At 39.0% G+C, this 144,179-nt stretch overlaps 6 protein-coding genes and 1 pseudogene across 9 annotated transcripts; 5 read left to right on the forward strand and 2 right to left on the reverse strand.

Annotated features, from left to right (window-relative positions):
• Positions 1–9,153: 9,153 nt before the first annotated feature.
• On the forward strand, positions 9,154–15,661 carry nr2e1 (nuclear receptor subfamily 2, group E, member 1). Of its 2 annotated transcripts, none has more exons than XM_020920186.2 (9): positions 9,154–9,243; positions 11,189–11,334; positions 11,875–11,962; positions 12,239–12,474; positions 13,026–13,172; positions 13,336–13,432; positions 13,815–13,964; positions 14,085–14,190; positions 14,797–15,661. In XM_020920186.2, the coding sequence occupies exons 1-9, from the start codon at positions 9,186–9,188 to the stop codon at positions 14,957–14,959; spliced, it is 1,191 nt and encodes a 396-aa protein (XP_020775845.2). In that variant the 5' UTR covers positions 9,154–9,185; the 3' UTR covers positions 14,960–15,661. The 2 variants fall into 2 exon arrangements, with proteins under 2 accessions (XP_020775845.2, XP_055005495.1); XM_055149520.1 differs by having other exon boundaries at positions 9,186–9,210.
• A 679-nt stretch (positions 15,662–16,340) lies between these two features.
• snx3 (sorting nexin 3) lies at positions 16,341–27,549 on the reverse strand. 2 transcript variants are annotated; one of them, XM_055149542.1, is made up of 4 exons: positions 27,339–27,549; positions 19,601–19,696; positions 18,790–18,932; positions 16,341–17,036 (listed from the first exon to the last, which is right to left on the reverse strand). In XM_055149542.1, the coding sequence occupies exons 1-4, from the start codon at positions 27,498–27,500 to the stop codon at positions 16,931–16,933; spliced, it is 507 nt and encodes a 168-aa protein (XP_055005517.1). In that variant the 5' UTR covers positions 27,501–27,549; the 3' UTR covers positions 16,341–16,930. The 2 variants fall into 2 exon arrangements, with proteins under 2 accessions (XP_055005517.1, XP_020789860.1); XM_020934201.2 differs by having other exon boundaries at positions 18,790–18,914; positions 27,339–27,546.
• Positions 27,550–27,850: 301 nt separating this feature from the next.
• On the forward strand, positions 27,851–51,946 carry afg1lb (AFG1 like ATPase b). 2 transcript variants are annotated; one of them, XM_055149647.1, is made up of 13 exons: positions 27,851–28,202; positions 28,316–28,575; positions 31,378–31,435; positions 31,749–31,850; positions 32,104–32,231; positions 36,976–37,075; positions 39,294–39,352; positions 47,146–47,228; positions 48,234–48,304; positions 48,738–48,838; positions 50,019–50,174; positions 50,317–50,421; positions 50,748–51,946. In XM_055149647.1, exons 1-13 carry the CDS (start codon positions 28,106–28,108, stop codon positions 50,892–50,894), a joined length of 1,467 nt encoding a protein of 488 aa, XP_055005622.1. In that variant the 5' UTR covers positions 27,851–28,105; the 3' UTR covers positions 50,895–51,946. The 2 variants fall into 2 exon arrangements, with proteins under 2 accessions (XP_055005622.1, XP_020776026.2); XM_020920367.2 differs by having other exon boundaries at positions 50,034–50,174.
• Positions 51,947–53,072: 1,126 nt separating this feature from the next.
• Positions 53,073–97,924, forward strand: foxo3b (forkhead box O3b). The gene is made up of 4 exons (XM_020920103.2): positions 53,073–53,317; positions 53,481–54,155; positions 93,411–94,811; positions 94,893–97,924. The coding sequence occupies exons 2-3, from the start codon at positions 53,622–53,624 to the stop codon at positions 94,782–94,784; spliced, it is 1,908 nt and encodes a 635-aa protein (XP_020775762.1). The 5' UTR covers positions 53,073–53,317; positions 53,481–53,621; the 3' UTR covers positions 94,785–94,811; positions 94,893–97,924.
• A 10,343-nt stretch (positions 97,925–108,267) lies between these two features.
• LOC110156150 (uncharacterized) lies at positions 108,268–110,257 on the forward strand (annotated as a pseudogene).
• An 8,052-nt stretch (positions 110,258–118,309) lies between these two features.
• Positions 118,310–137,259, forward strand: armc2 (armadillo repeat containing 2). The gene is made up of 18 exons (XM_055149451.1): positions 118,310–118,438; positions 118,974–119,218; positions 119,300–119,372; positions 119,567–119,726; positions 121,399–121,525; positions 126,161–126,225; positions 127,153–127,260; positions 128,890–129,083; positions 129,694–129,796; positions 130,112–130,326; positions 130,553–130,698; positions 131,367–131,466; positions 132,352–132,664; positions 134,493–134,615; positions 134,695–134,808; positions 135,287–135,419; positions 136,128–136,282; positions 136,442–137,259. Exons 2-18 carry the CDS (start codon positions 119,004–119,006, stop codon positions 136,573–136,575), a joined length of 2,478 nt encoding a protein of 825 aa, XP_055005426.1. The 5' UTR covers positions 118,310–118,438; positions 118,974–119,003; the 3' UTR covers positions 136,576–137,259.
• A 671-nt stretch (positions 137,260–137,930) lies between these two features.
• On the reverse strand, positions 137,931–142,416 carry sesn1 (sestrin 1). The gene is made up of 9 exons (XM_020926555.2): positions 142,160–142,416; positions 141,406–141,471; positions 141,122–141,322; positions 140,853–141,035; positions 140,489–140,722; positions 140,132–140,380; positions 139,864–140,054; positions 139,644–139,788; positions 137,931–139,549 (listed from the first exon to the last, which is right to left on the reverse strand). Exons 1-9 carry the CDS (start codon positions 142,259–142,261, stop codon positions 139,463–139,465), a joined length of 1,458 nt encoding a protein of 485 aa, XP_020782214.1. The 5' UTR covers positions 142,262–142,416; the 3' UTR covers positions 137,931–139,462.
• Positions 142,417–144,179: the final 1,763 nt, after the last annotated feature.

The following is a 144,179-nucleotide window of genomic DNA, read 5'->3' on the forward strand; positions in this document are numbered from 1 at the left end:
AAACGCTTAATTTAGCGCATGCGAGTTTAGTTGTTTGTAAAAGTCAGCATTTTTCCCGTGTGCCAGTTCCCCCTCTGCAGACCCTCGACACGTTACGCAGCAATGAAAGCGCGACGTGCTGTAAATGTAATGGGCCGGGAGTGATTGTTTCTGACAAGCAACAAAACACACGGTCCCGCCCCACAAATTAGTCCCTCCTGAGGGGTGAGGGGGCGGGGTGAGGGTTCAGGTCCCAGGAGGAGGAGGCACGGACGGGACAGCAGCGTGCTACAAGCATGTGGCCTTAACCAAGTGATGTCAAAGCAACTCCTCTTAGATCGTTTATATGGTAGGCTATAGATTTGTCAACAGTATGAGAAATAAATGAAGCCAGACTTATGAAGCTTTATAAACTCATTTATAGACTGATAGCCAACTTTATTTTCTACTCAGTTATCAAGAAGGCCTACCAGGTTTGACAATAATTGTAACTGTAATTAGCAGGAGAAAATGTGATTATGTGATTGTATAGTTTTAAACATTTTAAGCGATTATACTGTGTAGTCACATTCACGCAAAGTTTGTGAATTGTTTGGACTGAAAAAATGAAATCTTAGACTGAAGTTATCCTTGAACCTGAAAAATACTTTTATTGGGTAAAGTGTAGGCCAGATGTTCATGAAGCTGGAAATAGTGTGACCTTTTTTGTTTTTTTTTAAAAACATCTACTGTTCCAAACAACAGGGCTACCTCAAAAGATTACAGTTTCTCTCAACCACTATGAGGAAAACTTCTCTATCTAATGTAACTGTTTGAAAAACAAACAGACCTAATTTAAATTTAGACTACACCCCAAAAATATTAATATATATGAAATAATATGCGAAACGTGAATATATTTTTATGTCAGAGCAAAAGGAAAAAAGTTGGATAGCATGATAATTATTATTAGCTTGCAATAACCAATGTAAAATTGCAATTCAATTTTGTGATATACAAACTGCAAACAGTACTAGTGTTTGTGAAAGATACTCAGAAGTTAGATCCCAGCTCAGAGTTGTTACACCCGTGCTTGACGTGGCCCGGGTTCAGGAAAGCCGATTGGCCCCTGCAGTCTGCCATGTTAACTCTGAGAGCTCCCTGCAGCTCCTCTCCTCGCTCCTTCCCAAGCCTCCTCCAGGTTCAGCGTTTGCATGACATCATCCCCAAACTATGCCCCCCATCCCCATGTGAATCTGAGCTGTCACAATCGAAGTCCCCCCTCCTCTCACCCTTTAAACTGTACTGCAAACCCATACGTTTCTTTTTCCACACCAGTCTCCTCCCTTCTTACTTCTCTCCTTTTTTAACCCCCAGAAAGCCATTGTTTGAGTCAGGGCCTGATCAAAAAACTGTTGCCCGCCAACTACAGGGCTTTCTGTAAATTCAATAAGCCCACCTTAAAGATTTTCCTAATTAATGGATGACATCTTTGGCTGGAGGAGAGGCGAGGCATTGGGCTCCGGCTCGCGCTTTGTTGGCCTCCTAATTAACTTTCCTAGGTCACTCAGGTCCCAGCAACCTGAGAGTGAAGAGCCCCTATTGAGTAGGGAGTTGTAAACTTACTTCTTTTTTTCCTCCTCGGCACTTAAAAGGGGAAAGCAACTATAGGGAACAGAAAATATCCTATTTAAGTCCATTGTGTGTGAACTGCTTGCACATGTTCCTATAAAAGAAGTCTTCTAAATAAGCTGCCATGTTGCTCTCGCTCGCCCAGCCCTCCTCGGCTCTCCCTCTCTTTCACTCTGGTTATGAATGATAGCTTCAGGTTGAGGAGGGTAAAGGCCAGCATCTGGGCTTTGTGGGACTGTGGCCATCTGAGGGAATGTGAGGATGGGAATGGGCCGGGTTAGCGTTCGGGAGGCTGGTCAGGAAAAAGTGGTGAATATGAAAGAAAATAAGTTCCTCTATTATTGGCACTGTTTTGGTGTTTCCAAAGGTCCACCCCCTCCGGCTGCTTTCATCACCCCTGGGCTCCATCGTTCAAAGGTGAAAGGGAAAAAGAGTCCGACTGAAACCATAAAAGTGAGGCCTGCTTCTCACACTATGGTGCTCACAAATTATGGGGTCAGTGATGTTATGCTATTGGCAGAAATGTAGGCCAAGTTATGTTCAATATAAACATAAATACAAATACAAATATTTGTATGATCATTAAATAATTTGATGATTAAAATTTAAGGTCAAGAGTTAATGGGATAGCCACCCTCCAACAACAAAAGTAGAGGAATACTAAATGAGGTGAGAAAAATATATCACATACTTTGCCCCCCTTTTTGTCAAATGTTTTCAGTATAATTTTAGATAATGCTCAAAGATTTAGGAAGTATTTCTTGTACCTTAGTATATAATAGTTTTCAACTTTTTAACATTTCTGTTTATTTTTAGGGGGGTGGGGTACCAAAATTTGTTTATCTCATGATTACATCAGCACAAAAAACATAAAGATCAGAATCTATTTTGTCCAAATACATTTATTCATCTAGTCATTTTTTAAAGATTCTTTGAACTATTGGTAGATTATGTATTGTTTTCTTTAATGTAATCTTCTAGAACATATAAAATGTAATTAAAGTGATTGGAGATTAAAGAATCATTTACTGATTGCCATCCATGTAATTTGTATAATCAGCATTAGTCTTAATCAAAATGCAGTCTTTGAACAAATAGGCTTTTTAGGCTTTAAGTACATGTGTCAGATATTATTATTGTAACAGATTATACTTGAAAAGTTTCTCAAACATTAAGAAGATTTTGAAAAACGAAAAGATCAAAGTATTTAAGAAGTATTTTTGTAAGGAAGTGGGTACTAGCTACCCTCACAAACAGGTGCCAAAGCAGTCAGTGTGCACCATCAGGAGTAGTATAAAGTTGGATCAGGTGTTTTATTCCAAAATAACTTGAGCATTAAACAATGTCTCCAGTCAGAAGACTTTTCAAAAATGTTAGTAATAAGTCTGAGTCCAATTCAACATAGTGTACGTGTCTATCTCCTGTCCTAGCAGAGGTCTTTGAGAGTACATTTGTGGTCTTGGGGCGTTAATGACAAGAGGAAACCACAATCCCTGATCACGACCTTTGAACCTGACGTGCCAGTGGTGCAGGGGTCAGTCAACTGCATCAGGAAGTAATGTAGTTAGTATCACAATTAAACAAACACTGTACTGACACTATAATGGACAAATTAATAATAAATACTTTCAAACATTTTCCTTTAGTAGTTTGTGTTAACTACTACTTAAGAATTTGTCATTTTTAGGTTCTTTTACTAGTGTAGTAAAAAATACAAAGTAAAGTACCTTAAAACATACAGCACATGTTCATGATGACACTTCTTACTTTACACTATTAGTTCTGCTTCATTGGGTCAAATTGATGTAATATTGATTTAAATGTTTTTTCCCAGGACTTTAGATAACTGACCAATGACCTATTAAACTGCCACAAGCATTCAAATTTAGAGAGTTGATAATAATTTAAAAACATTTTATGCAAACAAAGTATAAAAATGATGTTAGAAAATATTGAATTGTTGTTGTTTTGTTAACAAACAAGTAGGTCTGTAAGACAAAACAAAGTGACATGAAGTTACTTGTATGTGACTTGTCAGCTATTAAAATAACTGTAATCATATTTTGATCATCCGAATCATTATCTGAGTTAATCAAGGAACCAAACTACATGATCTAAATAAACTAAAGTATATTTATATGAAAAGACATTTGATCCCAAAGGATGTGGTATTATTAAATCAAAATGGAGAAATACACTAAACTGTTTGCAATTTATTCAGTTGTAAACATATATGTTTAACAATTTTACATTGTTGGTGTGGCGGGCTCTTGCTCCTGGAGTGTTTGTCTTTTTGGTGTGAACGCTCTAAGCCCCTCTCTCAGCTGTCATAATTTGTTAACGAATCTTTTCAGAGGCCAAACAGAGACACGCAGGACAGAGGAGAGGAGAAGAAGAAAAGCCAAAGTCCATCCCGGGAGGAACCCAGGCGGGACATCAGAGCGATTTCAGACCGGCCCGTGATGGCATCCCTGTATATTTTAATATTAATGACCCTTAAGCCTCTAACAGGTGCCCCACTCCAAAACACATTCAAAACTGTGCTATCCCACCACAAGAAAAGAGCGCAAATGAAGGGAATCTTAAAAAAAAACGCTGTAAACCAAAGATCCAGTCATCTAGCCACCTCAAGCAGATAAGTTTTTGAGTCACTTTCGCCGGCTGAAACACAAGTCGATATTTTCTCCCCCCTTGAGAAAGAGATTGACTTTTGTTTGGAGTTTGTGAGAAGTGGGAATCAGAGCTAGGACAATGAGGCGTCCTGCTGTGAGAGGCTGAGAGGAGCCATCTCAAATCAGTCAGCCCCTGGACTGACTAATCCGCCCATTGTGCCTACCCAGCCACCAGCCGCACACCAACACACTCTCCCCTCCATCGCCACCCCGAAATCCTGGTGCAGTGGGATTTGCTCTCACCAACAGCCAGTTTTGTCCAGGCCAGTTCGAGCGGAAGTTTCTCACTGACAATTTGCCCTAAATAGATTTGTCAGAGCATCTAACTGCACTGCACTGACTTGTGGGGCTGAGGGTTTGGGACCACGGGGAACTGTCTTTAACGGTGGGGCTGTCCCGTGCATGGGAAGACCTGTTGACTGGTAAAGATTAAGGCATGTGCTTGGACTCATGAGCAAGGTTATAAAGTAAATAACCTAATAGCAGTCTGTCAGGCTAATTAAAGTGTCTGCATATTGGTCAGTAGAGATCTGAGGTACTTGTTAACATTGTCAAGTCAATTGTAATCTGTTTTTCAATACCTTTTGGTCACATCCTAATAGAGCACCTGTAGATTACCCTCTTGACCCACTGATGTTTTAATTTCTTCAGTTTTTTCATTCCTTCCTTGCCATCTACCCTGTATACACTATAGTACCTTATATCCTGGTGGGGGGTCTGCTACCTGCTTGTCTCTGTTGGTACTTTGCAGCTGATGTCATGAACATTCCCTGGGAGTGTAATGCTAACTTAAAGTACTACTCAATCTGAAGTGCTGTTAGTAAAGTTAGACTTTAATCTTAGTTTTATTTTAACACAATCTGACCAGAGTGAACTGAATTAACAGGTGAGATGATTTGTGCTATTAAAAAGTGTGTTTTAAAAGGTGTTTTATTGCCAGGAAAATTATTGATTGATTGATTGATTGATTTGTTTTTATTTCGAGTTTGTGCCAAGAGAAAAACAATAATCATGTATACTACATACACATTGTAAACAACAGCGATGAAAGGCATGCCTTCTCACTGTGAGTGGCCTCGCTTCTTCACAGATTTGACCTGTAACCTTGCCTGGTGGCATTACTTGCTTGTCTCCATGGAGAAAGATTTGTTTAATACCCTACTGTGGGGCATTCCAGGCAAGCAATAAATCTGTCAGTCTGCCCCAGGGCAACTGTGGCTGCAATAGTAGCTTGCAACTACTGCGTGTGGAGTGAATGAACAATGAAGTGTAAAGTGCTTTGGGTTTCTTGAAAGGCTCTATATAAATGCATTGATTAATTCATGAATTAAATCTCAGAAATAACAAGCAGGTAGCAGACCACCAAAAAAGGACATATTACACGTTTTAAAACCCTTGAACAAGAGTATGACTTGAACACAAAACAATCCCTTGAATTCAGTTTAAAGAATGAGTCCAGTGTCCAGTGACTGTATGTGTGTGTGAGTGTGAGTGTGTGTGTGTGTTCTGTCAGGAGGACAGGTGAGCTACTGCAGGCTCCTGAGGCAGAGCTGTCCGTGGTGCTGAAAACTGCACACTTATACATTACAGTAAACACATGACCTTCTGTATGATCAAGACTGAACTTATTAAATTATTAATTCCAGGGAAATTGATAGTATAATAAAAAGAATAAAAAGAGTGGGGAAGGTCTTTATGTAACTATTTGAATTGTTGTGGGGAAACGTGTAATCTGACCATATAGTTTCCATATTGTAAAAACTGTAAACTGTAAATGGATGTAAAATGGGTTTGAGTTAAGGAGAAGGTTGAACTACTCTAAATGAATAATAATTTGTAGTAATTGGAGTCAAAATAGTAAAATAATGTAATTACAAGTAACAGATATGTCCATGTTAAAAGTGCACTGTGTAACTTTTCTTGTCACCTTGGAGAATTATATTGTTTTGTTTGGAATGTTTCACATATGGTATTTAACTTGTCTATTTTGCATTTATTAAATTACTGGTGGTTTTAATTGCACTTCTTCTTTCCACTGAGATATAAGTTTAATGCCATACAGTGGAACATTATAGGCAAAGCAAAACATATCCATGGATATGTGGACTCTTCAGCAAAAAAGTTACATAGTGTAGCTTTAAATCAGTCTTAATACAGTTGGGTTGGCCTTAAGCTCTGGTCTCTAATGACCAGTTGTTAGAAGTGTGGCTGCGTTAACGGGAGATAAACTCAGGGTTGTTTTAAAGGAAGCTGATGGGGATTTGGGTCTGAGTCCTCTCTATTATTCTCCCTGGAGCTCAGTGACTTCTGCTTAAACCCCATCTCCTCACGCTCCACTGGTCAGGGCCAAAGAGCCACACTGCCACAAGTCAAAGGAGAGGATTTGGGCACATTAGGGTAATATAGTTAAAGGAATTTATAATTTTATGTTCTTATTTTGGATTGGTTAGTTTGTGTAGAGTCGTTTTAAAGACATGTTTTAAATATGACTATTACCACCTACATGTGGTTTGTCATTCTGTCCTATTGTAGCTCTTAGACTTCTGTAAATGTATTTTATGTATTTATTTTGTTTATTTAACTGTATTTCATCCACAGTGATGTTAAAATTGTAACTCTAAGATACATGTGTTATCAAACAAAAAGCAGTTGAACAAAAACAATTAACAAACAGATACAAAATAGACATTAAAATTGTTTGTATACATAGCAAGAGATGAAACAGATACAGAGCCTATAGGCCTTTGTGTGTGCTGCTTCATTAAGTTTGGAGAGAGGGAGAGTCCATCAGAGCAGGAGAGAAAGGCACAGCTCCAGAGTCCAGCCACCATCATGTCGCTCATATTTGAGTAAAGGCTATCGCTGAATGACCGGGATTAGGACGAGTTAAGGAGATTAGGTCACACATTCACCATTGACACACAGCGCAGCCACCCACAAACACACACACACTTCAGAATAACTCCCACAAGTCAGCCTCTCTCAGATAGTTCATATTCAACACTTACTTCATGAAAAGTCACAACAACTAGTCCTAAAAATGCAGATCTGGTGAAGACTATTGTTTAGTGGTGAATCCAATACACTTCCAAGTTGTTGAGAAAATATCTTATTTTTAATATCTTATTATTTTCATTATAACAATATTTTAAAAAGAAGATAATTTGCCTTTTTAAATGCTAAACTAAGCTCTTGTTCTTGTTAGTTTTACTACATCTCAGAATGGTGAATGCTTTAGAAAAAAAAAAATTTTTTTTTGACTACTGTTTTTTCATAAATAGGTCTGTTAGTTTATTAACACACTGTGTAGCGTTTTTCCGTTTTGATTGAATATGTAACCTAAATACAGTATGATGACGTTTTAAACAACTGTTAATATTCAATCATTTTAAGAAATAGCACAGAAAACGGAGTTTATAGCATAAAACGCCTTTTTATTACATTTCACTCAATCAAATACATTTCAATTTAAGCCTGGCAATTTTTTTTTTTTTTTTTTTTTTTTTTTTTTTGTAGTCTATAGTGTATTCAAATAACCTGTATTGCAAAAGTCTATTATGTTCTTTGTCGCTTTTAACTCTCCCGAAGGTTCTGCTGAAGCCCCATTGTAAAGTGCGCTCGTACTATGGCTTTCCGTTCAAATCAAAAGGAGATCACAGTGATTCCTGGTCGGCCTTGTTAGTATTGGACTTAGCCGTGCAGCTAAAGGCCAGGTTGAAAGACACAACAATGGCTAATTGCAATTAACTACGCCTCTCCGCCTCGCCTTGTCCGCTTAAATCGACACTTTGTGCGCCCATATGGCCCGCGGTGTACCGTGGGAATAGGCACAATTAAAACGGAATATGGATTTCTGCAGTGGCCCGGCGAGAGCGCAGCAAGCTGTCGAGGTCAGGTGTCAGAGAGCGGGGTCTGGGGCCCGTAAACGGCGCGCACCGGTGCTCAGGTAAACATCAGCCCGAGACACATCCAGGCGCATCATCAGTCCACAACAAGCATGATTATCTACCCATGACTTATCATATGGACCAATCAGAAATGACGTCTATGAGCAAGTTTGCGTCAGTGTTTTGATGAAATTTTGAGAAATGGATTGTTTATGAATTCATGATCAGTGTAATTCCCAGATTATCAAGGCAAAGGAACAATCAATCGGGTAAAATGTCTTCCTACCCTCTCTTGAAGCTGCAAACGCATTTAAACTTCTCAGAGGGTTTGTATGACCTGCCATAAACATTTTTTGTTGATTCTGGCCACTAAAAAGGACTACAGCTTTTTACTAAATAGGCCTACAAGACGTTTACGCACAGCACTGCTTTAACACTATCGTAAATGAATGGGCTACTATAGCCTAACTGCGGGGCATATTGCAGTAATATTAAAGTTGAAGGGAGAACACGTGTGACTTGTTTTGAGCTGCTCAGGCTCGTTTCAGCGCTCACACGCACACGCAGGCAGCGCTCGCCCACGACGGCGGTGACGTCAGGTCGGAGTTTGGAGAAAGCCAAGTGGCTGAAGGAAGCGAGTCCTCCTCCCCCTGACACTTCTCTCAAATGAGCGAGGCTTATTGAAACTGCAGCACAAAGTCACATCGGGTTCGGCTTTAAACACACCTTCACCACTGCACTTCACAGCAAACTGCTTAAAACTGTCTCTTTAGCTCTCTCAGAAGCTCCACGTAGCGTTTCACCAACTTTACTCTCCTCCTGCTCTGGGCCTACAGCCGGATTTGCGCTGTCTCCCGAAGCTGCGTCCAGGGGCTTTCATCACTCACGCCTCACGAGGAGGGTTCGTGGAGCGGGACTATGTGTGAGAGCACGTCCCAGACTGTCACACCGTGAGACAGACCGCATCAAACTGCGCTCAGGCTAAACCAAACGGAGGATTTAATTCTGTAAACTCTCGCTAACTTCATCCTACACGATGAGTAAACCCGCGGGATCAACAAGTGGATGTCTAGATATTCTCAGCGTCAAATCGAGTAAGTGTCACCCTTCCCCACACCCTCATGCGTGTGTTGTTAGTTTTTGTTGAATAGTTTTGAAATAATTCTCAATTGGGGAAAAAAGTTTGTTTAGTGAACACAATGCTTTTACAAGTTTTATTTGGAGAGGTTATATCTACCAGTGCCAGATTTTGCTGAAATCTATTTCGATTTGACAAAGGCTAAATCAAATGCGCCGGGTGCAAAATAAATAAATGCAGTAAGTTATTTTCAGTAGTTTAAAGGTAACCTGTTCTTTTAGGTTATTTGAAATGTTATCTCATCAAAGACCCAAAACAACTAGTCCTGCTTTATTTAATTTACTTCATTAACCTGTATGACACTTGTTGCTACAGTTTAGTCATTATAAATCTACACAGTTACACCGCGTGCATTTCTTAATCCTGGTGTATTAGTCAATTAGTGAAAACAATTTCTCTCATTTCCTTATATATTTATGTGCGTAAAGTGCCTTCCGTTTAAACATTTAATTCAAGCAGTTTGAGGAAAAAGAGAATAGCCTAAATTATGGCCTATATGATCATTTATATTGCGTATTTAGGCTACAATGATCATTTACATCATTTAAAGCCAATATATATTTTTAATTTGGGGAATTATCTTTACCTTAAACTTTTAGGTTTAATCAAGTTTTTTTTTTTTTAAACCTTTAACTTAGTTTGGCAAAGCTAAAAAGGGTTGTGTTTTGCTTTTATATCGTAGAGTTCTAATAGGCCTGGGCCTATAGGCTAACTCGCAGTGCGCGTTATCTGTGTATGGGTGGCCATTAAAAGCCTATGCCGTTCAGCAAACCTCCTCTTCAGTTGTTTTTTCTGCCTCGAGTCCTGATGGTGATTACGGTAATGGAATATGCCATATATCTTCAAGCAATTACGGTTCACAATGGGGACAAATTGGACCCCCACCGAGGGAAGTTAAATACATTTTCCCCCATTCAAAACAAAATGTTACCTCATTTTATTTAATTGACTATCTCGAAGCAAGCTACAATTGTAACTTTTTTTTTCTTGGTTGGTGTACCCAGTTGATTTTTGGTTGGCATATTTGGGAAGGCGTTGTTGAACTTGACTCGATTTTTTTTTTTACCTACACGTAATGAAGACTTTGGCCTTTCTCAGAGATTTTTTTTTGTTATCTCTGAACAAATACGCATCAGTGGTCCACAATTAATGGTCTTGTGCTTGTTAATAATGCGCCAATTGGAGCCTCTAACTCCGTCCTGAAGTCATTGTTTTTGCTGCGCTGTAGTTATTCCCATGCTACCCTTTTTGACGGGTCACTGGTGAATCAATGAGCAGGTGGCAAAACGTCAGTGTAATTACATAGACGGCTTTTTCCTGCGCAAGAAAAAAGCTTGCCTCATATGCATACAAATACTGCTTTCTCAGCCATTTGAATACAACATCTTTACAAAAAACACAGAGGGAAAAAAAATCACATTTTTTCATGTTGGCGGGTCCATTTCCATATACTTCATTTGGTTTGGTGAAACGCGGTGTCACTCCCTAATCCTGGGGCCTATAGACCTGCGGATAAAGCAGCTGTCGAGTCCCATTATGAAAGCGAGCTGGCAGCTTGTCGAGATGCAGCCAGTCAGACGAGCTTCAATGGCCTAAAATCATTAAGTTAACACTTTCCCTAATGTCTCCATTGTGCGCCCGGACTTATTGTCTTAGAAGGCCCAGATATGACGCTTCCCACTGGACTAAGTGTCTGCGGCATTCCCATGCTCTCACCGTGCCATGTCCATTTTGCTTTGCGTGAGAGTCAAGCATGTCCAATAATTAGGCTTACTACAGTGAAATACTACTGTTTATTTTCGTTTAAAGTCGTGACGCAAAACATAGGCCATATTGTAAGTTTATCTCTTATGACCACCTGTTAAAGCGAGTTTTAATGTACTATTCTTTATTCCCCAAAGGCCGCATACTGGACATCCCGTGCAAAGTGTGTGGAGACCGCAGCTCGGGGAAGCACTACGGGGTTTACGCATGTGACGGCTGCTCAGGCTTCTTCAAGAGGAGCATCCGCAGAAACAGAACCTATGTCTGTAAATCCGGCTCTCAGGTGAGGCCTGCTGTGTAGTCAATAGCAGCTATAGGAGATGTGGGGAGGACTGAAACATGCCTGAAATGTCAGAACACAAATCATAGTACAATAAGAACCATTTTATATTTCGTTTTTTTTTTTTTTTTTTTTTTTTTTTTTTTTTTTTTCTTGCAAATTAACACAAATTTAAGACTATAGGATATTAATCTTTGGGTAAGTAAAAGAAGATTTAGCCTACGTGGCCTATTTTGATGAAATTATCATGCGTTAATTTCGTCTGTTGCGCACAGGATGCGTCTTTACGCACGGCCTGAATTTTTTTTCTTTTTTTTTTTTTTTTTTTTTTTGCAAGCGGCACTGCTGTGTTAAGTCTGTCTTGATAACCCTAATTGTGTTATGGATGTGTCATTAAGTGCGGAGCTAAACAGAGCGCTGCGGAGATCTCAGGTGTAATCCAATCTAATGTGACGAATGGAGCGCTGTGGGTGCTGTAATAAACCCCCTCACCTGAAGAGCGGAGTGCAGCCTCTAAAACGTGTACCATGTGTCTCTGAACAGGGCGGCTGTCCCGTGGACAAGACGCATAGGAACCAGTGTCGCGCGTGCCGCTTGAAAAAGTGTCTGGAAGTGAACATGAACAAAGACGGTAAGGCCTTCTCTGTAGACACTGTTGTGGAGTAAATATAAATGTTAAACACGAAAACACCGCGATATGTTGACGTGTATAACCTATTTTATTATTTTGTAGACAACATGTAGCCTTTACGGTTCATATAGACACCGATAATGGGACATAATTTTGCGGGCAGTCGGTGAAGTGGCTCTAGTCAGAGGGAGTGGGCACAACACTTTTCATAAAGGGGGCATTGAGTGTTGCGCAGATCGTTTATTTACTCTGTGTCACTGTTGTCCCGTTTCACAGCCGTGCAGCACGAGAGGGGCCCCCGCACGTCCACTATCCGCAAACAGGTCGCCCTATATTTCCGGGGCCATAAAGAGGTGAACGGCTCATCGCCCCATTTCCCGGGATCCGCTCTGCCAGGCCCCCCCTTCTTCACCACCGTCACGCAACTAGAGCCGCACAACCTGGAGATGAGCGCGGTGGGCTCCACGCCAGAGAGGCAAGCCATCGTGGGCCTGGCACAGCCCACACCAAAGGTAGGCCACTGTGCTGGGCTATACTCTAAATCTGTGAAATCTTATATACAGATAGACCTAATCTTGTTTTAAGAAGAATATTCTTGTCTAGGTAGGTTTTGATTTGCATGGGAAGGCCATGCTTTTACATATATTTATGTGTATATATATATATATATATATATATATATATATATATATATATATATATATATATATATATATATATATATATATATATATTTCTTAATTTTTTAAAGTTTTGTAAATGTAACTTTTTAAAAACATAATATTCACATTTATTATTGTGATGAATATTATCATTATTATTATTATTATTAGCACAGGATATTCTGTCAGGGTTAGAAGTTGACATTCTTGCAGTGATTTAGCAGCCTGTAATAACCTCAAATCCGCCCATTAGATTTGTGGTTGAAATCCCAAAGCCTGCTAATGTGGAAGCAGGTGGCGCTTGGAGTTTGACCTCTGCTGTTGTTGCGCTGTGCAGTTAGACAGGCTTATTGTGACGTGACAATGTGCTAATCTTAACGTGTTTGTGTCCGTGCCCCCAGTACCCCCATGAGGTGAGCGCCACCCCCATGTACCTGTACGAGGTGGCCACAGAGTCTGTGTGTGAGTCTGCTGCACGTCTACTTTTCATGAGCATCAAGTGGGCTAAGAGTGTCCCTGCCTTCTCTACGCTGCCATTGTCCGACCAGGTACTTTCATATTTTCTCCCTCCAGCAACAAAACAATACAAGCACTGTTTGAAACTATTATATATTTTACTAAATAAGATGGCTAAATTAGAATTTGGAGAATAGGCCTTTAGCCTTTTATCAAACTTTATACAGTGAAGGCCTCTCCACTGTTTTGTTACAGCTGATTTTGTTAGAAGATGCCTGGAGGGAGTTGTTTGTCCTCGGGATAGCGCAGTGGGCCATTCCTGTAGATTCTACGACTCTACTGGCTGTTTCTGGTAAGGGCAATATTAGTCATAAACCTTTTACAACACATGCATACAGGTTAAGTACACACAGTATTACTGTAATGTTATAAAACACTATAACGGACAATACACAGTAGAAAAAGAGGAGTAGCTTTAACTTATAAGTGGAAAATGCAAAATGTGCAAATTATGTTTATTAAATAAAATTGGTTAGCTTATTTATTTAGCCTCTATGTATTGGCTGGAACAAAAGTTATGTTCAATCACTGGTTAGTTTTAGTTACACTAAAATAATCAGGAGAGACTTGGCTTTTTTTTTTTTTTTTTTTTATCAGACTTGAAAAACTGCCTCAACTAAAATGTTGTCATGTCAAATAACACGCTTTCTATCTGTTCTTGATTTTTCCCAAAGGGATGAACGCGGACAACACAGACTCCCAGAGGCTGAATAAGATCATGTCAGAGATCCAGGCTCTTCAGGAGGTCGTCACACGCTTCAGACAGATGAGGCTCGATGCCACAGAGTTCGCCTGTTTGAAATGTATTGTGACCTTCAAAGCTGGTGAGAGCCTCGTCCTATAGAGCTGCCATTAGTGCTAAACAAGCCTGTGTTATTAGCCAAACAAAAGCAGTAAGGCCAGAGCATATAGGATAATGTATATTTATTACACTGTCTTTTCAGTTCCCACGCACGGAGCCACCGAGTTAAGAAGTTTCAGAAACGCTAGTGCCATTGCTGCGCTACAAGACGAGGCCCAACTAACGCTGAACAGTTACATACACACAAGGTAAAGTACGAATGCCTTTGTCTTGAGTCAAAAAAGCAGTAATTATAGCTCGTGTTTAGCACAAGCGGCTAAGGCTAAGGCTAATGCTGAGTGTGATGTAATTTGCCACAGGTGCTGCTGATGAGAGCTTAATTAATGCTGATTGGATGCAGATGTGCAGTGATTGGACAGGCTCAGAATGATTACATCATCAGTAATAGACGCTCATATGTAGTGTTTCCCCACAATATTAACTATTAACGTGTTTATAAATTACTTTATTCATTTAACAAAATCTAAACAGGTACAGGTTTTGATGAGTTCTTTAAAAATGACTGATCTTTTTCTGCAGCCACCAATTTGGCTGAGTAACAATAATATAATTCATTATAAAATTAATATTACCCATACTTCCTTATTGTCAAAGAGTAAATGGTCTGATGTGATTCTGCATCATTTGATTCCGCATCGTGTACTAAACCACCAGTTTAGAACTTACAACTTACAACTGGTTGAGTTTTGAGAGACGTAGACTAAATAAATAATCATGTATAATAATATGTATGTATTATTAGTATGTATGACTGAATAGTCTCCTTAACAAACAAAACATGCTTTGTGTTGTAGGTATCCCACTCAGCCGTGTCGCTTTGGGAAGCTGCTCCTCCTCCTCCCCTCTCTCCGCTCCATCACGCCATCCACCATCGAAGAGGTTTTCTTCAAGAAGACCATCGGCAATGTGCCCATCACCAGACTGCTCTCTGACATGTACAAGTCCAGTGATATATGAAGCACTCACAAAAGACTGAAAGAGGCTTGAATATGGACAGTAAGCTTCCATACAAAGGGACACATCTGAGCACACAATCTCTATAGAACCATTTTGCCTAATAGGCTCCACTGAAACAAAACTCGAAAGACCTTATTGACTGAAGTAGCCTTTAACAGATGCTCTAGTAAAGATTAGTTTATAACTTTCAGTACAGACATTTGTACCATATTGAACAAAAATGCAATCTTGGTATAGACAAAGTGAAAGTCTACCATGTAAAATATATTGTAGGGAGTATGTTTGACAAAGAAATGTTTTATCTTTTGTGTCTATGAGACCAATGATCTTGACCAATTCAATCTTTAATTGCTATATTCAATCCCAATGGAGCAAACCAAAAAGAGTACAACATGGGGATGTGAGCTGCTGTCTCTACGTGGGGCTGAAACCAAACTAGATTTAACAGACTACAAACTTGTGCAGGTTCTGAAATGCATCCTGTGTAACACTGATTTAAAGATGTGGTAAATATGTAGTTCACGCCCCATTTGAGGCACAGAAGAAAAATGTGTAAAAGTCGACTTTGTAAAGTTAGACACTAACTGAAAAGTATATTCAGCACTTGGAAATGTGGTTGTGGCCTGTGGTGTTTTTAATTTTGCTTGTAAATATTTGAAGTTATAACTATTTAGAGTTGTAACAATGGAATAAAAGAGTAAAATAAAATTATCTGTGTCAGAAGACCACATTTGCTTTTACTTTTACTCCAAAGTGGCAACAGGTCATGCACATGGAAACTGAAGGCTGACACAAAGGATGTGATTTTCAGACAGCTCAATATATTTCAAGCTTAATTATTTTATATTTTGCACCTTTAATATTCATGGATCTCAGTCACATGACTTTTTCCTGAATATGTCATTAAGGATTTTTGACAATTCAAAGGGCTGAACATTTAGTTTGGAGTTGTTAATTGCTATGGCAAGATCTATCCCCTTTCAAATCACTCTGAAACCCATGGATTAAGGCTGCAATTAATTATTTTATGAATCGATTAAACTAGAAATTACTCGATTAGTTGTTTATTTTGCAAAAAGCCTATGAAAATTTGATTTTTTCCAGATAACCCAGTAAAACTATTGTGCTGCTTGTGGCCATCCTGATGAACCAACTTTGTAAATATTTTTCATCAAAAATACAAGTTTGTGTCTGAGAAAGTATCTTGTTTTGATGCTTATGTATAGACCATTAGACCAGATAACAATCAGTAAATCACAACTGATTACTACATTACACAGTTTTAATAATAATTAGTTCCTTAGAATAGTTCCTTGGTATTAACTAACAAACATTTGCAACTGATACAGTCAAACCCAAAGAAAAGTAAAAAACAACATGGTTGAACATTTCACCTATTTTATTGGAAAATCTTCAACATAAACAAAAATGGCACAGCAGTATACAAATCTCATTATGCATATAGCCTGTAGAAATACTGCAGTTCCCTCTGTGTATAATCCTTGCTATAAAATCTTTGTGGTTATGGGAAAGGTGCTCTTATATGACACACACATGCTGAGAATCTAGGCCCAGTGTGTGTTAGATTGCATGCCAATACAAGACACTGTGGAGGAGAGCTCAGCATATACACAGAAGAATATGTAACTATAGAAATGAATCAGGACTGCTAAATGATAAATAGATAATATATTCTTTAGTGGCATTTTCAGACAGCAACAGAACGTACTATAAATAAGTTTCACCACAGCTGTGTTGGACAATCGTACAAGACAAGAAGGTGAAAACATAGCAGTCGAACATGGTAGAGGCAGTGGACTCGAGTGTTGGGAGCGCAAGATAAAATTAAAATGTTTTTGTATTGGTTTTTGAGAGAAAGACCTGGAGCAGTGAAAAAGCTTTGGGTTGCTGTTGTAATGGGGTCCAGTTGAAAAAGCGTCCCGACTGGTTCTTGGTTCCTGGTTCTTGGGTTTAAGCTTGTCGGACTTTGGATGGGGTATAGCTCCTGTCCACGGTGTCCTCCTGTAGAAACATGTGCAGGCATCGCTCGTTCTGGGCCAGAGGGTGACCGGCCACTCTGCAACACACAGCACAAGTATCAGAGGTACATTAGACAACTACAATTACTATTACTTTATTTTCTGTAGGTATTGCCATAGGACACCTCCATAATGTACTTCATAATGTTTAGGAAGTCCCTGTCACCTATTTACTACAGAATACAGTTATGAAATAGTTCATGTTTCCTTATTATTTGATGTATATGAAAACCTAGCCGATATGGTGCAAAATAAATTAAAACTAACCACTAATTACTACCAACTAACCACTTTTTTTCCTCATGTAGACTAACAATACAATTAAATTTTTGTTTTCTTATAAATACAAATAAATATATGTGTAAGATCAGACTGACTGTTAGAATCAACCTTATCTTAAATAGCAAATTCTTATTTTTTTTCCCATTCCAGTGCCATAATGTTTTAACAAACAAACGTATCCACATTTATTTAATGTTTTTACACATGCAATTTAAAACAAATCATAATTTAATAAAAATTTGATTAATTGCACAGCCTTTTAGTGTTGTGACCCATAACTGTATTACATGGTCGTCATTGAAACTGCACTACAATTCAATTCCATTCAAGTAATTTTTCCTTTTGTTTAATTTGAAGCATTTCTGAGAAAAGTACAATATAAATGTTACTCATTATTGTGTTATTATGCATTTATTTTAACAGTATTATCTACTTAGAGACATTGTATAGTCCAGAGCTTATGCGACGGCCACCTTGACATTAGCTGCACTAAATGACATCAGCTCCATAAATGGCTTTAACAATGACATAAGTTGGATGAAAATCAGTCTGTGCACCTGGGACTGCAAATATTTTCCAATCATTTTTGTCCAAGATCACAGTGTACACTTTTCAAAGATCTCAACATGTAATAGAAAATACTTGAGGCAAAATTAAGTGGCCCTGTGAGCGACTGGAGGACTGGCAATCACTGCATAGATCAAGAGGCTAAGGAATAAACGTTTTAAAACCTTTGGGAAATTTTGATCTTCATGACTTGACGCACCTGACCCCAGTAGATTTTACGATTGTTAGGCGTTTTAATCAAAGATGTCGGCTCTCTCCTCCTGCTCACTTATCTGTTAACAATCCTGTTTGACATTCTTAGATTAGTTCGTAACAATACTCTCAATCAGAGTTGTCGAGCGCTACCGAACAATGGCGGCATTTTACATTTGTACGAAGCAAAGGAAATCTTAATTACCGAGATACGATTCTCATCTTGGTTTAACATATTTATGCTGTTTAATTCTCGCTTCTCCGTCTTTTTACACGCTTAATAGTCCAACAGGAAACGCTGAAACATTTGCACATGAAACAAAGATAATGGCCAAGTCTGCAATCAAAGCAAATAATTACAATCACTGTGTAACTTTTATTGTTGAACAGCTGAAAATGAGAACACACTGGTTCAAAAATAAGCAGAGGTGCTCACTCCGGCCCATGTAACCACGCGCTGTAATTTGAGCGGCAATTATCATAAATTACCCATCAACAATAAAACAAATGTGGGAAAAATTGTGTTGAGGGGGTGCACACTTGAGTCTTCATTGCTTGTTCTTGTCGTTTTGCAAAGTAATTATATAAGTGTTTTGAGGACTGGGAGAAAGGCTTCAACTTGTTAACAATGTGAAGAAAAGTGAAAAAGTTGAATCGGCTTGAGTAGCTAGCAATTGTTTAGAAATGTTTCTTTGTTTGGCAGATTTAGAATAAAGACGTGAATGATGTAACTGGCAGAAGAAAACTTACTTGTTAAGGAATTGCTCCAGTCCCTGTCGTCGCTCCTCGATGAAATTATCGTCAAAGATGCCATCGTCTCCACGGAAAGGCAATTGCCGGAATAGAGCTTTACCTGGAAGAGGAGGCACAACCACCTGGAAAAAACACATGGACTGAGAAATAATGAAGAATATTTACTATACTGCCAAAGTTTATCCTATAATATTCTTTGACTATACTAGTTAAAAGTAACATGTATGAAATATTAATTAGGTATTCTCATTGACAAATGTTTGAATAACTAATTAATCAGTGTAAGCCAGTCTTCTGAAGGTTTCCTTTGTGCGACTATGGAAAGTCAAGACCAGAGTTTTGGGGTTGTGCTATAATCACCTGGGAATAAACAGCTATAATAAATAACTGTAAAACCTATGGCATAAGGGTGGGCGATATGGTGATAAAAATTTAACCATGATCTGATCCTTTGATGAAATACTATTAGTGAAATCAACATATTGTGATTCTGTGTTTTTCTGTTTAATGGATGCACTCAGACACTCAAACACAGACATTTTTCCCCCTATTAGTTAACCTCTGTAAGGCTCTGGGTGAGTAACAGGAGGATTTAACCGATTAGAGAAAAGTAAGACATTTCTAAAGAAGCAGGTGATGTCATTTACCTCTTCCAAGTCAATATCAAAATAATAAATGTACATGAATAGTGATAAAATCAAAATTGTGATCTGGCTTCATGAAATTCTGGATATTATTTTCTTGGCATTTCGCCCACTCCTACTATGAAATGTTGTACACTTGTTTATGAGTCCTATGTTGGCCTCACCTTGCTCTCCCGCTCCAGCTCTGTTCGAAGCCACTCAAAGTCACTGTACCTTCGCCGCACAGACGACTCCTTCAGCTTGAAGATGGGCAAGTTTGTCTGAGGACACAAAGAAAACAAACGTTCAAATATGTTTTAAATGAGCTTTACACTGTTCAGTTAAAAAGTTCAATGATTCCCTTCAACACAGACCTGTTTTTGTAGACATTTCAAGTTAATATTAGAAAAAAGAATTCAAGCATGTATAAGATAAGTAAAAAGATACAACTTATTTTTGTAACACCAATTGCAAACTGCAGTGCCAACCAGAAGAAAAAGAAATTTTACATAGGACTTGGTGGACAACCTTGTGTTATCGACTTTGAGACCACTGAGAATAAAGAAAAACAAAGCCCCTTTACAGCTGAACCCATAAGAGGAGAGATTCAAAACTGGCCTCCAGCTTTAAAAAGACAAAGTTCACTTTTATTTGGATCACCAAGGTCTGTCGCTCTCAAAATGTTTTGCCATTTTCCCCGCACTCGCCAAAGCGCAGATGTGAGCATAATTCTAAGTTGCTGTTGACAAGCACTTGAGCGCAGAATTTCATATTAAAAATGGGGGAGCTGATTCGACATTGACGGAGAACATTGAAGCAAACAGCACATTTGAGCACAATGCCAAAGCTCTTCACTTGTCCTGACAGCACATGGCCGCTCTGCCACAATGTACCCACGACTCTCTGAATGAGCATTTCATTGGCGGGCCGCATTCACAGAAGGTCAGAATTCATGGAGGAAAGGAAGAGGGGAAGAGAAAAAAAATGCAAAAAGCAAAAGCAATCGAGCAAGTGGATGCAGAGAATACAGTGTGAGCAGCGGACGGATCGATGGGCGGGCGGATGACTGTGAGTTAACTAGGAGCCTGAGTAAAAGGCTGATCAAAAAGAAAAGGGGTGCGTGTGGAGCCATAAAGGAGCGCTGAAGAGGCTGCAGTCCCCCGGGCGCTCAGGGACTAATTGAGGACGAGAGTCTTGTCCTCCCATGGACCTCTTACTTGGTTTTCCTCGTCCACAATAACAAGCCAAATCTTCTGCCCTTGAAGCTCCCCTTATGCTTTCCTCTTCGTAAAAATATAGATTTGTCATCTTTTGTCAGGTTGTCAATTTTGGTCTGAAAAGGTAGATGCTTTGGTGAAGTCTATTCAGTGCGCGCATTAGCAGTTTTGTGGTCAATTTTGCATGTAGCATAAAGTTAATATACAAAATGATAGATCTGGTGGACTAATCTATACACAGCACCTTTATGTTATAATACAAATCCAAACAAACTATGGTCAAACAATAAATAAAATAAAAACTATGGACCCAGACACTAATCGATACTCAAAATACTGAAACTATACTGTAGACTCATTTGAGCTGGTATCAGTTCTATATACAGTTTTACAGTCACTACTAATATTTGGTGTTGAAAATAACATTTCATAGTATAAAATCTATATTCTAATTATAATACGAGTAGTAATGAACCCCGAAGTTACACAACTAGTTAATCAGCGTATTGTCTAATCTTTTTGTCGTCCAGTTAGGGCCCAGAAACAACACAATCCACAATCTAAATGAAAACAGATTAAGACAGAATTCTATTTTCTTTTGGTGTGGGTATAAAATATTGATATAGTTGTCTTCGATATCAAAACCAATATTGTGGCAACGCTACAACAAACAAGGAAGGTCTTAACATGTGCCTGAAACGCAGTATTGGTGGTAACGTATTAACTACTTCATAATGCCACAAATCACGGAGGTTAAATTACTCCTTAGCCTTTCCCCTCTTTCCCGTCCCTCCTCCTGGTGGATGTGAAGTTCAGGTGAAGTACCCCCCCCCCCTTCTTTCCCAGGTCAGAGGAGGTGGATTATGAGGCTTTATCGCCCTGTGCTGCAGTACTGGGGCCCTGCTGCGTCATGTTACCTCACAGCGTGGAGTGCACCAAAGTTAATCCCCACAACAACAGATCACAGTTACAGGTAATCTGCCACCGCCGTGGCCATAATCCCATCATGTGTGCACTAAACATGGCCGACAGCAGCACCACAACAGCTCTCGGTTAACATTTACACAGGTGATAATCTAAGGAAAACTAAAGGAGAGACAGTAACAGATAGTTTGAGAAATTAAAACATATAATTCCATGCTGTGAACTGTACTAATCTATTCCCTTTCTCCCTGATTTCAAGTTTACTACCCTAATGTCCCTAACGATAATTTTAATAGATAAGGTATTTCCCCAAAAAATACATGGCATTTGCTTTCCGGATTTGCCACGTGTAATTATGTCTCAAAAGAATAAAACTACTTGAGCAGAGAATGATGAACAAGCTGGTTTTGGTACCATTGAAAAATGACCTCTTTGGAATTAAAAAAACATTGTTCAGTTAGTACAAAAACTGTCTGGCACCATTTTATTTCTTTTGATAGGAAGTTTTTCATGCCCTGAGTTTCCTAATATGGTGATGATGAAAGTTAGCCAGGTAGTTATAAAGCATTAACAAATCCATCAAAGTGTAATAAAGAGTGTAGATATACAAAAAATTTTTAGGTATGGAAGCTATTGCAAATAAAGTACAGCACTGAGTACCAGTAAAAGATTTGTAGGTACCTAACCCTATGCAAGGCCAATACCGCTTGCTGATTTCCGCAAACATGAAACTCACATTTACTGGCAGAGATATTTCTGGTCACACACGAAAACTAAAAAAACATTTGAGCTGGTTAGTCCACAGTGAGTTAGGGCCAGGCCACTCCTGTGAAGACAATGGAGGAGGTAAGGAAATAAAAGTCACCTGGTTTTACAATACGCTCTCACTCTCCCTCATACCCGGTGATTAAGAGATTGGCCTGGCAGGACAAGGGGAGGATCGGGCAAGAGAAAGAGAAAGCCGAGAGTGAAGACGCACGCACACACACACACACACACACAGAGGAGGAGGCGGTGCGTGGGAGCTTCTCGAGTCAAAGATCAGGTTTCCCTCGGCCTCTGTTCTCTTCATGGCTGGTTAGAGGTTAAGACCCGGTTTCTCAACTTACGGACCCCGGACTAGTGTTGAGGACAGGGGACCGGCCCACTTTCACAACGAAGAGGGAGGTTTAAAAAGCACACTTTCTACAAAAAAGAGACAAAAGAGTCAGAAGAGATGGTATAATCAAATGTGAAAGAAATGCGGAGGAAAAGTTGAACAATTATGTGAACAGTATTTCCGTACTAAGTGGAAATAATGTGACAATACAATCATAATTCAGACTGGGATGCCATTAGCCGTCATACGATAGGATCTGGCAGCACGGTGTAAACATCTAATTTCACTTTTCTGATAAAATAAAAATAAAAAGTCTAATTTGACATAATGTAAAAAGTTATTAAAGTAATTTGAATCAGTAAAATCGATTATTGATTTGAACATATTTACTTAAAAAATTTGAATACACGGATAATTAAACGTTTTGAATAAGGTTAGAAAACTAGGGTTGTCAAAAGTTTCGAAAAACAGATACTAATCAATACTTAAACTATTATCCTGAATAGCTTTAGAACGATCTTGAGCTGCATCAGAACAAATATAAGACCTAGCAGACTAGTAAACGTTCACTATGAGACCAACTTGGGAGGGATTACACAGATATAAGATTGCACGGTAATATAAAAAAGTACTATGATTTAATAAATAATAATAAGTAAAGTGTTTTTAATTATCAAAGTGGTATCGGAATTAGTACCGAGTATCGAGTTTTGCATTTTAGTATCGTGACAACACTCCAGATGCATGTTACCTTTTCTGGTACAGTCCCAGTTCTATGAAGTTAAACACACAGAATACCCAAACTTTTCGTAACATACATTACAGTGAGAAGATGAAAGACTTGGATGTTGAGCTGGTAAATACTTCACCACAAACTGTAATGGTGGGTGTTTTGTTAAAAGGGGCATAAAGCTACACGTATCTTTCCCACAGCGGATATTCCACCTTCTCTCTCCATTATGAGCAGGCAAGAGGCAGCATGAGCTCTATATGTCGAGCATGTTATTCATAATGCTCCCATTGAAACTGGTTGAAAAGAGGTAGAACCCTTAAAAACAGTGTGTGGAGACAAAGATCACTCATCTACCTAGAGAGGAGTTCAAGGCTACCGTGCATTAGCTTTTAGCAGCATGGATTAAGTCAAGTTTGAGAGTGAGCATCCCGAACCTCCCCCCTTGGCCCCGTCCCACCCCTCTCATATATTCTCCTTTCACAATAATGCCGTTAAAAATGGCTACATAATGCTGTCTCATTGCATCATATTGCAAAATGGGGTAAAAATGACTAGGAACAAAAGGGCTAGGTCTATGGGTCTCTCTTTCACTCTCCCGTTCCCCTAACTCTCCAGCCCTCCGCGACCTGACAGGCTAGCCCCTCTGCAACTCCCGAGCTGGCAAAAAGCTGCTTTGTTGCCATAGTATCAACTCCCACTTTTGATACTGTCATTTCAAGTAGGATATGGTAGACTTGATACAATATGTTCCCCATTTCCATTAAAATAGTTGTCGAAGAGGATGCTGTAGACTTTGGATTACACTTGACTGTGTCTGACAAGCCCTCCCTCCACGCCTCCCCCCTCCCCTCACATCTCTCCCCCATTTTATTAATGACCAAAGGCCCCTGCACCAATGCCCAAATGGAAAAGAAAGAGCAAGGAGAGGAGGGGTAGTGAACCAAGTGAGAGTGAGAGACACAGCTATAAGAGGCCTTTTATGTACTCGTATCCATAAACAACATGCAATCCCAAAGTTTGTGATGGGAAAAGGCTGAAGACAAAATAACCTGATAATACCCCTTTTCCTACTTTTAAATCTACCCAGTGCAAAATATGATAATGTTTGTAACTCATTTCCTATCAAATGCATACCTATATAAAATGAATACATTGACGATGTATTTGAACAAGGAAACCAAGTCGGCTCAAGCAATATCCGCTTGAGAGAAGGCTGAAAGAGCAGAGTGGAAGCAAATATAAACCCTGCTGTCAACAACTGACGACACAACCTGCTGCCAGTGCAAACAGTTGGTCTCTCACACAATAAAACACAGTCTTTGTGTCACTGGCCGATGTGAAGAGTTTGTTAGGATGAGGGCAAGTTTGCACAACTCTAGTATAGTCTCTGTATGTGATGGACTCCCTGACCACGGCGGGATAAGGACGCAGAGAGGTGCAGGGTGGCTTACTGGCCTCCCATGGGTGAAGGCGGGTGGGGAGTGAGGAGCGGGAATGACCCCCATCTCCCCCGCATCCCTGGCCTGGTTCATTCTTCTCTCAATGAAGGGATTAGGGAGACTCTCAGCGCGGCCACAAGAGCTCTCTTGATTTTTGCTGGATTGCTGAGCAGGGTAGCACTGACATGAGAAAGAGCTGTAAGAGCTAAGTGTATAATGATTAGATTAGGGAAACTGTATTAATTCTAAATATCATACTCGACCCAGAGACGTTATGTATTTCAGTGGTATTCTTTGTCAACCTGAAGCTCTGATAAAAAAAGAGGGGAGCAGACGAAGACAGACGCAAAGCAAAGTTGACACCGCGTTTGTTGAGGAGTGAGGGATGCGCCGCTTTTTCTGTGCTCGTATGCAAAGCAGGGTCACACAAGGCTATGAAGTGCACAATAATGCTGATTACACGCATATGCTAATTATGACACGCTAATCAAGTACAGTAGCCTTATACTCTACACTAACAATCGGAGACTGCTTCTCTTCCCTAGACCACTTCTTTTAGGTGCATAAGGAAACTATAAATACAGATCATCAAAAAGTGGAGGCCACTAACTACAGGGGTGTCAGTCAACTGATGACACTTGAAAAGCAAGAGACGAAGCAATCAGATCATTGCTGACAATTTCACTTAGTCCTCCTTATGCATGAAATTAAAATGCATTAATAAAGGCATGATTAATACTGTCACCATGAATTTAAGTAGTTATATACATAATTATGTCCAGATTGCAAGAAAAAACTTCTTTAGTTTGCGCAAGTTTGAAATAGTATTGACTGATATTTTCTTCCTTTATATGTTTTGATTATTGTGATAGATTGGAGCCTATAGATTTGTGATTGTGACACATTAAAGGTTGCCTAGTGAAGTTAAATATTGGATTTGGTGTTAACTGTCTACTGTATTGATTGAAGCAACACAAACGCAGGACTCACCCGACTAAAAGCCATATCGTATGTCTACTAAACAGAGCTATTCAACAAGTTGGATACTTGCTGAATATCTGGGCCCTCCTGTTGCATTTGACCTGCCCTAAACCCATTAATGGATCACTTATTTGATCTTAACTATATGGGAATATTGTCCAATTATAAGAAAGCACAAATTAGAAAATCCAACATCAAAACAAGCTGGAAAAAACTGGTGACAAGCAACAACTGTGTCATAATATACTCAGTACCAACAACTAAAATGGAGCCAAATATGACTCGTAGAACCCGTTCCATGATTAGAAAAAATACAGGTTATTTTTTAATGGCAATTTCTGTCAATAGCAGCAATACAGCTCAGGATCTAATAACAAAAAATGTGCGTTACTGGCCAGACATGCAACACATCTATTAAGATACATAGCGATAATGTAGGTGAGTAAATAAAGTAGATAAAAGAGCCAAAGGACAACATGATGAGCTGTTGTTGTTGTTGCTAAATTAATATGTTTAATATTAATTACTTACCCTAAAATGTCCATTGGTTTAACATTAGGCGAACAGAAAATCCAAAGCTCTATATTTTGTCAGTGAAAGAGATAAAATACCTTACTAAAGAATAATGTGTCAATTTTGAAAACTGAATGAGTTTTCCTGAGAGTGTTTGTAGGTCTGGAAGCAGGAAGGGGCTTGGGGTGAATCAGGGAGCAGTCTGCATCCTGTCTGTGGTCTGGAGAAGCTGACCTGTGGACTTTTGTTTCCTTTAAGGCCCTAAGTTTTCAAAGAGTTGCAAACCGAATTCAAGGGAAATAACTGTGTCCCTCTTACAAGCAGTATAAGTGAGATCAGGCGGCTTACTCATAATGATAGGCTGCTGATTATTTTGTGTAACCAATGTTGTTATCTGTTCCCAGAGACAGAAATGGGTGTGGCTCAAGTTCTTCCCTCCACTGTGAAGTCTTCTTAACTTTTGGAGAAGGCTCAAAGTTAAATAATGTTACAACAGCTATAGAAAACATATTATAGTGTTGCATTACTGAGTTATTATCAAATATATTTAAGCACCCACAGCTCAGTAGTGTCCCGTGATCAGAAAAGTAAACAAATCCCTATGAGGTAGAAGGTAGACTTTAGTTAGAGTGGTTAATACAGCAGAGGGTCGTCATAAATCATAGCTTTGCTCTTTAGATAAAGTTACAGAAGCTAAAATGACAAAACTGTGGTATTTGATCTAATCCTCAACAGCTGCAAATAATCCCGTTAAATCACAAAGAACGGTAAATTTGTTAGCCACTCAGAATAAGAGCTAGCAGCAACATGCTAACATGCCAAACATTTTTAAGTGGATAGCTCTTAGTTTGACCTTTTATGAGGATGATTCTCCTTAAGAATGCTTGCTGGTTGTACACCTGTAGAAGTTGCCATGCTGTCTGTGAATGTATGCTGATTTGTAGTATTTTTGTGCACAGTAAAAGCGTAAGCCTAGCCTCAGAGCTAACGACATTGGCACTTGTGAGAGCAGCTCACCTTCAGTCTGACTTCATAGGTGGTGTATCTGCCTCTGCCAACCCCGACAGTCTCGGGATTGCTCACGTCAATCTCTAGGAAGTTACTCGGTGGCCCATAAGCGTCATTTAGGTTCTGTGGCTTGGTAAAAAGCCTTCTTGTATCAGCTATGGTGTTAGCCATTTCTCCACAGTCCTGCCAGCAGCTTTAACTGTCAAGTTTTCAAGAAGACAACAAAAGGACACGTTCCTACTTTACCTTCATAATAAAAGGATTGTCCAATATATCTTCAATTTTCTGAATTATAATGCACATTCTGCTCTTTACATGCACTACTTAAGAAACATCATCTTTTATCTTCAAACACAGATAAGCTGATTTTTATTAAACAGGTGTAATTAAAATTACGTTTTATTTTATTTTGAAAGTTTTTCCATCAAAGTTCCTGTCCCTTGTTTCTGTCAGGGCCGCCTCTGCAGCGGGGGGCTTCCGATCAGCTGAGCTTCAGCTGACGGGACGACCACCTTCGGGACTGTTTATTTACAAATGCCCAGGTCCCATGTCTGTCATTTGATCATCTGTAGTTATCTTATGACACCTCAGACCATTACAATAAATGGACTAGCATATAGTAAAATATCGTAAAATATAACCTTTTTAAATATTTGAAAGGCTTACAGTTATTAGGTTATTAATTCATTACAAACCAGTTTTTGTATTTAAACCGAGGACTGAAGAAACATTCTGTTCAAGTGAATATCAATAAAGATTTGTCATTTTGAAACATCATGGCGGCTTCTACGACACCAGCAGCTTACGGGCGCTTACTTAAAGTTTTATTAAATGACACCGCAAATACTTGTCTACATTCTCGACGCAAACCAGGTAATAAGGCATTTAGCCATGCATGAAATAGATCTGTAGAAGTAGATGGTGTAGACGAATGCCTTTGTTTAAAGTGTTGTTTACGTGCTAGTTTAACCTCGGACACGTTGTAGATTACAGATATTGGCGTAAATCCTTTCATTGCTCGGATTCCTCTGCGGTCCCCAGTGTCCCCTTGAAGGACCACTATGATCGGCTAGTTCAGAGGGACTGTTTGCGGAGAGACCCGCAGCAGAGACGTGTGCTCCATCAGCTGGAGCAGCTGCAGGATGCTCTGAAGGACTACAGCAACAGCATGTACCACAGTCCACCTGCTGCTCCTGCACACACTGCACAGCACGAAGAGACCACCGGATCACTAAATCCTAAAAAGGTATTCTTAAAAGAGACCGTTTTAAAGCATTTAGTTAGTAAAACCAAATGTCCAAGCATATCTTTCTTACTACAACTATAAACAACGTTAGCTTAAAGACTAAGAACGATAAAAAATAATTACATGAGAAAATTTGGACATTTGGACAGGGGCCAAGATAACATAAACACACAACAACAGTGTACTCCTTGTTTTTCTTTTATTAACACTATGTAATACATTGCAGTACTTCTAGTATGTGCTTTATTAAACCAAACCTTCTCATAATGATAAACTAATATTATTGTGACGCAAACAATGAGATAAAAAACACTATATTTAGGGCCATTTAGTAGTATAGATTTAACTGAATCAAACTAAATTTGCTTCTTAAATTCAAGATTATTATTTCTTAGTTCAGCTATATTGTAGAAATAATAATAATGATTTTGTAATTCACCAAATAATAAACTGTATATTCTCATTTGAATTAAGTCCAAATATTAATTTCTGGCTTTCTCTCGTACAGTTTTGTGTATGTAGTTATTCTAAAAAATTTATTGTTTTGGTAACTTGTGTTGACATTCAGCACATGAATGGCACAGTGAGTACACTGTACTGTGGCCTTAATGCTGGTGAGTATGGGCTCAGGTCAAAGGGAGGGTAGGGTTATGGGAACTGTATTGTACATGTGAGTTTGGGACCAGCGTAATGCAGGGGGCTGTTGTTGTTTTTAGGTCAGGAGAGATGACTGCCCCGTATGTCACATTGGGAGTTTTTCTGTCGCTTAGCTGGCACAAACACATAGGGTTAGGCTGAGATTTTGGAAGGGAGCAGAGCAGACCTCCCGCTGGGCCTGTCCCTGCACCCCTCTCACTCTCTCACCGTCCCATGCAGTAATGAGGCGATCCCTATTGTCTCTGCCACTCCTGTCCTTTTTGCTTTTGATTCAGGACTGTGACAAATACTTTGGTGTTACGCTATCAACACCACCCCCTCCACTCCTCTCAGTGCACCTTGTTTCTCTATCGTCCATACACAGTGACTTCGAAGTGCAATTATTCTGAGTTTGTATCAGGTCATATTACTGTCCTTTTGGTGTCTGTACTCTCTGTGAAAGTGCCGCCATTGTCCTCACTAACTGACCAAGTTTGTGAGGAGGGTACACTTGACTTAATATTGACCTGACATAGCGTGGTCAGCCAACAATGGGCTATTGTTTCAAAGGAGACACTCTCTTCAAGTCAGGTCTGCATAGGGTGGTCCTGTGCAGTGGATATTTACCTCTAAACTAAGCTCTCACACTCTCACAGATCTCTTCTATTCAAGTGCAATGAACATCAAGGCTGTTAGTAGCTGTGTGTATGAAGTCACTGCTGAGACAAAGGCAATGGGTATGTCCCGCATGTGAACTTTCCACTCATGTGCAAGTCTATCTGCTCTAGCAGGAGGTGACACAGGGCTACAGATCGCAGCTAGACAACAGTTCATGAGGGACAGCCTTGTCCTTCTCCACTCTGCCATAGCAAAATGGCTGCCAGCCACCACTGACAATTATCCCACAATAGCAGAGGGCAGCTTGGGAAGTCAGGGAGAAGTCACAGTCTGTTATGCCAAAGCAGACAGGAAAGACTTGTTGCTCTTCCAGTATGTCACTCCATTCTGGGCAGTCATTGGAGAGATGAGGCAGTGGAGAGGCATGGCCAGGGCACAGAGACAGAGGATGGCAAAACAAGTTTGTTTTTCATTTAGTTTTCAATTGACTATTGTCTGCATTTACCAGAGTCAAGTGCCCCGTGTGCTGCAGGAAATAAGTGTTAGGACACTGAGTACTTATTTTATGAAATAAAATTTTTGAGGAAAACACTCATTAAATTTGACATTGACCAAAAACTCTGCTTTATCTCTAAAGTGACCTTCGGTACAGAACATTTTTTTAACATTAATATGTTAAGTGATTCTTAATAATACTTTTTTTTTTTTTTACTGCCAGACCTATTAGAAATGATTCATTGGCATGTCATGTCATTTTAGATTTAAATGTTAAATTTGTTCTTTATACTGTAAATATAAACACAATGCAAATGCTTGCTGTATTTGGCATAATAATGTTTATTATTTATATTGGTGTCACTTGCAGTCCATTCACACATCTTGATTTGATGTTTAGGGTTTTATTTAATTTTAGTTTTGTGAGTAGGTTTTTATATTGGATGTGTCCTAACGAAGCCTTTGACATGTTTGGGCTATTTAATATTCTGCACTTAGTAACACAAGGCACTTTTTTGATGCAGGGACCTTTTGATGATAGGAGGCAGGCAGCACAATGACTTCCAGCGGCACCTCAATGCAACAGTACCATATCACAATTAGCAGCTCTAAACGGGCCGCACAGACAAGTCCACTCCATCTCGAATAGAGCCTCATCCAGCCCTCTCCGTTTTGTCTGACAAATCCCCCCATTGTTCCACTGATGATGCTTTTCTTTCGTGGGAACCCTGGCTTGTCTTGTTGATTAGATCCCCTTTGTCTTCGTCCCCTGCAGCGGGTTAGTCTGGAGAATGTGAAACCTCGCACTGTAGTGGTGGCTTAATGCCTCAACATACTCTGTTTATCAAATCGTGATTTGGTCTTATATGGTAATGAATAAAACAACTATGTTTATGTAGGTCAACTGTTTAGCGTCTTGGAGTTTTAAATAAGCAATTAATCTATGCAGAATCCCAGACTTAACTTCTGGGTGAATAGTTGTTCTCATAAATGCTACATAAACAAGCTAACAATATAATCAGAGTAATTTTACATGTTTATTATCATTTTAAGGAGGAACCCACTCCGCTGCCTCCACCCCCCAAAGGCTTCTATATCTATGGAGATGTGGGTAAGTAAATACCAATCACCATAAGTAGCAGGTGAAAATAAATCTTTTTGGGCTGATGGTTTTGTGGTTTTGCTATTGGTGCTAAAAACATTTTATTTAAACTTTAATACTTTTATCTTATATACTGTGTATTAATTATTCATTTTGATAAGGAATTATAGGATAGCTCTTGCTCAACAAGTAGTTGTAGCACTTGAAGATAGTTAATCTCGTAGTTTAGCAGTATCCTGTATCTTACTCCTGTATCCTAGTTCTCATTCATTGAAACAGTTATTGTGTTTTATAAATGTGTTTTGTCTTTATTCTTTTACAGGTTCAGGAAAAACTATGCTGATGGATTTGTTCTATTCCCATGTCCAAAATCAACAGAAACAGAGGGTGCACTTCAATGACTTCATGTTGGGCATCCACAGAAGTTAGTTTCCACATATGTTCCTCAGTAATAACCAAAACAATTGCCACTCGTGACTTTATTGCAGTTTAGTGACTCTAAATGTGGCGTCCATCCTATATTTATCTTGTGTTTGTCCTAAAGCCGCGCTGTTAATTGCCTACTATTATGCTCGCAGGTGAAATTAGCACTCTATTCAGTATTGTCAGTGGGTTTGGGTTGGCCATGCAGGTGTGCGCTAAGATGTGGTTGACGTTTGTGTGTGCTGCTTTTAAAGGGATCCATCGGAGAAAACAAAGCCTGCCAAAAAGAGGGCTCGGGAAAATGTTCACCTACGACCCCATAGCTCCGGTCGCCATGGAGATTGGTGCCGAAACCTGCCTCCTGTGTTTCGATGAGTTTCAGGTGAGTTTGTGACTGCATGAAGTGTGAAACTTTCTGATATTTGAAAGCATTAACATTGAATATTAAGTCAGTAATATTTCATACAAAACCATGGATATACCAAACACTTAAAGGGCAAGCTCAAATTTAAACTATATTGTTTTTATTATAACAAATACAGAACAATTCTTTGCATGCAACACAACTTTTCTATTTTACTTTTTACTTACAAAATAACATGAGTCATGTTTTTTCATGTATGACTTATTTAATATACACTATTCACAGTGGCACAGTGGGTAGCTTGCTTATCTTGTAGTAAAAAGCTTTACTATATTTTTGAAGAAATAGTAATGGAAGATTATCGTTTTCAACAATTCTTGTATCTATGAATTGCATGAAAATTCTCACAGATCATTGTAAATAAACGACAAATATTGTTTAAAGTAAATGTTTTGTCCAAATAGTTTACAGCTCTGTGTTGTTGAAATTAAATTAGATTTTTTCCCATGCTTGTGCATAAACCTGTGAAACTTGCCTGTTGCTACTGTTGAAAGTTAAAACATAACTGGGGACACCTAGTGGCCAAGTACATTTACAGCAATATGACATAACTGAATAACCGTGTAATGTGTCTAAACCTGTGTATTATTCTGTAATATAAAACATTTTGCAATTACTATGCTCAGGTGAGTCAGTGAATGCCCCCTTGTTATGTGTTTACGGTCATACATTCAGCTAATTGGCCCCAAAGCCATTACTGCTGATCTAGACAGGCTGTTTGAAAACTGAATATAGACAACTAAAAGGCACTTTGATTCATTAGTGTAACAGATATTCACAGCATTTCATCTTTTGGTGTTGTGGGAGAGCACCACTAGCGAGACCCTATCTATTCTTTGTTACTTAGTCATTCATTGAGGACTAAAGGAGCGGAGTCTGTATTATTAGTCAAACACGCACATCTTTTAGCTGCGCTGTTGTTCTTCCTGATATCATTACTGTTAATACCGAGGAGGGCAGAGGTTATAGAAGGTGTGCTTGCTCTCCTTTGTGCCCCTCAATGCATCTGCAAGGATCAAGAGCTGCTGCTTTTATCCCTGGCGTCTTTCACATTATAAACCGGCCACGGTGTTTGTGGCGTTCTCATTGATTTGTTTTGTTTTGCCGACGCGCCTTGCTTTGCTGTTTTCACTTGTCGACTGTTGCTTCTGCTGGCTTGAATGGAGTGGGACATGTGTGTAGTTGTTTGTGATGCATAAATAAGAGGTTGCAAGGATTTAAGGGGGGATGCTTAAGGGGGGCCAGTGCACCAATCAGCATCTTCCACCACTCAGCCATGCAAATAAGGCAGTGGGTATCAGTGCTTCCTTAAGTGAGTGGAGCTAGAAAGCGACTAGCGGCGGCGGGTCAGATCGGATCTTATCCTCTTAAATGCTAATGACATTTCTCCATTCTCTTCATTAGCGCCGTGCCATTATCAGTAATTTGTGCCCCCCGCTCCACCCCCCTCCCGTCCTCCTTTTGTGGCCCCCCTCACCCCCCACCGCACACACACACCCGGCCTCCTCCTGATGAATACTCGCCATTGAGAGGAGCCCAGAAGATGAGGCAGAAGATGAGTGAGAAGAAACTGCTTGAGCGGCATTGTCTCAGAGCACCCCCCAGTCAGCACACAGCCTTGGCGAAATCACTCACAGGTTGTGTAAATAAATAGGATATAACATCAAAAGAGCTTTAATTTGGCACCCACGTAGCTAGTAATTGGATGCTCATTTGAATATCGGCATTGGCTGATGGGAGATTTTTTTTTGTCTTTGCACAAGTGCCACCTTTACCTTTTTCAGACACCCCCCCCCCCATTTAATTTGGCAATCAGTGTATCCCTTTAGAACATACCCAGGTTGCTTGAACAAAAACAAACCAGGGTTCCCTAAAAGGTCAGTTTTAAATGATTCTTTTGATATGAAAATAAAATCCAGCGGTTGCCGGAAATAGGGCTCCCCCTTGTAGAGAGAGAGACTTGGCTTTTTTCTGTTTGATTCTCATTACAACAGCCACTCGCTCACCCTCTACTCATTTGATGCCCCCTAGTCACCTCTGCTAGAGCAAAATCAGGGCTTAAACACAAATGTTAATCAAGTATTGGCAGGGGCAGCGGGGCTAATATGCAAAAGCAGAAGACCCTCCAGAGGATAAAAAGAGGCGTATGCTGTGGGTCTGGCCGTCAGAAGTGCCTGTTGTACACAAGAAAGTAGCTAAGAGGCAAAGAGAGGGAGAAGACAAGGAGGAGAGGTGCTACTTCTTTTATTTGAGACATCTTGATTTCTTTAAATGCTCAAAAGTTATGTTAAATGAGTAGATTTCTTTATCGTGAATTTTGGTGATCACCATAACACAAAACATTTTGAGCCATTATCTCCTTTTGTTGGTAATGCAATAAACTAGTCTGCTCTCTCTTGAGAGCATTCATCATTCCAACATACTGTAAGTAATTTACAGGAAAGGACTTTGTCTGTCACAATAACAAGTTTTGAAGTGCTATATATTGTTGAACTAAAATAGACAATAAATGATCATTTTGAAGCAGAATTATCCCCAAATGTGCAATATTGTTTGAAAATATGAATTGCAATAAATTTCTAATAGTATGCAATACTTAAGTAGTTAGTTTGTGTATATAATAAGTTATTGAAGTTAATTTATTCTACCCTCTTAATCTGAAATCCTGTTGTAGTAAAGAAAAATAACAAAAATGTTCCCACAAGTGCAAGCAAAATGTCCCCATGATGACTTTTGACCCCCAAAATGTGTTGTTCCATCTGTCATATTTTGAACGATAAGTGGATATAGTAATTATTGTGACAGGCCTAGAGAGAATGAAATAGGGAACTTCTTGTAGAGGGATTAAACACATTTTCTGTTCACTGTAAATTAATCTAAAAAGCAGAGATGCAAGAAGCTGTCTCAGCTCCTCAACATTACATCCGGAGTAAGAAATATAAATACAAGTATAAACGACATCCTGGGAGCATTTATTACAATCTGCTAAATTGTGCACTTGTACCACGCTACGATAGACTGGCATTATTCACACCTCCACAGACCTGTTTAGTAGATGGGATAGCCCTGCAGCTAGTGATGCATCAATATGATACTAGTATCAGATATCGGAGCAGATATTGAACATTTTTGTGGATCAGATATTGGCATCCAAGATATCGGTTCATTTGATACCCCATTTTGGTCTATAAAGTGGTGTAATAAGATGATTTACTGGCCCTAATGTTGTCTCAGAAATATTAAACATGTATTTTTACAGAGCTGTGCTATAGTTACAAAACACATTTACATTTTTAAATCTAACACTGTGTGTATTTAAAGGAGATTTATAATTTCAGTCTCTGCCCTGGAATCCGTTGAAGCCAGTATTGTAGTATTGACATAGAACAGAAAAAAGTTTCATAAGGAAATAATGTTAGTGGGTCTTCTTCATACTGTCCAACACTGTAATTGGTAAGAAGATAATCAGATGGATCTCAGTTACTTGGATAGTCATAATATTGAGTTTGTTGTCAAACCTAACATAACAAAGAGTTCAGCAGTGTGGTGGTCAATAAGAAAGTTCTTAAACAGAGAAGAGTGGGTGTAACAAAATGGTCCCATTACTCCAATCCCTAATCATTGTAGTGAATTAATTGCTATTAACCTAATATGAACAAACTCTATATGGCTGTCATTTTCATCTCACAGTGTCAGTGCGTTCACTCAATGTCTTTTACTGGGAATAGCTTATATTATGCACTTCAATAACTAGGTACATTGCCCGATGCGCATGATTTCTCCTCTGCCAATGCTCAAAGAACAAGGGAGGTGAAGGGGACACAAGAGAGCGGGAACAAAAGTGAGAGTCCTGTCTTTCTAAACGGAAAGGTCACAGCTCTTCATGTGTCAGCCCAGAGTCATGAGCGGCCTTGTTCCATCGCTGCAGTACGCCTTTGTTTAATGTAGATGATGGAGATGAAAAAGGCAGCAGACAGGCTTTTGTGCGGAGCTTTTACAACCTTGTAGCACTTGTATGGGGCTCGTCTATGTGGCTTTAAATGGCCATGGTCAACTTTGTATAGAGTTGTACAAAACACTCCATTCTCCATAATGTAGATATTTTTCTGTAAATTGTCAAATTGTGGAGCGTGAATTGGTTTTCTCTAGGTTACTGAATGTTTGACAAAAGGTAATTACTGAAATGTTTATGAACATATATGCTATTTAGACACAACAGTACATGCAATTGATAAGACTGCTTAGTTAGCTGGGAAAAATGCATAGCAACAGTTTCGTGCTTGAAAGTGCAATGACTTGTTTTGCATTCATTGTATAAAATGAAGTCAACAAAGTATAATATTCAGTATTGCATAGTCATATTGCAAATTGTGTATCTACCACTTTTACTACTTTTGTGTGTCTTGCTCTCTCGGTCTGTCACCGTCTTGCATTCCACGTTATGACCATTTGCAGTCTCAAAAGTGGCTGCAATCTGCAGTGGCCCATGTATGTACGCCTCGTGTGTTCTATGTGTGAATAGCCATGACCAGACGCACAAAGGCCTGAATGACTGCACCTGAATGACACTAATCAACATGGAGTGTCAATGACGTGCTTTAACCTTAGGTGCACACTGGCAGCATCAGGGAGAAAGGTGATTTAAGCAGCAAATCAATGTGGCCCCTCATATTCTTGTTCCTTTGTGTTGTTCTTGTGTCAGGTGACAGACATCGCAGACGCCATGATTCTGAAGCAGCTGTTCCACACATTGTTCACAACTGGAGTGGTGGTGGTGGCAACGTCCAACAGAGCGCCTGATGGTAGGTCAAAGCATGACGATGATCAAGGAGGAACTGGATCCTAAATACTGAGGTCAATTTAAAGTATTGACAGCATAATACTACTTGTGATGAAGTAGGGCTGTTCAATGTGGCAAAACATTAATCATTTTATTGCTCATACTTTATTTTCAAAACAAAATAAAAACAGGTAGATGACAGACTTTTAATTATTGCCATTTCATTTAAAAAGCTCAAATATTCTTCCAAAGTTCAAACTCTGCTTTAAGCTGCATGTTTTTACTGACAAGGAACTGACTATAGATCTCTCTATTGGGGAAAAAAAAAAAAAAAAAAAAAAACTACAACAACCATATCACTGACAGTTAAACATGACTGAATCTCAGATCTTGAATAAAATTTGATTAACTACCGACATTGAAGGATGAGTCAAATGCAGAGAACAATTTTCTCTACAAGAACAATAAAGTGCGCTTATGAAAAATAATGAACTGTGTTGATTGATGAATTCACTTGGGTTCCACTGCTACCTACTAATACTACCTCTTTTACTACTAATAATAAAATAGTAATAATCAATAAGTCCTATATTGTACACCAACTTGTACACCAACTTTTTCAATACCTTTTAAAACTATGCTAGGTGAAAGTCATGCATTGATTTATGCCACTTGCCACTTATTATTATACATATACATTTTTGGCATTTTAGCCTTACAGGTTTAGGTTCGGTTTGGTTAAATGTTACTGTTGTACTATATGTTAAGAAATGTGTCCTCTACATTCTTCCAAATAAGCAGGACGGATGAACAGTTGAGACGATGGGTCAAAAGCAATAGTTGATAGTTTTAGAGTTTAATAGGTCATAGCACAACAATGTTATCTTAAAATTAATGTAATTAATTAGTCATATTTAGTTTTTTTGGTGTATTTACTGTCAGCAGAGAGTGTGGTTGATGCTGATCACAGGCCAGGTGTATGTAGTGTCTGTCAGGTGATGAGATGGTGATGTCTCAAAGCCTCAAGTGGGAACAAAGTGTGTGACCGTAAGATGCTTTTACCAGACAAAGCCCACGCCTGTTATATTTACTAGCTTTTAAGAACAAAGCTGTAAACTTGAGTAGATGGGCTTCTATGTATTAATTACTGGGTTAATGGAACTGTGAAAGCCATAAGGGGCGACCACACATGAAAGCCGTATGTTTTACATCTTTATTGATGTGTTAAGGAAGTAAATCTCGAGCTGGTTTTGTTGGTTCTACTGATGGAGTTATATCAGATTGAAAAAGGTTAAAGGAATGAATAGGGGAGAGTGGGGCCATTTGTTAACAGGGGCTTGCATACATTATACATTTATGGCTCTTCTTAATTGAACAGTCACCACGGCAGCCGCCTCAGCAAGCGTTACCTTTAAGAAGGCTCTATTGTATGCCAGTGAGATGACTCACAACTACTCCTGTTGTAGTTGATTAGAAAGTGAGTGCAAGCTAATGGATGAAGTATAGACTCAAATGAACTAAATGTTAATACACTAAATGTGAATGTTTTTGGTTTGTATTATATGAACAAAATGCATACACGTATCATTTTGGCTGTCTGATCACCTGTATCAAATATTTTTTGCAAACACATTGTCTACAGTTGGTTGTTTTAGAGGAAGTGACATCTCAACGTACTGAATAACTGAAAGTATATATTAACAGATGCCATGGGTTATCAGTGTTGTCATATGCCCAGTACAAACATCCATTACAGAAAGTGTGTGTGTCAGGTCCCAGTGTAGTAAACTAAAGCTAAAACATCAACAACAACCACTTGTTTAGCATTTCGCAGCTGGACAGAGCTTAAGCCTCGCTGCCAGTGTGCCTTTGTCCTGTTTGTGTGTGAATCCCTATCTGTTTTATCTGTCTATCAGGGATGCTACTTCAGATGTAATTTGTTCCAGCCGAGCTAATTGAAACCCCTATTCACTGGGCCGCTGTGGACATTGTCCACGCTGAAAAGGGACAGTCTTTTCTCTCGCCACCATTGTTTGGGAATGTAATGAATTTTATGTTGCTGCCGCTGCCGGTACAGAAATCCATTTTTCTAGCCCTGGTCCCGGTGCTTTTGTGATGCCTTCCCCACCCATTTATCAGCTCATCAATAGCCACTTTATGTGCCAATCTGCAACAGGGGAATGACATTATTAGGAGGCTAAACAGCAGTGCTAACACAGGCCCTTCTCTTCCTCTTTCAGATCTGTACAAAAACGGACTTCAGAGAGACACGTTTCTGCCTTTCATCGACATGCTGAAGGTACAGGCAGAGTCACAGCAAAACAAACTGCAGCACCCATCCAAAATATGCTGTTACACTCCATAAATATACATTGATTGATATACAAATCACAGTAGGTTCAGCATAAGTGGATGTAGGTGCTGCTATTGCTTTGACCATTTAAGTGTTCATTCTTTTTGGCAACAAGTTTTAGGAAAGGTAATTCTTTTATGTTCTGGTACAAAGTGTGGAGCTGTAATACATTATTTGTGATGCATTATTTTGAACTGGGTTTAAAAGCTTGAATCAGGAATGATCTCAGAAATCATTTTAACAAAGTACTCGCAAATGGACATTTGACACTTTTGTATCATGAGGCAAAACATTTAAAGCGTGTATTTCCCAGTAGAATGAACGGACAGCATACAAGATAATTATGGCATTATCTTTTTCTAAATAGGTGTTGAGCTGCATGTTAAGATTTGTGGTTGTACACAGAACGTTGTGTTCCCCTCTTCTGTCTGTCTTTTGTAACTTTGGTGGTTTGATGTTTTCCTGCTCCTCGGATATACCCATCACAGTGTCACAAAGCCGTCTTTGATCATACCAGAGCACACTAAAAGACTCATACAAACTGGCAGAAAGGTAGGGATATAGGAGAGACAGCGCGCACAGGTAATGTGAATGGAGTGACTGACCCATGCTGCCGCTTGCATTTCAAAAGTAAAGGCTTGAAAAGGAAGAGCAGAGGGGAGAGAGAGAGGGAGCCAGGCAGCTGTTTTACAAAAAAAAAATCTGCTTTGCAAGTTAAACAGGTAGCACCATTATACAAATGATCATTCATGTGTTTTGGAGTGATCAAATGGTTAATAATTGCATCATAATTTCTGGTTTGCATTTTGGAACAGAGCAGAGGGGCATTCTTCCATCTTTTATTAGATATGACATAAAAGGTTGTCTCTGTGTAATTCAAATATTTGTATTTGAAGGGTATTAAGAGTATTCTGTTATGGACTGGGAAATTCGTGATCCTCTATACACGATAACACATTTTGGAGCATGATATATTGCTACAGAGAAATACTGAGATAAACGATGATACTGAAAATACCTTATGCCAGTGACACATAGCAAGATATTGCCAATTATGAGAGGAACATAAAAAAGCCTGAGCTGCAACCTGTAAATGGCAATAGGAATCAATAAAAAAGTTATTTATTTTACTCTCTACAGCTCAAATCTTATGTTATTACATTAAAATAGCAAAAATCTTCCTACTATTACAAAGAAAGTACATACAATAAATAGCTCCAAAATATATTGTTCCAGTTTTTATACAGTATTGAACAATAAGTCTATTGTAATAATGCAACCTTATGAACATCTGTGGTGGTCTTCGGTCTTCATTTTGAGTTGGTTATTAAAGGTGTACATCATCTTCCTGTTCCATTGCTTTTATGGGAATGTTCCACAGTTTGGCATTAAACTGATATAGCTTACATTTATTATACATTCTTACTAGTAGTGTCGCCTCTCCACAGATCTGACCTGTTGCTACGCTTGGTGGCGTCACAGGCTTGTTTCCATCGAGATAAATAGGCTTAATGCCATGCTGTGGAACTGTTCTAGGCAAAGTGATAACATGTCCACGGAGAAAAGTTGCATAGTGCAACTTTAAATCAAGTAACTGAAAACATGAAGAGATGAGGAGACTCAAGGAGTCTTCGGGCTTCAAACACGACATCCCACGTCAAATTCTGAAGAAGTTTGCCTTCCTCTTTACATATCATTTGTGCATTTGCCCTACCAACTCCAAACAATCTAAAAGTTGCTATAGCTCATCATCCCCCTCTTTAGCACCTTCTTACAACCTTGCATCCTCCCATTCCCAGCCCCACCCGGCCCCTGCCCCTGCACCACCCTTGCCCCCTCTAATCCCAGACTTCATCGTACTCCTGAATGCCTGTTGTCCCTCTTGGCCTCCTCTCTTTCAGGGCACTGTGTTCCCCTTTGTCAGGACATCTGGTTTTGCTGGGATGGGGGTTTGGGCCCATTCTCTTTAGCAGTCCCCTCTGTAAAGTCAAAGCAGTATTTTAGGGAGGTCACAGCGCTAACTAGCTCACCTCTAAGGCACTGAATTATGGGATACGATGCTGGAGGTTTGGGTCCTGGTGCAGCTTTGACTGGTAGGTGTATGGCTGAGTGTGTCTCTATAGCAGTGGATGGACTGACCGATGGTATTATAAAGTGTAGAATGACCTCTGACCTCTCCTCCCCATCACCTGAGCTAAAAGACTGGAGGTTAATCCCTGGCCTCTGTCTGTGTGGGATGATGTCTTTATTTAACCATTGACTTCTCATTAAATGCACCCCTATTTCAGAGCCATTTATCCCCACATGGATGCACATTCATATATCCAAAATCATTTAAATTTTTTGTCAAGGGAAAGAGAGAGTCCTGCTATTGCTATTCTGATAAATGCAAGAAGAGAGTGAAACAATGCCTTGCTTTTGCTCTTGTAAAGATACTAATAGACTCCATAGATTGTTCCAGCTTCTGTTAGCACCTATAGTGAAAAACATACTCTAAATGCTTTAATTGAAGGGCCCGTTTTAAAGGACTGTGCTTATGTGTGCATTGTAACTTAGACTCTCTCTCTCCCTGTCCTCTTCTATCTTCCTGTTCTTTATTCTCTCACTATCCTGTACTACTCGATCGCCCAAGGTTACCTCTCCATATTTTGTAGCAGAATAGTGACTTTATTTTCCCGGTGCTTGTTCGATTGCAGCTCAGCACAATGGGACGTGGAGAGGCAGAGGCGCACAACCCTGAGGCAACTTTGAGTACCTCTGGATTCCCTGCTGTTTTTAACCCTCCTTTTGTGGCACTTTTCTTTGCTTTTTTGCGCGGGGCATTGTTAATAATTGGAAATGTGCTGTGCAGTTAGCGGAAGAGGGAAAATAAATAAATAAAAATCAGAAGATAAATTGAGGACGGCAGAGGGAAGAGGTGCTCTACTGAAGGTCTGTGCCAATCCAGTAGTCGCTGATGTAGGGTGACTGACGTGCGTGGAGGAATACTAAGGGCACTGGCTACAACGTGTTAGCTGATAATTAAATTTATATAACTTGTTTTTGTGTTTTTCCACTTTTGATCAGTTTACGTATATAGTTTAACCCAACTTGTGTCCTTCTTTCAGCACAAAACTTTATTGTTAATATGTGCTCTCCAGAGTAGGCCTGTCATGATAGCAAATTTTGTGATATATATAGATGATAAAAGATACAGCTAATTTATGCCACTGAAGCAATAACCCAAGGGCAAAGTTAAACCACAAAATATATTCTAAATCTGTAATATGATAAAAAAAAAAAAATCATGGGTACTTAGTCTTTATCTGTAATGAGTCATAGAAGTTATTAATTCAACATTTTACATGTTAAATCTTATCATATAGCCAAAAAATAACCACAAATTCCCCAAAATATTATCGAGTTAGCAGTTATCATGACATACTATACCTACTGCAGAGGTATGGACTTAGGTGTGTCTTGCTCTTTTCCTGTACAGTTGATTAGTAGATGTTTCATTTTACAGGAACAAACTGCAACATGTCCCTCCCCACAAGAAGGACCGTTTACAAAAATCCATCTTGGTAATTTGGTAGAAAGATTCAATGCTTAGAAGTTTGGACTTGACTTGGACTTGTGGGCCTTTCTCTTACCTCCAAGTGAGAAGCATTCAGTTCTTACTATAATTTTTCCACAACTTTATTAACTTTTTAACATGTGACAACTGCTAAGTTACTCTAAATATTGCTGTTAAAAGTAAAATAACCAACTCATGTTATAAAGTTATTCACCAAACTAATGATTTGTGTATCTCTCCTGATAACCTGGTGAATACTTAATCTATTGTGATAGAGCATAGACATTTTCCTCAATTCTGTCTGATTGTTTTAAAGAAATCCTTGATGAAGCTGAAATGTAGATGTTTGATGAAAACTACTGGAGTAGACTGTTTCTTTTGCTACAGTGGAGCCCCTGCTGGTCAGGTGCAAACATTACACCCTCACTCTTTTTCAGTTTTGTCTCTTTATTAGCTCTCCCCAGGGGCTGTGAGTGGGGGGTCTCCTGTCCTGTTAGCGTTCGGGCCTGGTGTTAATAAAAAAAAGATGTTACCCAGAGAGGAGCGGCAGTGACTGGGGAAGGTTGTGAGAATGACCCTGCTGAACAAACCATGGCCATCCCGGGACAGTCACACTTTAGGGGGATAGATCATTAGCTGTAATTAGGGTGTTCACATTGTCACGTACCCCCCTGGCTGCTCCAAGAATGAAGCAAATCACCAGATCCACCCCCATAGGCTCGGACACTTTGATGTCACGAGAGTCGTCCAGAACTCCAACACATAATGGCCGCTCTCCCTCTCTGTCTTTCCTCTTTTCTTCTATATAAGACACACACGCTTGAATGGTCGACAACCTTTTGCCTCCCTGTCCCCCTCTCTCTCTCTTCACTCGCTTTGGTTTCTTTTGGAGCTGTCCCACCCCGCGTTTCATTGAGGCCCTGGTCAATGCTCTCGCGGACTAAACAAAAAATCATCAAATGTTTTCCACAGTGGCTTAATGAGGGAGTGGACTTCATCTGGGCCCAATAGTCAGCTATCCTTGGCTTTTGTTGCAGCTCAATGGCACGCCGCCCTCTTTGAAAAACTCTAAAGCAACTTTTGGTGAGCAGAGGGACAGAGGAGAGATACGGCATAAAGGCAGGGAGAGGAGAAAGGCTGTGTTTTTATGCTAAACGGAGCGTCCAGAGAGAGTGGACAGGTCACACAATGAGGTGATGGGAGCTACATGTGTTTGGATGACTTTGTTCTAAAGAGACAGCGTTTCTCATGTCTGTCATCTGTCCTTCTCTGAGCACGCGGGGCTAAATGGGAGAGATGCTAATTTGGAGCTGGTTATTGTGTGTGGGACAAGTACAAATTATGTGGACAATACTATAACAAATATAGATGACGTAGAAGACTGATCTATCAATGAGGAAACTGAAAAAAATGTGATCTGGAACACTGGCTACGATCTCTTACTCTGTTGTAATTAGTAATGTAGTAACTTTTTAAATACATTTGCCATTAAAATATGTTCCCATTACACTTTTTTGTTAAAATAAATTAAAGACAGCAGCTCAGTTGGCAGTTTGAATCTCGCTCTCGACATCATCATCATTGGTTGAGCGGCCTACTTCCCCCACAGGTTGGCGGTGCTATTTCAGCTCCCACAGAGGAATACTGTCGTCGTGTCCTCGGGCAAGACACTTAATCCACCTAGTCCCCAGTGTCTGCGTACACTGGTGTATGAATGAGCATGTGAATGGGTGAGTGGTTCCTTGATGTGAAGCGCTTTGAGTGCCTTGAAGGTGGAAAAGCTTAATATAAAAATGTGACCACCAAGATATCTTACTTTACATTTAATTAAAAAGACTGTAGAAGTGTGCACGCTTCAATTTCACTTGGAAAAAAATGCGCAAAGATTTCATCAGGATCAGCAAAAATCTGCCCGCTACATATTTTCATTATTTTTTGAGGGACAAATAGCATTATGACCTTCCTAAGGCCTTACAAAGTAATCATAATCCCTTGACAATACAATTTAACAATCTAACTTTACATACTTAATCCAACTATTTTATCAATTCTACTTTGCTGTCTTTTGCTCTATTGTTCTGTCTTTTTCGTGTACTCTGGCAGATATGAACTGTTGATGCTGAGTTCAAACTTCTGTGGCGGTGTAAGACGTCAACAGGATTCATGTCAGCGAGTGCAGCGCAAACTGTAATCATCGCCTCCCCCGTTTCCATCAGAGAAAGGACCCCTCTGCGTTAACTGGCACGGGCGGCTGAGGACTGCACTATGAAATCAGGGAATTTTCTGCCACTGGCCCTTCCTCGGAGCCTGCTCGATAATTAGTAATCATCACAAAGCAAGGGCGACGGAAATACTGCATTCTTCTGCGCTGTCAACTTTTTCTCTCACACAAACGGGGTTGCTGCTCCGAGCCAATTGGCTGAATCAGACTTAATAACAACCTGACAGAGCCTTCCCTCCCCCACGCACAAAAGGGAGGTGTCATTTCATCAACCCGGGCTGACCTGCACGTCGGGTAAATAGACCCATCCGAAATGAAGGGGAAAAGACTGGAAAAAGCTGCTTTTTAGCTGTAAACTTTACTTCGATTTTTTACTTTTTAGACAAAGAAATGTGAAACATCATACAAATAAAAAATATTTGACAGGTAACAAAAGTGCAATAAAAGTACATTGAAAGAAACAATACATTTTCCCTTTTTTCAAACTCTATTTTTGATTTTATGGTTTATTTTGAAAAAAATAATAAATATGATTTATAATATCAGGTTTTATCAACTAAGGCTAACACAAAATGAGTTCTCCAGTTTGAACTCACCACAACATCCTTTTACTACTACAGATTGGCTGTAGACCATGTCCAATAATGATTTACTCAAAAATCGCTGATCTCCATTTTTACTTTGATGGTAAAGTGAGTTAGATTAGGACAGTGTTGGAATTACTGAGTAAGTTTTGTAAGCAAAAGTAAGAGACAAACCTTGAAGGTGTACCACTGGTATGCAGCAACTTTGATTGTAGTATTTTAAGAGTTATTGTATTGCTAGAATTGCTTGTACTGGTGTACAAATACTGCATATGTATTGCTTTTTTCATCTAAATTATCTAAATATTTTTAATCATCAACATTTGTTCCACCATTGAATAAAGTTAACACTGTACAATTATTAACAAAACCATTGATCACCTATAAGTATATACATGCAACCTTGTTTTAACTTTTTACCAATGAAACCAACATGAAACAAGAAAGCAGCAAATTCAACAAATAGTATAAATGTCAAACTTGTCGCATCATTGAGTTAGTCCTCTGTGCCTTTCCTATAGTGACAGTAGAAAGATGGAGGGAGAGAGAGTGGAGCCTGAGAGAGGACAGTAACACAATCAGCAGTGATGATGGCTACAGATATTTATAATCAGATGGAGCTGGGACGCAGGTCATTACTTGATTATCGTCTGGAGAGGATTGTCAAGTCCGCACTCCTCCGTTCGCCCACTCATTGTGATCTGTCGGCTTCCCCCTCCTCAGACACAGGCTCATCCCAGTCACCCCATTCTACATACAGTCAAATAGAACATTTACATTTCTATCAACCATAAATGAACTAGAGTATATTATACATTCAGACAAGCCAAAATGAAGTTAAATAAGCGAACACTCAAGCAAATTAAAACTGGTGGATTGTACTGGCTTTATGTACAATACAGGACAGTAATATATGTTGGGTAAATATTGTGCTGTTACTTTCTTTTGGGGTCAGAGGTCCCATTGAGTAATGCTTTCACAATTTTGAATAGGAAACTATTCTTAAAGGTCCTATATTACAAGAAATAGACTCTTGTGAGCATTGAGCCATGTGATAAACATTCCTGGAGTTGTTTTGTTTCATTCACAGATGCTTGAGTAACCCTTTATTATTAGTCTGTCAATATCTCCAAAGCTGAAAATGTTCTCTCCCACTTAGTAGCTACCATTTACCTTTTATGTAGTTGTTTTTAAACACAGCAATGCACTTCCTGTATTATCACATGACATCACAAGGTGGGACAGTGTTTTCCATTTGAGAGAAGGACTAAATATGCAGGATCTGTGTTATACAATGTGTGAAAATGTTTTTGATGTGAAGACAACATTATAACATGGATCAGAAAATAATATTGGTGCTTTTTATTTTGTTGTACAGAAGCACTGCCACACCATCTGCCTGGACACTGGGATTGACTATCGGACACTGGACATGGATACAGCAGGGAAACTCTACTATCTGTAAGTCATTTAGTATAGCACAAATTGTCACCTTAATTTGCCAAAAATAAGTCATCTGGACAACATTTTAATTCATGAGATGACTGATGAAAAAATACACACAAATATGCAAAACTACATATAGAGGACTCAAGTTTTTTGCTTCATACTGGCATTTTGTTATAACCACATTCAAAATCTTATCTTGAACTTTTTAGGACTCCAGACCACTGTGACAAAACATAAACCGCTTCTATTGTGTTTGTATTTTATAGCATAATGTAAGCCTTAAGATTTTCCATATTCACTTTATATATGGACAAGGATTTCTAATACGAAAACAGGATTACAAGTGCCTGCACACATAAGTGGACTGTCATAAATACTAGGCCTTAGTACATACAACAGTACTGTAGCCACTTTTCAGCCCATGTTTGTTGGCCAACTCATCACAAGGTTATTTGGAAGCAGAGAAGCGGTAATAGAGATAGCGCCAACAAGCTAGGTAGACACGAGGAGAAGCCAAACAGACAAATAACGAGTGCAGCAACAGGAAGATTTATAAAGACCTACATTACCTTGAGAGATCCGTGAAAAGAGTGAAAGAGGAATCAATAGAGCATGAGAAAATGGCAGTGCTTTAAAAGCTAGTTTTCTGTTTTGCTCATTACATATACACATACACACTCACACACACTAGACCACTGCTGCTCATCTCAGTGTTGGGGCTTTCAAGTGCGTTGGTCTTTTCACTGTATGTAAATAGAGTGCATCACACAGCCTTTTTACCTGGAGTTAAAACACACGCACACTTCTCAATCTAATTTCGACGCGCATTCATGGGCTAATGCTGGTCTTTACAGCCTAACATCCTGTTCTTTGGCGATGGAGTGAAAAGCTAAGCACCTCCCTACTCGTGCACTCCACGCCGCCACCATTTGATGTAGCCACTTCAGCTTTATTAATTTCATATCCCATTATTAATTCTCTATTATGTTTGACTGTGTTTGTGTGCAACTCTTCTAGCACTCAGGAGCCCGGGTCTGGGGCCTTCTTAGACATGCTGTTTGACGAGCTGGCCTTGCAGCAAAAGAGTGGTAAGAAGAGTTCAGCTTTATCTGTAGTTTGTTCCTATGGAGATGGTACAATATAGTAGAATAGGATCTGACAGAATACAATAATATTGTATTTATTCCTCTGTCAGGATTATCTTTGGAATGGTTGAATGTTAGCAATATATATTTCTAGTCTGAATATATAGCTAATATTACTTTATGAACATAATAACATAACATGCGTAATATTAAAAAAAAAATATGTCAAATAAGATTTAATTGTAATTGTGTATAATTGTGGTTGGTATTGAAAAATGTAACTATTTTTATTAATATTGATAAAACATTACTAGACAATTACTGTACATACACACATATCAGTGTCAATAAAAAAAGAACACATACTACAATGTATTTATAATCTATTAGTAGATTGATTATAAAGCTTTGTACATTTTGAATACCTTTTTTGTAGCTATAGTGCCTCGAGTGCTCAGTGTCCAGGGCAGAGAGGTGACTCTGAGGAAGACGTGTGGCACTGTTGCTGACTGCACATTTGAAGAGCTGTGTGGACAAGTGAGTTTATGACTTTTATTCCACATTAAACACGTTTTAAATGAAGCAAATGTCCATCCCCAGAGTTTTGAACCCACACAACAGTGAAATATGTGAAATACAGTTTTGTAGCGCTCGCTTTCACATGTTCTTTTCAGTTCTGTTTTTGTATAGTCCAATATCAAAAGCTGTTGCCTCACAGGGTTGTGAAAAGTGATGATTTGACCAACAGAAAACAGTTGAAAAATCATTTATTCTCTGCTTCAACACTGACACACTTCTCATTTTTATTACAGATTTATTCTTCTTTATTGTAACACACCCTTTGATTTACGCCAAGAAAAAAACTAACAAATCATAAAATAATACTTAATGAATGACTTGTGACTGGTCTGGAGTTGCCATTTTCAGTTCCTCAATGTTTATTACTAGCACATGATGCTGCTAGTTTTTTGTTTCCTTTCCCCACTTAGTGCTAATCAAAAATAGCTCAACTTCAAACCACTTCTTTGCTTTTTCTTTTTTTTTGCTAATGTGTGTTTTTGTCCACGTTTTAGCTCACCATCATTTAACCTTGCAAGCATATCTCTATTCTTGCCTGTAGAAGAGTCTTGCTTGTTTTGAAGAAATAGATTAGATACTCAAAGATACATCAAAGCCAGGGCAGGTAGTTTTATGATGACAACAGCTTTTACGTTTATGCGACAATAATCAGTGTCATTGAAAAAAAAATATGAAGCAAAGCCTGAGTCCACAAATAATTATAAAATTATGAAGAGGTGCTTGTTGGTTGTTAGATGGTGCCAATGTTAAGTATACTTTCAAAATATATTTAGGTACAGAATACTGAATACCTGCATTATAATTTTGTGTTCTGGAGTATATTCCAATACATGGTCCAATCAGAGTACTGTATTGTTAAAATACTTTCACATTCGCATTATATTATAATATAGAAATATGACATATGATTATAACAGCTTTAGCTTTAGTTTTTTGCACTTATCTTATAATACATCTATTAATCACTAACGATAGATGGGAAATTCACACACTCTCACAATGATATACAGATATTTTCAGTACATGTATTTAGTTACTTCTTAACTTCTAAGACATTTTGACCACCTGTGATTTTTATTGTATTTTATTATTAGTATATAGTCTTCTTAATGTAATGCCTGATCAGTTTATTTAACAGCTTTTGTATTCTCAGCCTCTAGGGGCTGGTGACTACCTGGAGATAGCCAGGTCATTTGACACAGTCTTTATTCGCCATGTTCCTGTTATGACCCTGGATCTAAAAGACGAGGCCAAGCGTTTCACCATACTCATAGACAACTTCTACGATCGCAAGGTAATGATTATAAGGAGACTCGAACTAGTTCATCACAACTTTCATATTATCTGTTATACATCTGTTTTGTGACTGAAATGTATTTACATTTGAAGCATTGTTGTTAGCTTTAACAAATAGACTTTTTGTCTCTTTGATCCAGGTGAGAGTGGTGGTCCAAGCTGCTGCTCCTTTACATCAACTCTTTATCCAAACTGGAGGAAACGAGAGAGACAGACAGTTGCTTGACGATCTGGGTCTGAGTGGGGTGAGTTTATCTAAACTTAAATCACAGGAACCATTTGTTGTTATTTGTCAATTAAATTTAAAGGTACACTAATATTTTGGTCGGGGTCTACCACATGCTTGTCTTCATGGAGATGATGTTGCTTTCCTTGGAGTATTCCGCAGTATGGCATTAAATATATAATAATTTATCAAGTCAAGACAGCTCTAAAATGCTTCTGAAATTGTGTAAAAAGTGACTTCTGGAGTGTTTTCATGTGTACCTTTATACTTTATCTTTTGTACAAATTTGGCTGTTGTACTTGAAAATGAGTATTTTAGCCATATTTATTTTATTTTTTTCTTCAGGAAGCAGATGAACATTTGTCTCTGTTCACTGCAGAAGAGGAGATTTTTGGCTTCAGTCGAACAGTGTCCAGATTGATGGAGATGCAGACAGAGAAGTACTGGATTGAGGGAGACCGCAGGCACAGAAAGAAACAAGGAAACCCTTAAAAACTTATAAACAAGCACACTTATATACTTCTATGCAACCAAGTACCTCCATAGCTTTTGGAGACTTTGAATGTTTTACTTTCTGCTTAAACTGGGCTCATCTTGGTGGTGCAGTAGCGCTCCCTTGTGGACTTTATGAAGGGCATTATAGAAGGTTTTGGGGGAAAACTCAACCAACAGGTGCAGCAGACTGGCAAAGAACTGTGCTTCAGATTAGCTAGCTACTGCCATCTTGTGGAGAGATGTGGAAACAACACATACATGCATAAATAATAACTGTACTTACTAGAGTGAAGCCTACTGTGACAAAACGTTTCAAGTTGTATCTGTTTAAATCTGTATAGATTTATTATTATATTTTGTTGCAATAATTTTACTGTAAGTTGAAGTCTATGACAAGTAGTCTTCTTTGAGTTGTTATTTTAACTGTAGTTCTCACTAATCTTATGAATGTGATTTTGGTTTTATTTTGTATTTCCTAATTTGAATGAGTAATCATGGTGATTATTTTTTCTTGGCTGGTAAAACAAGATAGCAGTGTAACAGTTCTGCAGTTAGTCTGTAGGTGGGAGCAGAGTGCCTTCTATTGCTACAGATTGGTCACTGCATCGATCCAAAGATGAGGTCATTTTAGTGCACCATTGAAAGCTGCGCTCACTACAGAGAAAGCAAAGGCAATCTCAGTACCAGCATCTCAGTTATGATGATGTAATGGTTTGCTTAATATTTAAAATGGAAGATACTGTATATGCATGAGCTACTTTTGGGTGCATTTGAGGTTAGTACAGATGAAAAGGCATGGAGATTTCTATACATGTGTGCTGCTTTCAAAAGATGTTTAGGTAAGAGCCATAATTGTATGAATTGAGTGGCCCTGTCCTCAACCCCAGGTCTTAATCCCAAGGGTCAGAATCAGAAAAAAATCTTCTCTCCTCTTTTATATCAGATATAAGGCACACAAAGGCTGATTCATCCCACCATTGTCCATTGATGACATTGTGCAATCAGCAATTATCTGAAATGCTCCGAAAATAAAGATGACATCTACTTCAGTAATGATTTGGCTTTGTGTCCTCAGTTAGCCTTTTGAATTATGGGGACATGTAAACCCCAAATTTTACACTGAAATGTGCACAGACTGAATCGTTCTCATACATTTCGGTCAGGGTTGATTTGTACAAACAAAACAGAAAACAAATCAACTTACTTGATGATTTGCATAATGAGTTCTTCACTTGTGTATTTACCCTAGTTTTATGTGACCACATAAAATGGAAGCCTACACAAGAAGTAAATGAATATGTATTTTATATCAATATATTTATACACGTGTATAAATACGACATTTAAGACAGACTCAATGATTGAAAATATATTGTAATTTACATAACAATAGTCTGGACGATTCAAAACATACAGGCATAATTGGAGTAAAAGAATCTATTCGCAATAAGTGCCTCTAGGCAGCAAATGTATTGATTGGTTTCCCAGAACCCGCATTCCTGTACATAACCTTGGAGCACGAGCTTGGCCACGTGCACCTGGAGGGTCCTGTGGAGTGTGGACAGTATGGGACAAAGGAGAGGAGATGTTTTCATCCAGCACAGAGGAGGAGAAGAGAGGTGCAGGGTTATGTGCGGTTAATCGCGGCATGACGTCACCGTGCACTAGGCGCTCTGCGAGCGCGAGCACGAGGATCGAGGAACAGGTACAACATTGATTAATTGATAAAGTTACTAAGAATCCTACATTGTATTTGTGCTTATAGTTTAGATATCTTTAACAATACATAAATATTACATATTTGAATGAAATTATTAGAAACTGTCAAGAGATCTTTAGGGTTGAATTTTCATTAGCCAACTTCAGAACACAATGAATATGAATACATTGAAATATTACATTGAAGTTGCTTACATTATGTTTGTGTGCAAAAGCTGGAGCAAAAGCAAATAATTCACATGCATTTACACATGGATGCACAACCTCTTTATTTCTTGAGAGAAAATGCGTCAAACAGTGTTGAATTACCTTGTAGACTACTTCTGTTCTATTGCACGCTATATCGTTAACATGTCGGGACGTGTCCTGAACCTGCCTGTCCAGTCTCTTCACACACGCATGTCTCTTTAAAAGGCGATCCCTTGCTCTTTCTAGGGGGCTGGGTCTGGGCTGGCTCGCCTGAGTGTGTCAGAGTGTGTGTGTAACTGTGCGTATGGAGAGCAAATCGAGCTATGTACAGTCAGTTGTAAACCCTGTCAGTGAGGTGGCAGCCCTGTAACGCATAGACACGCATTTACACACACTTGTACGGACATTTGTGTAATAGCTGTGAGTTTAGATGAAGAAAGCATGACAACAAGAGGACGTGGTGGACACTGATCGACTATATTGAGGATTTGAGCAAGAGGCGCCTGTGCAAGGTATTGATTTGCGCATACTTTGCCATTCACAATTAAATGTTCCTAATATTACATTGATTTGAAGGGTCGCAGTTTATTTTGGTTGTGTTTGCGTCTTTGGATGCTGATTTAAGCGCTAAGACGACATGTCATCGCTGATAGACTTGTTTTATGTCTTCAACAGGCGAGAGTAAGTTGGGACTGTGGTTGCAGTGAAATAGCAACAAAGAACCAGGAGCGCGCATTCATGGGACGCGACTTTGACAGCTCCTTGTTTCTTCTGGCCTAACTTTGTTTTATCAAGCGGAGGGTCTGTGACAGAGCAATGGCTGAAGCAGCGCTGCACGACCCTCTCCAGGACTTGGACGTTGCCATTGATCCGGATTTCGAGCCCCAGAAACGGCCACGGTCTTGCACCTGGCCGCTGCCCAGACCAGACTCGAGTGCGGTGAAACCAGAGAATAACGACATCATCCCCGAGGAAGAGGATGATGAGGAGGACCGAACAACCCCGACAGCTATCGACTCTGGTGCCCCCACGGAGGACCAGGGCAGCAGCAGTCCCGTGGCCGATGGGGCGCTCTCCTCCCCGGGTCATGACAGTGGAGGTTCCCCGCTCAGCTCACACTCCCCCTCGGCCACATCTGGCGCCTTGACCCCCAGCGCTTTGACCACTCCGAGAAAAGCGTCGTCGCGCAGAAACGCCTGGGGTAACCTTTCCTACGCTGACCTCATCACCAAAGCCATTGAGAGCGCGCCGGACAAGAGACTGACACTGTCCCAGATTTACGACTGGATGGTCAGATCTATCCCATACTTCAAAGACAAAGGCGACAGTAACAGCTCTGCAGGATGGAAGGTGAGTGGTTGGTTCCTCTGTCAATACACACGCACACTCTGCTACCCCCTCCTTCCTCCATCAAAACAAAAACAAAACGCATGTGCACTCCCAATAACACATTTACCCCCAGTCGCCTCTCTGTGCCATTACTGCCTGTTATTACCATTCACATGGATATATTAAATCCTTATGGTGAAGGCCAGTGTGGAGCAGGCAGAGGGCCATCAGATGTAGCAGGTCTTTGTTCCTGTGAGGCTTGACTGATGAGTTATGGAGCAGTATCCTTCTTCTGAGTCACATGGCTGGAATTAAAGCAAACACTGATCGTTGTAACCGGTTTGTCTGGAAACACAGTAGCTTATTTTGGACTGACGCAACATTCCCCTCCTCTTGACATGCTAAGAGGGAGATATTAATAGTAATAATAATAAGCAGAGTTGAAAGAATATAAACATACTTATATTTTGAATTTAAGTAATAGTTGTTGTTATGAAACATGTTGTTTATTGAAAGTTATTATCTAATACTCTAACCAAAGCAAGATCACTCCGCTTGTCATTTGTTATGTAAACCTTGGCAGCTCCTCAGTCTTCTGGGTCAGGTAGGCAACTGGTAAGATCCTGCCATAGGGGAATTACATAATTGCTCTGTCCCCACAAGTTCAAATAAGTAAGTAGAAAAAGCTAAAGCAGTCTTTTAAAGTAGACACCATCTTGTCACTCAAAAGACATATAGGGTCTTACATGAAATGAGCATGCGGACAGGGAGGGTCCTGGGGTAGGGGGGCAAAGGCCAGCTGAAGAATACTCGAGTGGGGTGCATTCTGGAGGAGCCTATGGGCCATATTTTGTCAAGCCTTCTCAAGTTGTGCTATGTGATATGCTTCGGTGACAACAAGCGTAGGAGAAAGAGGGGGGGTCTTGTGTGTCCCCCACAGCCCCCTGAGTCAAGGCCGAGTTCACTGTCACCATGAGGGGCTGTTACTCCAGGAATGTGGGGCATGAGGGCCAAGCTGCTGCCCGTTTAATGTTACATGCTGTTCATATGTCAGTAAATCTTAGCACAAACTCCTGTTTCAGTTTGTGTTATGGTTTCTGATATACATAAAAGCATAAGAGGGTTCAAATATAGCTGGATGCAATATATGGTTATAGTTCTGTAGAAAGCACCACCAACATAGTCATACAGGTTATTACGTAGTCATTGGATCAAACTAGCTGCAGACATAAAACAATAAAAGTTACAAATGTAACTAGGGTTCTATGAATCCCAGATAAGCAGAGGTGAACTACAACTATAAAAATCTGTTTGTTTTTTTTTTACATGAAACATTTTTGAGTGAAGCACTTGTTGTTCTGTAGTGTTTGTCAATATACAAGTGAGATAAAAAATAAATAAATAAATAAAAAAGTTTATATAATCATCTGAGTTTAAAAACACAGTGGAGCACATCTTGTATTACCACATGACATCGCAAAGTTGAATGTCAGTGCTGCAATATATATGCTGCCATATTGTACATGCCAATGTTATAGGAGGAAGCATGAAGAAAATTCAGTAACTTAGCTCTAACTATTCATTGCCCCAATCATCTCGAATGTTTCACATGTACAGAGTGAGCTGTGCACTGCTGTGGTTTCATACAGGCAGGGCAACTTTGTGGACAGGATTTACTGAGCAAATCCTAATAATCCCTCTGGGTTTCTCTGCCTGGTTCCCACTTGCATCAGTCAACTGCAGTATTTAATAGCCACAGAAAACATTATCGCAATAGTCTGCTTCTGACTAAGGAACTCCACTGATTGGGCTATTGTTAGACCAAGAAAACAGATAATATAAAATACACATTACTGAGTCATATTGCCTAACAAGTGGACAGTATGCCATGCCTGATTAGCTGTCATCACAGCTTAGTATTATGTAATGTAAATGTCTCATTCAAAACAAATTATTTTTCTGATTGATGCATACTACAAAAAAGCTTCTAGTTCATAAAGATTATTTGTATATTTTTTTTTATTTTATTACTTTTTTTTTCAATCTTTTCTCAACCAGTATCATCACATGGAGGTAATTGGATAATAAAGTTTAGATTTTTTTGGCACACAAAATGCTGCAGTTACTGGACAGATTCTAGAAATAAAATGCTTTCCTTGTAAATCTGGCAAAAGTACCCTTGTCAATGGTTTGTGGGGGCAGCCAACAATGACCATTAGAGTAACATATATTTAAATAAATATATATCTAATGCTGTATTTTCACTCTAAACTTATAATGTTGCCTCTATAATTTTAGCCGTATAATCTTTTCCATGAAAGATTCTGTCACCAAGTCCAATTCACCTGTCAGCTCAAATGTCAGAGCCTTTTACTGCTGCTGATAATAATAGTGTGGAGATTTCTAGCAAGTTCAGTCCTAGAAAGAAAGGTTCACCGAAACTGGTGGACTAATGGACACTTGACTGCTGACGAGTATTGACCTTAAAATAACCCCAAAAAACCTAACTGTATTTATTTTTCAGTGAATGATTAGATGCCTGTATTTGACAGTTCAGTTTATGTGCGAGTGAGTGTGTATATTCCTGGCTGCAAGTGAACTTTGTACCGTGGTGTTACTTAACCTAGCTTTAACTGGCTTTCTTTTCATAGCAGCTGCCCATTGCAGGCTAAGACCTAGTTATGTCACACAGGGAGCAGGTCTGGTTTAAATAGCCTGAGCAGCACTAGTCCGGTGTACTTCATTTAAGGTTTGGAAATATTTAGCCCCAGCATGCGTGTCCCCAAACCCTTCGTACATACAGTTCCCTGCTCAAACGATAACATATACTTTGCTGGAGTGTTGTCTTAAACGTGACATACATTCGCACACAGGCAGACGTGCAGAGACGCACATTTGCCCGGTCATGTCTGGGCTTAACACCGTCAATGTTTGTGACAAATGGGTGTGAGTTACTCTGGCAGGATAAGTTTATATCAGCACCTGAAGGTTATTTAGTTCTATACTTTGAAAATGTGTTTACTTAAAATGATTCATCTGTAGCATATGTTTGATACTAACCATTTTTATATATATATAATGTAGTGGGGCTTGGCAATTTGGAACATTTGGGGGGAAAATCATAGCAGAATTTTCTTAGAGCCTAGATTATGATTTGTGTACATTTTGTGTTATTGGTTACATCTGAACCATAGACTATATAAAGGAGTGGATTAAGGGAGTATGACGGCACCCATAGCTTTCGGCTCCAGTCAAATGAAGCTCACTAGGCTTGCCATTATAGGAGTGAATTTGGAGCAGAGTTCCTTGTTAGAAATAGGAATGTATTTATGGACAAAATAGGAAAATATAAACACCAGGATCATGTAGAGCTGGGTAATACAAATATTTTAAGACCAAAATGACAAGGCTCACTGCAGTTACAGAGAAATGGGTGACAATTTTCCAGTATAAAGTCAATTGGAGCCAGAGCCAAAAGGAGCGGGAAGCGTCCTTAATGCTCACTTCCTATTTGGAACGCGGCAGCTAGCAGGTTAGCCATGTCCATTTATACAGTCTATGATCTGAACACACTTCGCTTGGTGCTTGGTTAAATCTGTTTGTTAAATCTGCTTGTCACGTCAGCATGATAGAGGCTGACCAATTGGAGCAGTGAGGATAAGTTCCTCTGGGTTCAGAAAAGCGCCCATCCCAAAAATGTAGTAATCACACTAACCAAAAGCTATTGCACATTGCAGTTGTTACCACTCTCGTTATTGTTTGATACTGATGTTGGTTGCTGGTTTGAAAGGACTGGAGATCCCGAAATTGTGTGTTTTTGTATCTGTGTAGTTTTTGCATCATCCAAGACATAAAATCCTTCAGAACAAGAGACGCTTTGACCTTTTTTATTGCACAATGCCCTAGATGACTGAGAACCGCCACACAGACATATTGTACCATGGCCTCTGCTGCATACAGACTCAATATTGTCTGGTTTTCATGGGTGTTTGCTCATGTCACTCTACAATGGATGGCCATTTGTACCACCTTCATATCCCCATGCATAGAGGTCATTACTCCTCCCACTTCACATTCCCACATCAGACTTTCTGTGTAGGCGTATGGAAAACTGCCCCTCATAAGTTTGCTGGGAACCATCATTATCATTTTAATGGCTAAGTGTATTCTTTGAAATTATTTATTGTCCCAATCAGAGTGGACAGGGTTGACAAAAGAGACCACAAGACAAGAAGACATTATTCTTTTCATTGGTGGTCCACTGAAGAAAAAGTTCATGGGCGATATAGTGGTTGAAGCTGGCGTAGTCTCAATCTGGACTTGGTTTAGTTCTGTTTTAGGCCTGGGTTAGTCCTGATCTGGTCCAGGTTTAGCTTTGATTGCTATAGATGTTTTTAATTAAAAAAAGAATTAAATTCCTTAAAACAGAGTGAAGTGCAAAAAAAGAGTTTAGTCCATTTACATTTAGTCATTGGTGGAAGTAGTACTCAATTGCAATACTCAAGCACAGATACTAGAGCAAAAAATACTCAAGTAAAAGTATTTTGTGCAGACTTTGAGATCTAAGTTTCAAATATAGTGATTCTGATACAAATTTGTGCTTAATTTTGTTCAACAGAAACAACTGAATTCATATTTTTTCCTACCTGCTTTTCTTTGTATATGTTTGTTTGCTCAAAAAAAAAAAAAACAAGTAGTACAGATACCTACAGTTTTTACTTAATTGCAGTACTGTACTTCTTTTACTCCATTATGTTCCTCTACTGCATTTAGTCAATGTATGTTTTATCATGGTTTAGACCTGGGTGTTTATTGCAATAAACTGCACCAAACTCATAGTGTAAAACTTCCATGCAGTGACTTTCTGTACAGAGCCCAATACAAAACTGAGTGAATACTTACACTCAGGTACTCACAATCAGCAGGATTTTCAATAAGGTCTGGAACTGTGCCAAGTCGAACACACAAGAGCCAAGAAAAGGCAATAAAAGCAGAGGGATTTGGGGGGGTTGAGTGAGTGAAGACAGTAAGAGGAGGAGCGGGGAGGGGGGGCTGCTGGCGCTGAGGGGCTAAATTAACAAGCTTTGCTCCAAATTGGTGTATTACAACTGCCCTCTGGCTGTGAATCCCAATGGAGGTCTTTCTGAGCGTGTTGGACCAGGGGGCTGCAGGTTATGGGAACGCACCAGCACCCGGCTCTGCTCCAACTGTGGTGAATGGTGGCCCCAAGAAGTCAAATTCAGGAACCACATTGAATGACTGAATCATCTGGATTGAAGCAACTATTTATTGATTAGCAAATGGTAAATAGTTGTGAATTTTTTGTGTTTCATCACTTTTTTGTGCAGAAAATAACATTGTGCGCTTTCAATTCAGACCATTGCATTATTACATTTGGCTTAGATCACAATTTGCATCCAAAGTAAAACTAAAGAAATACTCACTTTTGTTGTGCAGGGTGTACCCCAGGGCTGTATTCTGGCTCCCTTCCTATTCACTACAAACTGCTTTTCGCGTACCTCTTCAGTCTTTGACTAGTTTTATAACCATGACAACTGACTAGACAGGACTGCTCTTGCCGAATCTGAAGTCTCCAACTGTCAAATGTAGTGCTCTCCTGTTTTCCTTTTTGCACTTTAATCCCCTCTCCCACTATTTTTCTAGCTGTGAAAGTGGACCCCTTCTCCATCCTTCTTGTAATTAGCCAAATCTGTGAAAAAAAAAAAAAAAAAACACGTGTGACTGTGTACAGCGTGTACTTGAGTTTCGCATCCTAATTGCCAGTGACAGCCAAAAGGCAAACCCAACAGGAGGCTTGTTTCGGCTTTTTGGACTTTTTGGCTTTTTGGAGTGGATTTTCACATATTTTTTGTCTTTCCTCCATCCAGTCCATGTCACACTCTGCATGATCCGTTCTGCTCAAAGATATTTTCAATTATTCAATGTGCCTGCGATGAATTCTGATCAGTCCATTAAATTTTAAAAGTGCGAATCCTGGCTGAAGGCTTTCTCACTATTTCTCTCGTCTTTCATAACATTTTTTTTTTTTTATTCAGTCTCTCATACCATGCACTGTGATTATTCTGTTACTACTTACCAGGAGTATCCACTAAGAATCAATCCTTATTATGATCACTACTACTGCAAGAACTACTTCATGTACTATCGATCTAGACTTTTTCTACTATGCTATCACTGGTAATTTTATGTATTATGTTACTGCTATTACTTTTATTATTACTTTTCAGTCAACAACTTATCTAGCTTTGTCTCAGTTTTTCACAGTTTCACTATTCTTTAAAAGTTCATTTTCAGTCTCTCATCCCATCCCTTATTATTTCCCTGGCAGCTGCCTCATTTGTCTAGATGCAAAACACTGTGTTGCGACCAAAACAAGCCATTCAGCCCAAAGCTTGTTGCTATTTCTCTCAAAGAGAATAGAAGAATCCAGTTGTGGACTCTAATGAATGGACCCCAGTCTCCTGTTACACTCCTTAAAGTCATTTTGCGGCTGTCAGTGTAACTCTGCAGCGATTTTGCAGAGACATTGCAGACTTGTCGACTATGTTGGACAAGGGAAAGGATTGTAAAAGGAATGAATAGAGTTCAAATCTTTGATGTGGCTTTGTCAAGTATAGTCTCCAGAAATATAGCTTCAATTTACTCCCAATGAGACACTTCCCATTGTTGGTTTAAGGATTTATTTGTTTTTCTCGTGTGTACTTAGATGCCTGCATAGTATAGTAGATTGTTGTATAAGTAGAGACATTTTTTATTCAAATTTTATTCAAATTTGATTCACTTGCACATTGGTGTTAATGATGATGAATAATATAAGTTTCATTTTAAAACACTAAACTTAAACATATATTAAAATCCTTAGAATTTCCTAATGCATTCCTTTTCCAAACACGCTTTACAATCTTCTCTTCACTGTCCTTTATTTCAAAATACAAAGCTGCAATGTTCTCTGTACATTAAAGTTGGCCTTGTGTAAAAGTTACTGTTAGGTCAGGGTCATTTGGATTCCCACATTGTCACTATCAAAGCTCACTCACACTCCACCAAACTGTTGCTCAGCAGTTTGTCCACATCAGATTAAGCAATCTCTTCCCTGGTGAAGGCAATGTTTCAGACTGATAACTGTAGTACAGAGGTCTAGCTGTTTGCATAGAGGCCGGTGGGTAGAAAATCATATGAGTGAGCCAGGGAAACACATGGAAAATTTATTTTCTAGACTAATATAAAATAGTCTCAGGGTATGTAGCCTTTTTTTAACTGGAAGGAGGCCTGAATAAATCTCTGTTTACATCAAAACAGGAAGTGGTTTGTTCTGTACAGGAAGTCTGACTGGCCAACTGAAGAGGCTGTATTGGCGTCATTTTAAGTTAAGCCTCTTCAACTACCTTTTTAATGATTTAACAACATTGAAAAATCTTCTGAACTTTTATTCAGGCAAGGATCAGGGAGAAACCTGTATTCAAGTTTAAGAGTATTGTTACATCAAAAAATACTGCAGTAGAAAAGTAAATTTGATACTCCCTTAAAATCACAACTGTAAATTTAATGTAGTTTACATGTACCTTATGATCCCCCTCACTCTTCTCTAGTCTCACTGCTGTGGCCTATGCAGCTGATGTCTCCCCCCTGGTCCCCTGGTCTATGTGATAACCACATTGCTAAAGTGGGCCTCTTCAGCGCCACCTCCACCTTCTGTAATCAAACCCTTTCCAGCCACACTCACATCTACACACGCCGCACACACAAACACACACACACTATGTCCCACTCACACACCCATCTGACCAGCAACTAGAGATCACTGTGTGTTGTCACTGGTGTCAACAAACATCCGCGCAGCCATGACTGATCTGAACCCTCAGAATTTGCCTTAGCCGATGTGACTCTTGAGCGTTTAAACTTTAATTTGTTTTCATCTGAGCCTGTCTCTTTCGATTACACCACTCCACCTCTCCGCGAGGCACGGGCCGGAGCTTCTGTTACTGATTAACATTTAATTGAGTACAATAAGCTGTGTGAGTTAGTGAGGGAGTGAGGTGGTAGGGGCAGATGAGAGGTGCTGCTTGAGTATTGTAATGAGAGAGTAAATTGTTTTATGTATAGAGCTTTTAATTAAATCTTTGCAAACTAATCCTACTTCAGATGTTATAAAAATGGGCATACGATGTAGGGCATAACAACTATTTGAGATTTTTTAACCAAATAAAGGTTGAAATATGATGACTGAAGATTTCTGATAGAGATTTAGAATATTTGCAAGTGTTTTACTGATGAAGGCAGAAGGGATCCCAGACCTCCTTTACCTTGCTATGTAACAAGTCTGATGTGTCAGTCTAAGTCATAATATCTAGTGTCTACAAATAGTTATAGATCTGAAGATGCAGTGACACTTTAAATTTGACTAATTTTGATTTTACATACTGCCCACCCAAACCACTGAGGCTGCACTCTCAGATTTGATAGGCAAAAGACTGAGAATGCCATGGAGCAGCTCCCAGCACCAGCCACCTGTTCAGCCCCAGACACAGTGGATTCTCTTGTGTGTGTGAAACCCTATACGTCAAAGTCACACATGCAAACCGTGTCTCTTTCTGCTATAGGTTAGTGTTAGTGAACGCATGCGGGGCCACACTGTTCCACATCCTCCACGCCTCATTTGAACAAGGGAATGATGTTTTCACTTCTCCTAAGCAGCATCTGATAATGGCTCGTTTTATGTAAAGACCAAGAAAGCGCCAAAATCACGTCTTTATGTCAGATGTTTCAAAGTGCGATTAAGGGCCCCCATTGTTGTCAGTGCGGGGGCCTCCAGTGATCCAGTGCGGAGCGGCAGCAGCAACCTCTCACAGCGATAATCCCACTGTGTTCATGAAGTCACAGCCCGAGCCAGGTTTCAGAGGCAGTGAGAGTGGAGGGGGGTAAGTGAGGGAGGGGGGTGAGGGCTGTGGGGGGTAGGGGGGGATCCGGGATGAAGGCCAGCCATTGTTGAGCCGCAGCTTTAGGCCCGAGTGCTGATACAGGCATTAGCTGAGCAGACGGTCCACTTCTCACTATGTACCATTATAAGGTGAAAGTATGGATCTTACACTTTACATCACAGGCTTATTTGCTCCTCCACCACCTTTGCAGTTATAGATTTGTATGCCTATGTCCCTCCAACAAAAAAAAAAACAACTTTGAAAATTGTGAAATTGTGGCAAAGCATCAAACTTTAAACTATGTCTATATAAAAGCATTGTTTTTTTTTAATAAGTGGTAGTTTAGGTGCACATACTGTTACAGTATAGCTACTACTACTAATTGCACAATTCTAAAATTTCTAAAAATCTATTCGAAACTATAGGAGGGCTTGATTTTGGTTTCAGTATCACAGTGACAAAAATAAGTACATTGTGAGAAAGTAAGTTTTTTCAGAAAGAAAGTCTTATAATAGTTCTGATAAAAATCAAGACTGTTTTGAAACTATTAAGAAAATGTAAAATTAATGTGATTTCTTTCAGTATTTTTCAAATTATTGTCTAGTTTCAGTACCAGTTTCAGTATTGATTAGTATCTGGGTATCAAGTTTTTGGCAACCCTACACACAAGAACTGTTATCACGCACAATTATTCTAAATTGTTTTGCTTCACAAACATGTTCTACCTTTGAGCAATAAAAAACATCCTATAAATTGTGAAATTACTGTATGTTCGAAAATACTTTGAGTACTGAACGTTCTCTAGTAAAACTCCATGACAGAATGACGACACTGGTGACCTATTGCCCAACCACTCCTAGTTCATAACTCTATTCAGCAGTTATGACTAATCTTGGAAGATGAAAACTAGGCCAAGTCTAACCCGAGATTAACAGATCACTGTGTTATTGTTATCTGTTATCTTTTTATAACTCTTTTGTGTTTGCTCACCTGGGAGTTATAAGGGAGAGTCAAGAGAAGAAGGTAGGTGGTAGTGTACATAGCATAGCTCCAAAGTTAGACCTGTTTGCTGACGGAGCACAAACTGACCTGACCTTTGCGCAAATAATTTTCAACAAGTTTGTTTTATCATTGAGAAGACCCCAGGACCTCCAGGGAGACTTGCATTCGAGTCCTCTAAAACTGCAAAAGGGGCATAACCTGACTCCTGGCTTGGGGACATTTCTTCGTTTAAACTAGCAAAGAGAAAGGTCATGTGTTGACTCCTGGCCCAGTAACCCAAAGCAGAGGAGCAATGTGCAGCTTTACCCCTCACCTATAAACCTATAGCCAGTGTTGGACAAGCCAGGATATACAGTCTGAAAGCATTGCTTTGCTCCCACATATCCAGCACACTTGAAATTCAACATAACCGTGAAGCATTTGATGTAGGGGTCTAAAACATAGATCTTTATACTGAAGATAGGAGAAAAGGTTGCAGGGTCAAGTCTTAAGACCAGCTGAGCATACAGTATCTAATTCATTTTTCTGTTTGTTGAAATTTGGTGTTTTGGGGGGAGTTGTAAAAATATTGATACCCAGGTACTGGCTACTCATTTGAACAAGTTTTGATACTGAATAAAATGACAAAAATAGGATGAAATTGGATCATAAATACTTTTAGAATGATCTCAACCTATAAGAACTAGTAAAAACCCATAGTACAAAGTCTGTGAACACTTTAATCTGGCGTTTTACTGTTCTGTGCTGTATTTTTTTTTGTATTCTCTTGTTTTGTATTTTGTAATAGTTTTCTGTGTCACATGCAAGGAGGGACAGGGACAATGGATAGAAATAATCTGTCATATTTACACTGTAGATTCAGATGTTTATGCACTTCTCCTATCAAATAAATAAATAAACAGAAACCTTTATTATATTTTCTAAGTAAGAGGTTTTTTATTGTCCTTGTGGTATCAGAACTAGTACTGTGTTACCATCAAGCCTTTTTTTGTGGTATCTATAAGGATTTCCCTCTTACCTTTGACCTAGAATTAGCCAATTAGCCAGTTAATCAACCAATTTGAAGAACCAGTCTTTCCTGATTTCCAACCACCATAAACCAAAACTAAATATTTAAAATCACAACAATATAACCCACTTTTCTCAACACGTGCCCCATTTTTTTCTTGTTTGTATCTGGGCAGAGAAACCGCTGAGTGTGTCTGTGTGTGTATCTATGTGTGTATCTATGCTTATGGGGGCATGAAATCACTGAACCCCTGAAGGCACTTTGGCTATTGCTCTGCCCAGACACAACCCTCCCTCACTCACTCTATTCGCCTTGTCTGCTTGTCTACGTTATGGGTGCAGGCGTGTGTGACTCCTCTCTCCTCTTCGGGATGTTTCTCAAAGGCCCAGCCGTGTTTAGTGCGAGGTCTGTCTATCAATCACCCCCCAGCCTCTGTGTGCAGCTGAAGATGGTAACTGATATCCCCTGACCTGGAGACCTGTGGGGACTCCAAATGGCTTTTTGTGGCAAGAGCAGAAAGCAAAAGCCATACCAAAAATACAGATTTTCACTTCCACGAACTACCATCAGTTTTGAGTGTCATCAGTACTTGGAAAAATCGCGTTGACTAACTTGGTTCACACGTACTGTATGTAGTGTGAAGTTTGCATGTAGTTGTGTGATGACAGTCCAGCCCAATCTTTTCCATATACTTAGAAACTTAAACATTCAATATTTTGCATTTATTAAATTACATGTTTTTTTTTTGTCTTCAAAAATACCTTGGGGTTGCTTCTCTTGTCTTTTAACTTGGCCTTGTGTTGCAACTTACTGGTTTCCTTAGAGATAGTTTTAATGCAATATTGTGAAACATTCAAAGCAATAACCTTTCCATGGAGACAAACTGGTGCCAGACAGTCTTCCAAGGAAGTTACTTATTGACAAAAAACATGTCTTTATTCTAACTTTTGCTTGTGAAGCCTGTAAACCTATATATCCTTGTTTCAGCTTTGCTTCGTTGAGTGCTATTGAGCATCTGTGCTAACTTAATTACAGTATGGATGGACACATGCCTGAACCAATAATCTGCCAAATACAATCCAGATGTTATAATGATGTTTTGATATTGCAACTCACAGTATTGGTTAATGGCTACTTTTCTATGTAAACAGTAGACCATTGCACACAAATGGTTAAAAACTATGTACTTTGAATATATTAGCCATGTGCAGATTCCTTATTACTACACTTTGGCTCAGAGCAGTGGAGGCCCGCTCTAATGCACATATAGTGGGGCCTTTGTGTTCGGTGTATGTGGACACGTGTGAAGTGAGTATTACTGTACAGGGATGGGGGCTGGGCCGGGGGAAGAGGGAAAGCCCTGGCCTCAGCTGTTGTCGCACATCCACCCTCGAGAAACAAACCGCTTTCACTGCAACTTTCTATTTCCAGTTGTCCTTTCTTTTCTGGAGCTTGTCTGCCTGTACGAACAAACAGAGCTTCTCTTTTGAGGCATTTGAGCTTTGTTTTGTAGGGTTTTGCGGCTGCTGTTGCTCCTACTACTACTACTGGTGGGGGGAAGGGTTGGCTACAGTGTCAACGCTCATGTGATCTGGCTAGAGTCAAGAGGAGACAGTAAGGGTAGTCCCACCCTCTAATGCACTGTTAGAAGCTCCACCAAAGCTGCTGTAATCACACTTTATTGAACTAAGTGTGATTAAAAACGCAGAAATCTGTCTTATAAAACTCTTCATACTTTTTTAAACAACTGTTGATCATCATCCAAGTTTCCTAAAACCAATTTCTACACAAATGGACGTGTTTGAGCAAATTGTCAATAGTAAAATTAAAGGGCTCGTGTTTTCTGATCTGTTATAATGTTATTTCCTCATCACAAACAATCCCGGGAGTTGTGTTTTGTTTCATTCACACATGATTAACACATAACCCTGCATATTAAAGCTGAGCTTTTCTCTCAGACAAAAAACGCTCTGTTCCACCTTTTAATGATGTCACGTTGTAATTCAATACACCTTTACTAGAATCATTTGAATAATTTCAGCCCTGGAATTGCCAAACTCCCCTGAACTAAAGGTAAATGTTAGCTGTTAATTTGAAAACTACCAGTAAAAGACATGACAAGGTGGAACAGAGCATTTTCAGCTTTGGAGATGTAGATAAACTAATAATAAACGGTTATTAAAACATGTGTGAATGAAACAAAACACAACTCCAGGTGTGTTTTTGATGAAGTACAACATTCTAACATAGCCTAAAGCTCACAAGAGTCAATTTTGCATAATATAGGACTGTTAATGTAGGTCTCTGGGAGTGACAATTATTCATATATTCCAACAGAGAGAATTTCCTTACTGACATCTGTGTAAAACAACAAGCATCAATCAACTGTATGAAGTGCCTGTCTATAATCCAATAGACTATTAGCTGAACAAGGAAACTGCAAACTTTTGACATGTCTTCTTTCAGCCAATTATCTACCTGTATGCCATTATAGTATTAACACAGTGCAAGTAGTACAACACTATACTTTTCATTTGGTTGCATAGATTACTTTTTCACTGTAATGTGTAGTTAATATAAACAGAGGGTCCCCGAAGAGCCCCAGTGCAGCCCTGCCCTGTTCTGCACGTGAGCTGTCTGTTATGGGACAGTGTTCAGACAGAAGGGTCCCGGCTGCCTCACTTCCCCCATCTCCCCTCTCGGTCTTACTACAGTATATTTATCTCACTCACTCTAGAGAGAGCTTAGCAAGTTGAGTGCTATTTTTTTTTTCTGTGGGTCAATATTGTTAAGGAATCCATTTTGCTATGAGCTCTCCAGTCAATGTGTGCATTATTCATGAAGAGCCCTGATCGGCTTTTGCTGTCCAACAGCGAGGCGGGCGGCCATGTTGGAGACGGACCTCTGCTGACCACCGGCTCCTCAGGGATGCGATGGTTGATTACGGCCAAGCGCTGACATCACTATGCAGTTAAAGGGCTTTCAGTCTGATTAATGCACAGTCTAGTGGAGTGTGTTTGTCACTCACCTAAATATGACTTCTCTACAACATTTTTATGTCTGAAAAATAATATTAATCAAATACATTTTCTAAAGCGTTTCAAAGCAAATATGGCATTTCTTGCTATTATGACTGATTGTCTTATTCCTTGAGAAGCACATTGGATTCCTCTGTTGCAGTACTTACAACTACTACATCCTTTCTATTGTCTTGTCATTGTAACTACTATCATTAAATGTGACAACTACAGATCCTACTACCACTATACAGTCAAAAAGAATAAAAAGACCCTTTATTTTGCAACAATATAACCATTATACACTATTGCCTGATTAGGGTGCTTTATCCAGGTCTGATCCTGGTTTGAGCTAGGCCTGTCACAGTAACAAAGTGTGATATATTACTGAAGTAAATAGAGACTATAAACATGTCTTTATTAATACTGAAACCAAACCATAAAGTAGAACTATCCACAAAAAGAAAAAACATTCTTAATGTACAATATTGTAAAAAATATGAGCTGGAATAAATAACAGAAAACACTTAAGTAGTTAGGTTGAGTATATAATGAGTCACAGAAGTTCATAATTCAACCCTCTACAGCTAAAAAATAACAACAATTTTCCCACTAGTAAAAAGAAAAAGTACCCACAATAAATACCCCCCCACCCCCCACCCCAAAACAAGATTGTTCCATCTGTCATGTATTGAAAGATTACATTGATATAGTATTTATCATGACAGTCCTAGTTTGAGCCCAGTTTAGTCCTTGTCTAGACTTGGTTTGGTCCAGTTCTAGCCCTGGTGTAGTCCTGGTCTAGTCCAGGTTTAGTTCTAGTTTAATAACAATTGAACTGCATCCGTAGATTAAAAAGTTTATCTGCACACATACAAAATTTGAATACAGGCAGGAAGAGGTAAAACAGTGAAAGTAGCACTATTGGCACCTGTGACAGTGAAAATACCCTCCCATTCCCAACAACATAAACAACTGGGTCTGGTACATTTTATTTAGAGATTTAAATAATACGGGGGCCTGGTTTTGCTGTGGTGGCAAAAACACAGAGGAAGGAAGGAAACGAAGTCTTGAACGCGAGACAATAAAAAGCCAAGAAAAGTGCAGAAGTGCGGTGGGGGTAGAGCGGCTGCAGTGCCAGGCACACTAACCCATATTTAAAGAAATGGGAGCTTTCACAGCGCCCACAACTAAACCAACACTGTGGAGATGATGGATTACAGCGGCAATGCAAAATGCTGTAATTTGGCATCAACAGACAAAGACAGGATTTGAGGCATTTATTCATGTTTGCTTAAAACTGAGATATGCACACGCAGCAGTTGTGAAAGATGTCCTCTGAAAAGTTGAAGTAAAAGTACTACCATTTGACTTGAGTAAGTGTGTAAAACATTTGGGAATAAGTAGATACATGTAAGTAAATTCTAAAAAAAACTATGACCACTACTATTACCATTACTGCTATTAGAACTACCTCTACTACTACCAATACTCTCAAATACTACTAGGACTACTACTACTACTATTAAAACTACTACTAATACTGCTGTCAGTACTACTACTACTTCTGCTGCAGTGACTACTAGTGATGTAATGATAAAAATCTAAAATCAATCCATAAGATATTTTCACAATATGTATCTCACAGTTCGATAGAGGTTTACAAAATTGTGAATATGGTACTTTTTCCTTTTTAGAAGCCTTAAAAAGCCATTGGTACTGTTATAATATGAAGAATTAAGTTTTAGAAGTGCTTAATGGTAAATGGTCACATTTTTCTATAGCGCTTTTCCACCTTCAAGGCACTCAAAGCGCTTTACAACAAGGAACCACTCACCCATTCACACACACATTCACACACCAGTGTACGCAAACACTGTGGGCAAGGTGGGTTAAGTGTCTTGCCCAAGGACACAACGACAGCATTCATCTGTGGGAGCTGGAATCACACCAGCCAACCTGTGGGTCAGTGGATCTGACCGCTCAACCTGTGATGTTTATATTGAGAGCTGGATTCGAACCACCAACCTTCAGATCAGTGGGCGAATGCTCTACCAACTGAGCTACTGCTAACAGTCGTTTATTCATGTAATTTGCACTGACAACAGCAAAGGATCATGGTCTATGTAGTTCCCTCTCTTTTTTAGCAACTACTGCACCACGGCAAGGCAAGTTCGTACACAAAGTAATCCAAAGTGCTTTACAGAATAAGACAGATGTTAAAATCACAAAGAAAGACATAAAAATCACCATAACTATTCATTTAAGCAAAGAGTCTTACAATTCGATATATTGTGATGGCCCACGATATTATTGTGAGACTTCTGACGATACAATATCACGATATTTCGGTTATTGTTACATCCCTAGCTACTACTGCTACTACTGATTTGCATGCACCACCCAATATTAAACTACATGACTAAAATCCACTCAAGCGGGTCTACTACTACTACTACTACTGTTAGGACTACTCTAACTACTACTACTACTGATTAACGTATACCACAGCAACAGCCCCCCACATGTACTTGTTTATTATTATTATTGTAAGTTAATTGTGAATAACTTGTGAACTTCCTTCTAAAATCCCCTCAAACTGCAGTAAAAGTAGGCAGCTCAGCACCTGTCTCACCATGTATAGTGCACGTTTTGTCCATGGCATTCACTATTATGCAAATTACTCCACTCCAGTCGCCTATAGATTTGGTCAGCTAAGTTTGAATGTACACAATCTCAGCAACACTACAACACAGTAACCTTATTAAACACTTTTCGTAATGATATTTTTGAATGGAGCTAATAGTGTTAAAGAGCTAATTTAGACAGAGATGCTCACAGCTCAGAAAGGCTATCCCAGTTCGAGAGAGGAGCATGCGGCCACTAATCCTCTCTGTGACTTTAGCGCATTAGCCTACATCATCTGTCTGCACTTGCACTGCCAGAGGACACAGACGCCGAGAGACAGATTTCCCTTTTTAACTTTTATTTATTTATTTTTTCCCACTCCATTTTGTGTGACTAATATTGTGTGGTGGTGGCACCCTATGTGATCTCGCCAGTTTTGCTCAATCTGGTGTCTTACGATTACTGAAAACTGTACGGAGACAGTCAAGAGCCACACAACGAGGCTGCGACGCCATTGGCCGGTTCACACTCCTCCCTTGCCCGTGATTGGCCGCGGGCTCCCACGTAGGACTCAATCAGCTGTGTGGAAGTGTATGTAGGTCAGTGTGTAGCGATGTCTCTGCGCTCTGCCCCTCCTCCACCGCCACAAGTTTTTTTTTCGTTTTTTTATCCTTCTTTTTTTTTTTTTTTTTTTTTTGCTAACCGGCTGTTGTGTTAATTGGCTCTGTTCCAAATTTTCAAAAAGGCAGAATGTCTTGAGGCTGGAAAAGATAACTAGAAAGGGTTAAAAGGAAGTTGACAAGGCAGCGGAGGAGAAGAGCGGGTGGGGGAGGATCGCAAGAGGGGCCCTGTTGCATTCAGCAGTGCAATAGTACAGTGTGGTAGTCCAATGTATACACTGCTCATTCATTTTAGCAATATTTGTTTTACAGTTTTAGAATGAACTATTTTGGATTTTGAAAGGAGTGAAGCCACCAGTGGAAAGTAACAGAAATGTATTTTAAATATTGAAATGGAAGCAGGAATAGGCTGGTGGTACGAATAATCATACTGTTTGGAGTTGTGGTAGTGAGATGTGGTATGAGTTAGTGAGGTTGTCAAAAATATCAGTACCCAGATACTAATCGATGTCCGTATTGAAGTACAAAAACTACCAAAAAGTAACAAATATACTTTCCTGGTGGTTATGCCTGTCAAAAATTTTGAAGCCTGATATATTGCTACAGAGATATGAACCCGTAATTGGTCACAGCAGTTATTTATTCTACCCTCTACAGCTCAGATCATATCGTATTACATAAAAATTGCCACAAATCTCCTCACTACTGCAAAGAAAAAAAGTACCCATGATATATAGAGACCCAAAATATACTTTCATATATTGAACCACAAATCAAAACTGTAATTATTGCGGCAGGTCTACTTGTGGTATTAGGAAACCATTTTGTGTTTAAATAATATGTTCAATTGTCTAAAAAAAAAAAAGAGTGTTTTTATCATCAGTGTCAGTATTCCGCAGTATTGACTTTGAATTGTTAGTGTAGCCTCCATACTACTTATTAGTGGTAGAAGTAAAAGTAGTAGTAGTATTTCTACTTCATTCAAATTACACAACTAACACTGTGCAATTAGTCGAATTTTGATTGATTGAACAATCTCCAAACTCATATAATCTAGTTGAAACAATTAACAAAGTTTATTTGGGGATTATTTTGGGGGGTATAACTAAGTATATATATATATATATATTTTTTTTTTTTTTTTTTAAATATAGAGATTGTAGAACAGTTGGATATGTAGTTTATTTTGGATACATTTATGTTTTTCTTTGCCTTATTTCATGTTCAAAGTATATTTTATTCATTTTATATTTTATACATCACAAAACTGCTCTAAGGTACAGATTTGTAGCCTATATTTATTTTCAGTTTGTTTGTGTAAATTAATCAGTAGCAAAGTGTTGTTTGGTTTTTGAGAGAGAGAAATGCTGAATAAATGCATTGTGTAACTAAAAAATAAAGAATAATCATGTTTTCAATCTTGACCAAAATAATCGTGATAAGGATTTTTTCCATAATCGAGCAGTCCTAGTTACAACAATACATTTACTTCAGCACTTCAGTCTGATTCCTTCTTCCTCCACCTTTGTCCGCGCAGATAGCCCTTTATCTAATCTTCCCTTGGACACATAGTAAAACGTTGTCCACACGTAACCCACATGTCCTCGCATATACTCTTAAGCCATGCACAGTACAGGCTGGCTGGCACTGCTGCTCCAACACTCAATAATTCATGCTAACCCAAATTCTTCCACACTTTCCTCCACCCGAGCGCACCCCCTCCTGCTTAAGTGGTGGTGGTCCCTAGGCGTTTCCCCGTAGTAGTCTAACCCAGACGAGACAAAATAAAGTCTAGCGCACGTTGGCTTTTTACAACCCCGTGTTCTGTCTGTCTGTCTGTCTGTAACGTGCACTTGAAATTAAAAGAGCCCCCTTTAGCATTTTCCAAGTCGTCAACCACTAAACATACCCAGTCTCATAGAGTATTCAGTGCAGACTTGAGGAGTACATTCTTGCTAGTCTGGCATGACTTTTTAAAAATATCTCACTTCACCATGCCCCCGCTTTGAACTTATCGTCCCACCATACAGCTGCAGTGACAGTGTAGCCCGATTTTACCCTCCCGACTAAACCAGCCAGCCACTGACCCATATACAGTCACAGACCAAGCTGTACCAGACACGCAATAAGCAACTGTAAGCTTTTCACTCAGAGGCTTTTGATTTGGGTAAAAAAAAATATGACAAAAGATTGAATTGGTAGATGTTCATGGTACAGTGGACATGAGAAAGTGTGGTTTTATTGAAATACTGGTTGGTCTAGTCATCACGCTACGCTTACTGCTTTTGAGCCAGACACAGCTCCACCTATGTAAATAAATACATACTGTTATACCTTATAGAAACACGTTTACCAACTTTTCTAACAACTTGAGGACAATGTAGCCAGTAATATTAAACCTATAGCAATTATAGCGTAATGCAATAGTTGCAGATGTAATATTAGCACCAGTGATAAGAATGAAACATAGAAACATAGAAATCGTGGGAACAGTAACAGTTGTAGGATTAATAATAATAGCAGTACATTTGACATTGGGGGCGATAGTGCCTCAGGAAGCATAATTGTTGCCATATAACTAGAAGATTCATGGTTCTATTCGAGCTAGAAAAGCAAATTTGACTCTTGTGAGCTTTTAGTCATGACTCAATGTTGTTACCACCCCAAAAACAGACCTGGAATTGTGTTTGAGTAACAATTTATTATTAATCAGTCTACATCTCCAAAGCTCAAAATGCTTCATTCCAATTTACCATGTCACAAAGCTGTAGTTTTCAAGTTAAACCTTTTACCTTTAATTCAGTAGAGATCGACAATGCCAGGTTTGAAATGATCAAAATGATTCTAGTGAAGGTGTATGGAGTTTAAAACACATTGGAGGTCTTCCTGTATTACCCCATGATAGCTCAACGTGGAACGAGTGTCTGTTTGAGAGAAGAACTCAGCCTAAACACGGAGGATTTGTGGGTTAAACGTGTGAATGAAACAAAACACATCTTGTTGTCTTGTTTATGATCAGGAAACAACACTATAACATAGATCAGAAGTTGTATGGCACTACTGTATATTATACCAATGTTACACTAAGATGTTATAATAAATAAGCGAATGAAGCTGTATTTACAAATAGCACAGCACGGACAGCCCAAAAAATTCCATCTTTTGAACTTTTGCTAGAGTCACCACCACAGTCAGCACGTGCGCTCTCAGCCTGGCAGCGTGGAACTGACCAAAATATCCACCAAAAAGAGGAAGTGGGGTGTTACATTAGCCCTGTGAGACTGCACTTGTCACGACATGTAGGCTTCTAAGGGTTATATATATTACTTTGAGTCCAGTACAATAAGGAATATATTGGCAGAAAGCAGAGCTGCATAATATGGAAAAATCATAATCATAACCATAGCTTTCAGTACAGAGTTAAAATGTTTTTCAGGTTCCCTATTTTGGTAATTCATTAGAGCAATAATTGTAATCACTTCTTAAAATTTTTTATTAAAAGTTCAAAATCCAACCCCAAATTAAACAAGCTATTTGCTAGTTTAACCAGATGTTCTAGCGCTGGTTTACAGCTTCTCTGAGAACTCCCAAGGGTGTTATAATTTTAGCTCATGCAACAGCTCATGCTATGCCTGTTGTTAGCAAGTTAGAAGTCAGCAGCAGTTATCTTTTTTGCAATGAATTTAGTTAATTTTGCAATAGGGCTGTAGTCTTTTAGTCATTTAGTCGATTAATTGGTCAGTGGTGTTTTAGCTGACCAAAATTTGTATTAGGTGACTAATCATTTTATTTACATTATAAGAATTTATTTAGAACAGCAGCAAAAAGAGGATAGTGAGTGAGGGATTATTTGAAGATTGGTATTTGTATGTACAAAGACAGATTAAACTCACGATTCACAAGTTTCCTATAAATTTTTTGTGTATAAAGAGTTGTTTTTGCATGAACTCCCTTGCAGGTGTAGACTCTTGAATGCAGTTTGAGTCAGACACATATAGATGTGTAATAGCTCTTAGAGCTTTAGTCACCCTCCCTTTTTAATTGATGATCATCAGAACACGTGTTTAGTGTTTGGTTACCAGGAATCTCTTTAGTCAACTGCAAGCCTACTTTGCATAAACATACAACACAACTATTACCATTCATCTCGCAAATATGTAGTACCTCATTATTTTTAAGTACCACAAACTATTCAATGATATATTTTTTCCCTCTATGTTGTGCTTTTGGTCAGCTGACTCCGGGTCTTTAAAGGTTCTTTCACATTTTATTGTCCTACTCTTTGTTGACATGCCAGACTTGTTTGTCCTGTATAAGCACCGTGGCTGTCAGTAGTGCACTGTGTTTCTGGCAGCACCCGGGGGCCTGACTGTTAGTTAAGTGAGTGAGTGTTCCCTTGGTTAGCTGTCAAAATGTTTGCCTTGTCAAAGTTAAAACTAATCTTTACAGTCAACAGTGTATGTGCAATGTTGTGTGTAAGTCCTTGGGGTTGGAGAATGAATATGGGATCAAGATTGTTTCTAAAAACTACAGTAAAGGTGCAATTTTGTCCTTATTATGCTTTTTTTTTTTTTTGGTCAGTATTGAGTATAGTTGTATAGCACTGATTTAGTACCTTAGTTTCGATACTTTTGACAACCTTACAAGTAGGGCTGGGTATCATTAAGAAGTTCCAGATACGATACATATCTCAATACATAGGCCACAATACGAGACATATCTTGATACAGTGCACTTTCAATTCGATACGATATGTTTCAAAGTGATTCGGTACAGTTCAATAAAAAAAAGGCTAAATCATGGCTGTGATACTAAAAGTCTTTTTTAAACTATGTCTTGTGCAAAGTTAACATGAAAAACGCTCCTTTTTACTCATCAAAACAGTAAAAGTGTCAAATATGTCACATAAACAAGCAACAAAACTGTAGCGATGTAACAAAATAATTTCGTCAAATATACCAAAAAATACACTTGGTGATATATCGATACAGCAGCCCACGATATCGCTACTGTATCGCCACATTAAACGATACAATATATTGATATTTCGATATTTCTGCACAACCCTACTTATAAGTTCAAGGGTAGGGCTGTGGAATGAATTTTGTCATTGTCATTACAAGTATTGCTCCAATCAATTCTACTCCTCGTGTGATTGATATAGACACATTTTGCCCAAGAAAACTTGTAAAACTCTAATGTAAATTGACTTTTAAACATGCACCAGAAAACAGAAAACTAGAAAACATTACTTAAATTACAAGTCTTTTATTTTTGTGCTAGTTACTTTTAATAGTACATAGATAATGGTTTCAAATTACACGTTTGTCCAAATCCAGCCATTCTGTAGCAACTAGATGAACCATTTTCTCTTGAGCTCCACATAACTTGAGTAAAAGTATAGGTGCTTTGAGTCTAGCTTGTTGTTATCTCCCCTCTCACCATTTTACAAGGTCTTCGCACACCAGCGCCAAAGGATTAGCACGGCTCACACTTCTCCTCACAAGGTGGAACTGAGAAAACAAAAGGGAATAAAAGGCGCATTGAGTGATTGCTGCGCACTAAAATAGGTTTTTGGCCCAGAGCCAGTTTGTGCCACCATATAGGCTTTTGTGTGGTTAGTTGACTTAGAGGGGGCTTTCAGAATGGGCAAGAGGGGAAAACAATCCAGGAGCAGCCAACGAGAACTGAAAGGGGCCATGAGAAGAATAGTGGTCATACTAGCATGTAGATTTGTTCTTATACAGAAGAAGTAGCGGTAAGTTTTGGTTTTGAAAATATTTGGTATAATAAAATCACCCAAATGTTAAATACTAAAACTTGAATCGAAACTAGATACTCATTTGAACAAGTATGGAGTGTGGAAAGAAAACACATAAATAGGATGAAATGATCTAGAATTAGTATAAAACAACATGAATGATAACATTAAAGATGCATTGTGTTACTTTTCTGGTGGAGGGTCCATCAGATGCTTTGTCTGGAATGTTTCACGCTCACAGTCTGGCATTAAACCTTTCTATCTTCATGGAGACCAAACCAGACCAAGTTACAAGTCAGATCTATCCAGAGGCAAGCCTGCAGTCAGAGTGATGGGTTTTTTGAGGTATTTTTGAGCTATTAATGTAATTGAATACATGTAAGGTAGAGCTGTTTAATGTCATACTGTGGAACATTCCAAGCAGAGCAGTGGCATATCCATAGAAACAGGCCATTTTTTAAATCATTGTGATATTGAAATCAGTATCAAGTAGAGCCCGACCGATATGGATTTTGTTGTGGCCGATATGAAACTGATATAATGGGAGTTGGGGCTGCCGATAGCTGACATAATCACCGATATATTTAGTGATGTAAAAATTCACTGTAAATCTTGAATTGATTAAAAAACTTAGGTTTGGCTCTAGTGAATTCTAAATTGGGTTTATTTAGGCAACATTTATTGTTATTTTGACTCTTCACATCAAATTTACATACAGTAGATTGGCCTAATGGCATTTTTGCATCACATTCTAGCTACTGTTACTGTCACTGCTAGTGATGGGTATTCCAGGTTTTTTTTTTTTTTTTTGGAGAACCGGCTCGGCTCACTAAAGCAGCTGGCTCTTTTGGCTCCCAAGCGACTCTTGAGATTGTTTTGTTGCAAGCAGGACTAAACCAGAACTGAACCAGGACTGAATGTCGGGACTCGGTTTCTATCTTTCTCCTGCACTCGAGCCCAAGTTTAGTCCTGGTTTATTCATTTTATGCTGAACTGCAGCCAAATATGCACTTTTTTATCCTATGCACACGCAGATTTCTGAAAGTTTCGTTTTCAGCCGCTGCTGCTGTCAAACTACGGGTCTACATGCGGCATGAAGAGAAAAAGTGAGAAAAAGAGAAAAACACGGCTCCCAATAAGAAACATGCTCCCGTTGTTCGCTTCAAAGAGCCGGATCTAAGAGCCGCTTCGATCGCGACCGACCCATAACTCCTAGCTAGTAAACTATCGCTATTAGCCTTTAGCCGTAAAAACGTGCGCACCGCGGTAATTAATTATATGCATAAATGTGGATCATTCACACGTCTATTCACAGCTCATTTACATATCAATACTGGTCCAGTAACAAATATACGGCCAATTTAGTCACTTTACAATAGACCAATAGAAAACAGCCTGTTTATGTGTGGGAGCTACAGCAGCTAATTGCTAACAAAACCTAAACTAGCTTCAAAGTCGATGTATTTCCAACACTCACCGCTCACACAGGCTCCTCACATCACAAGTCTGCACTAATAAATGTCCTTTTAATCCAGACTCAAACCGATTGTTCGAAAAATAATATAATCTCAGTGTTGCGCACCGCTGCGGGTGTAAACAAACACACGTGTGTGAAGTGACGTCACTTTGGTGGTGTGTTCAGGAACAGTATGGACACAGACACAGACAAATTACACCGTAGATAAATACTGATGCGGAGCCACATTTTAGGACATTTATCTGTCTGTAAATTGGATTAAATGAACATAATGTAGAGAGTCTAAGCTTTATAACGAGATATAACATGCCCACGTGAAATATCGGCCCATATCAGCAAGCAAGCGGCCGATAGCCGATATGTCTCCAGGTGCCCATATTGGCCGATAATATCGGCCAGCCGATATATCGGTCGGGCTCTAGTATCAAGTATAATATTGAAATCAAGCTTTAGTACAATCTCTTAGTACTTCCATTTTTAATTATATTATACAGTTTGTGCATTACTTTATGTTGACTGCCAATACAAGTGTCCTTTCTTTAACCTTTCTGAAAACAAATTAGCAGTAACCTAAACATTTGAATTTCCATGCCAGATGCGAGGTTCATAACATGATTGATTCCATGTGGGGTTACAGTAAGGGCAAGTAGTGTCACTATGTCACATTTGGGTAGTACTGGGTAATGCAGTCAGGCACAGCTCAGATCAGAAGATTAGAGGAGTTAAACTATAGGTTCATGTCAGGGCCAATTTTCAACTGTTATGTTGTTGTAATGGTCTCTTTCCATCTGAGTGTTCTTGAATTATTGAATAAGTCGACAGAAAACATGCTATATGGCTGCACATTATATATATAACAAATCAAATAGAAAATGAGCAAGTTATTTAGGAATTACTACATTTTTCTATTATCTTTTGCAAACAACATAATAGCCTCGTTTTGTGACCTTGTTTGACCTCTATGTTTTGAAATGCATGAGATTCCCTTTAATTAAAAAAGTATACTGTGAACTGAATCCTAATTTGAAAATATAAATGGCAAATCTCTCCACAGTCCCATTACTGAACACTTAAAAACACACTACATATATTTTTTTACGTAATATAATAATATCATAATGTTGCCAGTATTGTTACGTACTTGACCTACTTTCCATGCAGTGAGTCATCTAAATAATTATGTCACTTTGATTTAGTTTCAAGGCATTCATGATAAGTATCGTTAAGTATCATTATAAGTACCATACCAAAAAAGAAGGTGTAACTGAAATGTTACCAGTGCGGTATTTATAGCCATCTACCATGACTATGTGGGCAAGTGCGTCATTGTTCACCTGTATTCGTACATAAGCAAGTCCAACAGTTAGGCCAGCTTGCTAACCCTAAGCGCCAAGTGTTTGTGTGTACTAATTGTCATGTATGTTGAAGGCCAATAAGCTGTTAGCGCTTCATGGGACAGGCATAAAGACGAGGATAAGGGAAAGTGGAGAAGGGGCCTCTCGTGTCCTCACTGAACCCTGGGGGTATAGTGGGGCACATATGTGTACTTGTAGCCCCAAATAACCCCCTACTCCTATGGCAAGGGGTATTCAAGTTCACACCATGTTTGAGGCTCTGCATAATCATGGCGAGTGTTATCTATATATATATAAGCCTAATGAAATTCCACTTGGGTCACTATGGAATTAGACTGAAGCGCAGAGAGGAGCTGCCAGCCGCTCACTGTGTGGACTTATTGCTTTATGAATTTAACATGCAGTGTGTATTTTTAATCATAATTCAATTCTGAGAGAACCAGAAATAGACTCAAGGGGATAAGTGCAGCGATGTATAGAAAAAATGCAACACACAGGTGCCCTTCTTGACACATTTATACAGTTTAAGGAGTGACTCAAATAGTACACAAGTTTTGAATTTTCACAGAATCTTTGGACACAACAGTTCTAGAAATACAATATAAAAACAATTCTTTAATTTAATGTCTTAAAAATGCCTTAATATATCTTATCTTAATATAGTAATCATAGTTGGAAAAAATATATTTGTAAAGAATAGATGTATAATGCCACATATTGTTCACTTTAAGTATGCTTCAATTTACTTGCATCAATCTCAAATCTACAAGGGAGAAGATCTTGAATGCCAAATAATTATGGAAATCACACTTGCTCTAATTTGCTGTGACAAGTACAGAAGAGGGAACATAGATTTAGCTATTAAAATATCACAATCGATACTTGAAACCCGTCTGTAGCTCGTAATACAAAGTGATCATTTTACAGTGCATGTGGGCTCTTGTTCTTCCCCAATCCAACTGGAGTTCACGTCCTTTGTTAGACAGCCTTGCGCGTAGATCTAATCAGGTTTTTCTTTTGATGTCACTCCCATGCCCTCACTGTCGGACACTCAGCCAATTTCACTTTAGTGTTTGATTGGATTTTGATGCAGACTTGCGCTGACAAAGCATTGCGCCATTAGGAACAGCATCATAATCTCCTCTTTTAGAAACCATTAATGAGCTTAAGTGGCAAACACATAAACAAAAAGCTTGGCCATGTGCGCCTCTAAGCTGGGATGCAGGAGGACAGCAGTAAAGTGGGTTAGTCATACAACGTTGCTTTGGTAAATAAGGCAAAACTAATAGAAACATGGAACAGGACCTCTTGTAGAGACTTGAGGTTAGTGTATAGGACCTTGCCATAACTCACAGCTTCAGATGAACTGGTCAGACAGAGATTAGACAAGCATAAGTAAACAGATAGAATAGGGGGCTGCGGTGGTCCTTCCCTTCCCTCTCGTATCAGGAAATCACGTGGCGAGGCTTGGCGGAGGGGCTTGGAAACAGCTGGGGACTGGGCTCGGGCTGTTGCTGGGAGTAACCTACTGGAGGAGTGAGTTTGTGCTGATTGTGTGACTTTAGGCTTGTGTGTGTGTCAGGGGCTTGTCTTGTAAAGGTTAAGCCCACGCACACACGCACATACAACACAAAAGTAACACTGTGTATCTGTTTGGAAAGCTCTCTCTTTCTCTACGTCTTTCGCTCTCTCCCTCTCTGACTGCCCTTTGCCCGGTCTCTCACTCTTTTGCTCTCCCACTAGTTTTCTCTCTATTTTAATTTCTTTCTTTTTCCCTGCCTCCCTAGTCCCTACTGCTCTTCCTCTTCCTTTGTGTATCCCTCTCTTCACAATATCTCCCCCTCTTTCTTCATCTTCTTCTATTTCCCTCTCTTGCTCTCTTCTTTCTCTCTCTCTCTCTTTCTCTTTATGTGTTTCTCTTATCTGCGTGTCCCTCTTCTTCTCCTTCTTTCTCTTGTCTTTCTTTCTCTTTATGTGTCTCTCTCATCTACATGTCCCTCTTCTCTTTCCTTCTCTCACTCTTTCTCTCTTTATGTGACTCTCATCTACATATCCCTCTTCTTCCTTCTCTCACTCTCTTTCTCTTCATGTGTCTGTCTCATCTACATGTCCCTCTTCTTCTTCTTCCTTCTCTCCCTCTCTTTCTTTCTCTCTGCTTCTCTCTCCCTCCCTCTCTCTCTCTCTGTTGTCCTTGTGGCACTGTACTGCTCTGTAGGACGGAGAGAGCGCTGAAAACTCCTGAGATCAGCACAGACATAAAACACATCGTCAAACAGAAACATTTGACTGGAGCAAAGGTGGAGGCGTGCGGAGGGTCAGGCTGCTGTGACCTGCTCATGGGCTGTGGACAGAACTTGTTTAGTGTCTTGTAGTGTTGTCACAATTCTCACATTTCAAACCTGATCTTCAGTTCTCAGGAAAAGGACACAAAATAATCATTGTTTCTTTTGAATGTACGGTAAGGTCAATACTAGGTTGAAAATATAGATCCAGTATTGATACTTCAAATCAAATTGACATCTGATTTTCAGTACTAGTTTTAATATCAATTTGCATGTGGGTATTGATTTTGATCGCCAACTCTATTAGTGTGATCCAAGTCAAGGCACATAAGATTAAAAAACATTGTGGCAAATCCCTAAATATATGATTATGCTAAAGACTTGCCCTAGCTTTGTGTATTTCCTGGCACATATCCTGTAGTCTGCGTCATGGTAAACATACTGTAATAATCAGCATGTACTGTGTCTGTTTTTAGTGCCATTTAGATTGAAGAGCCCCACGAAAGGCCAAGGCCCCTACACTAATCCCAAACAGATGTGAAGTCCTGCTTCATACATCCAACACACATGCACAGGCCATTAGTGCTCCCAAACTATCCCGTCTATTTGCAACCTACTGTTTAGTTAGCTGCTATTATTATGTGTAATACCATTATCGCTTTTAATCTGGGTCAGAGTTCAGCCTCAGAGAGTACACAGCTGCAGCTATGACATGGGAGGCACGGACTATTAGACATGCTATTTTCCATTGTTTATTGGTGCAGTAAATATTACACAAAATTTACTCTTGTGAGCTTTAAGCCATGTTGTAATGTTGTCACCGCATCAAAAACATATCTGGAGTTGTGTTTTGTTTCATTCACACGTTTGAGTAATCCATTATTAGTCTGTTTACAACTTCAAAGCTCAAAATGCTCTGTTCCACCTTGTGATGTCATGAAGCTATAGTTTTCAAGTAAACAGCTCCTTTTACCTTTAGCTCAACAGAGATTAGAATTTCCAGAGCTGAAATTATCCAAATGAGTCTAGTGAAGGTGTATGGAGTTTAAAAACACAGTGGAGCACTTCCTGTATTACCACATGACATCACAAGGTGGAAAATAGCATAAAATTGGCATAAATTAGCATATCTCCAGAACAACAATTGCGATATATATATATATATATATATATATATATATATATATATATATATATATATATATATATATATTTTATATATTTTATATCTCCCATCTCTGAGTACAAGCCATCCAAAAACCTGCACATTTGCACAGTAATACTTACACAGTCTATTCTCTATCAGCAGTGGTTCGTGAAGGTGGGGCTTGGATACATGGAGCAAGCAGAAACAATGGGCAATACAGAGAAAGTACTGACAACCAGTGTCACGTACACTGGGGTCACTCCAGGTCACACTTCACCCACAGCTCAAACCCCAAGTGTTGTGGAAGTACTTCTTCACAGATATACAATTAAATATCCCAGAAAAACAAACTTGAATATGCTGCAAAGATGGTCTGCTAAATTTACCATGTTATATTTGTATTAGGCCCAAGCCATTACACAGCAGACTGAGGAAAATTTGGCACAGTTTCAGAGTACAAGTGTTTGTTACATAATCTCAAGGGCATTGATTACTTAACCCAGAACAGCCAGTAAGCCTACACTTTGTTTGCCAAGATTATGTGCAAGTATAAAATAATAGTGTTTTATGATCCATCAAAAGGGGTTACTGTTTACATGTCACTTTAGCTCACGCAATTCTGTTTATTTAAATGTGCCCTATCTGATTTTACTGTCTTAAAAATAAAACATAAAACAACTAGTTCCTTTAAAACGGTTTGCTGTTTTCCACAACTTTCAGAAACCAGAGCAGAGTTTTGCTGTCGCAGTAATACTAACTACAACTAGCGTGCTAACAGTCCACTGCCTGGTTTGCGGAGGATAAAACGTTTTCATTTTGACCCTTAAGAGTCAGAGAGAGAAAGAAACAAGAGAAAGAAACACTATTTTCTGATCTGTTATAATTTTTTTTTCCTCATCAAAAAACACACAAAGTTTTGTTTCATTCACACATGTTGAACATACAAACCTTGCATATTTATATTTATTTATGTAGTACATCTTGTGCTTACATAAGTTTACTTGTGGCACCTGGTTGTCATAAATCAGATAGCAGGGCTCCTGTGAGCGTCTTAAACGGCCCCTTCTCTTTTGTGTGGATCAGGGCAAGGCTACAGGGTGCTAAAGGAAGCCATAAACCTCAGACAACCTCTACACTTGGGCCCACGCCTCCTTCCTGAATCCTCTGCGAATTCATGCCATTTTCTCCCCCAGTCTGACCTGTTTTACTTTTTTCTTCATTTTATCACACAGAAATATGCTTTGAAGTTCCACGTTTGTTCTATACCCTTAAGGCAACATACATATATATAGTTCATACTGTTTTGCCCTTGTTCAAATCAGGACAGGTTTAATTTTTAAATAGATTCTATATTGTGTGCGCTGCAGCTTCCCAGAGGAGTTTTGCATACCCTTCTTCAGATAATTATCATTGTGCCCTTCCCCCGTTTTACCTTTTACCGTAAGTTCTGCATTAGACCGGGATGTAATTAATCATGCAGATGCCCCACTGAGCTGAAAATGAACAGAGCCTCATTCTCTGCGGTCTATCTTTTTGTCCTTTCTTCTCACAGAGTTCATCCCAGGCCTCATCTCAGTTCCAGTATTATTAATTTATTTATCTTAAAGGGCCTTGTTGGATTGTAGAGCTATATATAATTGTATGGCGCAAATTGAAATGGCAGATAATTGACTTTTTTCTTTTTCCCGCAGTTATTAACAAGCTGCAGGGGGCTCACAATCTCTGCTGACAGACTGTGCTTCTATTTTTACATACAGAAAGTCCTGGAGTGCTTAAAAAGGGCAAGCCAATGGTGTACACAGGGTCAAGCGATCGCCCATCCCAACCCCGTGGAAAACCCAAACAGCATTCATTAAATACTGCTATATTTGAGAGGCACAGCTGACCGTATTATGTTCCTGGTGTGTGCGACTCTGTCTAGGCATGCCTTGGACGGTTTTGATGGCATATAGTGAGTTATGGCTGACCCTTTCGTAATGGTAATGGGCAGATGTGGACTCAAGCGAGAAGTAAATACATTATCTATTAAGAAACAACTATGGCTGGGTGGTATACCAAAAATATAAATATATATATATATATATATATATATATATAATAATTTTACTTTTCTTATTAAACACAAATAAAAATGGTTCAACATAAATTTTCTTTTAATAATTTTCATTTAACACAAAATCTGTCTCTCTCACCAAAGTTTAAAACTCCGCTCCAAATAATACGTTTTCACTGTCTGAGAATTGCTTGTAGATTAAAAAGACCCACCCTTATCCTATAAAATTTGATTAACAACTTTAGAAATAACCCTCATAAATCAAACTACAATCTATAGTAATTCTTAAAGTTAGTATCTTTGGCCCAGCATGAAAAGTACACATCAAAGTTTGTTTGTAGTATTTTGCAGTTATTTGATAATACTGTAAAGACTGTATTTCACCTTTAATAAGATGTGGATAGGATATGCTTTTGGATAAATCGGTCAGTCATAAATCTCTTGGACAGCAATGTTAAAAATGTCTTTAGCTATATTGACAACATGTTGAGAGCCAATCCCTCCCCTCCTTTGGCAGCATCTGAATCACTCTTTGTCCAAAAAGTTCTTCTTGACCCATCCACCTCTCTCTCTTTCTCTCTTTATCAGTGGATGTTTGTTAGTTTTTGGCAGCTTAACTTTTGCTGTGTAGCTTTTAGGACGCTGTGTCCTGGAACAAGGCTTGATAAAGCTCAGCAGGGATGTCCTGTGTCTTTCTCCCCAAAGTAAAACTTCTTAGTCCCATACAGACTGTGCCCATACACACATGTCCTGTATTCTACAGCTGTTAGGAGGTTCTGGTTTTCTGTGTTCATCAGTTTAATACAATCTGCCTACAAGTCCCATGCCCTATGACCAGTTTAATTCAACCTAATGAAAAGAATATATTACATGTATGCCAAGGTGATTTTCACTTCAGCTCAACATCCAACTAGTCTGACAAAGGCCCATATTACTTACTATAAGTTATATAAATTCATATTTGATTTTAAATACAATGTGTAAAATTATATTTTAACTTTTTAGCTGTTTGAAAATGTCTGTACCTTACTTAACATTTTTATTTAATAATCTGCATTGGAATTCTTTACACAAATTTACACACTAGCTAATCAGTATTTACCCAAATCCTTTATTTCTCCCTCCAAAAGTAAATAGTCTGATCGAGCTCTATATGTAAAGCATGAGAGGAATGAGGTGGCCCACCACTCCTGCTCCAAAACACACTGACCCAATGAACGAGCATGTGACTGACCATGCCGCAGACACGGAGCGACGTGATTGGCTGGGGGAGGGGGGATGGGTCGCCAACTCCCTCGCCTTAGGCCCAACTGATTGGAGGAAGCGGATCTGTAAACAAGGAGTTCTTTGAGCATGTGGTCTTACCCCACAGTGACATAGAAGAGGGGAGAAATGGCTGAAAGGGCTGTGAGTGACAGGTATACTAGAAATACAATAGCTGGTTTTGAATAAAGTATTTGAGGTCCAAGGTCAATGTCTTCGGAAGTGTACTGCGTGTTTTTGTTTTTGTCAAGCCTGGTCTGGTTCATCTTAACGAAATTATCTTCATTTAATAAAGACATGCATGGGGCTGTTGTGACTGGGGGATTTCACATGAGTTAGAGCCATTTTTGAGTGAACATGAAAAGCTTTGAGAGACAGAAAACTCCACCCATTAAGTTTTATTGGTTTGTTCCGCATGATAAAGCAGCTTTGTTGTGTGGTAGAATTCCCAGTTCATCAGAAAATGTATACAACCCACTGTCGATTTACTTTAACCATTGCATATTTAAGTACAGTAATATGCTTTAATAAACTTGGAGAGCAAATCCTTGTCAGTTCCTAATGTTAAAGAGGAACTACATTGAAAAATTGATATTGCAATTGTTGTTCAGGAGATGTGCAAAATTAGAATAGAACGTATTGTTGATGATTAAAACTATATAAAAAAAAATATGACCTCAAAAATAGCTGATTAAAGAGGTTAATTTTATGGTCTTTTCATGGGTCAACATTTTAGCTCATTCCCGATGCATTGTTAAAGTCCCTATATCACACAAAATTGACTCTTCTGAGCTTTAAACCATGTTATAATGTTATACCTGCAATTGTGTTTCATACATATATGTTTAAGTAACCCTTTATTATTAGTCTTTCTACATCTCCAAAGCTCAACACACTGGTAATTCCAGATCTGAAATTATCCAAATGATTCTAGTGAACGTGTATGAAGCTTAAAAACACAGTGGAGTGTTTTTAATTTGAGAGAAGAACTCTTCTCGCCTAAATTTGCAGGATGTGTGTTGAACATGGATGAATGAAACAAAACTCAACTCCAGTTATGTTTTAGATGAGGAAACAACATTATAACATAGATCAGAAAATTGCATAATATATCATCTGAATATTGTTATGAAGATGCAAAAAAATAAAGCAGTCAGTCAGTGTGATCAGTATCAGCCACCCTTATTTGTGGATGAAATTAACTTTACTAAAAAAAATCGACATATTTCCAAAGCTAAAATAAAAAACTAATAAGACTGGCTGAAACTAGCTCAGTGACCCTCTTCTGGCTTCTTCGAGAGAACATAACCGTTGTGTAACCCTGCATTTGGACAGACTCTCAGACAAATGTTCCTGATCCCATTTGCCTTGGAGGATGTCAAAAGGGGGCGAGGACTGGCAGTGGGACAGCAACATAAGCAGCTACCATTTTTCCTGCCAACCGGCCCCTGCTCCTCCTGCCAGGGTCCACACTCACACAAGACAAACCAACACACAAATACATACAGCCAAAACATACATACGAACAGACATGGAGCGGAGGAGGGGAGGGGGCTGGCTGGGGTACGAACATATGATTGAAGGGAATGGAATGTTCTGTCTGCTCTCCAGTGCTGGGACGGGACGAGGGGGCGGGGCTGTGAGCAGAGTCCCAGGATAAATAACTGTCCTCTCTCGCTATATTTATAAACCACTCGTACGTGTCAAAGGCGTGCATTCCTATACACCGCGACTTAACTAAACATGCACTGGTCACCTCTAGTGTAAATGGAGTAACCACTAAATGAAATTAGAGTGAGATAAGTATAGAGCAGTGCTGGTTCGGTTTGGCTGTTTCGATATATGGTGATGGTTATATTCAGGCTTAGAGGTGAATATTAAAAACTCTAACTTTTATGAACTTTTACCCATGTTATAACCCTATTCTCTCATCATTTGCTTACTCAAAAATTAATAAATTGAAATCCTACTTTGTCTTGTATTCAAGGCTGGAGCGCTAAAAACATTTCACTTACCCCCTCTCTACGCCCACTTCTTTGGACTTACTTACAATTATTCCAAAAATTCTGGTTCTGGCTCATACTTATAGGGATTGGAAATGTCACATAACAATTTTTCAGCAATAAAAACACTGAAAATCTACTTCTTGCAACAGGAAAATCTAATCATGAAGATACAGGCCTGTCAGTTTTGCAGTTTTAAACAGGACAGGACTTAAATTGACCTGTATCACTTGTTAATGATCAAAATGTAGAATGATGATCTACTGACATTATAGTTAAACACTAAACACACAAAAATTATTTTAAAAATCACTTAAAAACATATGTCTTCTATATTACAAAAACAGCAAGTACAATGAAAACAAGTACTGTCTACTGCTTCTAAGTACTAGTGGTATTACTATCTGTGCTATTATTTTGGCTAAAGGTTATTACTATTGCAATAGTGTCATGATCTTATTAACTTCTGGTATGATTCTTCGTGTTCTACTAAGACTACTCAGATCATTGCCAGGAATTTCTATTACTGACACCTATATGCCAAACTGCAATTGTGGATTATGGGAAATTGTGTCAGTATTACATAATTTCCATTTTTGATTTGCTCTTTTCGATACTTTTGTAAAAGTAACAAAATTATTCAAACACTCAAACACACTTTTTGGTCCCTAGTAAACATGTTTTTGTTTCTATTTTTGTAAAAAGAGAACATTACACCATTCAGGACAGGACTGTGTGACCCTACCATCCTCAATGTTGACACTCACCTCAGATTAGTCCTGCTTTACATAACGCCTGATAACACCTGGTTATGTTTGGCAAAGAGTCTCTCAAAACTGCTATAGGTGTGAGGTTCTGCCCATCCAATCAGAGCCACCCCAGATGTGTGTCGTGGGCGGGGCTAAAAAGTGTCTGACCCTTAAAGCACTTTGACCTTTGACCTGGTGTTGTCTTCCTAAATCAGTGGCTGCTCATGGGGAGGCAAGAGCAAGTCTGCTTCACATTATTCAGACCAATCAAGCCAGAGTGACGTTGTGTTGTATCTGGGTGATGAAATACACTTGCAATGCTAGGCTGCCTCTGCACTGCCTGGCTACCTCTTCAAGTCAACCAATCAGAACACGGCTTACCTCCGCTCTGTCCAATCAGAGCGCGCCGACTTAAACATTTTGACCAGTGACCGAATGGATTTTGAAAATGACCTCTGGCTAGGGAGGGGCGCTATATGTTCTGTATGCTTTTTGGGTTGCCTCCCTTCAAAATGTCATTTTACATAGTACTCGTCTTGTCCTCTGTAGACTCCAGAAATTAGAGTTGGGGAAAATACTAATTGTGATCATTCTGAGTATTGCGATGACAGTTATATTTGTAATATATGTTTTAAAAGTAGGTTCTGTTCAGAGTACACAAGGTAAACAACTCCAAAAACATAAACATTAAAGAGAAGAAAATATGAACTGCAAAACTGGTATGATAATCCCACACTTTTAAACTAAAGGTACAACAATAGTTTTTCTAAAAAGCACAGGATATTTTGTTCTTTGTTCAGTTGTTCATCTAAATAATTGCAGAGTTTGTGACTTGATAACTGCGTCAGCTCAAACTGTTGATTTAATTGCAATATATACTGTGCAGCCCTAGTAGAAATAAAGTGTCATAATTCGGGGCAGAAGAATAAGTGTAGATGCTAACCACATACTTACTGACATTGATGAATTGTTCCCACATGTTGGTGATGGACATAGAGCCTCTGTTGTTGAGAGCGTTGGCTGCAGCTGGCCAATGCATGCACATACAACACAGCTGGGGCCTCTCCCATGAACTTTGCCCATAAGGCTCTTCGCTTGGTCCAAAAATGTAACACAAGTGAACCTGGAAACCAAAGCACTCAGTTTAGCACTTGGACTTGTATAACCTACTTTCACTTAGGTACAGTTAGTATTATTTTGACATTGCATTTTTATTTAGTTTTAGTTTGGTCTTTGTGTTCAACTCTAGTTTTACTTGATGAAAGTGATGATTCAAATTAGTTAGTTAGTAATTAGTTAATCGACTAAATCCAGAAACCAGAAATCATATATTTTTATTATAAATATCATAAATTGTATTCTATTGATTCCTGGGATATGTTCAGACATGTTCCTTGTATGTTTGGTTTGTATATGATCTGATTTTGGTCTCTTTTGGGGATTAAAAAGCTTTATATGAGTGGTAGAAGACACACATTTCAAGAGTTACTTTAATTACACTAATATTTCATCATAAGTGTAATAAATACAAGTTAATAGCACTTAGTTATTTGAAGAATGTAGGTGTCTGCTTTTTAGTAAGCCTACATTTTCCAAGTGTCTTGCCTCAGCGATATTTTTGAATATCAACTAATGACTTCTTACACTTACTTGTAAATAGAATAAACACTCATTAAACTCTTATAAACAGGTACAAAACGTTAATGAAAACATTAATCTGCTCCAATTTCTCACTACTGTCTCAACATGGCTGTTTGTGCTGTTGGCTACGGAGTAGTGCTTTTTATTAAGTGTAGCTGTAAATCCAGAGTTATGAATCAGAGCACTGGCCTCTTTGAGCTGTGCTGTTTTATTAATGGGCATGTGAAAACCTCAGAGGAGCAGCTGCAGTTCATAGTAAGCATAACAAATAATGTACCATCTGTATACAGTCATCCATAGGGCAAATAATAACACAAGACAAATGCAGGTGATTTATGGTTTGATATGGAAGCTTTTCATCCACTTTTGTTTACTGCTTAAAATCCAGCTAGCATTTTCTCATACTCCAACTGGTCATTACCATGTGCCATTTTCAAAGATTTTTCTTCTCAGTTGTGGTGCTTCATGTGAGTTTATCGTGACATTTCTCACAACCATAGACTTTATATATAAATGGACATAACTAGCCCCGTAGCCACCACGTTCCTCTCCATAACTGCTTGGTCTTAAAATGTTTGTATTAACCCTCTCTACATGATCCTGGTGTTTGTATTCTGCTATTTTGTCTGCAAATAAATTCCTATTCCTTATATGGAACTTGGCTCCAAATTCGCCCCATAACTGCAGGCCTCAGTGAGTATCATTTGACTGGAGCTGAACGCTATGGGTGACATCACACTCACTTAGTTCAATTCTTTATACCCACTATGCTCACAACCAAATCAGCTTCCTGCCATGTGACTGAATAATTATATATTTAATTAAAGGAGTTCTTGAGAAACAATTTGCAGTAAAAGACCTGCATACCTACTATTCTGTGCCAACACCTGCCTGTTACTGAACAACCTGATGCCAAGTCCTGTTTACATTTCCTGGCAGCTGGAAAGAATTACCGTATGTGTGTTTGAGTGTTTTAGCATTACATCATGTCTTTAGAGATGCTAGCTAGCTAATGGTAAACATTGGTCTCCGTGGTATCCCATTCTCATCTTACCTCACTCCTTCCCGGTCACTCACCTTGGGAAATGCACATGCACACGCCCATTCATAAGTAAAGGCTTTTTTGTTTATGGCTAATGCAAAGTAATGGTTAGCGAGCATCCCTGCAGCAAGTGGCATTCCTCCTGTGTGCGCCAAAATGTCCTTGACCCCTTACAATCAAGTAATTTTAGCCTTCTGACTGTGCTGCTTTTGACCATGAAAAACAAGCTATACCAAATTGCCTGTAAACTGTAAAAGATGGGGCCCCATTTCTTGGAAAACAATATTGTGATTCCCACCAAAAATGTTGGCGCTCGTCCTCTCGGCCCCAGAAATGTGTTCTGTTTTAGTGAGTTCAAATATACATAGAGAGAGAAAATCAGCAGCAGGGGATGTGTGTGCTTGTTGTGGAGGGCGGTTAGCTTGTTTATATGAGAAGACATAACATAGGCCTGGAGTCCCTCAGGGCACATAAGAGCTACATGTTTGTGAAACAACACAAAGGGAGGAAGACAGAGCGCAGTGGAAAAACAAATTAAATTAACTATACCATCTAAAGTTTAATGGAGGAATTGAGGAGTGATTTGGGTAAAAGCAATAAAGATAAGTTGTTAGGTCCTTCAATTTGACTGTTTAGAAGACTTTAATTTTGGGTCTAAACTGTGTAGGTTACATGTTTTAAACAAGCAACAAATTTTCTAAAGGGTCTGTTCATGTTATTTCTAGCAACAGAACCAAAGCCAAGGTACCTCATGGTCACTGTGTTCCTCCCTGACCCCACACTAGTTCGCAGTACACCTACAATACTAGTATGTGCGTAAAAACAGTCATTAGCAGAGCTCTGGTCTAGTCCTCACTCTCCCCTCTGCACCAGGAGAGAGAGAGTGATCGATACACAGATGACTCACACGGCACAGACACACACGGTCTACTCTGTTTTGTTATGCAACACAAAATCGTACAAGCTTTTCAATATAGAAGATGCTTGATTATAGCACAAGTCCTCTCCTTTATATCCACAGCACAAAGTGATGCAGGTAACAATGCACATATCAGAGCTTAAAGCTGTTGTTGGCTTATTTGTTTGTCTATATTTACTGTTGGAACAATTGAAATAATTGGTTATTTTGTGTTTTGTCTTGCCAACCAGATCAATATTCAGCATCACCATTAGTGATGTATGGATCTAAATAGTGTTTCCAGAGGACTGCTCTATCAATAGTGAAAAAGACAGACCAGTGTAAATGGACAGCTCTAAGTCTCATTTCTTTCTCCTTTTTGTGTTTCAGAACTCCATCCGGCACAACCTGTCTCTGCACAGCCGCTTCATCCGGGTGCAGAATGAAGGCACAGGCAAGAGCTCCTGGTGGATGATCAACCCTGAGGGAGGGAAAGGAGGCAAGGCTCCACGCCGCCGAGCCGTGTCTATGGACAACAGCAACAAATACACCAAGTCAGCTCGTGGCCGCGCCGCTAAGAAGAAGGCTGCCCTCCAGGCCGCGGCTGCAGCGGGAGAGGGCGGAGACAGTCCCTCAGGCCTGTCCCGTTGGCCCGGAAGTCCTACGTCACGCAGCACAGAGGAGCTGGACACCTGGACTGACTTTCGCTCCCGCACAAACTCCAACGCCAGCACCATCAGCGGCCGCCTGACGCCCATACTGGCCAACCCCGAGCTGGACCAGGTCCCAGACGACGAGCCCCCTCTGTCGCCTATGCTCTACAGTCCTGGCAGGACGTTGTCGCCTGGAAACAGCACAGCCAATGGGAAACCAGCTCCAACAGAGTTGCCCCGGCTCGCAGATCTAGCAGGTACCATGAATTTGAACGATGGACTCACAGATGACATAATGAATGAGCTATTGGAAAACATCAACATGGTGCCAAGCACTACAGGACAGCCCCCAAATGGATCCTCAGGCTTCAGCTTTGGCTCTAAACCAAATGGACTCGTCTCTTCCTCCACCACTTCGCCTGCTCCTAACCCATCTACTAATGGCAGCAATGGTTTCAGTAACTCCATCTTTGGCCCGCCCTCCACAGGGTCCACTCTGCGTCCCTCTCCCATGCAGACCATCCAGGAGAACAAGCAAACGTCCTTCTCCATCACCTCTCATTTTGGCAGCCAAACATTGCAGGACCTGCTCAACTCGGACAGCCATAACCACAGTGATGTGATGATGACTCAGTCCGACCCACTCATGTCCCAGGCTGGTGCTGCAGCTGTAATGTCCCGCCGTGGCCTTATCCTCCGCAACGACCCCGTCATGACCTTTGGCACCACTGGGGTTCACAACGTCCAGGGGCACAGTAACAACCAGAACGCACTCCGGCCTGTAAATGGTCTGACTCTGAACAATGAAGCTAACATGCTGGCTAATGCCAAGCAGCTCCTGAACTCTCCTCTAGGGGGCAATGGCTCATCCTCCATGCAAATCGACACCTCCATTTTCATGAATGGGACAGTTACTAACGGAGCCCCTCTGAACCAGGACCGCTTCCCCACTGACCTGGACCTGGACATGTTCAATGGGACTTTAGAGTGTGATATGGACTCTATCATCAGGAGCGAGCTGATGGACGCAGACGGACTGGACTTTAACTTTGACTCTTTGGTCAACTTCACCAGCAACAAGCAGACATCCCAGAGCTGGGTCCCTGGCTGAGCAAGGGTCAGGCACCAAGCACAGCAGGTAAAAGATCAGAACACATTTGAAAGAATGAACACATTAACATTGATTTTGCTCTTCACAATTATTTCCAATTTTTTGCAGGTCTGAACTGTATGGACGATCATTACCTACACCCTTTTTGCCAAACCTGCCATCAGCACAAACAAAATAAGCCTGTTTACAGACACTCAATGCTGAAGATCAGCCTCCAAACCTCCTGTGAAACTACACTTAGAAACAAACTGACAATGACAGAGTTATGCAATTTCTCAGTCCTGTTCTGTTGTAATCCAAGGCGTTTCAGGTGGATTGAAGTGAAGAGGAGAGACCTTACAGTTGTTCCCAATGAAGATTCAAGTTTAAAATGGAGAAGTGTTGTGTTGGACAAAAGAAGACTCTCCCTGTGTTTTTATCCTTGTGATTTTAAATGTGCAGTGTTTTGTTTGATAAACGTTTTCTGTTTTATCATTATTTGGCATCATACCTATCTGTACAAAATGAAAAAAAAAAATTATTGGTGAAAAGAAAAGATGGCAGTGGAGCTATTTTGTTTAATGCACATAACAATCTATATACATAAGAGTGGTGGTAACAGCATTAGGATGTAAAATGCACTTCAAATTTAGCGCTTATATACTGCTGCATCCTAAGAGTATACTTAAATTTGCTTAAACATCTTTTTTTATTTGTTAGGGGAAAATAACTGTAAAATTGTCCAAAATACTGGAGTTATATAAATGCATATTTGTACAGAGCAAATCAGGAAGGAAAAACTATCTTTGTTTTATGAGATTTATGATTACAGCATATGATGTAGCCAAAATAAATAGCTGTTCTTTGGGTTTGTGAACATTTCCACAACAGGTGCTACTATGTAAACAGTGTTGACTCCTGTCCTAAAGCATAAACCATTTGAAATCAGTTTATTTTCAGTCCAGCCATGACCGCTGCAGCAGCCAGATGCAAAGGTCAAAGGGCACATGGATTTTTAGGCTCATTCCTTAAGAAGCCATTTTTCTCAAGTTCATAATATGTCAATAAGCTACTACTATGTCTCTGTATATTGCCAAATTACTTGAAAATTAACAGTAGGATCTGCTGGCAGCCAAATCACATATACACACATGCACACTGTTTGACTTGATTTCCTTGTGTTACTATCAATCTACCAAGTTGTTGCATGGAAAACTGTCAACTTTTTATGATGTAATAAGTCAATAAGTTGTTGTTTTTGTTTTTTTTTACATCATACATTTTTGGAGAAGAAAGTCTGAAATACAACTGGATTGTTAGGAGAGATTAAAGACTAACTGCACTCAAATAAGAGTTTATTTTTCATGTTGAGATAGTGATAAGTATGTTGTATCAATAAATTAAAGTATACTTTTAGCATCAAATCTTAAGTTCAAGGCTCACTTGTTTTCTCAAAGCCTCGAAAGTTCCTCGATTCTGAGCTGTCAATCATCACCACTGAGGACAAAGGCAGTGGGCAGGATTTACATGAGTTCAAGTAAACAGAACTGAGACATAATCCCAAAATCTGCGTTCCTTTCCTTGTTCACTTCCTTTAAGGTGCAAACTTATGATGTCATCCTAAGGTGATGGGTTTTTTGTGGAGAGATTTTCCAATCCAAAATAAAATGCAAGCAAAGTCACAAGGAAATCAAATGCACTTTTATATACAAACACACATACACACTGACATATGAAAACACGTACCAGGGATCTGTGTTAAGCTCTGCTGTTTTTACATCTTGTGGGGCCTGTTATGCATTATAAAAACTCAGGGGGGTTGAAGCAAATCTTGTGGTCTTTGAAACAGACAAATGCTGTGTGTTGTGAACTTGTAACCTGTGAACATGACGAAGAGAGAGGAGCATCAAGTTTTATTTTGTGACTTTGGTTTCTCCTCCTTCCTATATTTTGTCTATCTTCTTCGAATAACCCGTCTATTTCCCTCCACGACGCATACAGCACGTTAGCCTGTATGCATGTATGTATTTATACATTATGATTTGTGTAAAAATGCATATACTCGCTTGCTGTTTCGTCCATGTAAATCTGTATTGTACTTGAGACCCGTTTTTGAGTTTTGTAATACCTCTGAAGGGATAGGTGAAGAGTTATGTTACACCTGTATTGTAGGAGGGAACACTGTTACTACCAGCCTTGTGAAAAAAAATGGTGGGAAAAAAAACACCAATGTTGTAGCATCTGGAGACCCTCGTGCCACAGAGGGTCCGCCCTTGTTGTGTATAATAGTGTACAGATGTGTGAATAGTACTTTGAAACCAGGCTTACAGAGGAGTGCATGGTTGGCGAGGGATGAATAGCTACCGTGCGTTATGAGGTTTAGTGCATGACGAAAAATTGCCATGGTGCCGTCCCTTTAAGTTTTCAGGAAAATCTGTCTTTTCTTCTACCAAAAAAACACACTCTCCAATATTACTTGTTAAAAGGTGAAAATAAAAATTTCTCATTTTTAGTTTTTGGCACCAGACATTTCAAAGCCACTCTCTAACTTTACATGTTGTATTATGCTATATGTTCTATACTGAGTACTGGCTAGCATCACCAAAACACTGAACCAGGGAAATGCAAGCAAAAATCTAGTCATCAATACAAAGAATTGGGTGAACGAGCAGATCTTATTTTATCAAATCAAACCATATTTTGTCAGTACTTACTACAGGAATAATCACTTTTATATTAGAGGGTCTGCTGTCAACTTCTTTTAGTTTTATAATCTAGGGACTATAATCACAGGTTGATTCATGTATAATACGTGTAAAATATCTTTTCTTTGTTGGGAGATAATTTACACTTCTACACCACAACTGCTTTATACCGGCACAGTTTCACAAAGTTTCAAAATATGCAAAACAAGCAAAAACTGACAAGATATACCACTAGATACCTTAATCACCTCCTTTTGTCCACTTCTTGTAAAAAAAATCCTAAGGCCAGCTTTAACTTCATCCTTTGCCCTTCGAACTTTACACTTTATAATGAATCTTGCTTCTTCTCGACTTGATGTTAGTGAGTATTTTTCCTGTGTATTCCATTTTTAATTGTAATCTAGTTTGTATAAGAAATGGTGCGCATGTAAATAAAGCTTGGTGAGGCTCCATACACATTATTGTGCTGTCTTTATTTCAGTTGGGGGTTTTACTTACAAACTTATGTATCGATAATTTGCAGCTGATGCCTTCCTCTGACTGTCTGGGGGTGCAATGCTAACTACAGGCACTGTTCTGTCTGAACCTGAAGTCTGAAGTTACTCAAGTTGCTGAAAATTAGTTGTTAAAATCCATTTAGTATTCTTTCCTTGAGTTTTCAGACTGTCTTAAATGTTTTTTACCTATGTGCAAAAAATTTGTGTATTGTGTCACCATGGTAACTGCTGAACGTTCCTTCAGTAGAGATGCATGCAGTACACCCCCACCGTGATGTCACTGCAAAGTATCAACAGTGACCATATTTTAAAATCTCACAAACATGATATTCCATAGTATGGCATTAAATATATATTTCCATAGCTTTAACTTTTTGTTTCCATGGAATAGTGCCATCTCCAGAAAGTTGCACAGAGTTGCTTTAAAGGTGTTGTATCTGTATTTCTGTTTATTTTGCAAGGCTTTACTTCATTACATTTTAAATTAAATATTTGGACACTAAATACATTCATTTCAGCACAATCTTTAAAATGGACTAAGGCAGAATGGAAAACTGCTCAATCCAGGAAACCCAAATTGATGACAAATCCAATCTTAAGTCTGATTTCTTACTGGCATGAAACAGCTCTTACGTACATCAGATAAATTAGGTAAATGTGTTGTTTTTGTATGTTGTGAAATACGCACAGTACGGTCTAAGGACTCGCTGCTATGAAAGGAATTCCTCGGGCCCTGCTCTACACATGCTGTCAATTCACAACTCACGCTAACTCCATTTCTGCCTGACACACATAGCCCCGCGCTGTCTGCTCTAGATAAATCTGGTGTCAGCCAGAAAAAAAAAAAAAAAAAAAATCCCATACGGTAAAACAACGCTATGTTCTCCTCAACTTCCTAGAAATTCCCCTTGCGCAATATTTGTTATGTGGATGACTGCATTAAATGAAAGCAGACATACAGCAAGCCTCTGATACTTGACACCAACACGGCAGAGTATTTTTGAACACTTGTTACGAAACATTAGGAAAGAAAAGTACTATAGAGGCTCGGGGTACTGCACCTGGGTCACAGTAAAAGTGCATGTAAATTTCCATTGGTGCAAGTAAACATAGGACAACCTAATTGGTCCTGGGGCTAAGAGGCAAAAATAGACACTGAAGCCAGACCAGCTCGCGACTCCACCTACTGGCCGAGAGTGGTGGTGTAACTTCTTTGTGTATGTTTTTTTTTTTTTTTTTTCTTGTATCTAATCAAAACTTTATAACAAGAGAACATATTCAGTTGTTCACATTATATTGAATGGACTTTTCAAGTAGAATCAAAGAAAAGATTTGGCATTTTGAGTATCACCGGATCTAAATCAGGTCTAAAGTGGGACGATTTCAGATCTAAACTAAGACTGAATGCTACAATAATTCTAACCAAAAGTTGTCCAAAGGAGCTCCAAAAAGTAGATATTAAAATAAGCAAAGGTTAGAACAGTAAAGGACCTCAAGTATCACCAGGAGGAGCTGCACAAGTACCAGACTTTGAGAAACATATATCAAGATAACTGTACATTTCTGACCACTAGGAGACTCCTCTTATCCGTTAACTCTGAAATAATATTAATAATTGATTAAATGTATCTTTAAGAAGAACACATGAGTGACATTGATTGATATTAATGCGTGATAATACTAACAATACACTCACAGACTTATTCATCTACAGCTGAGTGATGTCATGGTTTCTTATACCGTAGCCACCTCTATATAAAAACAATGCATTAACTTTATTGTCATGGAGCGACATACAGACTTATGTGATTCAGCCTTTTCTTTCTTTGCGTGTGCAGTGAGACGCTGTGTACAGGCCTGTAACTTGAGCACACACACACGCACCACAAGTGTTAGTCACCGCGACCTGCCAAACCATGTCAGGCAGCAGCTCTCAAAGTGGCTCTTTTATTTGTCCTCAGAGCAACCACAAACAAACAGAAACTCAGCCAGCCTAAGCTCTCACAGCAAGAACCAAAGACAGCATGTATACATAGAGTTTGTGTACAGTGAAACAGAGAGAAGACATTTCATAGGCTTTATGTTCTTTATGTTTCATTTGTCCCTGTTTTTCCCAATAGAAGCTAGTTAGACTTATATGTACTTATATGTTCAAATTCACCCTTATTTGTATGTAGAAATAAAGGACACAGACAGCTAATTGTGCCATTGTCTGATTACATAAATGAGAAGTATAAATAAATCTGACATCAAAGGTGCTCTGAAACTTTTTTTGATGGAGGGTCAGGTATCTGTTTGTGTCCATGGAGATGTTATTGCAGTGCATGGAATGTTCTGAAGTGTGGCATTAAAGGGCTCATATTACACTTTTTTACTGATCTATGTTATAATCTGGTTTCCTCATAAAAAAACATACCTGGAGTTGTGTTTTGTTTCATTCACACGTGTTTAACACACAAACCCTGCATATTTAGGCTGTGCTCTTCTCTCAGATGGAAAACACTTTGTTCCACCTTGTGATGTCATGTGGTAATACAGGATGTGCTCTGCTGTGCATTTAAACTACACACACATTCACTAGAATCATTTTGATGATTTCAGTCCTGGAATTGCCAATCTCTACTGAACTAAAGGTAAAAGGTAGCTGTTAACTTGAAAACTACCACTTAATGACCTGAGCTTTGGTGACGTAGAAGACTAATTGTAAAAGATTTCTCAAACATGTGTGAATAAAATCATGTTTTTTAACTATGTTTAGTTAATTTAAAATGAACTAAACATAAAAATGAATATATGACCTTAAAGACCTTATACACGTGCACCTACTGCTCCCCGTGTTGGTCACCTGACTATCCAATTGTCTGACCAAGTCATTGGGGTCAAAGGTCATAGTAAGAATTCAGGGAAACTCTGCTGAACTTTGGGCACTGTGTCTACTTCTATATTTGGTTTGTTCAATTATTCAGCCACATCCAAACTCAAACTTTTTAGACATAAAAGATTTATGAAAGTCAGAGTTAAGTCTTTCATTTGAATGATTTATGGACATGGAGCTAAGTAAGTATATTTTCTGTCTATATCTAATAAAAAGAGCAACACCCCAAAATCGTCTTTCCCAACTATAGCACACATTATTTTATGATTATTTTTAGTATTTCTTTAAAATTTTTACTATAACCTATAGAATCTACACTGCTAATATTACCAAAATGCATTTCCATTCATTATAAAATTAATTTGAATATTCTAATGTGTCTGTTGCATCTAGAAAATTAACAGTGAAGCAGGCGCATAGTACAGTATTCACCTTTTGATATTTACTTGAATTGAGAATTACTATTCCCTACTATTCTGACCATGCCTATTCTATTGACTTAGCTTAACTTTATAATCAAAAGTCAGTATTTTTTTCTCTTTCTCCTTGTTCTCTCACCTCACCTGACCCGTGTTCCATGTGAGCAGCCTTGTTATTTAGTTAAATGTCATCTTTAGTTTTAATACAGGAAGTCATTAAACTGCACACTCTGAGCTAATCATGTGACACAGTTTAGTGCAGTGGGCTGTGTGTGGTAATCACACATGTGGAGCTAAGTACTAAGTACAGTATATTTCAGTCAAGGTTCATAATAAGTGTGAAACAAAATAGAAATATTTTTGATGTTTATGGTTTCATAAACATCATGTATGAAATATGCCAATGATTTGATTGTGGAATATTTCAGTGAACCTTATAGGAATTTATCTAGAACGTCTACAGTTTTTAAAGGTGCAGTGCTTTTTTTGTGGTGAGTACTGTATGCCATACCTGTTTCTATGGATATGTTACTGCTTTACCTTGAATGTACTACTACATGGTATTAAATCTATCTAGCATTTTATTGTTAAAAATATACAAGATGAAAATGTAAAACCCTGTGAGCAGGGCCACTTCTCCACAGATTTCACATGCATCTTGGTCTTGTAGTGCCACCTGTATGTGGGTTTAATGCCATACTGTGGAATATTCTAGATAAAGCAATCTCCAAGGAGACTTTCAGGTCATGTACCCTCCACCAAAAAAGTTACGTGGTAAATCTTTTAAAAATGCCTGACCTTTATAATGTATTCATAGCTACTGTAAAGCAGCATAGAATAGAAAAGATTATAATTATTTTGTGAAAGTCAGTGACACTTAAAACTATGGGAGGTGTATGGCCGTGTATATCTATGGTGGCAACAACAAAACAACAGATCTATTCCCAGAAAAGCTCTCAATAAGAATGATCTCATCTCTGCAGACATTGTTTTGGAGAAAGTTGTCCATGTTTATTTCTTTTTCAAACTCTAGTTAGTTTTACTCTATTTAGCTTGTTATGAGATTCTGTCTGCATTTAGTATCTTGAATGAACCACTTACCACTTCGATCTCAACATGTTTGGTTGGTTGGTATAGTTTCAGATGACCACAGCAAAGTCACAACAATGGTCGTTTAACCTGTCTGCATATGTACCATTTTTGTTAACACTTACAGTAACTACACTTCTCTTAATAAAGCACAAACTAAGACTCAACTCATAAAGAACGAATTGTTAATTAAGAATGATTAATTCAAGAGCATTAAGGTATAGTTATTTACAACCTATTTTGTTTTGCCAAGCACTGGTCTGATGTGACCATTTCTGTTCTTTTGTGTGTTAGTTTAATCAGAGTAATGTCATTCAGTCTAAACAGGATTTAAACGTAATTTTTGTGGCTGGCCAAACAATTTGTCACAAACAAAAAATCCCAAGTCTGCTTCTGGAAACTCAGTCTACTTAATGCTATAATGACAATAATCCACGTATGTTTGTTTATGGGTGGTTACAGGCACCACCTGTGTACACTGTAAGAGGGCTCTGACCAGTTTTATTGTTTGATGTGGTGGGGCAGCACATTAGGTAAACCCAAAAACCATAACTGTGGATTAAGTAGGATAAGGCTTCAGTCTGCAGAAACAACAGAAAAGACCATAGGATGACCAGACAGAATGAGACGGTTAGTCAGAGAGATTGGTCATTCGCATCCACTTTAGGCATGAAATGGTTTCACAGAAGTGCCCTGTAAATTTTGCCCTTGTTTACCATATATCTGTTACTCAAAATTAAGGTATTAATAGTATAATAGCAAATAGAAACTACTGCACTTATTCTAGTATTTAAGCGTTTATTTCATCACATATGTTTCACTGCACAAAATGACATATGGATTCTTACTGTTGAATGAGGTTGAATCTTCGCAGACATTACCTATAACTTGGTTTTGTGGCATTACCTGCTTGTCTCTTTAAAGCCATAATGAGGAATATTCTATTCAAAGCAATTCTAGTCAAGGCAATAACACCTACCATGCATTAGGGGTGTGTCTCTCAAGAACGACCTAGCAAAGGCCAACACATACTGTTGTAAAAAGTATTATTCTTTATTAAATATACCTCAATCTTGGCAATAACACAACCTCACAATGACAAAGCCCCAGTATCTCATGAAATATTGTTTTCTTGACTTTCACAGACCTTAAAAGTTATTGTAAAGTGACTATCAAATCAATTATCTACGTGCAACAAATCAGTGCTAATCCAAACCTTTCCATTGTTAGATTTGACCTTCATTGTCTCCTCTTGATGTTTTTCTCACACGTTACATCTAGTGTACAGATGTTAACCAAGACCCCACCATAGATCTCCAGTGACATTGTTGGCAGAACTTCACCCCCCACTGCGACACTGCTGTCCTGATGGATGCTCTGCTCTTCCCTATGCTACTATCTCCATAACCCTGGCAGTGTCAAAGCCCTTATACCTTATCTCCCCCCTGCACACATCACAGCCTCCACAAGCTCAGGCTAATTGCCGCTGGCCGCAACTGAGCCGGATCCATAACAGCGGGCAATTGGAGAAGCCAGCATTGGAAAACGATACTTATGTGGAGGGAGAGATGTTGAGTGGTGCAGAGGGATGATGTCATCTTTCTAATGGCACAGATTGGGTTGGGGTGAGGGAGGGGTGAGGGAAATGGGGGAGGGGAGGGTTGGGGGGGGGGGGGGGGGGGTGGCTCCATTCACAGTAGCTCTGTATTGGAGCTCTCAATGATGTGATGTGATAGATATCCTCTCCACGGGCTGACTCATGCTGCAATGAAAGCCTCTTGCCCCTTTTAGTCACCCAAAATGTCTAAACATGGTCCCATTGGGAATATGGACCATGACCGGCTATTGATTGTACAAAATTAAGTCAGAGAAAATTTGAGCAGCCAAATCTGGGGACTATTTTTAAAGCCATGGTGTTGATTTTCAAGATATAGGTTTGTGACATCAGAAGTAATTTCTAATATAATATAAATATAATTATACCACTGTTACTGTTTAACATCCCATGCTGTCTTGTTGTAAAATTAGGGTTTTTAGAAATTATGTGGCTCTAACAACAAATCATAGTGAGGCATGAGTATAAATGCTAATGGAAGTAAATGTAAACATATAGAGAAATGTTGGCATGCTGATTTGATCCTTAGGCAAGACACTTCACCTGCCATGTTAATGGAGATTATCCACAGCTATATTCCTCTTGCCTGACCAGCCAGTCCCTATATTCTGTTTGAATCCAGAAGGGACTGGAACTGAGCCATAGAGGGTGAAAATTCTCTGTTCTAACATGAGACGCCTCCTCTCCAAAATTCTTGTGACATTCAGAACAGGATCACTTCTCATTTAATTATTACTTTGGTGCTTCGATTGATGTCTCAGTCCTGTTATTGTTTTTTTTTAAATCCTTTTTTATATGTGTGCAGCCATATTTTTTGGATGCGAGTAGAGCATGTGTCTCTCTGACTGGTTATTCGGCCTGTCAATTTCGAAATCCAGGAGACAGGATATGGCTCCAGATCCAGCGTGTGATTCTGGCTGGTCAGGTAAATATTCCATCATATGTCAGTGTCCCAACCAAATGAACAAAATACTAATATGTTTTTGGTGTTGTGTTGTTCTTGAACTCAGCCACATCAGTTTTCCTCCTGTTCTATCTCTGTTTACGTCTACAGGATAATAACTGTTTTCAAGCTTACACCACATGTAATATGTAATGTGCAAAAATACAACATTATACATTTGCACACTTTTTGATCCATTTTTCTCCTTTGGTTTTTCAAAAAGCAACAACAGTAAATGCTTTGGCGCTTGCACATGACAGGCGGAGGTGCGAGGATGTGAGGCACGACGCTGGTGTGAAAGTGATAGGCCCAGACGAGGTGTGAGCAGTGCACCGAAATAGAGGCACTGAGAAGCTGTGGAGACGTGGTGACAGGCAATCATTAAACCTGCAGAGCTACTTTAGCATTTTAGTGACATTACCTCCAAGATGACTGACTTTTTAGAAGAAATGTATGACCTTTAACTTAAAACCCCACTGCAAAACTTTTTAGACAAATGATTAATTAAAGTAAAAGCATATATTTTCATCGTGGATGTTATTATTCCTCTAAAAAACATTGACGCTTGCTGTGTGGGCTGGTCACTCCTCAAACCTGAGTCAAACGGCCTGGAGGAGGGCCTCCAATTGCTTGTTGCCATGGAAATAGACTTAGACTTAGACCAACTTTATTGATTCACAAGGGAAATGTTCCGTATATCAACGGAGAATATTCCAAGGCATGGTGTGGACTTTCTATTTTTATGGAATTGTGCAGGTGAAGTTCTATCACCAAAAAGTTACACAGTGTTGCTATAATTTTAACTTAAAATTTAGCATATATTTTCTAAACTTATCCAATAAAGTAAAGTTATTTAATTGTCATTATACATATGAGTTGTAAATTTATAGATCAAACAAAGTGAAGGCAGGGTAAACTAAGTATCTAGGCCGCCGATGCAAACATGAGGAGAACATGTAAACTTTATCCACTATTTGAACTACAAACCTTCTAGTTGTGGGGTAGGAGTCCTAACCTGTGCGCCACAGAACAAATGCAGATGGGAAATGAATGCAGCTTCATGCATCTTCTGAAAGCTCTTCAATCTCTGAACTGTAAATTGCAGTTTCAGGTGTAACTTTCAGAAAGGATGTCATATTGTTGAGTGGGAGGATTGGTCTGAAAAACATCACACGGTCTAAACACAAAAGGCAATCAAACTTCAGTGAACATACAATAATACAGACTTCTATATAACATCTCAATGGTAGTAGTGAATAAGGATATAACCCTGTGAATTGTGGATAGGTTAAATGAGGAGAAGTCAATTAATTGTGCCGGCTCTTGTTAAATGGCTCAGAGAATCTCTGAAATTATTTGCTTTTTTTAGCCAATGTGGATTTGAACTGAAACCTTGATGCATTTGAACCTGCAAACCTCATGCTGTGCTGGACTGTTGGAAAAAGGGAAAATCGTTGAGTTGATTGATGCTTTTCCTTTGCTAAATTGATTTGTTTTGGACTTGAGTCTGTGAGATAATCCAATTTACAGACAACAAACCAACACTATTGCTATGTACCTGGTGATTTATGTAGAAAACCCATATTAAGATTTGGCCCTATCTCACATTTGTACAGTGTCCAAGTTTGCTCTTAACCACCCTTACTTTAGAAGTAAATTTAGTTTTTTGTTGTTTGAGTAAAAGTACAGATACTGCAGCAAAGAAATACTGAGGTAAAGCTAAACATATCTCATGCAAAAGTCTACTTAAGTAAGAGTATTAAAGGACTAATTTTAAAATGTACTTCAAGAGTAAAAAGGAAAAGTATTTTGATCAGATTCCATCATTGCTGACAAAGCTCAAATTGTGAATAGGACGTTTCCTAGGTTGACCAGATGTGGCTGGAGTTTGTCCATCAGACATATCTTACAATGGAAACAAATGAATTCTTTAAAAAATATATCTACCACACCATTAATTATTTATTCCAAAAACTCTCTCTCAGACAATAAAGTGTTTTCTGTAGGCTATCTAAGGACAACAGCATTGCCCCTATTTCTCATTCTCTTAATATCGTTTTAGCACATAACAGCAGATATCACTTTGTCAAATCATATTTACTGTTTGGCACCTTCTCTGTCTTGCAAGTACGTGTTCCAAACCAAAAGCTGACTTGCTAACCTACTCTGTAGCTCAATAAATGTACGTTCCCCTTACTCTCTTTGTCATATCTGCATCTATAGGCACCTCCTATATGGGCTCGCAAACCCCAGTTGCGTGCCCATCCCCCATCACCCTGTGGCTTTGAGCATTATACTTCCCACTGTAGCATGTGTGCATGTGACTACATTATATCATCTTCACAGTGGGTCAGAGGGCGCAATACTCCACAATGTCTGCATCATTTTGCCTTTTTGTGGTGGTGAATGGCACTTCAAATGTATCTAATGTGTCTGGAGATGGAGAGAAGAGCTGGCTGTGTGGGCTATACGTTCATGCTCGTTCTGTTTGCATTGTATTAATATCAAACCTACATATACAGTGTGCCTTCTGGTGACTGCTATATTTGGTATATTGTCAATGTATATGACAGATGTAGGAAGTACATCTAAGAACATATCACGTACGATATCAAAGAAGAACAGGCAGACAAGAGGCCAATAGAAATAGGCATTCACTGTATATGAAGAGATACCAAGAAGTGGTTACACTACAGTAGTAGCAGTAGTACTATGCTATGTAAAATGGAACAAAAAAAACTTATTAAAAAGCAAACTACTTCAGCAACTAATATGATATAATATGTTGTCTTACATATTTGTATTACTATATTTCTATATTTATGTTGTATTTGTATATATACATTTGTATGACACCAGTCTATTTTTGCTACTTATTCAGAAGGCAATTTGTCAAGTGGACAACCTCTTACCATCGTTTTCCAGCTTTCTCACCAGTTCAAGGGTGGTTGGTCCCAGAAATAAAGAAGCAGCTTGGATGACCTGCGAAACGTGTTCGACCAAAAAACTTTTATCCAGTGACAAATTGAATTTCTCCTTTGCCATAGATTCTACCTGGACAACTGAGGTATTTTACATACACCTTCAGAACAACTTCGAGCTAACCACCTTTGAACTGGTAAGAAAGCTGGAAAAGGATGGTAAGAAATTAGAAGAGAAGAGGAATCATTTACGCTTTCACCTTAGATGTTGACAGAAGCAGCTAATACCTAAGGCTTTGCAGAAGAAACCACCAGAACCAGGGCATAGATCAGCTAGGTTAACTCAGCGTTGCCTGAGGGGGATGTTAAGCCTTAGAATTAGCAGTCTCAATTATGACATTGAGAACTTAACATTTGAAATAGAAAGCTTACAAAACAGGATGCCAGTTTTAGTCCCAAAAGAAATATTTCAAAGGATCAACAACTTCATAGCCACAAGTCAGTTAAGACGACACTCCAAAACACCAAAACTCCAAAGTCAAACAAACCCCAGGTATTGGAGGGACAAAGGGAAGGGGGATAAACCTAGCCAATCTGTGCACAAGGAACGCTGGGTGAAATTTTTTTCCAACCGGGGACTCACCCAGACAGAGAAAGAAGTACTTACCAAAAGGACAGAATTTTTCTGTAACATATAACCGCATCCCCACAGTGGACTACATCACAGCAGCAGAAACAGCCATTAGGAATAACAAGCTAACAGAGATAGAAGCTGGAGACCTTAGACTGAAAGTAACAGCTGCACTAAGCAATGCCAAACCTCCACCCTCCAATGTAACACCAGAGGAAAGGAAGGCCATTGTTGCTCTAGAGAAGGACCACAGTATCAACATCCTGCCAGCTGACAAAGGAAGATGCACAGTGATTCTGAACTCAGCTGATTATGAAGCTAAAGTGAACAGCCTGCTCAGTGACACCACGACCTACGACTTACTAAAACAAGACCCTACCAATGGATACAAAAAGAAGATCATTGACTGCTGGCAGAAGTTGGAGAAGGAAGAAGTCATTGATCGACAACTGTATTACAGACTGTATTCTGGTGACTCCATTCCTTGCATCTATGGCCTCCCAAAGATTCACAAACAGAGAGTACCACTCAGATCCACTGTATGTTGCACAGATTCCATCACGTACAATGTGGTTAAACACCTGAAGACCCGTTTGGCCCCTTTGGTGGGTAACACGGAGCACCATATTGAGAACGCAGAAGAATTTGTGAACAGAGTAAACATCAGTAGTGGTGGAGGCAGCAAGGAGGAGATTACTGTAGGATACGAAGCTAGAAGAGAGAACTAAACTGTCACCTGACTAAATCTACCAACTGCTGGAAATTTGTTTAAATAGGACCTATTTCCAGTTCAGAGGAAACTTCTACAGTGCTAGCTCACCGGTCTCTCCTATCATTAACTTCTATATTGAACAATTTGAACAGCGCATTGGCCTCGTATCCAGGCACTCCACCCAGACATTGGTTTTGTTATGTGGATGATAACTTTTCTAAAATCATAATTCAAGATTTGGAACCTTTTACTGCACATATTAATGCTGTAGATCCGAACATCAAATTCACTCATGAAGATGCCAATGAGACCACATTGGCTTTCTTAGATTATGCAGTAACGTTAGGAGAAGATCGGCGATTGCAGGTGGAGGTCTTCAGGAAGCCCACACACACTGACCAATACCTGCTTTTTAAATCAGGCCATCCACCACAGCACAAACTTGGAGTTATTCATACATTACAACACAGAGCTCAAGTGGTGCCTACAAGAACAGAAGGAAAAGAGAAAGAAGAACAACATGTGCAGAAAGCCCTCTCTGTTTGTGGATATCCAAAATGGGCTTTCAATAGAACAAAGAGAGATAAAAAACAGGACAACAAAGAATCAGAACCCAGAAGAAAAGGTAACTATTCTTTACATGTCTGGTGTTTCTGAAAAACTATGGAGGGTTTTCAGACAACATGAAATCCCAGTCTATTTCAAACCAACTAACATTGTAAGCCAGAAACTGGTCCACCCAAAGGACAAAACACTGAGCCACAAACAAAGCAGTGTGGTCTACTCCATTCAATGTAGTGAAGACTGCAGTGAGCATTACATTGGAGAAAGAAAACAGCCACTTCATAAGAGAATGTACCAACACAGATGAGAGAGCAACAGTGGACCTCAGTCTTCTGTGCACCTCCACCTAAAAGTCACAGGCCACTCCTTTGAGGACAGTGAGGTACAAATCTTAGCCAGAGAAAATAATTGGTTTGAGAGGGGAGTTAAAGAGGCTATTTTTGTTAGGAAAGACAATCCATCCTTGAACAGAAATAGAAGCCTCAAACGTCATCTGTCTCCCATTTATAACTCCATCCTCAGACCTAAATCAAAATAAAGAAAACAATGGGGATAGCCAGGTCAGGCCCAGAGGTGTAAAAACACTCATTATGGCGCTGAATGATTATGCTAATATGACTCCTTACTTAGTGCAGTTCAACAGACCTAGTAAACAAACAAAAACTGTAAACAAGTACAGTAGGTGTGTTTGCCATGGATTCTACCTGGACAACTAAGGGATTATACATATCCTTATTCAGAAGTTATTATTACCATTTATATTTTTGATCTTTGTTATTATATTTATTATGATGTGTGATGTGTCCAAATAATTTTCCTTGTGGATCAATAAGTTTGTCTAAGTCTAAGTTTACAGTAGAAAAGGTGTATTGAATAAATCAGCAACTATAACCTATTTAGAAAATTGTTATTATTTGTTATTATTTAAATACAGTATAGTATTAATTGCATTGTGTCTTTACCACAAACCATACACAACAGTTATTACGGTCATTCTTCTGCATTATCCCTCTATAACTGAAACTAAACCCACACAAATTGCCATTTCAGATTACTCTAGTGAACATTTTGCTGAATTATTTGTTGTTTATGTTGATTTATCCATCGATCTGGAGTTATAGCTGTGCACTATAGTGGTGTTTTACTGCCACACAGGGACTCTGTCAGTGTCTGCGTCATCCCATATCCCCCAATGTCAAGGTCACCACATTTCTTAGATCCATAATTCTTCACTCCACTGCTCTCCTCTATCTAAATGGGGGGTGTGAGACATGTAGAACACAAAGACAGTGAAAAGTATTGCAGTACCCCTAACGTAGTGTGCACGCATACATTTTGTGTATGTGTGGAATGAGTTATAGCCCACACTCACCATTGAAACCACCAGGGAACTGGCATCCGTAGGTTCATTGCTTCTCTCCTGTCACTGGCCCCTCCCCCTTTCAGTTCACACAGGCTGGGGTCGCTGTCTTAAGTAATGGTGCAGGAGCTGGACAGACAAAGAAGAGTTAATGTAGCAGAAAGCATGAGGGCTTAAGCAGGTGATTCAGCCCTCAATTGGGACTTAATTCAATATGGTAGAGCTGCTGTCATTAATATTGGGCCTTAGGGGTCGATACAGTGAAGCATATAGGACATAAAGAGGAACAATGCAATAAGAAAGTATTAGCATGGGTTTTGTGTGGCTATGGAAAGCCCAACTCACATTCAAAAGCGACAATATACCAGTATATTTTTTGGTAATGGTTAGCTATAGAGAGATGCCAACAAGATTTCAACAATTTCATCTGCATTGCAAAGTCTATCCAAAGAACCTCTTGTAAAACTGAGATACATAATTGTTGACATATCTAGAAGTAAAATCAATATGTTGCAACCTACACTTTTTGCACCAAACTTGAAAACGAATTTTAAAGTTGCCACGTGTTTCTTTTCTGGTAGGGGGTCCACCACCTGCATAACTCTATGTTTTATGCAGAAATGTTCAGCAATATGGCATTTAATTTAATTCTCCAGACAAGCAGGCCACATCTCCATGCCAAGTTATGGGTCAGATCTGTGGAAAAGTGGACTCGCTCAAAGAAATAATACATGTTTTGCAGTAGTTTTGAAAAATAAAAGCCCCTGTAAATGGAATAAATACACAATATGTCTCTTTAATGCAATACTGTGGAACATCCCAAACAAAGCAATAACATCACCATGGTGACAAGAATATACCCTCCACCAGAAAAGTTACACAGTGCACTTTTAAAAAAGAGACAGCAGTAATACTTAAATATTTATGGGTTGTTTGCTTATATATTTAGTCTCAAATGAAAGTCAATATTTTAAATAGTAGAAGCATAGACACTGACCTTTTACCAAACTTCAAATCTAGTGCATCTGAAATGCGGTTTCTCACATTTGGTCAGTACAAAGTTGCATGTGAGAACCACTTTACCATGCTCACAGATCATATGTCAAACCATATATGAAAAATACCTCTTAAACTTGAAGTATTGAAAGTAGTAAGTAGCACATCATGTCTCTTCATGTCTGGTCCACATCCGCCTCTTTTTCTTCATACAAACACGCGTGTCTCTGTATTTGTGTTTACATGTGTGACTCATTATACAGGCCAGGCTCCTCTGTGTTACATATGTGTTTATGAGTCTGTTTGACGGGAACTACTCTTGAGTGTTTGTCTGTAGACACACACTTGTGGCCTGGGTCTTGTAACTTTGTTTGGGAACACTGTAGGGCCCTTAGCATGAGAAGAAAAAGTGCAACGGACAGCACACTCCATCAGTCAAAACATATTATCGTGTTTATGTGCAAATGTCTGAATTGTGTTTCACATTGGGTATGCAAGGTTAGTGAGAGAAATTTGTGGTACAAGGAATATAACCATCATTGCTGGATTTCGAGATTGTGCGAAGTACAAAAAGAACTGCCAGTCTTTGCCTGCACTATGAGGCACTTATCAGATGTTTACATTATATTTCTATTTATAGCTTGTTCATTTTATACAATTCAGGACTTAGCAATAATTTTGTCCATACATATTGATTGGTTTCAACTTCCTGTTTATAGACACAATTCTTAGGGCTTTTCACCATTTAAATGAACAAAAGAATTTGTTAATTGTTACGGTAACTATGCTCTTTTTTCATCACTCTTACACCAAAGGACACAGTATAATCAATATCAGTTTAGGCAATAGAGTCATGAGATCTATGTTAAAGCTGCCCGGAGAGGAAAGAAAACAAAACATCCACTCCATCCAGCTCCTAAAGTGTGATTTTTTGTTCTGTGGAGGTGGAAGCCAGTAGTGGCTATGAGATTTCACAGGTGGATCTCATACTGAAGAGAGATGAAGCAGGATGAGGGACAAAGACTTTTTTCAAGAAGATGATCTTTCTGCCAGATACCACTGTTGGCCACAAAACCATTGCTTTACATATGATGTAGCTATACGTGCCTGGCCTTGGATCTACAAAGGACACAATTTGCATGGACACGAGGAAGAGGTTAGCATTCTTTCAAATAAACAAATTACACAGACTACAAAGGGTGAATGACAAACACATTACAAGGACAGCACATATATAGTTAGTGTGACCATCCAACTTGTGGAAAAAAACTACTTCTACACTGTGGTGTGTGTTTATCAATTGTATCACACAGACGGATTGGCAGAGTAAAAGACCCACTTTTATTCTCTGGCTTTTAACACTGTCTGAGCTGTGAAGTCCTCAGAGTCTTTAGTTTATTTTTATTTACATTTTATATAATTGTATTGATTATTTTATTTATTTATTGCTATTTTATGTGTTTGCTTTTATTTGACTTTACTGATTTTAGTGTTTTAGGATTGGCAAGGTTAAATTGAGTGTTCATACCCTCTGTTGTGTACCTTTTGTTGTTTGAACTGTTTTGTTTCTAAAATGTGCCACATAAATAAAATGGATTTGGATTTCTTTGAAAAATAAACAAATAATAATAATGTTTGCTATGTAAATTGTATAATTCATGTGACATCAGTGAAAAAGTTTTAACATTTTCTATATAAGTTGGGGTCTATATGACTGTGAAGGACAATCAAAAGAGGGACATGTGGTCACGCAGCATATAGTCTATGTATCAATATAAAGTAAGTCCGTTCAATGACACTATTCACTGGGTCATGAAAAAAAAAACAGCTTGAAACTCGATTCAATTAACCCCTGAAAAGAGCATAAACATAAATTAAATGGAGGAGGTTGGTTATTGTGAATGCATGCAAAAAGGCACACAGCCTCTTGAAGAACGTGGCCATGATAAACACTAAAGCCATGAAAATACTGGGTCCGATTCAATAGTGAGCAAGTGGGCAGCAGTGGCCTTCACCAGCTCCCTACTGCTGCACACACAGAAAAGGCTTTTGTGGAGGGAGAAGACCTTGCTGGCTACACATTTATTAAACTGGGAATAAGTGGATTTGATGGTGTGTTTACTGGGACGGTGGTCAGATATGGCCTTGGTCTGTACAGCTGTAAAGATTAGCATGCGCAGGTCAGCAAATGCATTCAGATACACATACTAGTACAGAGAAAATGCAAGGCTGATTCACTTCCATTTTGATGAGTTTATGAAAACACAGTCTTGTATGTTGAGGACTTAACTTAGTTGTATGGTAAAGTTTGACACTTCCTGCTACCTCTCAAGCGTTCAAATAAATGCACTCTCTCTCCTCTTAGACTTTCATCTACAGGGCTTACACTTAGACAACATTGGAACCAGAAATGAAATTATTTGAACACAGTAGCTCACATATCACAATATATTATAAAACAAAGAGTAAAAATATAAATGGTAATAATAAATTCAAAATAAGTAGCAAAAATAACAAGAGACTGGTGTCAAATAAGACATAATTACATAAATGTACTCCATATGTACAAGTATACAAGAGGTCATAAGCAGAAACAGAGCAAAGATGGAATCGTGATTGACATGACTGAAGGTTATCTATTACATAAGGCTGAGTTGTTGTTCAGTTGTATGGAGTATGGTATGAATGTAGTCCTGTATGTATCTCTCATTGTTTGAGCGGACCTGTAGGAGCCTGTTGGAGAATGAGCTCCTCTGTCCCTCTATAGTCTGGTGCAGTGGGTGAGTAGGAGTGTCCATGATGGAGAGCAGTTTGTCCAGTGTCCTGTCCCTCACTGTCACATAACTCTCCTCTCCTTTATAAGCCTATGTAGATAAAAAAACAACAACTTTGCTTCAGGTTTTGAAGGGCAGAATGATAATAAACTGAACATGAGTAATTCATTGTATTTTCAGTTGCAATACTTTGGTAAGTGAAAAGACTACTCACTGATTAACTGGACAGCCACTCTTATGGTATGTAATTCAGCAATTTGTTGGTTCAAACAGTTCTGTGAAGTTTTTTTTTTAATCTACTCAAGTAATTAATTTTAGTGCAACACAATCAATGCCAATGTACATTTATATAATATTATATAAATCCATTCTCACTTCATTTGTGCACCTGCATGCCCCTATGTTGAGGACTTGTTTTAGCGTGTGTCTGCTCAGTGTAGGGGCCCAAAAGCGCTTGTGCAGGGATAATATGAGACTGGGCTGTTAGATATGTCTGTATTTTCCATGTACACAAAGCCAGTGGAGTGATAAGATGACATTGCCCTGTCTGACACGTCTACTTTGTTTGAATGCCTCTATACAGACAGTTGCGTGAGTGAATGTTGTGGAAAGATGGTTCTTTTTGTGTACATAAAGCTAGACGACATTATGTAAAAACTTAAATAAAAAAAAGCTGAGATAATCACTTCTGCTTCAACTGATAAATGTGGCAGATTTCCAAAAGTAGCAATTTCTGTATAAAGTGCCATCTTCCAGTTATTTTCTGTCAAGTTGCCTTTAAAAGTACTTATTTGCAAAATCCTAATTCTTTTTTAGACTAACAAGTACAAATGCTACGAGCTAGTGTTTAGGCTTGCAGTTTTTGACGGGAGGAGATGCTGAGTTAGAACAAAATGTAAGAAGCGCATTTGACCTACTCACTAATGACTGTGGGTGTGCCAGCTTGTACAATCTAGGTTTTCCAGGGTCAGTGTTGGGAAGATCTAGGCCTACTTATTGCAGGGGAAGCAAGGTAACTTTGTGCACACAAGTGGGGTAATCATTTCAAAAGAATCCCAAGTTCCCTAGTCGTCAATCTCATCACAAGAGTACTCAGGGGGGGATGTCCGAATTTGTAATCTGTTTTTTGCAGTCTTCTTGAGATGAGCTGGTCGCCTTGGTGATCTCCATAACAACGTCACTGACTAATGAAGACTGTCACAATAAAAATACAATATGATACAGCATAATGATGCCATAGAGAGGTTTGTGGTATTTTTAGAGCAACACTCAATTGTCAGTGATGTGCAATAATCTAAGAATGAATGATAAGCCTAAGTATGAGACTAAGATGTCAATATTTTTCTTCATAGTCTACATTTGACATTTTTCTTCTGCAGGTTTGGTCAGGACTAACTGGAATAAGTCTTTCTATTGTGCATGTTTATACACTGTATATCATCCCAAACTTACAAAAAATAAACTTTCTTTTGAGGAACTAATATGACAAAACCCACACATGGATTGCACAAATTTATTGCATCCTTAGATGGAGAAAAATGGATTCAGTGAGACCAAACTGGCAGAAGATGGTGCAACACGTCATAAATACATCAAGGAAATATATGAAAATATAAAAGTGGTGGAGGAGACGAAGATAGCTGTGTTGATGGGGTCAGACCTTTCCAGAGACTACTGTAGAAGCCCCTCTCCTCCAGGTTAAGTGCTCTCAGTCCTGAGATGGATCCTGTCGTCAAGGAGACACACCACCTCCGAGCAGTATGAGGCTTCGCACAAATTAAAGTGTGACGTGAGCGGCCGTGATGGGAGTGACGTGGGTGGCTCAACAGATAGCTCTGAAGACCAAATGTATTCATGCTCTGTCCAGCAACTGAAACACAAAATGGGAGAGTAATGGTGAGCATGGAAGACAGTCAACATTGAATGCAGTAATGAGAAATTGTAAATAATTGTAAACTGTGAAAATAATAATAGGCCAACATGTTTTGCTGATGCAGTTTTATGAGGAACAAAAAATTTGCACAATCGTTGTTTTAAAATATTATTAACATTTTGAAGTATATTTACCAGAATCCTATTAAATTCTACTGACTAACAAATACAAAACAAAACAAAGCAAAAAAAAAAATAAAAAAATAGTAGGATAAGAAGTGAAAATAAAAATATGTGTTTACAACCTGCAATGTGCTACAGCGTCAACTGTGAGATTTCTTAAGGTCACTGTGGTGGGAGCCTAAGTTAGATCACCACAATATAGCAATTATTTTCAACCAAAACTATAAGTCAAGACAGCCCTATCAAATGAACTTGAAGAATACCTACTTTAGTCTGGGTTTGTGCCAACTGTCCTGGCAGCATGTTTCCTCCCTCCCCTACTGACAAAGGCACCAGCACTCTTGCCTCTCTATCCTCCCATTGGATACTAAGCCCTGTAGTGATGCCCCACCATTGGCCATGCCCAGCTTGCACTCTCCACCAATGGAGTTGACTGTATCCAAGAGACTGAAGCATGTAAGGCTATTTAAATCCAACCAGAGGCACACAAGTCTGGTTTGATGTATGGTCCATTGTAGAAAAAATACTGAAAACGTTTCTGAGTGGATGAGAGAGAAAAGAAGAGAGCAATCTCATTGGTGGATTGGTCTGGGTTGTCATGTTAAAGAAACCAAGTCGTGAGTTGAATGACTCCTTTAAGTACTTCAATTGAATGCAATGCCAGTGTGCAGCATGCTCTGACTAGTGTTCAGAATGGACAAGGCTTTATGATTTTGCTTAACAACATTCAGGACTGTCAGATAATAGCCAGCTTATTCAATCCAGTCAACTGAACACGAATAAATCCAACTTGTATACTCAAAGTAAATATACAGACATGGGAGGTAGGCTGTACCATTTGTTACCTATCTTCCAAATATGGCTATGATTCATCCTTATTTAAGCCTTAATAATTTAAGGCTATCACCATAATTTACTGATTTAAAAAGTATTAACTTTATAGTGTTATGTAAAGGCTACCAAAGTATGTGATTCTCTATTTATGTATGTTATCAATAATAACTTGGTTTTAGTTAGGCACAGACTAACTGAAAATGCTCTGATCTGAGCTTGTAGGACATAAGGACAATAGATCGACAAGATGCAGTGTGTTTTAAGGTCATACCTTCCGTAGTAGGTGTGCTTTCCATAGATGATGGATAAGGGGCAGAAGGCTGGGGTAAATTAAACTAATCTCTTTATATATAAACTCCCATAAACCTATACATCCCATATAAGTTAATTTATTAGTCACAGGTGAAGAAAGCGATTATGCATTGATATGTCTCCATGTTTCCCAACATACTCGTGTAATTAGAGTATTTCATGAAGTATCGATGATGGTTTAGTTTCTCGCGAGATTTCTCTCCTGCGATGCTCGTGCACGTGACTTAGAAAGCTCCTACAGCACGTAAAGTTAGCGGGGTTTAATTAGGGCCAGTTAAAATTCGTGTCATTTTTACCTTTTTTAACATTTTCTTGCGTTTGGACCTAACTAAAAGACCGCTTCTTCCTGCATAAGTCAAGTGAACAACTGACTGTAAGTTTAGCTAGCTAATTCTGTTTTTCATTACTTTATCTCACTGATTTTATACACGCGTCTTTGATAAATGTGCATGGATTTGATGAACCTACAAAGGCATTTGTGCAACAGTTTTCGATAAGCTTTCGTTAACTTTATTGTTGTTTTGCCGATAAAACTTCATCGTTCCGGTTTGTAGTTTGTTGCCTCGCGTCCTTCAGCGGCGTTTCGTTGCTATGGAAACGATTCGTGAACGCGCATAGGAAATACAGAAGCATTATTCCCTTACGGAACTTTACAAGCTGCTTCTAACGAGTTATGCACTCCAAAACAACTTATGTCGACTTAATATAAATAAAATAATATAAATATCCCATGTTTCATAAGTTTAAGGATGGACAGTGTTGGTCATGGAAACAATAAAGCTATTAAAACAATGTACTTATACAACATTTTATATTAATTATTTTATTATAAACAGTAATATTTTAGATGCTTCTGCTGCTAAAACATTGCGTAGAACTTTCAATTCTTTAACATTTGAACTTTTCAGGCTGTATTTGTAGCTATGACATGGGTCTAAATGGCTTCGGCTGGGAAGCCTGAAATCTCCAGTCCATTCTTCCCGCGGAGAAACTCTTTGATTAAAACCAGTGCTGAGATTGTGAGTGAAGTCCGGCAGTCCCTCAGAGTCCAGTCCACCCAGCGCCCCTTCACTCCCAGAGATGCTCACAGACAACTGTTTGGGACGAGTTCAGTGCGGGCCAGTGCAGACAACAGGCCCCCTTCTGCCTTTAGGTTAGGAACAATATACATTTACATTGAGATAATTTGTGTTAAAGTTAATCTTGAAAAATAATTTGTTTTTCTTTTTCATAGTCTTCATGCACAAAATTTTGACTCACCTGACTCCAGGCCAGGTTCAGGGACTCGTCTCTCTCCACTTCACCACGTAAGTATTATTGATTTTTATTTTAACTTTATGCTGTTCTATTTATAGGTTTCAGGCAAATAATGGCTTCCTTATTTGAAAGATTTTGTGAGCACCTTTCCCCTTTCACCAAATCATTCAAGTCAAAAAGGAATCCTTATGCCTGAAACTCATGAATTCAATAAAAATAACATGGTGCTATATTTGTGTTGCAGAAGCCCACGTTTCCAATTCCGGGAGCGAATGGAGATCCAGTCCACATCTTGCCCAAGCCCCCTGCTGATCCTCTGGAGGTGAGAAGGCCTCTGATAGGACCTCGGGCTCGACTGCGGCGTGCTGGCTCTCTCCCTATCATGCCTCCTGCTGAGACAGATGGTAAAGACGGACCCCCAATTTGTGTTATCTCTATGCTTGATTATAAGAACAAATAGGATCATGGGGCCCGCATCATATTACACACATACATATACATTCCACATCAGATTGTCATGTGATGGTACTTTGATAACTTTAATATCCACTGGATTATTTTTTTTTTGCTATTTCTAATGTTTTTCAAGTGGCATATAAAATGTCTGCTGTAGTGAGTCCAGGCTACTTACAAAGGTAAAGGCAAAGATAAGTATCAAATTTAAATTTGACTGTAACATCTGTTTGTCTCCATGAATATTTTATAGCTTTGCTTGAAATATTCCACAGTATGGCATTAATCTTATCTATTATGAAGACAAACAGGTGATGCAATGGGTCAAAGTTACAATGATTCTGTGGTATTTAATGGTGATAATAACACTTGTAATTGAATAATTCCAAGAAATATAAGTTTAATGTAAGCACTATGTTCTCCATGGAAACAAGCAGGTTGCAGGAAAGTTACACAGTGCACCTTGATGTAACATGACACATAAATAACTATAATTATTGATTGTAAAAAGTACCTCAAACAAAATACAATCATAACTGTACACTTAAAAGGCAAGCTTTTTTTCCAACAAGAATATAGTATCTTTCTATCTCTATCTCTTAGGTTTGGAGTCGAGTGACCCATAACTGTTAATTGAAAGTCAGCTTGCCTCTTCCTTTCATAGTGTTACCTCTTTGCCACCAGGAGTCTCCATAATAAACATTCTGTGTGATATTCAAACATCCTGTGTTCAATGATTTCACCCTTAGTTGCTGCTGTAGATCTTCTGCTCCGACAGCACCACTGGAGCCCGACTCGAAAAGACAAAATGAATGGATCCTTTCACGTGCTGACATTTTGCCTGATTTACATTCTCTCTGTTAGCCTGTGAGAAGAAATACTGCTACTCTTCACAGCACTGATTCTTATGTAGAGCCTATTCAAGCATGGGAATTGGACAAATAGTTTTATCATATTATTCTTATGAGCTGTTTCTTAAAGGTCCTATATTACAACATATTATAACACTGGTTCTTGTAAGCTTTAAGCCATGTTTTAAGGTTGTCATCTCATCAAAAACATAGCCAGAGCTGTGTTTTGTTTCATTCACATGTTTGAATATCTCTAAAGTTTAAAACCCTTTCTTCCACTTTCTGATGTCATGAAGGGGTAGTTTCCAAGTTACCCTTTACCTTTTGTTCAGAAGTGGCTGGCAATTCCAGGGCTGAAATTATCTAAATGGTTCTAGTGAATGGAGTTTAAAAACACAATGGAACATTTTTTGTATTACCACATGACATCACAAGGTAGAGTGTTTTTCATTTGAGAGGAAAACACAGCCTAAGTATTGCAGGGTTTGTGTTTTAAACATGTGTGAATGAAACATCTATGGTTTTGATGAGGAAACAACATTATAACATAGATCAAAAAATTGCGTAATATAGGTAATTTAAAAGTGCTATTCAGCATGTGTTTCTAATTTTGTTGCCCCAGTAAGCTTATTGTTTATGAAAAAATAGTCTGAAAGTAGTCTGGTTTATAAATCTTTCAGTAAATACATTCATAATACACAACCCACTTCCATATAATGTGACACTTTCTTATAGACATAACATAATGTGAATGTTTTTATCTTGTTTTTAGGAAGTGAAAGGCTAAACCAAAGACCAGAACAAAGGCAGTCGTCTGCAAAACAGCGTCTCGTCCCTGACCACGTTGCGGTCCACAGTGGTCCCCTCAGACCTGTCCCAAATACAACACAAAATGAAAGGTAAGCTCCACTCACACTGCACAATCCGCCCTCCTATTCTAGCCCTCTATCTCCTGCTAAGCACTACATCCATTTCTTCTGCAAACAGACATACATCATTGGAACTTGTGAATACTTAAAATGTATATCTTCTATTTTTGTTGCTTGTTTTTTTTGTTTTGTTTTTGTATTCTTTGTATTGTACCAAATGCAGTCTATTTCAGTAGTTAAAATAATATGAGTGCTTTTGATCTGTGGCTTTTAAATATCCTAAAGGTGCAGTACGTAATTTTTCTGGTCACCTGCTTGTCTCCACTGAGTTTAGAATTTCTTTTCCTGAAATGTTCCACAGAATGGCATTTATCTTTTCTATCTCCATGGAGACAAGCGCCACAAAGCCCAGTTGCAGGTCAGCTCTATGGCAACCCTGCGCTCAGTAAGAATGCATATTATTCTAGGTATTTTTCAACAATAGAAATTAATTTACTTAATGCAATATAGATTACTGTAATGCCATTCAGTGGAACATTTCAGGCAAAGATGGACTGCCTCCTCCAGAAAAGCTACAGTGGCATGATTTTGTTACACCTTCCATCTGTCACAATGTTGGAATTGTAGGTATTCATTTAATTAACACTTACCGATCACAACTGGATAATGCTGGAAATATTTTAGTTGGTTAAATTAAATACAGCAGTATCTTGTAAAATTTACAAATTGAGGCTAAGAATTTGTGCCAAAGGAGCTACAATAATTTGGAGTGGCAAAGAAGTGAATCAGCAGAGCAATCACCAGAGCTTTTACAGTCCTTTTGTGAAATGGCCAATTGTCCAAAAGTTTAATCTCAAACTAAAACTAGAGCCGAAACTGTCACCTAAGACATTTCTGGACCACTTCAATTAAAATGTGCTGAGAGTCCATTGTACCATTCCTGCCTGATCATGCAAAAAAATGTTTTACTGCTTCTCTTGGTTTTAATGACACAACCCGTGGGCTGTTTTAAAAGTTTAATGCTTTTCAGAGCTATAAGCGTATCTCTTTTTGCTCGATTCAGTAAAAAAGTTCTGACAGATGCAAATCTGTGAATGGAAATCTGTCAGCATGGAACATTGATCTCTTTTTAAACACTACTCTATTTTACAACACCTTGTCCTCTTTTGACTTTACTTCAAATCCAACTGCTCCTATCTCTCTCAGTCCTCCTCCTCGATGCAGTAAGGGCAGATATCTCAGTTATTTTCCTGCAGAGCTCATCAGTGGCTTGTCAGTTAGCCATAAGTCGTAGTGCGAGATCCAGGTCCTGCCATTACAATCCATCCACCAATCGATTGTGAGGGCCGGGGGGCGTGGGCCAGGGACAGGTCATAAAACACTTTTACAAGAGAACCAGCCCATCACCACCACTGCACAACATCTTTACTCCACAAGTTGATTTGTTGTGTGTAGTGAGTGTTTAATGTAGAATTGTAATGAATCATAACTTTAATATTATTATCTGCTGAGCTGAGTAGTTGAAAGTTTAACCTCTAAGTTGATGTGAAGCAGGAATTTTTGATAGGTGTAAAGATTTTACTGTTACTGTATTACTGGACAGTACAGTAGGGTTGTAATGACAATTAAAAGTCGACCATTAAAATTGTTATGTGGCGTAAATAGACACTATAGCACATGTACCTTTTATCAGAAAAAACTGCATTATAAAATCAAAAAGGGGAAAGGGGGAAAAAGAAAGAACAATTTCTGTTTATTGTTAATAATACACTTTATTTAAATATACATCTAGAAGCCTACAGTTATCATATTTCAATCTTTATCTGGTAAAAAAAAAAAAAAAACTCTGTACAGCACAAATAATAGTTTGACTAGTCGACTAATTGAAAATAAAATCGCTGACTAGTTGAGAAATAAAATAAAATAGGTGCAGCCCTACAATGCAGTAAGTAGATAAGCCTTTATTGTCACCAAATAATACAAATAAGCACAGTACACAATACATCCACTGACCAAGAGCTACATAATCCATAGAAAAGAAAAAAAGGCATTACACATATTGACATCCACTTTGCACAGAAACTATTACACAATCCCATCATGGCCTCTAAGTACAGTTCCTATTGCGCTCTCCCACATGGCCTAAAACTGCACTATTCTCTATGAAGAAGGGACAGATGAGAAATGTTGACAGTGCTGACAAAGTATAGAGGTTGGACAATATTAAAAACTGCAGGTCTGGTGGTGATAGTGGGTCACGGTAAGAAGGCAAGTTTATTTGTATAGCACTATAATTTGTACACAAAGTAATTGAAAGCGCTTTACAGAATAAGAAAGGCATTAATATCACAATGCAAACAAATCAAAACATAAATATTCATCATAATTCATCGACATTAAAAGAGAAAAGAGCAGAATAAAAACATATAGGGGTGAGTCAGTTTATGATTGAAAGATAGATAACTGAGATAACTTTTGCATATCATAGTATTACTGCTCATTATTTCATTGTATTATACAGTTTATTATATAGGTCAACGTAACAACATGATTAGAAAACCTATTATTGACAGGTGGTCCACATGTTTGGATTTTTGGCTGTATATTTTGTATAATTTTGCCACAGAAAGTAGTGAGAGTGAAAATACAAACGACATGCCATATTAATCTGATGGGTTGGATGCGATATGAAGATTAGACATCACTTGATTTGTCTTTCTCCAGTAAGCCGTGGCTTTATAGCTCCAAATGGCTCTCTCTCTATTAGATTTGGGTGCCCATCTGGGGTAAGGCTGGCAGCAGCATGTTGTGACTGCTGCGCACAGGGATGAGGTCATGTCTTTGAGAAGGCCGGATCACACAAAGAGGCCTTATTATCAGACTCTTAATCCTATCATACAAAGACAAAGCTCCATCGCTGACATCTTCTGCACCATGTCTTAGCCGGGTGCACGGTCCGCCTTTGCCAGTTTAAACCAATAACCTCCACTAAGTCCACCGGGTCTGGGGAAGTGCACTTTTCTAACAGCAGGATGCGTAGAGGGAGAATTTCAAAATGGATGAAGAGAGATGGATGAGTCATACTTTTTATCTTCAGGGGGAAAAATACTAATGGGAAGATAAATCAAATTAGAAGTGAAAAGTTGGATTGTCATAGAAAGCTATAACTATAGCACCGACCAAACATGAAGAAACTGAACAATCCCAATAAAAAACTGTACAGAAATAATGTAGTTTGGTTAGTAAATGCTATTTAAATCCACATCTATTAATTAATTCTGAATATTTAGCCACACCTTACGTTACAGTATAGTAACAGCAAAGGAATAAGAACTAGCATTTTAACTTTCTTGAATAACTAGGAATAAATCAGTTTTGTTGTCTTGATTCTAGATTATTATCAAGAAAATCATAACCATGTTTGCAGTTTTCCTACTGGGTTGTGGTTGTAATTATGGTTATGGTTGTTAGGGCTAGGATTAGTCATAATAAGGGATAATTTTGATATTGTAGCTGTAAGTATCTGTGTTTAAGTATCTGCTGATGCCCATTAGCAACTCGACAAAACTATAATAAGACAGAACCAATCCAAATGTGTTATGTGTGTAGCTGTTATTTGTCCCATAAGTAACTACTGGACAGCTTTGTGTAAATAAAGTTCAAACATTATGAGTCTGGGCCAACTATTACCAGTAAATAGTCCAGGAAATTTTTCAGTATCAGTGCAATATCAGGTGCCAGTATCGGATGGGTGCATTCCTAGTCATAATACCAACAACTGATGCATTACCATTAACAGAACTTTTAGACTTTTAGTTACCATGCTATTTATTTTTCATTCTATTCTACAGTGCAATCAAGTGTTTCAATGCATTTTTTTTTTTTACTCAGTCAGACACACAGTACATAATAATAATTACAATGCACATACATTTACAATACAATAATTATATGTTTATGCTAACACCTTATATTTGCGTGACTTTGATGAAACAGACAAGTTCTATTCCCACAGTTAGGGCAGTCCGGCTGCAAGTGCGAGGCAAGCCACAGAGCATTTGACAGTGACATGACAAGAGTAAAATACACTCATGATGATGCACAGTTGGAGAAACCCACAACTCACAGAATGTATCACGACAAGGGCGTGAGCATTTAAGGCGTCAGACGGGAGACAGAGCACGAGCAGATCTAAACCAGAAGAACCACAAGAGTCGTCACTTGGTTCCTGTTCAGAGACAAGGCTCTGTGTTTTTCTGACTGTTAGACCGATACGGATCTACATGTGGTCAAATGTACCTACACTGACAACACGGGATACAGAGATAACAGCACCTGCTCTGAGCCAGGCCTCCACCACTGCAGCAACAGAGACACCCAGTGGAAATGTTGGGAATGTGTTATGACTTTATAGCAAATAACTTTTAGATGAATGTACAAAAAATAAAAAATAAAAATTATGCGTTTCATCCTCCTGTTATAAGCAACATTTTCTTTATGACATTATATATAAAATTTACTTTTAAATTGTTAATTGCTCCAGAAAATTTCTCATCATTCTAAAACCCATAAACATGTTTTTATTACTTGATATGATTATTCATGTATACAGTCAGTATTTACATAATTTTGATCTCATGAACATATCTTTCGTTGTGTCTACAGTAAAATATCTTCACAAGGTGTTGACTTGGAGGTCAAGGCCAACGTGGGTGCAAAATGTAAAGCAGGTGGGTCTCAAGCTAAGTAACCTTTCATAGCTTTCATGGCAAATAGATTCATGTACCACTATGTAAAATGTATAAGGCCTTTCATGCTAGAGCTGCGCAATAGATCATCCAATTTTATATCAAGCCTTTTTTTTAAAAAAAATAAATAAATAAATTGTAGCTGTAGTTAGGACCTCTGCTTAAAAATGAAATGCATGGGATTCTTTTAGTTTAGCTATTCATCGCCTCTAAACTGCTCCTGGGGTTGTTTACAATGTACACTTTGAACAGTATGGTGCATTTTAAACATAAATTATAACTCTACTAGTGCAATTACATTTCTTTCTAAAATTGTGCAGCCCCATTTCATGTGTTTATTCAAAAACATCTGCTGTGCAAGTTATTGTAATGTAAGGGGAACCATATTTATAAAGCTGTATGTTGTAACTGTTCCACTTCTACTTTTGTCTTTTGATCCACCCTTGGAAATCACAGAAAGATTTAAGAACATCACATATAATATAAATAATACTCTTTTGAAATCTTTTTCCAAATGGGTTCATATTCTGCCCACAGATGTTTATTGCAACATTAACTTCTGTGACTAACCCTGACAACCTTTGATTGAACCCATCTCCGCACAATCAGCAAAGAAAAGAGCTTGTACTGTTAGCTTGTGCAACCACAGTTTCCTGTTGAGAACATGGGTGCAAAAGTCCATAACAAATTTACATGATGCATACTTGCCCACTTAGCGACAAATCAGTGACAAATCAGAGGAAGTTGCGTTGAAGACATTGACCTTTTCATTGTGGATTCAAACTTCCTGCAGTTTTATTTTGAGATGTTGAACTTGCGAACTGTGCTTGGCTGCTACTGCTGCTGCTAATGTTGTGGTGTCTGAGTGGGCGGTAATTGGCTAACTGTGAATATGTCTCCCCTTTTCAGATGTGAAGAACAATGACAGCAGACTGTGCACTGAGCAGGATTCACAGTCACTGGTCTGGAATAATAGGATTGCTCCTCTTCTGGAACAGCTAGAGGCCATAGTCGCAGGTAGAGTGCTGAAGATATATGCATTTGAAGACACAAGCATCATATGAGCCTCTGCCACAATCGGATATTATAACATTTTGAAACAGATTATTATTACAAAACATAGAAAGACTACCTGCTCCATGGCAATTCTAACTGCCTTTTTTCAACACTCTGACAGGTAGAGAAATAAACAATATATTATAATCTACTGACACTTTATGATGCATTAAAGTATAGTATGTAACTTTCTGGGGGTGGCACATCACCTACATTATTCCATGGAAACTGAAAGTTAAAACCATCATTTGGAACATTCTCCATGGACATAGATAGGTTTTATGCTATACTGTACAAGATTGTAGCTAAAGAAACAATATATCCATGGAAACAAGTAGGAGAAGACCTTCTTTGTGTAGATTTGTAGAATCAATTTTTTGGTTAAAAATGTACATACTGTGGTTTTAAGTAAATAATTTAAACTAGCCAGGTATAAAATCCTTAAAATATTACTTTCATTAGCCAAAACTTTTATACAGATCTTAATATATAAATATTATGATGTCAATAATTCATACATGCGGTATCCTCTATTAGTGTCTCTTCAAGCTCTTTCCTAGAAGTTAATGTAATTTCTTCCACAGATGAAAACCAATCCTAAAAATGTTTTGCTTGGTGTCCACATAAAACTGTCTGAGTGAAACTGTAGTCTGGCAGCCATGAAATGAAATCTGTGTATGTAAATATTTTAACATTCTACAAATTTAATGGAAAATTCATTTCAAAGATAAATATTAAATATTTATCACAGCAAGTGGCTTCTGGCTCATGCATAAAACACCTTTTAGATGAGTGGGAAATTGCAGAGCTGTGTTTATTGCCAGACTGTAGCCGGGCCTTTTTTAGGAATAGCCAGAGTCTGTTATTTATATAGGGAAAACATTTATTTCAGCTCAAAAACAAGGAAAGACTCCACCCTTTGCTCTTCCTCTTCGTCTAGTTTGTAGCTTCCAGGACTGGGCCTCTCCTCTCCGATGTAAAACTCAGTTTAAGACATGTTCAAAAACAAATGTAATTATGTGCAAAGATAACCACTGATTCAACATAAACAGGAGAATGTACAAGACAAAATTATATGCAATCAATACAAAATGAGGCCCCATCTGCCTATCTTGTGCTTGAATCTTGGTCAGGAGTACCTAGATTAGCCTACGGAAATAGGGGTACCTACAGAGGACCTTCTTGCTATGTGTATTAGCAATATATTATAGTTATTGTGCTAGCCATATTTGCATCTCAGTATGAATCTTCAGTAAAATATATTAACTCCATAATTATTCATTTTGTTTTTGACAGACATTCTTTGTAATTTATGTCTTCAGAGTTTCCCAGAAAATTGGTACATGTTGTTCTCCTGTCCTGGTCAATGATTTTTTGGGAACACGTAACCCCAAGTATTCCTGTGCAAATAATAAATCTCACTTCGGAGTAGTCTATTTCACAATATCTGGGTTTTACTTCGCCCCAAACTTGCCAACACTCACAATGAGATGTTTTCATTTTGGGATGCAGTATTTGCTTTGGTTTTTGGTTGCACATGTCCTTGCTGTCCAAAACTTCACATTATTTTTTGTGTGTCTGCAATGGCAGGAGGTCAGATGGGCTCAGAGGTGGGAGATGATGGCCTGTGTAATCTGTGTGAGCGGCTTTATGATGCCATGGCGACAGCAGACATTTTGGGGCGTCGCTGTAAAGGCCGCTCTAAGATACTACGCACACTTTTCCGCCTCATTGACCTCAACTCAGCCCAGTTAAACCTGCACATCGCCAAGATTTGCATTCAAGTGAGTCTATATCCCATCTGGCACTAAACATCTTTTTGTTAAGACATGTCAATTAAGACATGTTTTTGTCTTGGTTTAATCTTGTTATAGTTCTGGTACTGGCACTGGCACAGGGCATGTCACTTGCCAGTCTCAATGATAATGTTATTACTTTTTTTTTTTTTTTCCACAGTATGGCATTAATATATTTATGTAGAATTTATTTAATTCCATATGTGTTGATGGCTCAGAAACCTTCTTCTTTAGCCTCACCTGCTTGTCTCTCTGGTGTTTAAAGTCATACGGTGGAACATTGTAGCAATTGCAGCAACAATAACACCTCAACCTTCCAGAGTTACACAGTACATGTTTAAACAATAAAAAATGAAGTATTTAATGAATGAATGCAATATGTTATCATTGTTCTAACTGAAAGTATACATTTTAAGAAAATTAGTCCTTAAAAATGCTTTAGGTCAACATAAAATTACAGGATTTAAAAATATGTGTATAACTATAGTACCATATTTTCCTTTACTGAGAAAGCTTAATATTTTCACAGATAGAGATGCCAATGTATAAAAACTCCTGCAGATCATTTCAATAGTAATAACATTTCTTTTGTGTCCAGCTGTGTGTTAGTGGGAACAACCTCCTGAACATCTGTAAGCTTGTGTTTAAGCTGAGCCGCAGTGAAAGCAACGACGACCTCTTCCAGGACAGCCCCGTCTTGGGTAAACGTTCTTCTGGGTCATGGTGATCTGCTCCACATGCACTGCCCTTCACTATCTATTGTTTTATGGGGTTTAATGTTCATCTATCACCTTGTTTTGGCTCATCTGGATTAGCATAACCTTGGTGCCCACTATTAGACAACAATATGAGTCACCATATTTCCTTTCTGAGAAGTGGATTTTATAATAATGCGTAATCGAAAAATTGTCTTGTATTTATCTCTGAGTATCATAATGTATCTTTTACTTTTTCTCCTTATCATAAAAACACTATACAATGTTTATTAATTCAGTTTTTCATTCTCTCACATGTAGATTCACTGTTGGACATTCTGAGCACAGAGGATGTGTCTTCCAGTGGAGAGGTGCTTCTGTACTGTGTGGGAACTCTAAAGTTTCTGTCTGGAAACACAACCATCCTCAAGCGACTGCTGGACAAAAACTGTGTCGGAGTGTTTCACAAACTCATTCAAAGGCTCCAGCCCATAGAAGAAACAAATATGACCATAGCAGGACACATACTTGTACAGGTAAAGAAAAAATCACATAGTATCACATATGGAATTAGATATTTGTGAAGTTAAAGGTGCACTTTGTAACGTTTCTGATGTAGGGCGGCAGTAGCTCAGTTGGTAGAGCATTCACCCACTGATCTGATTGTTCTAATGTTAACAAGGTCTAATTATTAGGACAAAAATGCACCAGGGTGATAATGCTTTTTTTCTGTTCAAATGAACATTTTCATTTTTGACCCAGTTAACAGCGACCCTGAGAAACCTGGCCGATCACCCCGAGTCTCGCCCACTCTTCGTCTCGTTTGGTCTGCTGTCTGACCTCTGCCTGCTGCTACAGCAACACCACAAAGACCAGGACATCTGCACCAATATCTCTAGAATATTCAGGTAACTTTTTCTAATTTTAAAGCACAGTTACACCATAGGGAGATGAATTGTGCTACCAGTGCAGAAATAGTGTAGGTCTAGTGTTACATGAACTAGCAGAACCATTCATGTGAAGCTGTTTCGCTGCTTGGTTGTATTTCAGGGTGCGTTCACACAGTCACACTTCACATATCAGACTTAGGTCTTAACTCAGAACTAAACCTCAACTATACTAGAACTAAACTGGGACTAGAAGAGGTCTAAACCAAGTCTACATCAGAACTAACCTGGATTCAAACAAGGACCAAAATGTGAACCCACCCTTAGTTTTTGAGTGGAGTACATCGTTTTATCACCATTTTTAAAATCCTTGATAGAATATGAATAGCCATGGCATAATTTGGTCCTCCATTAGCTGAAAAACATAATATTTTCACTATTAATTTCTAAAGGCTGTAATCTGAGAAATGTTTTTGGAGGATCCAGCAAATAGGCCTATCTGCGACAATTATCATAGTGTTTGCTGTGTATGTTCAAATAACTGCTTTATAATCTTCCCCAATCCAGCAGAAGGGTCTAAAAGTACTTGAACATCCTCTGATTAAGTACTGAATACCACTAATGAAAGCCATGCTGTCTGTAGCACAGTGGTTTCTTTACTGACTTTATTTGTCCACTCTCCCTATTAGTAAACTGTCCTCATACTCCGAGTGCCGCCTCACTCTCTCCCAGACCCCCGGCTGTTACCAACTATTTTTGGAAGTGCTGAGCCAACACCATCAAAAGCAGGTGAGTTTATTAGCCCCTCTGGTTCTACGTGTTCCAAGACGTTTACTGGTTATACAATCCCACTCAATTTAACATGTTTACCCCTCAGAGCACGGTGTTTACCATCACATTCTGTCCAATCACATTCACTGTACGTTGTGTGCATGTTTCTATTCTGTTTTGACTTGCAATCAGGCGCCCAGACATAATGAAGCAATTAGGGGTGGAATTAAAGGGGAGAAAACAGGGAGGATAAGTCAACAAAAGGTGAAACAGGGGTGAGGGGGAGGACACACATCTGTAACATATGTAGCGATGAAAAACAGGCAGCTCTTAAAGGCATACGAGCACAGCCCGTGACATGTAATGAGAAGCCTGTCCCGGGACAAACTGTTCTGTCCACAGAGCAGTGTCCCTGCACGTTCAGAGACGGTTAAGTGAGTCCTGATCATCTGCTCCACATGTTATCTGCGTCACTGACTCACATGCTGTCATTCTGTGGATAGTTTCTGTGTTGTAACTGAGAGGAAAAAATAGGTGACCAGTTTTAGGGTCTGACCAACTTGGTCTAGACTTTTATGTAACCTCCTAAGAAAAAAATCATGCCTGTCTTTCTAAAAGGTTAGGACCATTTGTTGTGTAGATTGTATTTGAAAGTTAGAACAGAATGCAGTTTTAAAATGGCAGCCTAACAACAAACATAAGATAAAATTCATATGCTTAAGAGATCCAGAATTTGGTACATTGAGAATTTTGTAACCAAGTCAAAAGTCATATCTGTAGAAAGGGGACCCCACTCACATACTGCCATACTGTAGGGATAGTTCCATTGTTACATGTTTCCAAAGTTACATAAAGCACCTTTAAATGTCTCATATAATTAACCTTGTGTGCTCTCCTCTCCAGGACCTGGTTGTTCGCCTGCTGTTCACATTGGGAAACATCACGGCCAAAAGTGACGAGGCTCGACTGCAGCTGTTTGAATGTGATGGCAGCGTGGACGTCCTTCTTCAGATCTACCACAGATACCAGCGAAGAGACAACGACAAAGGACACCCCCAACAACACACAGGGACCAAACTACCGGGGGGTCCTCACCAGTGTGATGATGTGCTGGTGAAGTTAGTGCGGGTGATGGCTAATATGTGCATCCACCGCAGTGTAGGCCCAGCTCTGGCCAACAACGCCACATTCATTCAACTGCTGATAGAAACTCTAGGTAAGCTCACAGAAGGCTATACAGAGCCTTTGGGTTATGCTTTTATCGCTATCAAATCACACAATACAAAATACCATAAAGGGGTTGCACCTGGACAGGCATTTCATGTACAAATGATAAGTGGAAGTTGACTTAATTTAGGTTGTGGGTGAGGAAAAAATAGCTCTAGTTAAAGGTGCACTGTGTAACTTTTCTCTTTGAGATGTTACTGCTTTGCCTGGAAGGTTCTACAGTATAATAAACATATCTGTTTTGCATTTATTCACTTACAAAATATCTGAATTACGTGCATTGTTTCTGTGAGCGAACTCGCCTTTCCACAAATCTGACCTGTGTCTGATGGTGTCATGGAGATTGCCACTGAGACAAGCAGATTACTGACTGTTCATTAGGAACATTACATGCTGCATCTTTAATATTCTTGAAGATAGATCATACACTTACTACAGCACACATTATTAAAACAAATGTTGTGGTGTTGATTGAATCATAGACTCTCCAACAGCTGGTTTACTTTGCAGTGTTTCTGTTCATGTAGTCAGTAGTCAGTTCCCATAGCTCTATAGTTTTGTTAACCAGTTTCTTTCCTACCAATTCATCTGATTTGATTCTTCTGAATTTGGATTTTCACCTCCTGTAACTGTCTACACACTGTACCTGTTGTTCTTGTGTACAGTAAGTTATACATCAGCAGCGAACCACATCCGTGCTGCTGGGAACAAACCTGACTTTGATCAGAGTGCCCATGTGTCTTCTCTTTCATTTGTTTTTCTGTCTGTACGTGCTGTTCGTCACGTGATGCATCCTCCTACAGTTTACCCGTTTGTGAGACTTAGCAGCTGCAGGATGTGAGACACTCTTCCATGCGGTTTTGTTTCAAGACATTTTGAACTGAAACTGGTGATGAGAAAGTTGCAGTTTCAGTCTTCACATTTTGGTTTCGGTGCAGTAAGGAAATATAACTGAGCAAGTGAAATTAAATACTGAGAATTTTATATGTAATGAAATTCAGCTTCAGTGAGTCAGAAACTGTAGTACATTGACAAAAGTCTATTAAAAATTGTATAATCCTCACAATAGATTTATTAAATATTCCGTACTGTGTATACTAGGTACTGAGTCCTCTGATTTGTAACTTTGACTTCCTTTTGGCAGAATGCTAACTACTGAAATAATTGAACTGAACATAGGTGACAGATGAAGTTGGGTGGTTGTGGATGACCAGATATCAAAATTACAATAGACTGCTTTAATCTTCACATTGGGCAGACCACAGATTCATATTATACAACTTTCAGAGTGACAACAAAGAGACCAGTCAAAATCAGAAATGAAATCTACATTACTCACTTAGTAACCACAGTATTTCAGATGTATCACAATCACACTCCTGATCTACTACTATTTCAGGATCGGAGCCCAGCCTGGAGCCAGGGCTGGTCCCGGTCACATTGACCTTAACATGAGCTTTATTAGCGTGCCAACTGTGTCACATACTTTACATTACTTTCCATGCATACTATTTTAAAAGCCTCTAGCATCATTACTACTTTAGGATATCCAGCAGGTAAATGTGTAATACAGCAATAAATCCACAAGGGGATTAAAGGCACTGTAGACACTTTGGGCAAGACCATAAAAAGTGATGTGCAAGAAAATAAATCCAAATGTGATTTAATATACAAATGGTGAGGATTTGCTGTTGTGACCCCAGAAGAAGGGAAAAGAGACAGTACAATAGCTGCTGCAAAAAGTCAATACAAAACCATCTTATGTGGATAAGGTAAACAGTACCAATATATCATCCATTCTTGTTGTGTTTCTTCAGAGCTGAGGTGTGTCCAGGAGAGCGAAGAGCTAACAGTGAACTCTGCTGCTACAATCAACAACCTGTCTTTCTACCAACAGCCAAATTCAGCACTCAGAAACTGTCACCTCACCATCGCCAAGTGTGAGAACAAGTGCAATCTGTCTATACCTCAAAAGCAAAAGAATCACAGCTTTAACTGTATATGTGCTTGTGTTTTCAGTGATGATGAAGTTGTTACTCAGTTCCAGTATGGACGCAGTGCTAGAAGCCACGCGTGTCTTTGGGAATTTGACACAGTCCAGTGAAGTGAGAGACTACATTATGCAAAGTAAAGGTGTGTATTCTGTGTCTATTATGAGTTTGCAAAGGTACAAATGTTTCATATTAGTTCTTAAAATAGTTCTCTAATCATTTTAATAACATTATATATTTTGTTTAAAATATTTTGAAATTCAGTCACAATAGATGACAGGCCAGTGAACTTATGCTGGTTTTAAGACTTGATAAATAACCCTAACCCTTAATACAATTTAATGTAAAACACAAAAATTGTTAAATTATAACACTCTAAAACACACTTTTTTTAAATTTAAATCCCTACTAAAATGCTGTGTCATTTGCCCATATGACTCTAACCTCTGAGTGAGAGAGACTGAATGTGCAGCTCTGTCCTCCTTTATGTTGTGTCTGTTATCTGCAAGGCCAGCTCCCGTCAGGATAAACAAGTCTGCTGACTCAGGAGAGAGTGGTGCGTCTAATCTTTGGGCCTCTCGGCTCCTCCATCACTCATCTTTCTTCTCTGTATTTTCCAGCTCACCAATTCATTGTGACTCTGCTGGACTCCAAAAGCCCAGACGTGTGTTTCTCTGCCTGCGGGGTGCTCACAAACCTGTCCTCGGACATCCCAAACAGGGACAGTCTGGCTCTGGAGGGGATCGCAGCCAAGTAAGGACACAATGAGGACAAAGTATCTAATTTATAACACAATACATACACATAATACAACAGTGAAAAGCTGGGCTAAGATTACCTACATGACGTGAATGATAACATTACACTGTGGCGGCTCATGCTGGGAAATGAAAGCTTTATAAAACCTTACACAACCCTATACAGGGTTGCACAATTTAAAAAAAAAACAAACACCCTTTTTAAACACAGTTTACTTGAGACACTGGTACAGTGATTGAATTAATCAAATATATTTGTAAGTCACTTAAAAGCATTTTCACTGTTCCTAATATTGACCCTGTACCTAACAGTCAGTTGTTTGATGCCATTAGGTGGAACCTTTCATGCAAAGCAATAATCTTCATTGAGACAAGTGCCATTTGGAAAAGTTACATTGTGAACCTTTACATTTTTATATATTGTTCAGTATATGTATTACTAATTCTACAGAATGCTTTAGATAAATATTTGATGAGTAATATATGTAATATACAACTCTAAAATACACATCTATATTGTCAAACAAAGGGTTAAAAAGAATGTGGTTACATAACCCAATCGTCTTAATGTCAGATGTCCCTGACCTGTGTGAGCTGAAGGCCCACTGATGTAGAGCTAATGCCCACAGACCTGCTCCTCATGTGATACTCTCTGTGGTCATGTGATGTCTCTTTTATGTGTTTGTTTGTGTGTGGACCACAGGCTAATGGACTGCCTCCAAGACTTGGGACAGGGCGACTGGCAGCTTGCGGGACAGCTCTGCCAGGCCTTATGGAACTTGGCAGGGGGCTGTCCCGAATCTTTCCTGGATCAAGAGCAGAGCAAGGCCCTCCTGGACATCCTGACTGCATACCTAGGTTGGTGCACTATGTTATTACACTTACATAACATACCAAAGGGACAAGATAGTGTCTTTTCACAGAAGTCATCCTCAGGGAAAAAGGCATAACAGCGACAGTTCATAGATGATATGGGAGACTCATGCCCCTCCCTTTCTCCTTCTGTTTATTTTTCAGACAAAGATGAGGCCCTGAAATGGATTGAAAATGAAGATTTAAAGGACTACCACAGAGCATGCTGGGAGTTGGAGTTCTTCCCTGTGGCTCAAAAACTGATGAAAGTTCTACAACCCTTGACATTGAATAGTTGAACTGAACATAAGATTTACTAGTGTTGTTGCCATAATTAGGCAAACTTGTTTTTTGTATTGCTATAACAATTGAATTCACATTTTTATTTTTGTTTAGAATTTCTGAAAATGTGTGTTTTTACTTTTTATTTATTTGAAATGTTTGTTACAGAGTTTTACTTTTTAATTTTTACTGCACTTTATCTGGAGTATACAGGGAATTAATAGTGTTTAAAACCAGTTTGAACAATAAAAGAAATACTTACCTCTTGAATTTTACACTAAGATAGAAATAGAACATCACTGGCTGCAGTTACATGCAAACAAAATCTTATTGTAATCTGATTTCTGGACCTTTAAGATTATTTAAATTATATCCAATCTACAAAATCTGATGTAAGTAATCACAGGGACCATGATCAGAAAGAAATCTGATTATTTAGCTTTTTTCATGTCATTTTAATAATCTTATTTCTCCAAACATCAGATAATAGTCTGAGTTTTGATCTGCAGCCAGTTGGATCTGTAAAAGCCTTTTAGCACCATGTTATGAAATCTTGTTGGGAATAAAGTCCAAAAAACAATATGCTTCTCCAAGCCTTTATTGTTACACAGATATGGGGCCAGGCAGTGCGTTTACAAGGTACACCAAGTAGCCTAAAGTACAGCATTTCAAAAATCACATTGTTATTACACTGAAACAAATCAGAAACGGCACTTAATGTAAAAACCTCCCTCTGTTTTCACATCTTATAACAACCACAAGACATCAAGGTTTTTAAAAAATGTCTAAACAACTTTAAGCCAGGCCTAAAAACATTGTTCTCTATTTTTCACCGGGTTGATATGAAATAAGGTTGACTGGCTGATACTGTTGCTTAATAAATGTTTCGGTTTTGTCTGGAAAAGCCACTGTAATGTAAAGGCAGTTTGGTCAGTGGTGATAGCACTGAGATTGCTGCTGGTGATTGTGTATTAGTTGTGATGAAAAATACCCTGAAATTCAGACAGTCTCCAACTTCCCCAAGGTGAAACAGCTATCCCCTGTAGTTGAGCCATGAGCTGCTGCGTCATGGGTTTGAGCTTATTCAGTAAATTCACATAAAAGTTCTGCACCAAACTGAAGTGTTGCCCTGAGTCCAGCGCACTGCGGATTGAGTCTTTATTGTCTCAGAGCTGTGTACTTTGGAGATGAGGTGATGTTTGTGAGTCACCGTTTGCATAAGAGCGTGTGGATATAATGCTCATGACACAAGTCCCAATGTGTGCAGCTCCACAGAGCCATCAGGGCTGCTGTATCCTTAACTGTATCAATCTTTGCACTAATACAATCTCTGAATGAAGCAATAGAGAAAACTACAAAGGATACACAACAATTCAATATCATGATTTATTTTTAAGTTTTCTGTTTTTTTTTTTAAGTTTTTATATAAAAATGTCAGTAACTGACACCAAAAAAACTATCCACTTTCTGTCAAAGCATGTCCAATGTACCATCCTTAGACCATCTTCTTATCACTCATTCGTCTGTCTCAGTCCAACTCAGAAGAATGCAGTACTGGTTTAGTAAACAAAACATACAGCAGAGGAACATGCCTCTGGATCAAATAAAAAAGCTGCTTTTGCATGGGTTAGACTTCCCTCGAGAGGAAATAAGCACAGCTACAACCTGTGGCCCTGTGTGGAGCGGGGCGCCCCCGATCACGGGAACCCACCACCCAAAAGTCTCTGCTCACCAAGAGCACTTCTTATATGTTTTGAAAGAAAACATGAGAGGTATTCATTTACTGGTAAATTCACAATCTGAAGCTTTGAAAGTATCAGGGGACCAGGCCGTGGGGATAAGCGGAAGACAGATAGGTGTGACTCTCACACCTCAGATACCGGGAGCAAATCCCTCTCACAAATCCTGGTGATCTTTCTTTCGATTAGGCTTTTCTCATTACCAGAAATACAAACGTCATTAACAAATGATATAGTTATATCACAATTACAGAGCTACAGCAGAAGCAAGAAGTTTTCCTTCAAAGTGCCTCGCTTTTTTGACACATGAAACTTGAAGACGTACTTTTCTCACATGAGTGAAATGCACACATCCATCCACACGTTAGTCACATTCACACAAACTCGGGGCTCAACAGTGTTCTTTGAGTTACTCCTCAGATTAGCTTATCGACATTTGAGATTTAGATCAGGGTTGAGAAGGAATGGGGTAATGCATTATCTCCAAATGGATAGGGGTTTAAGGGGCAGAAAAGGTTTAAGGAGCGGGCTTTTGGGGTCAATATGACCCTGGTGAATACAAGATGGGAGCAGCAACACCAGCACATATGCACACTGTGCTGGAGAGTTCAGGCACACGATTATCACCGTCCACAGTAATTCTCCTGTCTATGTTACTGCGAACAGCAACCATATCCTCAACATCCTCATCTCTCAAAATACAAAATGAAATTAAAGAAACTAAACAACAAACAGTGACACAAAATCAAAGTGCAGGCTGGTTGTGGCTGCACAGTTAACATAGATTTTCTGTGGGCCATATCTCTGTCAGAGACAGAACGTGTTGGCAACCAGTGTGTTGCATGTTGAAATACTGAAATGTCTTTCTGGATGCGTCTGGTGTCAGTGCTATGGCCTGGCACATTCTCCCCAGTAGAGGAGCCTGCTCCAGGATGCTCTCTGCTGGTCAGGTTTGGCACTGCAGGCCACACAAACTAGGTCTGTGAGTCCTCTTTGAGATGAATCTTCTTTGTTCTTCTTTTCAGCGATCCAACACCAAACAAGCATCGTCACAAAGTAGGGCTTCTCACATCTCCTTTTGCTGGTCTCAGCCAGAATATGATTTCCCAAAACGAATAACAACAATAACAGTAAAAAAGACATTGATAAAAACGCCAAAAGCACTTCATGTCATGTAGCGGGTGATCGCTCTCAGAGCGTATAACAGTTCAGCTTGCATTCGCGCTTCCATAAGAAGCAGATTAACATGGACCTGCAGGACACAAAGGAAAAAAAACATGTTAATGCATTATTGTCTGGTTATAAATAAAGACAGATACATGAATAGGAAAAGCGGTGTAACTAACCTTCTCGGAGTGCTGGAACTGCCTCCAAAAACTTTCATACATTCGTTTGGTGGTCTTTTCGGGACTACACACCATGGTCTTTATGTAGATCTTAAAGCTACGATCCAGAAGTTGGTTTATCTCCCCATAATCATAATCATCATATCTATAAAAAGAAAGGTAATATAAGAAAGAGTGTATAATGACCACAATATATTTAAGTCTGTGGCGCTGCACTGACCTGATGCCAAACATGCAGTGGATGTAGTTCCAGATGGCGCGGCGCAGCATGCTGGTGTCCACATCTTTGTGTGTGGCCATGGTGTTGTACGTCAGATTGTAGGCGAGCTGAAACTTCTCATCCAGCATCTGACCCACATCTGGATAGAGCCGATTCACAAGAGAGTAACCGTGGTCCTCCCAGCTGTAGTCCTAAAACATACGCAGAGAGTTAGCAATACTATCTACTGTTTACACATATGTCTAAATATGTAAGGGGCAATCTATACCTGGACTCTAAATGTGGGCACCTGCTCCCCTCTCCTGGAAAAGTCCTTGTAGCCATAGCTGGGGTCTTCAAAGTGTCGTGAGATATCCCTGGATGGGACACACTCCTCGTCCTCTGCGGTGACCACCAACATGCTCTCGGACTTCTCGCGCTCAAAGCGTGTAGCCATTTCCTCCTGAGTGGCCTCCTCATCGCACTCCTGCAACTGCTTCATCCGCTCCATCAGCACCTCCACCTCCCCGTTCAGTTCCTTCACCAAGACGAAAAAGTTAGCAATGTTAGAACGGTTACAACAAGGGCATGTCATAATACTGCAGTTAAGGGGTTACTTTATAAATGTCATTGAAAAATAACTGACCTGGTTGCCCAGATCATCGTGATGAATTGCATGCCCGTTGCCGTTGGCGATGTCACAGACGCAGTACTGGCTGAGGGAGGGGGGTCTGAAGGTGTGGCCGCCGTCACAGTGGATCTCGGGGGTGATGCCGCAGCCAAATGTGAATGAGGCGAGGGAGTGATAGTGTGTGAGGAGGACCACTGCATGAATGAGCTCTGCCAGGGACCAGCTGTGTGCCTCTGCCTTCAGAAGGTGCTAAAACGAGAAGAAAAGTACAGTGGTTTTAGTATATGTTTTGTTCTTCCTTTGTCGCTTTAAATAATGCACTCCTTTGTTGCTTTACATCAGTCTGCACACTGATCTCTCAGTTACATAAGTATTGTACCTCGATGTGCTCCTTGGTGAGAAGCCAGGGTCTGTGGGCCAGGATTTTGTTGAGTTCTCCGAGTTGTTGCAGCTTCTGTGGGGCCTCGTCCAGTCCGTTGAGCCATTTGGGATCACCCCCCACCTGGAGGAAGTCGTTGACGTGTAGATTGACCAGGTAGGAGCACTGATGTCTAGCTGCCGCCTGAAAAATACATCACGACTTAACCACCACACGTCTGGAATAGGTTTAATAAAATGTGAGGGAGTGACAAAATGTGTCTCCTGTACCATGATGCCGATGTAGTGTCGGTAGTGCAAAGGCAGGGGCCCGTCCATCTGCAGCAGGTAGTGCTGTGTGCGCAGAAAGCTCTCCAGATACTGAGGGTGGAAGCTCATGACTAGGGAGATATTGTCAAGGCGTCCGAGGGCTGCAAACGCATCCTCAAATATCGACTGTGTTCGGGGGTCCACTTTACTGACCTGGAGAATCTAATAATAAAAAGCAAGAGATTAGTTTTATAGTGCTTGACTAACAGACAAGATTATTATTAATAATAATAAATGAGTCATACCTCTTTTTCTGGGATAAATCTGCTTGGTCCGTTGCCAAGGGGTCTTGGGATCCTTACTCCCAAGTCCTGAAACAAATACAGAAACGCCCTTTAAATACAATATACAATGATCTTCTATAGCGGCAGCCCTGAGCACAGCCCCAAGTTTGATTCAAAATTGCAAGATGTTTTCCAATGACAAGTGGAGGTGGGTTAATCATTTCATATTCTCAATATGTTTAGTCCAGTAGTAATGAATGCATACTGTATGTTGTATTCTCTCTTTTTTGTGTTTGTCACAAGCACAAAAGCTCAGCACCCTCTAATGCAATATTAAAGACAAAAGCCTGGACACTGCTTTGACTTGAGCCGCTGTAAGTTTCCGCAGCTTGCCTCGACATGTCCCACTGTCACTGAGTCTGCAGAGGGGCTAACAATGAGCGAAGCACGGGCTGAATGAATGACCAAAAACCAAAAACTGCGTTATTCTGGATATACGCCTTTGACATGACACTGGACAACATTCGTCTAATATGAAAATGTACTTTTCTCAAACTGACATGAAACATACAAGCGATAACGGGGGTAAATACAGTCTGTGGTAAACAAGCTATGGACAAAGACTGCCTTGCACTTTGTTTCCCCAAAGAAAACAGACAACAATAAAAGCTCCAAAATACACCCTTTTCAACGATACACAGAACGAGACACGATGAAAACAGCTCTGCACATGGGTAAAGGCATTTAAAAGCTATGACAATGTTTTGTCGCTTACCTTCTTGTTACGCCGTTCACAATGGGAACATATCTTTAGGAGGTTTGTCACTGCGAATGAATTATTCCCCACGGATTCTATTGGTGCTACTGCGTGCCTCATAGCGTGTGTTCGCCGTGACTAAAGCTTTTCAGTCCCATAAAAATAAAAATCGAATTTAGATGGCTCTTTCCTCCTCTCTTTGTTCCTTGAGGCACTGGGTAAAGTGCTCAGCAGTCAGCTGTTGCAGCCTCACAGCAGAATACCGTCCTACTAGGCATACATTCAGTATAAGACGGGGCTCGTTTGATTGACGTAAGACGTGAGCCAATCGGAATACGAAAACAGGCTTGCAGCAGCCAATGGCGTGTGACACAGGCACGTGTGGGCGGAGCGACCCGTGAGGGAGAGGGGGGTCCTAAACGTGAGCAGAAAGACCAATCCCCCTAAGAAAACATCATCACTTCTCTCTCCCCTTCTTTTGTTCTGCACTGCCATTGATCATGATTGAATTTACTGTCATGCAATGCACCGTGTACGCACAATAATCCATCAACGTGATTGCGCGTGATTGTCTTCCTAATCACTTTAATCAAGACCTAAATCAATCATTTTGATAGGTTCATATATTGACAGTCAAGACCACAACGGACAGTTTATTTGTCACTTGGAGCTGCCTGCAATGCATAAGTTTCTTAACACTGACACATCTGATAAACCATAAAACTCATATTCACTGCACATGCAAAATGACTCCAAACCTTAATGCAACACTTAGCTGCTGCCAACATACAGCAGTCTAAAGAGCAAAGGTCTGAAGATCAACATTTGTAAGCAACACAACACAGACCACTGCAGGACTGTGTAACAAAAACAGGCTTCCTTCAGTTAGTGGCTTGCAGCACAGCCTATCAGATTGCACATAATATTAAATATGTCCACCAATCAGGTTTAGACTCCTTTAAAAAAAAAAAGCAAAGGAAGAGGAGATAAGAGAGACATCAGTGCTGGCTTTGTTTATGCCAGTTTTGCAATAACACATTCACAAGGGGGTATAACTGGTCTATTACACAGGTGAGCCTATAGGCGACATATTTGCGTTATGTCAGCAAGAAGAAAATGCTCTGCTAAGCACCTTGGCAGTATAGTTTGCTATTTGTGTGATGTATCTGGATCTATAATAAAAAAAATGGTTAAGTCACAAATAACACACAGCCTCAAGAAGCGCTGGGTGAGTCAGGTCAAAAACCACATCACTTTGTGTAGGCTATTCAACACCTACAAAACAGTGGATTGTGTTTCATATGGTTTCAAAATAACATCCGAAAACAAGTACACATATTTGTGTACTCTACAAAAGTAATTGTGGTTAATAATATGAATGAAGGACTTAGTCAACTTTAAAAATAAGTAACTGATTAATTTACAGCCTAAAACAACCTGGAAAATTACTGGGGACATAATGGGTGATTTTCTTCACTTTAATCAAGAGCTCGCTGGACAGGTTTTTAGCCAATGGCAAGTACCCAGGAGTGCTCTAGTGATAGCCCGTTATTCAGCACGTTCATTGTGTATACTGGACCCCCCACACTCCCTCCCTCCTCTGGGTGTCTCTCCTGATGCCACAGAGGGAGGGGTAGGTGTGTGTGGGGGGGTAAACATGTTCCCATGCAGGGCTGGAGTCAGCAGAGAAGAGGCTGGTCAGCGTTAGTTAGGGACACGCCATAAAGAGCTTTAGGCCATGAGTCCAGCCTAGGGTCCTCCATTGTCCCAGGCTGACTGTCACTCACACCAGTGTATGAATTCAGTGTATAGCCTACCAATATACATTAAAGGGATAATCCTGTGAACATATTAAATTGGCATAAACCAGTATGGGGTTTTCAATCAGAGTATTTGGTGATTTTTATGCTGGTATTATTGTAAGGGATGTTGTGAGATGAGTGGAGTGTATACTGGCTATACATTTCTTTCTTTTTCTATGTTAAGTCGAACTGTTTTTGTTTTTTGCTTTCCTTTTTATATATACATACATCAACTT

Source organism: Boleophthalmus pectinirostris, unplaced genomic scaffold (genome assembly GCF_026225935.1).
Source record: "Boleophthalmus pectinirostris isolate CB_2022bp ecotype Guang Dong unplaced genomic scaffold, ASM2622593v1 HiC_scaffold_13, whole genome shotgun sequence".
Classification (NCBI taxonomy): Eukaryota; Metazoa; Chordata; class Actinopteri; order Gobiiformes; family Gobiidae; genus Boleophthalmus; species Boleophthalmus pectinirostris.

What these genes read in the sequence shown, in the direction of transcription:
- nr2e1 (XM_020920186.2), top strand. Translation starts at nt 9,186, where the DNA reads ATGAGTAAACCCGCGGGATCAACAAGTGGATGTCTAGATATTCTCAGC. An exon ending in TCTGTAAATCCGGCTCTCAG is followed by an intron (nt 11,335 to 11,874) that starts GTGAGGCCTGCT and finishes GTCTCTGAACAG; the next exon opens with GGCGGCTGTCCCGTGGACAA. An exon ending in TATTGTGACCTTCAAAGCTG is followed by an intron (nt 13,965 to 14,084) that starts GTGAGAGCCTCG and finishes CTGTCTTTTCAG; the next exon opens with TTCCCACGCACGGAGCCACC.
- snx3 (XM_055149542.1), bottom strand. Translation starts at nt 27,500, where the DNA reads ATGGCTAACACCATAGCTGATACAAGAAGGCTTTTTACCAAGCCACAG. An exon ending in AGCTGGAGCGGGAGAGCAAG is followed by an intron (nt 18,933 to 19,600) that starts GTGAGGCCAACA and finishes ATTATTTCTCAG; the next exon opens with TCCATGTGTTTTTTCCAGGT. An exon ending in CTGGAGCAATTCCTTAACAA is followed by an intron (nt 17,037 to 18,789) that starts GTAAGTTTTCTT and finishes TGTGTGTTGCAG; the next exon opens with AGTGGCCGGTCACCCTCTGG.
- afg1lb (XM_055149647.1), top strand. Translation starts at nt 28,106, where the DNA reads ATGGCGGCTTCTACGACACCAGCAGCTTACGGGCGCTTACTTAAAGTT. An exon ending in TGTGTTTCGATGAGTTTCAG is followed by an intron (nt 32,232 to 36,975) that starts GTGAGTTTGTGA and finishes TTCTTGTGTCAG; the next exon opens with GTGACAGACATCGCAGACGC. An exon ending in ACGATCTGGGTCTGAGTGGG is followed by an intron (nt 50,422 to 50,747) that starts GTGAGTTTATCT and finishes TTTTTTCTTCAG; the next exon opens with GAAGCAGATGAACATTTGTC.
- foxo3b (XM_020920103.2), top strand. Translation starts at nt 53,622, where the DNA reads ATGGCTGAAGCAGCGCTGCACGACCCTCTCCAGGACTTGGACGTTGCC. An exon ending in ACAGCTCTGCAGGATGGAAG is followed by an intron (nt 54,156 to 93,410) that starts GTGAGTGGTTGG and finishes TTTGTGTTTCAG; the next exon opens with AACTCCATCCGGCACAACCT.
- armc2 (XM_055149451.1), top strand. Translation starts at nt 119,004, where the DNA reads ATGGCTTCGGCTGGGAAGCCTGAAATCTCCAGTCCATTCTTCCCGCGG. An exon ending in GCCAACACCATCAAAAGCAG is followed by an intron (nt 131,467 to 132,351) that starts GTGAGTTTATTA and finishes TCTCCTCTCCAG; the next exon opens with GACCTGGTTGTTCGCCTGCT. An exon ending in CTACATTATGCAAAGTAAAG is followed by an intron (nt 134,809 to 135,286) that starts GTGTGTATTCTG and finishes TGTATTTTCCAG; the next exon opens with CTCACCAATTCATTGTGACT.
- sesn1 (XM_020926555.2), bottom strand. Translation starts at nt 142,261, where the DNA reads ATGAGGCACGCAGTAGCACCAATAGAATCCGTGGGGAATAATTCATTC. An exon ending in ACGATGATCTGGGCAACCAG is followed by an intron (nt 140,381 to 140,488) that starts GTCAGTTATTTT and finishes GTCTTGGTGAAG; the next exon opens with GAACTGAACGGGGAGGTGGA. An exon ending in TGCCCACATTTAGAGTCCAG is followed by an intron (nt 140,055 to 140,131) that starts GTATAGATTGCC and finishes CGTATGTTTTAG; the next exon opens with GACTACAGCTGGGAGGACCA.